The sequence below is a fragment of the Coloeus monedula genome (genome assembly GCF_965178545.1).
Source record: "Coloeus monedula genome assembly, chromosome: 12".
NCBI lineage: Eukaryota > Metazoa > Chordata > Aves > Passeriformes > Corvidae > Coloeus > Coloeus monedula.
The window spans coordinates 7,358,399-7,487,730 of NC_138792.1; the positions used below are offsets into that span (position 1 = coordinate 7,358,399).

General features: G+C 43.8%; 1 protein-coding gene across 2 annotated transcripts; it reads left to right on the plus strand.

Moving 5' to 3' along the window:
* The first annotated feature begins 37,257 nt into the window (after nt 1-37,257).
* On the plus strand, nt 37,258-119,134 carry MAMLD1 (mastermind like domain containing 1). Of its 2 annotated transcripts, none has more exons than XM_082289675.1 (5): nt 37,258-37,449; nt 84,980-86,689; nt 115,167-115,313; nt 116,599-116,680; nt 116,975-119,134. In XM_082289675.1, exons 1-5 carry the CDS (start codon nt 37,396-37,398, stop codon nt 117,988-117,990), a joined length of 3,009 nt encoding a protein of 1,002 aa, XP_082145801.1. In that variant the 5' UTR covers nt 37,258-37,395; the 3' UTR covers nt 117,991-119,134. The 2 variants fall into 2 exon arrangements, with proteins under 2 accessions (XP_082145801.1, XP_082145802.1); XM_082289676.1 differs by lacking the exon at nt 37,258-37,449 and adding an exon at nt 81,331-81,406.
* Nucleotides 119,135-129,332: the final 10,198 nt, after the last annotated feature.

Consider the following 129,332-nt stretch of genomic DNA (forward strand, 5'->3'; position numbering starts at 1 on the left):
GTTTAAAACTTAAAAATGTGAGCAAGAAAAGATAGGAAGAAACAGATAAATGGAACAAGCAGAAACAATAATATCCCTGAATAAATAGCTCCAAAGTCACCAGGTAAAATAGGCATAATGGTGGTGGGAGCTCCTGTGGCTATGGGCCATGGCAGAGATATCAGTGAACTTGTAGTGTGTTACTCATTTTGGTACTTCTGCAATAATAAATGCATAGAAACAACAAAAACATTCTAACAAATGTCACTATGGAGCTGGGAAATCAGTAGATTTCCCATGGAATTTCTTCTGAAAGGGAAACTTGAAACAACCCAGAGAACAGTAAATCCTAGTAAATGTTTATACACTAAACTTCACTCTGATGAGCAGCTCAGTCCCCCCTGCTACAGGGCCCTGGAGTAGAGCTGGCAATTAATCTCCAATTGCTTGGGTGGGAGCAGTTCACAGCTGAAGGGGCTCTGTGGATTATAAATCTGGCAAGCAAAATGGGAACTCGGAGAACTGGTAATGAGGGAAGTGCTAGTATAACTATAGTTAAAGCTATAATCACCAGAACTGCAGGGCAGATAGTAGACACCTATATGGCAATTTTCAATTCAATAACTAAAGTAGCAGAGTTGCCTAACAACACCACTGAGCTGCGATTACAACTGGCAGCATTATGTAACTGTGACAACCAGACGAAGTGGAAAAAAAAGAGAGAGAAATGCATATATATTTCCTTTCCTAGTTACTGAAGGAGTCTGGGGGATGGAGCCCCATATTTGAAAGCTGCAGAGAGAACATACTACAACCCATTTTGGATACTGTTCATCAATACCCTGGGGATCTACAGACACACACAAAGAAAAGGATTAGACAAAGGCAGGGGTTTTTTTCCTTACCATGAAAGTGGCACCAGAACCATATTTTTTCCACTCATTGAATAATGCAATCCAAGTATACTTAAAGAACCTGGAGGCATGGTTAGCCTCAGCTCTAGCCACCAGTATGGAATTTTGCACTGCAATGTTCACATGCTCAAATTTACCATAGCAACCTCCACATCACATTTAATACGCAGAGACATCCCTCCTCTTGCCTGTTTAAAGAGCCCTTGTTAAGTGGTTTTGCTGTATTTTAGATGCCAAGATGTCGGTAAGATTGATGGAAGGGTGCACAATCAAACTTGCAAGGAGAGCCTAGCATCTAGCTCATTATGTAAGAGAATTAGCAAGGCAGTTCTTTTGACATGACAGTCCATTATGGCGGCTGTCAATCATACCTTAACATATGCTTTTTTTGTCCTCTTTGGTGTTTTTTTTTTTAAAAAAAAAAGTTGTTCCATTCCTGTTCCTCAATAAGGCAGCATGTAGATGCTTTGTGTGCAGGCACAGTAGCTGTTGCAGATCTAGATGGGCAGTGCTTTCTCCACATAATTGCTGGGTAACATATAATTATGCACGCATGTGTAATCCTGACTCGTATGGCTCTTTGTCCCAATTATATGTGCACAGAGGCTTCAATATGCTATTGCTTCTCATCCACCTCATCCCTTTGGCCCTCTCATATGAGATAGTGGTGCTTAGGTATTTTGGTGCAGAAAGTCTAGGTCTGCTTCCTGAGGAAAATGCACCTAGAAGGGAAGTTATATTTATTCATTCCTCCTTCAGGGCAGGGAATAAAATTTTGCACTAAGAGTTGTCATAAAATGACATTGATACCATAATAATATGTACCACTTTTCATAGAAAGACTTCCATATAATGAACAGAGAGTAATGAGTTTAACCTGGAAGATGATTTAGTGTTACAATAGTTGGCAAGTGAAGAAATAGATGCACGGGGAATCTCAACTTTGACTGCAGTTCAATACCCTTCCTCAAGTCTTCTACAACTGAGCCATCGCCTATTAGAAAAGAACAGGGATGGAAAGGAAGCAACTGCTTAGAAAGGCTCTTTTCATCTCTGAAAGAACATCCAAGAAGGGGAGGGGGCACCAGAAGGACAGATTGCCTCTGAAAAATAAAGTTCATTTGTACAATCTCATCTTGACTGGTGTGCTCATTCGAGAGAGATGGTAACTGGCAGTAATGCATGCTAGGAACCCTGGGAAGGTAACACATAGCAAACAATAGTGCATTTGCAAACATAGAATATGTATTACAATAGAATTATCTTTTCATGATATTAAAAAAAAAGATCCTATATGTTAGAAGGCAGCTCTTGTAAGTTGTAGTTTTACCTGCTTTGATTAACACATGTATATCAAGCAGTACACTTGAGACTTGAAGAACACTACTGGTTTTGGCTCACTCATGAGAGGGAACAAAGAGGTAAGCTGGAAGAAGCTTCATTACTGCACATCCATCTTTCTGCTACTCGTTCTGTCTGTGTCTCTCTTTTCTAGCCCATGTAAAGTCCATGTTCTTGCCTTCTGGGGCAACACAAAGGTAACTGCTAACACAAAGGTGCATCAATGGAAAAGAGGTAGCACATCTGTCCTAGCAAAGATGAACTTCCAGAAGGAGGTTAGTTCACTGGGAAAAACAAGGTTAAACCCAGTAAAAACGCTTTATCTGGGTTGCAACTTTTATTGGGGTGAGTAGAAAAGTGGGATTGCATTTTAAGAGCCTAGTAGGGTATACAAGGGTTTGGGAAGGTTTCTTCCTGAAGTAAATGTTTTCAGAAAAGTCCTTTAAAATATTATCTGGTTTCCCTTCTCTTAGTTTACCTGGAAAGAAGCGGTGTGCTTTGTTTGTGCTGTTACCTGTAGTCCTAGGTAGGACTGGGGTATCCATATAAATGCAGATACATTACCCCCTCTGCCCCAACAATCATACGGATTAAGGCTTGTGTCCTGGGAATTGCTGACTGAGGCAAATACTCTTGCTCACATACACTGGCAATGATTTCAAGGGGGTCCTCCAGAGCCAGGGCTCAAGAGACCTCCCAGCACGACAGGTCTTGGACAACTTGTATTGTAAGCATGGGCCTTAGTCTTTCTGCACAAATGGATCAAGCATCATTGACTTCATTGGCACTGCTCAGATGTGCAGTGGAGTGCAGATGTTTGCTTCTGACCTTTTAACATTCTTTTCCATTAAAACTCAATAAATGATGCCCTGAAATACCAAACAGGATGCACATCATTCCAGCTGATTGCAGCTTAGGTGTTTTTCCTTTCTGTGCTAACATTTCGTAGTCCTTAATAACTGTTCTTTTGTTTTTTCCTTGAGGGAGAGAATATATGTACTTTTTTTTTTTTTTTTTTTTTTTTTTCACAACCTGTTAAACAACTTCAAGGATGCTTCGTTCTACTATTTCAGCCATTAGGTGACTCTTTCCTTGGTCCGGTCTGCAATGAAATCAATGGAAAGTGTTCTATTAAATTCATTTGGCTTCAGATCAGATGCTGCCATTGAAAACTCTAATATAGGCAGCCTGGTCTTTGTGATATCTACCATAATGGCACAGTGTGGTCCCAATCCTGCAGTCTGACTCTGGGAAAATCCCTATTGACTTCAATGAGAACTCTCCTAAACGAAAGATTTCACAATCAGGTAATGAGAAGCAATGAGCATACGCTGCCCTCTCTATTAGATCCTGTAGTCAGACTACTTCTGTTGGGCTTCTATAAAGTGATTTTCTCTGGCAATCTGTGTTTGCAGCAGCACCTGCTCTGTTAGTCTCTCAATTCTTCGCTTAACAAAACAGCTTGACTCTGCAGGTGAAAGATTCTGAAATGTTTTAATTAACTAGCTTGAGCACCATTTGATTTCTATCTCCCTAGATGTTTCAGAAATTCCAAACTGCTTGGTTTTGTGACTGCCATCAAACAAGATTTGAACATATGAAACAGGCTGCTGTAAGAGGAAAAGGTGCTGAGTTTATAATGTAAAGTTTATATCAGGCCACTGTAAACAGTGTGTGTACACAGCTTGTTATCACTGGGAGATTTGACTAGCAATGTTTCTCAGGCTGCAGGAATAGTTCTAGAAACTGTGGGCCAAATCTTATAGCTCTGATTTAGTCAAAACTTCTATTGATCTCAGATCTTTTGGGTTGAGGCTTATCTTGAGTTTTAGAGAATGAAATAAAAGATCAATGGGAAGAGAAAAAAAAAAAACCCACCTAGAGTTTTTTAAACTATTCATTTTTCAGGTTACACAGGAATATGCATTTTGGTGGGCTGGCATTGTACAGAAGCAACTGAAGCTTTCGGTCATACAATGAAATAATTACTGCAGTGTTCTGGCCATATTAGCACAGCTCAGTTCAGTAGGTCAGAGCTGTGCACCTACCACCTCTCAGAGAGGGATCAAGGGAAGGCAATAAAACACAGCGCCGGGAATCCTTCTGAGACATCCCACACCTCGGGCTCCCACACCCTGCCCCGGCTGCTCACAGCACAGAGCAGCTGGAGATAAGGGCTTGGTGTCTGCCTGCAATGAAATATGTTCTTCCTAAAGAGCTCAGAATGGACCTGTATTTAGCAGGGGCACAACCAAGCAGGAATAGCTATTACAGTTTATTTGCATGTATCAACCCGAGTTACTTGCTTACAGGATTTGATACCAGGCTTCTGAAAAAAATAGGAAAAGTAGGCATGTGAAAGGAGGGAAAGCTATCAGATATCTGTCGTGGCCAGTGGGAACTTTTTTTAGTCCTGCCAAAATGATGAAAATATACCTTCAGTAAAAAGATAAAAGCTAAAATTCTCCTGTAGCAACTTGCCTCCATGATCTGAAATATCACAAGGCTTATAAAGGGATGAAAGCTGAACAGCTTTACCAGTACAGCAGCAAAGCACAGTGTACATTTGTGGAATCCAGGATTTGAACGTGCTTTAGTCTATATGGAATGGGTTTAAAATGTTCTACACACAGTAAGAAACACCATTTACCAACAAATCTTTAATAATCAGTGGAGTGCTGCTGGGGGAAATTTTTTTTTAAGTCCAGGATTACCACACAGGTATCTTTGCAAAATTACACTTATTACTGTTCTGAAGTCAGAAACCTTAATCTGTAGGGTTTTTTCCTCCTCACATTAAGCTCAGTAGGCTAAATGAAGTGTTCTGTGCTGCACTGTGTCTTTTCATAGTTCCTGAACAGAAGCAAATTTAAATAGTTAAAATCCATTTACGGGTAATGTTCCTCACAAACACTGCACCACTGAGACTATTTGTCTTTCTGAACTTGTGCTAGTGCTCACTGCATTAGCAGTTTAATCAGATTTGTTAATGAATAATGTTTTGCTTGCAAAGTATATCTTACGTGCATTAAGCTCTTAATTGTGGAGTTGCCACAAGCCCTGGATGAAAGGCAGCACGCACTGAAGGAGTCGGGGACTCCAGATCCCAGCTGGGTTCCTGCTCCCGCTCGCTCCTCTGTGGAATTCCCACTGGCTGGGTAACAGACCCTGGTGAGCCCCTTCTGGCTTAGCTGAGCTCTCTGGGTGCTCTGAGCATTGTCCTGCTTCCCTCTAGTCCTTGGTGGGGCTCAGGCAGCAGGGACAGAAAAGATTATTTTTCTCATGTGAAGGGTTTTTGGTGATTTTGTTTGGTTGTCTGTGATTTCTTTTTTGGCAGCTTGAAACAGATGAGTGTATGGGATGTGGATTGCTGAAGATACTAATTTAACCCCGTAGAATATTTTCTATATTGGTGATTACTGATGTGGTTTCCCTACTGATGCCTTTGCTCTAGCCTTGGAGTTTTACTTTCACTCTTTGGTTTAGTATTTTAAGAAATTAACAAAAAAAATTGGAAGTTTGATGTAAGTCTTGGGCTTCTGTTTTAACCTTCTATTTCTTAATGCCTGGTCCTTATTTTCATCTTGAAGCTTCATTCATGTCTTTTTCTTGAGTGGATGTAATTTATTAGTAAAATACATTCAGTTGGGCATCACAATTCCACAAGCTGGGCAGTCTTTATTAAAGTACAAGCTAGCTTCTACATCCTGCCTAGTGATAAATCACAATATTGTGTATGAAACTTCTCATTTAATTGCAACGTAGAACAGTGGGGCAGAAGTAGGAAGTGAGGTTTTATTTCTCTTTGAAGTTAAACATTCCACTTCTCGTTTTCTTATCAAGTTTTCAGTTTCATATGCCTTTGAAATACAGCGATTATATAAAACACTGCTTTGAACTATGTCACAGAAAAGTGTGTGCCAAATTTTTTTAAGGCCTGGAAGTACATATAAACATAAGTTGTTTCACATAATATCTTGTTTTGTGGGTTTTTTTGGAATGCAAACTAGAATACTGAATCAGAGTTAGGCACTTGTTTAAGGACATGATGAAATCTAGAAATTATCAAGTAGGAAATCAGGTCCTGAATCCAGGTATTAGTGATCAATTCCCTCCTCAATTTGGCTGGCAAAACACTTTGCAATGTTTTTAACATATTCGTTTTCCTCCACAGCGATTTCATTTTTTTTTTCCAGGGAAGGCCAGTATGGTCTCAGGTTGGATTATCTCAAAGTGCCTTCCTTAAAGCATCTTTTTCAATACTGTGAGTTGTAACTTTTGTTGAGTCATTCTGAAATCTGTCCAGCTTCAAAGAAATGAGACAGACGTGCCTCACCAGGGTGGTTTTGTAGCTGTGTCTGCTCTGTGCCTTCACTGCTGGGCTGTGCCCACACAGGGCACAGCTGGGCTGAGCACAGGCAGCCTTGAGCTATCAAAAGCACCTGTGGCCAGTAAGCTGAGCTCGGTGTTCACTGTCCCTTACCTCAGCTGACACTTCAAGTGGATCAGAGGTGAAGCAGTCTGCATGACAGCCACTGCAGATCCCTGTTACCAGCACCTTTCCTCCTCAGCCCCATCCTTTGTTACCTCCCAGCCACTGAGCACTTTGTGGGAGGCAGCAGCTCATGGTCCTCGGCTCCCTGAATGTCATCAGAAACTGCCTACACACATCCTCCTCCAGCTGGCTCGGGAGGCGGCGGGCTCAGGTGAAAGGTGGTGCTGACAGCTGGGGCTGCTGGCAGTAGCACAAGGTACTTATTTAGACAGGCTCTGTATTAAATGTTCCCCTCTGCCTGCTTCGCTCACTTGTTCCTGCCCTTTCCCAGCTGATACTGGGAATTGCTCTGCTCCAGTGGTGCTAATTCAGGAATATAGTGCTGTCTTGCTAGCCTGGCTCTGGGAAAATCTCTCCTTGTTTGGTTTTTTTTTTCTCTTGGGAAAAAAAAAAAATTCTTCTGGGCTCTCCTGCTGTGGTTCCACAGATCTGGATTAGCTGGTGGCACAGCAGCGATGTGGCACCACAGTGGCACAGCTGCTTCCGAGGCGGGGGGGAGCTGGGAGCCCTCCTCCCAAGGAGCTCCGCCAGCAGTTACCGCGGCCGGCCGGGCGGGCCGGCCTGTGCCCGGGCAGAGGTGACGAGGGGCCGCGGGACACACGGCCTGTGCCCGGGCAGAGGCGGCGAGGGGCCGCGGGACACACGGCCTGTGCCCGGGCAGAGGTGACGAGGGGCCGCGGGACACACGGCCTGTGCCCGGGCAGAGGTGACGAGGGGCCGCGGGACACACGGCCTGTGCCCGGGCAGAGGCGGCGAGGGGCCGCGGAACACACGGCCTGTGCCCGGGCAGAGGTGACGAGGGGCCGCGGGACACACGGCCTGTGCCCGGGCAGAGGCGGCGAGGGGCCGCGGGACACACGGCCTGTGCCCGGGCAGAGGTGAAGCGCGGCCCCGCAAGGACCGCCCGGGGCTGATGCGCCAACAACGCGCGGGGAGCGGGGCCAAACACCGCGCACGTCACCGCTACCGACGGCTCTCCCGCCAGCCTCCAGTTCCTTCCTGGCTTTATTTATTCCTTGTGGTGAGCACCAGATGAATGCGCCGTTTTATCCCCAGCAGGACAGGGCACACCCAGGGAGGAGAAGCAGAAAGTTCATCGCGGCTCCAGCCAAGCTGGGAGTATCTGCGGGTCACTGTCAACAGGAGCGAGTGGGACGCATTTGGCTGGGGAAATATGACGAGTAAAAACTTCAGGAAGGAGGCAGAGCCAAACGTGTCAGCTCTATCCAAAGCAGAGCTAGGTAAACCTCCTGCCTATTGGGTTACACCAGCTGCTGCAGCCCCTCTTTCTTAGAGTAAAGGCACAAAGAATCCAGATTGTGACTGAAAACCTCGTCTTATATGTTTGCTGTTCTGGCACTGTATTTTGGCAGTAGAAGGATCGAAATTTTTGAAATTAGTGTGTATGTGATTCCTTTCCTTGCGTGTACTTCTGTGATGCTTATGTATGGGTGGCACACCCCAGCACATCCCACTGATTCTGAAGCTGATCCTTCTGCTTTGGGACTTCAGGTTTATCTGACTGCTCTTCCCAATCACTGTAAGGTTTTTATTTATCACCTAACACGATGTTAAATTCTTTTTCTCCCTTCCCAATACACCGTGTACTTCGGGGGCTGCTGACCACCCCATACCCCAAGCAGTGTCACCACTTGCCCTTCAGCTGATTCCCCTGCAGCCCCTGTGGCAGAGAAGAATATTTCAAAATGTTGCTAAGCTGACACCATTTTTCTGCACACTTTCTTCATAAATCCAGCAGACTTGAGGGAAGTAATTGCTCCATCTTTGGCTCAAGATAACTTCTGACACCATGTAATGTTTTATAAATACTTGAGAGGCAGGTTTTTCAGGAGAGAAGGCACACTACCTATTAAGTGCATGAGCAGTCAGCTGTGGCTGATTTTACTCTGGTGTTTGGAAACTTCTGAAGTTTTACGCCAGTAGAACCAGGATTTCACCTTTTTGGTAGACACAAGATGCTCTCAGTAGTTCTGTGTGATTATCAGCACAGTCACATCTACACCAAAATTATTATTTCATTTTTTAGTCGTGTTCCTGCTTGCAACTAGATACCTCACCCCTAATACTCTTTGGGTAGCTCTGATATCTTTTTATGTACAGTCCTATTTCCTTTCTGGACACAGCACTGAAATATGACCCAGTGCCAAGCTGCGGTGCCAAGGTATAAAGTGCATATGAAGAGCAGACTAGCTCATCAGCACAGCAACTGGTGCCATAGCTAGGGGTTTGTGTACGGGTTACATTTTTGTGTGAACTGAACTATGCTATAAACACGAGAGAAAAATCCCGAGTCAATGAGAATACTGTTACATAAATAAAGTCATATTTATTTCTTTGGCCTAAGAAAATGTTGTGACTAAAATATTGAGGGAGATCAAAGAGGCAAAGAAACACCCCCCTAAGTAACACAGTAATAAGTGGCGAGTCCAGCTTCCCTCTTATAAACTGGTCAAATGTGCCAGAGCAAGTTCTTAAGCCCTTCAGTGATCACAAGTGGAACAATGCTGCAGAGCACACAGGAGGGGAGGCTGTTCTTGGCTAGGTCCTGACTAACACTGACAAGTTAGCTAAGGGTGTAGCTGTGGCTGAACCACTGAGCAGCAGTGGGTTCAGTGAGTGGGGCTGTACTTTGTTTAAAAATGAAGCTTCCTCTCATTAAGAACACATGGAAATATCTGAGGAAAACCAATTTTTAGAACACTTTAGGAAATGGGCAAATTACGTCTGACAGAATAGTGATATGTAAAACAATGAATGTAAGACAAAAGGTGCATCAGGGAATTCTCAAGACATCTTTCATAGTAACAAAGCCAAAAGCCATGCAAGACATAGAAAGATAATTTTCTTTCAAGATACGGATTTTTTTTTTTCCTTTCTTTTCTGGCATGCTGTTCCTATTCAGAGGCCTGAGAGCTTCTCCATCTGCCTGCAATGCTGGGTCTTGCTTGCACAAGACATCACCAGTGAGTAAAGTTACTCAGACTTCATACTCACAAAGAAAGTATTGTTTTTCTGCCTGTGTGAGAAATAAAATATTGAGACCTTACTAGTATTCAAGAAAGGACAATTAAATGTTCAGAAACAGGTCATGAGCTTATCTACACTGATGTTAACTAGGATAAAAATCTTAAGAGATTTAAATGCTTATGATTCACAGCATATGTAAGTACTGACTGATGAGACTTAAGGAAATATTTCCCTCTGGGGCAGGCTTTTCCATAATCAACCATTACAGGCACAGTTCCTCTAGTCCGTGATACCAGACTACAGGGACAGCAGCTGTGACCCAGGATGGCAGCTCCCATCTTCCTGCAAGGTAATGGCTGTGGCTGACAATCTCTGTTCTCTTGGAGCCATGCCTACTGCAGATGTACAGCCCATTTGGGGGTTTCACCAAGGCTGTGGGGGGGGGTTCTACTTGTTTTTCATCATTTTAATCTCCTTCCCAGGTAACCGTGTTAAAAACACTTCCAAAATTGCTGTGAATTGATTGTTGATTGGATGTTACACCCAACTAGCCAGTGACTGGTCCAGCAAGGAGTGTTCTCATACAAGTGTGTTGCTATTGAAGACTGGGCTGTGGGCTATGCAGAGTGTAATTTCAAGACAAGATTACAGTTAGCCTGGGAAAAAAAATTAAAAAAAAATATATATAGGGAAATTACTTCATGCTCTACTTTGGCAGAGTCTTGATTCTGTAGTTACCACCTGCCTTACTTCAAGACCAGCAGAAACTGTGAGTAGGACTGGCAGGAAGACAGGTGTGACTTTGAACAAGTGTGGTCCTGTTAGATCAGCAGTGAAACCTGTTGGGTCCTGCCACCAAAGACAGAGGTCCTGTCAGGCTGCTGCTTCTATGCTGTGAAACTAATGTATGGATGTGTTTGTAGGAAAAGAGAGTGTCTGATTTGCACAAGTAGGGGATCAGCAGCTGGGGTGGGTGCCTGTGTCTTGCACATCTAAGGGGCAGCTTTATACACTGAGTGGAATGGCTCAACATCCACCACAGTGCTGTGATCTTTAACAAGTCTCCTGTACCATGAAGGCACTAAAAATTGAAATCAACTCCCTTTTCTGTTGACAGCTCTTTATGATCCTCTCACTGGAAATACTGAAGTCTGCAGTTAAAACGGAAATATGTTTAAGAAGTATACTTTTGTCTGTGTTTGCCTTGGCTAGAGGCTGAAGTGAGTACAGTGTGCAAGTGTGGTGCAATAAAAGAGGCTTCAAGAAAGAAAAGAGTATGAGATGTGTGTGTTATAGATGTAAATATCACTAGCAGAGCTGTGCTGCAGAATAAATTGAAAGGTTTATAATGGGTTTCTGTCAAGAGGTTGCATAATGGTTAGGAAGACGATACATGGTTCAAGTCTAGAAATGGCAGCAGATGGAAAAGTATTGATTTATATTAGTGACGGTAGAAAAATAAAGGAAATAATTGAGCTACAACAGCTAGTTTCATGCTAAAAGAACAGTGTTCACAATCCATTTGCTTGCTGCTACTAAGTGTCACAGTGACTCCAGGAGAGATGCCTGTATTTCAACCACTAACTAGCATGTTTGAGGACCAAAAAATTTAATAGCCATCAACATGAATTTAATGGCATTGTTATGTATTCAGCTAGAGCTACTGGAAGCAGGGTTTTGTCTTGATAGGAAACAAAAAAGTCTGTATTTGTACCAGATTCTATGCAAAAGGACAATTGTGCTCCGCACTAGAGAATGGGGAAGATGTCAAAGGTGCAACTATAGCCTCCTATATGCTGATCAATATATACTGACAGACCCTGGATGACTTAAAAAATGATCACGAGATCACTCCATTCTCCACTGCTAGAATGGAGTTTACATGAAATGCAAGATCACTGAAGCAAAGCATCCCAAATACCCCTTTGTTCCCAGTTAAAATCCCTAATGAGATTGGAAAGGCACAGAAATCACTTCCACTTGGCTTTATCCCTGTAGTGAGGGAGGGTTTTCTTCTGGTCACAGAAAGCAAAATCTGTTCCTTTGTGCCGCTTATACAGGATCAGGCATTCTAACTTGGGATTTGTAATTCACCTGTATGGGGGCTGCATGTAGACTCAATGGTTTAGGACAGTTCCCAGTGGGTCCAAGATCCCCGGGTGTGCAAATCAGTTCCCTGGTGCCCGGGCAGCCACGCTCCTTCCCGGGAAATCGGGAGGGATGGTGGTGGGTGGCTGGGTCTCCCTTGACAGGGGCTAGCAAGACAGCTGAGGTGGGAAACTGAAATGGGAATGTGCTCCTGTATCTTCCAGCTGAGCCTGAGCCTGTGGCATAAGCATGGGCAAACCTCTCTGCTGAAGAGCTGCATGCAAAGGAACTCCTGCTCTCTGTGCTCCCCTTCTCTCCCTTCATCTCTCACCTCTCTTCTGAGCAGAAGCACTGAGCTGAAGCAGGCCAAGTTCTAGCTGAGTCTCATCTCCCACAGAGTACTTGTGCTCCTCTTTCTTGGAGTTTCAGGAGTGGCAGAATTCCTGGATGTGGTTTCTCTTGTGAGTGTAGCTGCGTGGAGAGGTGTGCCTGAATGTAGGTCTTCATGTAACAGCCCTGGAACAATAAATGTTCTGTAAATTAGGATTAGGTCTTTAAATCTGAGCCAAAAAATTATACAGGGGTCAGCTAAGGCTGTGAACTGTTGTGCAAAACCCTGTATTTTCATCAGCCTCCTTTGCACATGTAACCCGTAAGGTACAGGCTCCTCCAGCTGGATTTGCACTGTGGTGAGGCAGCTTTCTGGCAGAGGTGGCCACAAGTCCACATTTTCAGAGCAAGGCCTTAAGGATCTTGCTCATATTCCTTTGGAAATGGAAGGACGAGGTGTGCCCAGTTCTGGGGTGCTGCTGACACCTCCTGCCATCTTTCACTGGTCCATCTGCCCCAGCAAGTAACAGTGCAAAGGAAGAAAGATGATTTCTGGAGGGACCTAGGCTTCTTCTTAAAGGACTACTAATATTGGCTGCTGCAGGAGCAGATGGGATTTGCAGGAACCCCAAGCTCCATCTGTTCACGATAGACATGATGAGCCCAAGATCCAGGGCACAGCTGAATGCAATGGCCAGCCCAGCATTGTCAGCTGGAGGTGAGGAACAAGTGGGTCAGTGCAGCAAGATTAGAAAACAAGCAGTAAAGGCTTCTTTCACTAGAAAATGGCAAAAAACTTTTCACCACTGTTGAAATATACCTGCAGTAGAACCGAAAGTCCAGCAAGGCCACCTCCTAAAAACGCCTGGCTGTCCTTTAAACAGCTTTATTTTCCCTTCCAAGCTGCCCATGGTTGTGGCTGCACTGAAGCAGCCAGAGCTGACTGCAGCGTGCAACCTTTTACTTAGTGGGTGGAGCTGGCACAGCAGCATTTGTAACCTCAGAAGCTTGAATAACCCAGTTTCTAAAATCATCGTACTCACCAGCCTATGCAAAGAACATATAATTAGAGCAGCCTTGACTATTTCTGTTGAAAATAGCTCTTGCAGCTTCTCGTTAGTTCTGATAGCAGGAATGTTGCTGCTTCTGCACTAATTGCTGTAACAATCTTCCGAGGGCTCAGTCCTGCAGTCAGTATGTACCATTCCTGCTGAGCATGCTGCTCTTAAAACTAAGGGACTGTCAGCCCTGGCAGAGCAGGGAGCAGTGCTGGCTGATGTTCTGCAAGTTTTTCTTGCATAAAAGACATTATTACTTGTTATTGATACAGTTCTTCGGTGTAATCTGCTCAGCTAAACTCCAGTGTAATCTGCTCAGCCTCCATCAGGCTCTCCACAGCTAACTTCTGTCAATGTCCATGAGCTCTGCTGTGAGTCTCAGGAACAGCCTCTTACTGCTGCAAAAAAATTATCCCCCTTAGGTAAATGGTGAGTTCATCTGAAACAGCATCCCTTTCTGATTAACTCATCACTTTATATGGGGAGAAGATGCTAAAGCTTCCTTAGCTGTCTGCTACCTGTGACATGTTTACCATTCTTCACAATGGGAAAGCTTACTCCTTGTTTTGGCTGTGATTCTCACTTACCAGCTGATATTTCCACATCTGCAGCACCAGGGCACAGTTTGCCTCTCCACAGCATAAACTCCTAGAACTGCTCACCTCAGATGAGGCCACATTTGAAGTGGACTTGTTTTGCCACCTATGGCAATCTCAAACTATAGCTGTGCATGCACAGAAGACCAAATCAACTCTGTGTCCTGGAATGCCTGGGATCATCAGAACTTTGCACCAAAAGGCAAAGCTTCCTTTTGAGAGCCTTGGCCAGTGTTGGTCAGGCTAAAGCATTAGCAGACCAGGATCTTGCCCATGTAACATAGGTTAGAGTGGTGCATTTGAAATACTTTAACACAAAGTCACTGTCTCTGGGGCATTTGCCTGATACGTTGCAATCATCTGGATATTTTAGCAGAGTTTCAATAGACTTGCGTCAAAATCATTTTACCATCATCTTGACATAGTAATGTAGTCTCCAGTGACTGCAGTGACATTATTTTGCCATCATCCTGATATCATCTATTACAGCATTGTGGTCCCCATGCTCTGGCATTGCTGAGCACTTTGCCTCATTATACTATTTTCATAAGCTTGCTCTGAAATTAGTGCAAAATAGCTCTGGTTTTCATAGCACGTTACATGCATGGGGGAGTTCCCTAAAATCAGAAAAGATATTTCAAGTATACTGATCTGCTATTTTAAGAACACTCCAGATTTTAAAAATTTTTCCTTTAAATGACCAAAATGTTTAATTCATACAAAACTGCCAGAAAAAATGTTCACTTAGGAGGTAAATGATGTTTTACTCAAAGTTTGGCAGGAGTACTGAAAATTGGTTCCAAATTATGCTTTGTTAAACTCTCCATCATTAAAAGCAACATAAACTTAATCTTTTTAGGGTGTACACTGGAGGAAACATTGCTTATTGCAGCCTGAAATAGCCTCACTTATTCTTATGTTTATGATCCAGTGACTCCTATGTTTGGGATCCAGCTTATTTTGAACAAGCTCAATCCTTTACTGTATCACTTTAAGTCTTGATCACAAACAAATCCCAAATATCTTCAGATGCACAGATAATTTCCGAAATTGAGAGTATTGCTGAATTGTCTTAGATAGAGAAAGGCTTATGTCTGGGCTTAGCCTGGCCACATTTAGCTAAAGCCATCTTAAACTTGGCCATTTTCTGAGCTTAAGACAAACAATTTCTCCGGTGGGATTGTTCATGTGAACATTAAGTACACACATAAGTATTTGGAGAATCCAAGAGTGCAAGAGACAAGATGTAAAGATTTTCACTGACTTTAGTGGCTTTCAAATGGCTTCAGTAGCTTTATACCAGGTCCTTAGAGAGCTTCTACTTATATTTGTAGAAACAGGAGGAAAATTTAAGCTTGGTGCATCAGTCAGTGCACAATGGTGATCCTCTTGCAATCCTCTAAGTACTGGAGTTTGAAACTTAAGTATGGAAAATGCTGTCTGTGGTGTTTCAGGTCTTAAGTGCCAGGAATGCTTTCAGCAGGGGGTACAGCACTGACATCACTGGAGACCCAGCTGACTCAGGACTTGGTGTTAAGAAGCAGATCATATTTTGCAAGCTTTTTGTAAACTGCTGTAGGGTCGCTGCTTCTTAACATCCTGCCTTGGTATTCTCATGTCTCTATTCCATGGGCATCTTTTTCACCTTTTTAGTTAATCACATTTTCTAAAGAGAACAGCAGTAAAAAATAGGTGCCCAGTGAAGGCATTAATCCTTTTTTTCATGCCCTCATAGGAGGCCACCAGATTATAAACAAAAAATTTTAAAAAATGAGTTTGATTATTTCTTAATTGGGAGAAAATAGCCGGGGTTTCTTTTTTTGCTATTGATGTTACCCTTTTCAAAAGTACACACGTTGCAGGAGTTTTAAAGTTTCAGCTTTAAAAGTATGTTGTCTCACATTCCAGTACTGATCCTTGCAGTATTGTCTCTTGGTTGGCTGCCCTTTCATTTCTCTTCAATTACAGCTCCCTCAAAAGCTGTATAGAAAAAGATGCAAAAGAATAACACAGGCCATTATTCTGGGCTTTCAGTGGTGATAGACTCCGCTATAGCAGACATTCAAATAATGACTGAACTATCACTCCCCTCAGAAGCTGTTCTAACAAAACACCACCAACAAAATTCATGGGGTTAGTTAAATTGTGACAAGTTATGGGATGATATGGAATCACTTTTTGTCCAAACCCAGAATTACCTCATGGTTCTGTTAGCTATATTAAATCTTCATTAGTCCAAAAACGAGACTGAAATCAGGCCATTCATACACTGACATCTGCTGAGCTTGCAGATGAATAAAACTTTGTGCTTCTTCCCTACATTCAGTGGGTTGGCAAACAAATAATTATTTTCTGTTTCTATTTTGTTCATACAAAGCCACCAAATCATGGTGCAAAAACATGCAATAGTAAATCTCCCATTGTCTCTATCTGGAGCCATGTCTGGGTACATCTATATGCAAGTTGTAAAGTCTGTCCTGAAAAAAGCTGCCTGGTAACCCTGTGAGTATGCCAGCAATCATAAATGTGGTCTGTTTTACAGGGCATGCTGGAAAACTACTTGTGCTAGGGAGAAAGTTCCTGATAGCAGCAGCCGCTGTCCCTGGGATGGGAAAGCAGGCACGTCCATTAGCCATTCCTTTGTCAGTAGGAGCAGCTTATCTTCATAATGCAGCCAGGGGAAGGCTGAATTACTATCAGGAAAACAGACAAGTAGCTACTACTATAAGCTGAGTGGGAGGAGAAACAGAATGGGGACCACATCGGTGGGACTCTGCTGAAGGAAGTGAGAGGGGAGTTAGATAAAATGAAAATAGGGTCAGTGTCAAAATGTTTAACTAAGAGGCAGCAGCAGTGGAGTGAGCAGGGACAGGAGATCACAGGAGATAAAGGGGTGGTGGGGAAAAGTAACAAAAGCAAAAAGCTCAAGGGTCGTCTTTGAATTCTCTGGGGTTTTTTTCCCAAGGAGAAACATTACTTCTGGAAAGAATCTCCACCTCCTTTACCCTGGTAGGTGGAGCAGGAGTGAAGTCTGAGGGGGTTTCATTGATCCTTAGCGAGGAGGGGGGAGACCCCGGGGAAAGGGACACTGCTGCCAAGAGGGAGGGAGGTGCTGTGTGAGGAGCACCTCTTCCATTTCAGTGTAGGCGAATAACAGTAAATGGTCACATCAGGGACAGGCAGGTGGAAAGCCCCTGCACCCCAAGAACAGGGAGGGAATGGCTTTTGTGAGCCCACGTGCTGAGACTGGTAGGATGAGATGTGTGAGGAAGAGCTCAATGTGAAGGAAAAAGGGCTTTTTCTCTGGGTGCCCACAGGCTAAAGCCCAGCAGAGAGTGTTTAGAATGCTTCTGCCAGGCTCTGCTTGCATCTTTCATTTTAAAACAATGAATATAGCTATTCCTAATTTATTGTAGGATGCTCAGAGCTGGCAGATCACCAGCGTTGTGTCTTCTCTCCTTGGATTAACCCAGTGTTCTCTGCTTTTCCGTGAGCTGCTGCCACCAGGGTTGTTGTTTTGAATTCTGCAGCACCAGCTCAGCCAATCAATCACCACAATCAGTGCTGGCATTGAGACACAAAATAACATGGAAAAAAAACCACTGTGTAACCCAGGGAAGGGCTGGGTGGCACTGTGAAATCAAGAGCAGACACATCCTGCCAGTGGCTACATCATCTCCTCATTCCCTGCTCTGTGTTCATGTGTGTGACTATGCACATGTGTTGTGGCTTTTCTCCTTCCTCCTACAGTTTGAGAAACTTGGCCCAATATGCCAGAAAAACCTACTGAAACAGCGAAATATTTAATGAATCCTCTTTATGCCTCAAATCCAGTCCAAGCTAAGGAGAATAGGGGAAGAAATTGTGATTAAATAATTAGTTTGATGTATTCTTAATACATGCTGTTAACAAGTGTTGTTAACTGAATGAAATGTGTTGTGTAACAGATCACACCTCCTTTTCAACTGACACCCTAAGATAGAGATCAGTGTTTGTACAGTAGGGGGAATGCAAGAATTCTTATACGCTTTGCCTTTTCAATCAGGAGACAAGCTCCCCCAATTTTATTATCATTTTAGTGATGTCATCTCATCACTGTGTAAGTTTAGATAAAGTAACTTCCTCATTTTCTGTGAGCTGTGACTTACAGCACTGTGGCTTCAGTGGGCAGAGATAGAATGACGTTTGTCTAGGACTACTGTGGGTGGTAGGAACATGAATATCTTTGTGACTGTGAGCTTAGTGATCGATATTCTAGTTACCATTTTAATGGAAACATTCAGCAACTGTGTCATTCAGAGCATTCTACACATGGCTGGGTCTGGGTTTAAACACATTTGTTGTAGGGATAAATTCTTGGCTAGTGGCCAGTGATCCAATGTCTTTTCTCTGCACGTGTGTTACCCACAGGTTGTTGTGCAGATGCTCCCGAGCAGGGCAGGAGGTGCAGTGGGTAGGACATGATCTGCTACACGAGACTATAGCTTGGGCTTCAGTGTTCTACTCTCTCTTTGTTTCCCCCTGAAATGAATTCTTAGCTAGAGCAGGGAGTGCAGGCTGTGTTTTTGCCCAGCAGTTCAGTTTTCTCTGGAAACGTGGAGCAGAACTGTGCATTGAGTAAAGCCCCTCTGTGTCCTTCAGCAGCAATTCCCGGCTGAGCGCTGCCGCAGGTGTGAACAGTGGATGGTAAAAACTTGGGCAGTTGTGTTTGCACCTTGGCAGGGGAAAGGCTGCCAGCTGAGCTCCTGGTTCAATAAAGTGCTGAAAAGTTCATCCAGGTACAGAGGTGCCTGTGGGAGGGATCACCTCTCTGCTGGAGCTGAGGCACCAGCTGACGCACCTGCTGAGCCGCTGACGCCGAGAGAGGGCCGGGGTTGCTGTGATGTGCCATTCCAGCATCCAGGCATGGCTGCCATATCCCTAGAGTGAATTATCCTTTCAAACTGGGGGAATAGAAGCCCTCAAAAAGGGAAGTGAGTTTTTAGAGGTTGTCTAAGTCTGCCACAACTTTAAAAGCATAATTTCTGATAATGTACATCTTGCATACTCTTGAAACCTTCCAAGGAGGGAGGCTCTGTGACCTCCCCAGGCAATCTTTTCCAGTGCTTAACTTGCCATATTATTACCAAGTGTTTCCTAATGTTTAACCTAAATTTCCTGTGCTCCTGTTTAACCCAATACTTCTTACCCTATCCACACCGGATAAAGAAGACTACTTACTCCTTTTTTTTTTAAGTGCACATGTATATTACACATGTAGTCCTCCTCAGCCTTTTCTGCAGACTATATGAGAGCCTTCCTTCCAGTTCTCCTTGTAGCTTGTGTTTGCTGGGCCTCTGCCTACTCTCAGTGCTCTCTGCTAGATCTTTTCTGTTGGTATCTTCTTTAAAGAGGAAAGGACTTGCCCCAGATTGCCTACCCTGCTCCAGCTGTGAAAAATCACATTGTATTGTAAGCAAACATCCTCAGAATGGCCTGATCACCGGTGCAGCCCTTCTCACTTTTACCATTTGCAGAAACTAAGTCATTCTGATCTAACACACAAGACTGGAGTAGAAGTATTTCACAGAAGCAAATCCAGGGCAGATGCCTACAGAAATGTATTTAACATACTTCCAGTTTGAGAGAGAATTTTGTAGGTGGAGGGAGACTGTATTTCTCCTAGCTCACTCATGACCATGAGGAGGCTGATCCTGGAAAGCTTTAATAAAGTTGAGATTTATCTGTTGCTTCTCCTCTATTCCCACTGAAGGAAATGAAATTGGTTTAACAAATCTATGTTTTTGTCAAAGCCGTGCTAGCTGTTACTCATCTCCTTGTTATTTCCTGAGTGGTTACAAATAATGTGATTGTTTCCGTATTTTTCCAAAAACTGACCTTCACCCACTGCTCTTTAATCCCCATTACAGTATTTTCTCTCCCTGTAAGGAAACACACTATCTGCTATTTTTCTGTCTTCTGGATTTTCACCCATATCCCCTAAGATCTCCAAGAAAACCACTCATGGCCCTGAGATTGCTTTGGGTAGTCCAGTAGGATACTTTAAGATGAATTGTATCTGACCCAACCAATTTGAAAGATCTGATTTATCTAACCACTATTTAATCTGTTCTTTCCCTGATTTCACTTGTGTTTCTAGATCTTTGTCACTATTGGTGTTTCCTGCCTAAGGTCATTTGACTTTTTTGGTAAAGATTGCAGAAAAAAAACCTTCAAGCACTCAGCCTCTTCAGCATCACCTGTCAATAACTTTCCCTGCCTTGTTCAATAGCAGGCCAACACATTTTCTTCATCTTCCTCTCCTTATGAAGTATGATTGCATCCTATTTTCTTGTTGTCCTTTCTGCACCAATGTGTTCTCACTTGACCTTCGTGATTTGGGCCCTACACCCTCTCTTTTCTTTCATCTTGGTCTTCAGTAATCTGACCTAGGTTCAGCTTTCTCTGCCCTTCTGGTGTTTGAGGTCAGAGTGGAGTCTATGATTTAGCTAAGATGGTTTCTTGCAACACTTCAAATGGTTTTGCTGCTTTGGGATAATTTGCACTCATGCTGTTAATAGAACTATTTTAAGGAACTATCAGCTACTCTCAGTGTATTCCCCATGAGATAATACTTAAAATTCTCAGATTTTATTTAATCTGCCTTTTCTCAAGTCTATTGCTTCTATTTGCTATTCATTTTCCCTTCCAGGAGCAGTGGATTTTCTCCTTCCATGATAACTGTCACCAAATTGCATTCTGTTTGCTTATTTTTTAAACCTGTTTCTCCTGACTCTTAAAATGAAGACTAAAGAGCATTCCCTTCAGTTGCTTCTCCAGCCTTGTCTCCTGCAGGACACTGGCAGCGTGGAGTTTGTCCTGTGGTCCCTGTGTCCCAGCAGGCATCTCCATCAGCCTCCTGCCATGTGCCTCCATCGTCTCCAAGCCCAGCGGCCTGGATGTGTGTATGATTTATCTTGTTGCCCTCCAAAAGAAGGAGCTCTGTCCATCTGTTCTTTGTGGCTTTACTCTGTACACCCCAACCCCCACATCGTGACAGCACCTGTGTTCACTCCCTCTGTTATTATTAGCTAGGGATTTTCAACTGGTTATCTCTTCCCGTGTTTTACACTGTGGGATGAATGTGTCTGTGGACAGCATTTTGTCCTTCTCCACTCCTTCTAGCTCCACTAGATATATTAATATTCTAGTCATGTGAATTATCCCAACAAGTTTCTTCTGCCAATTAATTCATAATTTTGAGCACGTATTAAAACTTCCAAGTCCTCCTGTTTATTCCATGTATTTCGTGCATAAGTTCTTGTGATTACTTTTTTGTGATTGCACCCAGCATCTATCAGGAATAACTCTGTGAAGTCAGCGGGTCGTATTTTGCTGTCATTTACATGAATGTCAATCCAAATTATTCTACTGATTGGCAAGAAGCTATTTCAGATTTACTTACGTGAGGGTAAAGGAAGAATTTGGCCCATTGAAATGAATTCTGTGTGAAATAGGTCTGGGCCAGGAGGATTAACATGTTTCTCTAATTGCTAGATGTGTTATATTGTATGTAATCAGTGTAGTGGCAATAAAATATAATTGCCACACCCAGACTATTTCATCACCAAGCTTTTTGGATCCTTTAATTGTCCTTCGCTTGTTACTGTGCTCACATTAATAAGGTGCAGAGTTTAACATAATTGAAAAAATGAATTAAAATAATTTTAAAAGAGAACTCTGAGATGTACATGCAAGCAGACTGTACCATGTACTCTGCGCTACAGCAAAGCAGCAGAATGAGGTAGAAAAAGTCAGCTTTTGAGGTTTTATTACTTTTTGCTTTGTGATGACTGGCTGCGAGCCCACACATTTCTTGAATACACAATAGGGAGTTGGGCAAGACTGCAGAAATAAATTTTATTAACACACAATCACTGCAGCACCAGACAGAATAATCTCCTTTAGTCTCCTCTAGCTGGCAGAGTCCTCTTTGTACCAGGTCAAGTCAATTAGCAGTATAATGTACGACAGGTTTTATTTAAAAAGGGTTTAATTAAAGTTTTGTTACAAAGCTCATACAAACTAACATTCTGTCTTTTAGGGATATGTATTATCGAGAAATTGATTTTAACTTAAACACTAATTTATAGACTGTCCACTTTAATAAGTATAATTCCTTGGAAGATATTAAGGTCCTCCTGCCCCAAATAAATTCAGGTCCTGATTCAGCAAAACATGTAATTACTAAGGACTTCAATGAAGCCACTCATGCACTAAAAGCTGAAGGTGTGCTCCAGCACTTTGCTGAATCGGGGCCTTACTGTATAACCCTGCCCTGATTACACACATGGGCCAATTCAGCCATGTCTTTGCTGAGGAAGATGCTTAAAACCATTTGTGATGTCTTTAAAATATCTCATACAGGCCAGTAAGGATGGGAGCATTTCCTTCCTCTAGATACAGATGGTTTTCACAAGTCCTGGCATCTTCTCAGTTCTTACATCTAAATACAATGATTTTTACCTGTGCCACCTATGAATATATTTTTCAAAAAGAGAAGATATTCACCCTACTAATTCTTCAGTTTTTTCTCTTCCCAAGAAAGCAAAAGCTGGTTCCCCAGAAGGTGCAGCTAAGTAGAGCTGCATTAACTTAAATGGAGCTGTGGTAGTTTATGCCAACTGAGGATGGTAGCCCAGAAGTTTAAGTAGATGTTCTTAATGAAGACCAGCAGTTACTCTGCTTATTGCTAACTAAAAACTTTCACCTGCTTGTAATCCCTGTAGAATGAAAATACCCCTAAAAGCTGAAGAATATCTCACATTTCAAGATAACTGATAGTTTATCATTGTATGTGACCTTTTTTTTTATTATACACAATCTATACAATTTAGAGTAACAAACAAGTGACTAGAAGGGATTTCTGTGTAGAAAAGATCTCAGGGGGTTTTTTGGCTCTCTCCTGGGCAGCGTGGTTAACTTAGACCAAAACCTCTGGATCATTAATTTTCCCAGTGACCAGGAGGCAGGTGAGCTGGGCTCTGTGGTCTGCCTTGGACACCCCAGAATGTGCTGGATGTTTACAGCATGTGCTGGAGCCAGGAATGCTGGACCCTGCTGGGGCAGCCCCAGTGGGGGGGTCAGACACTCCATGTGCTGGGAGCAGGCTTGGGCAGTCCCAGCAGCCCCTGTTTTGGCAGCACACAGCCTCGAATCCACAGCAATGGCCAGAGACACCAAGAAGCCTTAGAAGGCATCTGTCTTCTCTTCACAGCATATTTGGGAAAGTTGTGCCTTTCTGTTGTAATGTTTATTACCAAAGCAAAACCTCCTCGTTTTTTTTATTTTTACTTCTTAAATCTTTGAGACGCATGTAACAGTGGGCCAGAATTTGCTTTGATTAATCTCCAATCTGGTTCTACTGTGTTCTTCCCCATGGTGTAAATCTAGACTGCAGCTGGTGGGGGTTGTATGCTTAAAAAGAAGAAAGCCTCAGCACCACAACATGCAAAGTAGCAGGCTTGCATTGCCTACTTCAACGTCTGAATAGTCTGAAAACCAAAATATAATTCAAATACTACTTTTCCTGCCACCTTCTGCCTGAGCCCTCCAGAGCTGTGGCAGGGAAGGCAGGTGTGCATTTGAAATATGTGACAAGAGAATAAAACGGGGGGCAAGCGGAGGGAGAGAGAAAGAAGTGCATTCAGAAAACCTGTAGAAAAGAATAAAGAAAAACTTGAATAGAGCAATAAATTCTGTGGGACAAGTCCTACACTGACAGCTTCAGTGACATATCCCTTGATTTCAGGGAGGCTGCCAACACTGAGCAGCTCAGGAGATTTTGCTGTGATGGCCCTACTTGTTTGAGCAGAGCTGTTGGGTGGGGATGCCTGGCCCAAATATACATCACAGGCTGCCTGCTAGCTAGAAGAACAGGCTTGCTCATTTAAAATTGAATCAGGCTTCAAGCTTAAGTTTGCAACAGAGTAACATATGGAATGAAATAGTTTGCAAAGAAATCTTAAGCAATCTGATAAATTCTCAAACCAAACTCTTCAAGAGGTGTCCAGGATTAATGCCCAGTCATATTACAAGTTAAACATGCTGGTCAAAGCAAATTTTACAAAACCCAAAGAGCCCTAGCACACAGCAGGGTGTGGGGTTCCTCAGGAATAACCACCAGGCTCAGGTGTGCTGGGGGCACAGGGCTGGTGTTCCTCATGGAGGCTGCCAGGCTGAGGGACAACTGACCCCTGCAATTAAACAGAAGTATTTTCCATACTTGGGTTCCTTGTTGGCCAGTTAAGAGGTATGGGATATCTTTGCCATTTTACAAGTCTCTGTGTGACCACATTGTCCACAGAATATGGAGAGAGGAGTGGCTGGATGTTGCAAGGTGCTGTGCACCAGCCAGTGCAGGTAACTGCACTTCCCACTACAGCAACTTCTTAGGTCCCACAGTCTTCCAAAGGCATTTGCAGGTTTAAAGTGTGTTTTTAGAAGTGCAATTGAGTTTGGGGCCAAACTGATCAGCATTTTAAAGAGTTCCAGCCCAGAACTGTAAAGCAAAATAAACCCAGGCCTCCATGTGCCAAAGCCTAATGTGTTAGCCCACTCTTTCATCCACCCTTTCCTTCCCTCCCCTCCAGAAACAGTCTCACCCAATTTTACTGTACTGTAATGGAAAATAGGAACCAGAATGCACTGGGACCTCCTTTACCAAATTTTTTTAGAGTCCAAATAGGTCCTGTAGACCTCTCACCAAGTGATTTCAGTTCTCTCAGTCAAAAAAGCCACATGAGATAAAATACAAACAGCATTAATCCTAGAAGACAAAATACAGCAGAAGAAAGCGTTGCAATGAAAATTAAAATATCTGCAAACTAATTTAGCTAGAGTCCACCATCCTTTTAACATTTGGAGTGATCTTCCTCTGGAAAAAAATAAATTAAGGTCAACACACAAACTTCCTCTGCTTCCTGGAATTCTTACATATTTTCACTATGATAACATGATTTGTGTGTGTGTAAATGTGAGGGGAGAGGCGGCCCAGAGCTGGCGGAGAGCCCCCTCCCCCTCGGTCCTGGGAGAATGCCTGAAGCATGAGCTCAGCTGTTCGCTCCGCGCATGGTGTCATACACTTCCACAAGCAAATTCACAGTGACATTAAGAAAAGAAGATCTGGGGCCCTGGTCTCTAAAGTGTTCACAGTGTCCATGAGACAGCTCCTACATAAAGGGCTGTTTATTTGTTGAATTAGCAAATTGGTACCCGTGGAGGGGGTTGCAAATATCTGAGCAATCCTGGGGTTTTCTTTGGTACAGTCACAAAAGTGTGTTTTCTTCTATGTGAGTTTGTTCAGAAACTCGGGTCTTTGCATTTCTGCTTCCTCGCCCTCCTCCCTCATAAATAAATACCCTTTAAAAAAAGGTAGCTCACAATTAGCCATTAATTAAGTCCTTTACTGGTTTAAAATAAATAGTTGCTGAAAGCTTCAGATGAGGATCTCAGCACAAAGCACATCTGTACACCATGGTGTGCTTCTGAGAAACAGAATTTAAATGATTTGCATATGGCCACCTAAATATTTAATGGATTTGCAGTTTAGGAAAGCTGCTTTAGAACTATGCTGTGCAGCCTATCATCTCCTCTGGCTCTGCTGGCTATGTTGGGTCAAATGTGTTGTTATTTTTAGGGCCTGATCCTGGAATTTCAGAAGCTATTGGAGCCCTTGGCACCATTTTAAATGGGGGCTCCTCTCCAGCATTGTGTCTGCACACAGCTGAGCCTAGGACACGTTCAAGTTTCTAAAGCTGCTGGAGTGTTTGAGAATCTTTAAGCCAAAACCTAGCAGTGTTGTTCCCTTCACAAAGAAGTTTCACACTAGCATGGTATCAGTTCTCAAGCTGCCTTACAGCCCCTCTTTCTTCCTCTGCCCCATCCCCCCGCTGTGGCCCGCTATGTACACGCTCCCAAACCCAGCTAAGCATTTCACGAGTGTGCAGGGCTGAATGCACATTCACAGGAAACAAAACCGTGAGATACTTTCAAAAATGCAGACACACAACGCTTCTAGACAGCTACAGGCAGGTGCAGTGTTTATGCTCCAGCCGACTGTCCGGTGCTGCAGCGGGACAGAGGCATTCCGATGAGACTGCGCTCCAAGGCCACAGTAAAATATTAACTGAATGGAAAAGTTAAAGAAAAAGAAGTAGCTCTTCCCAGTGGAATTGTAGCATTCTCTCCTCGTCACATTCCTTTGAGCTCATTCATTCCTTTGGGCTCCAATAACAAATCAGCTCTTTGTATATGGTGAGACTTGTAATGGAGAAGAGAGAGAAATTCCCTCAGAAGCAGAATTCTGTCTTGCAGTTTTTGCAGGGATCACCGTGCTTCTCTGTCAGGCACAGAGAGACTTCTTCGCAATTCCACTTCCAAGCAGCCTCTCTGGCACAGACCTGGTCCCTGTGCTTTAGAGATCAAGTCTCCCATCACAAACATGCATCCAAATAGCCAGCATTTTTGGAGCAGTCATTCCAAGTACTTCATCAGGTAAACACTGGGGCTGAGGAGGCCAATAGCCCTGGGGATTCTTAATCTCATGCAGAGTCAGGTTTTACTGGCCAAATCCCAGTAATCCAAAATTCCTGTTGACCCCAATGGGAATTACAGGTGCTTGAAAACCTCAGATTTATGGATCGCTTCATTCATCATTCCACTGCAGCCTTGTCTGGACAGGAAGACAGTAACCTTTAAAGAGCAACACTTCACAACCATTAAGGAACTAATATTTTATGCATTTGTATCACGGTTGGCTCCAAAGCCAACCTTGGCAAGTGTCTGGAGGTTTCTCCTGAGAGTCATTTGGTGTGTTAATACTGCTGCTCTGTTTAAGGTGTTTAAGGGTTGTTTCTCTGATCCTTCTTCATTAAAGGTAATTGAATAGTTTAGAAGCCCGATCATTGTTTGGCTGAGTCTTCCAGTCAACAACCCATTGATTGAATAATCGCTCACAAGACACGGAGGCACAGAAAGATAAGTTTATCACAATTTTCTAGCACTCAGAACATCTTCAAAGTGCTTGACAGGCCACTAATTGCATTTTTATAAACAGCTGTGGATTCAAATCTTCCCAAAACGCAGAAAGATCCTGTTGCTCATGATTTCAATTTCCCTACAACTTCACTGGTGACTTCGGCAACAACATCCTCCACACAGTTTCCTTACTTGGGGAAAAAATTCCCTCCAGTTGCTTTGCTAGGAGGTTCTGTGCAACCCCAGGTGCCAGCCCCTTCCTGCAGGCTTCTGAGCAGCTCTGTGTTCCTTCTGTGCTAAGAGATTTCATTTCACCACCCCCAGCGAGACAGAGCCTACCTTCTGCCTGAGGCAGAGCTGCAGCTCAGCCGTGTCAATTATAAACGATGCCTCCCAAACGTGTATTCCTGGTTTCCAGAGTGACTCCGAAGTGCTACCACACCTATCTTTAGAGTGGCTAAAAGTTACCAAGAGGCAGTGTGGTTACAGGGAGTCACATACCGTGCTGATGAGCATAGCATGAATTGCTAACTAGACAGCCGGGAACACTTGGATTTTCCTCCTGGAATCCCTAACTGACAGAGGCAAATTTCTCTTTTTTTTTTTTTTTTTTTTTTTTTTTTTTTTTTTTTGTGGATGACTTACTATTTGGCTCTCCATGCTTTGCTGGGACATACTATGGTTTGCTTCCCTCCTAGGCCTTACACCCAAAGTTGCACTTGCCTCTTGCCTCACCTTTTCAGGCTGTTCTGTATCAGGTGAGCCCCAGCTGAGAAAACTGTTCTGAGCTCTATTCTGACTTCAGGACTGACTTCACTCCTGCTGTCTTGAAAACACTTTCCCATGGTCCCAGTGGAAACTGTGATACATGTTCATACCAGCATCTTTCAAAAACCTTCAAAATAATGTGAATTTTGAATGTGTGATCACTTTCATCTTGGACTGCTGACTCCCCAAAAGCCTCAGAATCCTTGCACCAGAAATTGTATCGAGATCTGTGGTTAAGTGTCTAGAGGGCAATGCAGCTGGAGCAGAGCAGAGCAGTATGGACTGCTGCATACAGGGGAAGGAGTACAAGAATTCAGCAGCAGGCTAAGGTTAGGGTCACCTGTGCTATAGATATTTCAAATCTATCCAATTAAACTGTTAATTTTGGTGGTTCTTTTTTCTAGTACAGTCAGAGCTGATTTTCCCTAATAATGGAAGAATGCCTCCATATTCAGAAGAGATTTCTAAGAACTTATTAAGGAATATTTGTTCAACTTAGAGAAGAATGAAGTCCTACATATATGTTAATACATCCCCACTAACACAGAATGGCTTTTTGTTGTTCTTCTCTGTCTGGAACGTGAACAATTTATAGTCTCCTGCTGCATCTAATTAGTGAATCTGACCCTTAAATTGAAGCAGTAGAGGTTTGTGATTCCTAAGTCCAAGATTTCCAGGCTCTATCATTGAAAAAGAGGCTTCGTGGAAGACTCAAGAGATGCAGTATGATGATATTTAAAAGCCAGTGAGATACAGCCAGAAAATAAAGGCATGCTCTGAAGCAGTTGCATGGCTGTCTTGGTTCACATTCACAACGCAGAGCGAAGGTAAACTGCTTTCAACATGGATATGTGGGAAGAACTTGGCCTTGTACAGCTCCCTCCTTGGTACTAGCCAAGATAAAAATACATCAGGATTACCAGCATCTAGGAAACTAGCATATGGTGCTACCACAGAATGTAATATGAATATACTTTAGAAAACCATTATTTTTCTCTTCTTGAGCAGTTTCTCATTAATATAGATGCCATTCATTCTCTGCCTGGATTTTTTCCGCATTTTTCCCATGAAAAGAGAGGATATGCTTGAATTAATTTAATTGCCAATGTTTTTTTTCAAATAGCTGTGGCAGAAATAACTTTTCCTAGCCAGGTTAAACAGCCCCTTCAGTGCAGCAGTTAATACTTATTGTTGCTGTCAGCCCCTCTGCATTGATTTGGGATCATACTGCTCTTAGTGCTGAAGCGGCTTGGGAAGTTGCAGTGCTTCCTTTTCTCTCTCCTTTCTTTTTCCTGCAAGAGCAAGATGATCTCACCATAATCTGGAAATAAGTTGTTTTCAAATACTTTAGGAAGAGCCAGAGTGATCAAAAGGAATTCAGGGGTTCACTTCCAAGCCAGTTGAAAATTGTTCCTGAATGAGGGGGCTCCTTCCTTCACGGTGTGGTGATCACTATGCTTCTGTGGGGCTGTTGAGTCTGTGTGAAATAGGCATCAGCCAAGCAACATCCCCCACGGCTGGGAGCTGCTTACCACCTTTTCCATCCTCCCATGGCAAAACCCAGCTTCCCTCAATGTAATGTGTAAAATGGAGGTGGTGCTACTCCAAGTAGCAGCGGGTACAGTTGGAAGGCAGAGCAGGAATCACCATCACCTCTCTAAGGGAAGTGCTTTCCCTGTCCCAGCTGCACCAGCCACAGCAGCAGGGAGGGAGCGAAGCTGATTCATGTCCCTCTCGCAGTCTTTACCTGCAAAGGTTACACTGGCTGGTCCTGTGAGGGCTGTGCCCTGTTCTGTTGTTCCCAAACTGAATCTATTCTGCACTGTGAGAAGAGAAAAGAAAATGCTATCCTATTGATTCTGTCATTTCTGCCACCACTGTCAGCTCTGGACATTCTGTATTTTTGTAAACATAGAACTCATTAGGGCATGCAACTGACTTGAGAAAAGTGATGGTAAAACAGGGAGGTTTCTGAACACTGAGATGAGTATGGACCAAATTCTGCATGCGGCAGAATTGTCAGTATCTTTCACCAAATTCCACAAATGCCTTTGTACCCTGTAGCACATCCTGGCAGCTCCAGCAGTAGGAGAGAGACCTGTCTCCACCCTGGAGTATTTCCCTTGGGAAAGGGAAGACAGCAGAGTGGATATCTGGGATTAGAGGTGTGAGCACAGCAGAAGAACCAAGAGAAAGTCTTAAGGAGTAGTAGGGCCAAATGAAAGAAACACTTTGCAGGAATGCATTGGGTGACCAGGAGCAGAAGGTGGGCAGGAGGACAGAGGGTCCTGGGAGGGGGACAGGCTGAGAGGACACAAGCTGGAACTCCCAAGGGCTCCCAGGGGTATTCTCCTTTCTGCTTTTTACAAGTGCTGGCAATTTGACTACCACTCCTGGCCCTAATGTACAAAGAGTAACCATACTCATCATCCTTTTGTACTTGCATGTGGTGTAACTGACTTGTAACTTTTATGTACCTAAAAGTAGTTAAGTTCAAGCTCTTTCTTGAGTTATATGAGAAGTTTGAGGCTACTGGTCTCTTGCTTTCCTTTGGGGAATAGGGAGGGTGGGGTAGTGCAATTTCTCAGGACCATGCCACCTTATTAATTTGAATAACAAAATGTGAAGTTCTGGATGGATGCCATAGTTTTGTTGATACTTTATTGGACATAGAAATGTATCTTAATGGCTTTTCTTCATTCCTGTACTGAAGGGAAGTAAAGCCTTATTTTTTGGCTCACGAAACCTGACACTAGTTGAGACACCACACATTTCTACAGAAGGCTGCAGCCTCTAGCAAACGGATGCATATTTATATGACAGGATATGCTCAGTAGCCCTGGGAAACCAGGAATTGAAATCAATAATTTCTGGTAAATCACAAACTGACATTGGCAGCATCCTAGTCTGGCTGAATATCTGTATCATCACAGACACTCTTCTTTAATAAACAGAACATACAATGTTTCATGCATTGGTTTTGCATTTTCTTGACAACTGCATAAAAGTATAATTTCTAAGCATGATGCAAGGGATCTCTGACAAAGGGAAGAGGGTAACATTTGTTTCTGTAAGCTCTATGGGTTTAAATCTCAGGGCCAATTCTGCCATCAGGTAGTTTATGAATATTCATGTAAATTGTTTTGAGTTGAAGAATATGTAACTTTGCCATGTATCTGGCATGGAAAGAATACTTTGACAGTCATGAAATAGAGAATGTTTTAAAAAATAGCTTTAGCAAAGAGAGGACAGCTTTAGAAACAAAAGGGAAAATTAAGGAAAAAAGGTGTGTTTCCAGAGGAAAGTAAAATTATGTGATCCTGTCTTAAAAACAGTGAATATAGAACCATTTTCTCATACTTAGATATTTAAAGCAATTTGGAATGTCTTGTATCAGGTATGGGTCAGATTCTGCCTTTCTCTTGACTTCTAGAGGAGCTGAGGCAAGTCTATATGTCCCTAATCATTGCAGTTGTGTATGAACTGTGTGATCCAGCAGTGAGAAACAGCAAGGCTTGAATTACTGCTAAGCCTTGTTTGCGTTATTACATCTTCTGAGTGGTGTCTTACTTGCAGTCAGGTACAGGAGTCAAATAAGTGTGTCCTGCTGCCTAGGCCTATTGTTAACCTGGAAGTTTGGCAAGTGATGCCTGTCACTGTTTGCTCCTGATTCAATACCCTTCCATGTGCTGGGAGCTGGTTTTGTGCCCATTTGGCTGCTGGAGCAGTTGATAAATGTGAGAATGCTTGGAGAGAAGGCATCTCCTGGGCAGCAACAGGAACTCGTTTAAACAACGCCTGGGTGTTTGCAGGTACCTCTCACTTCAGCAAATGACACCTTTTATTCTTAGATGTAACTGAGGCTGCAGGTGGAATGTGCAGCAGCCTCAGCCCTGCTATCCAACACACCTGCAGCCCAGCACAGGGTTTGTGCTCGCTGGGCAGAGCCAGCAGCAGCCGTGCCAGGAGCACACATCACAAGTCAAGAAGGAAGTTGTTTTATGCACGAGTCAGAATTGGAGAAATGTCATTAATTATCAAACATTTCAATGTACTGTTGCTGACAATAGAGCTATTCAATGTGATATTATGTTCACTTGTATCAGCTTCTGTGCTTTTAATGAAAAATCTTATTAGCTGCAAGATGGTCAGAATTGAAATGTCTGTAAGTCTTCTACAAAAACAGCTCATAGAATCACAGAATGGTTTGGGTCAGAAGGCACCTTTAAAGGTCATCTGGTCCAAACCCCCTGCACTGAGCAGGGACATCTTCAACTAGATCTGGTTGCTCAGAACCTTGTCCGACCTGACCTTGAAAGTTTCCAGATATAGGGCATCCACCAACCCTCTGAACAACCTGTCAGCATTTCACTACCCTGATCATCTGTGTGCTTCCCTCAGCACTTGGGTAATCCCTTCCATATATGAGAGACTCATACATAACTTACATTACATGTGCTTAGGTGGATCTCTGAGCTATGCAAATAATTGATTTCTAAGTAAAAAAATTATGTTCAAAAGACATCAATTTGAAACAATCATTTGGCCACTAAGCAGACATTAACAACTTGATTTTAACTGATACTTTAGTAGAAGACAGACACTTTATGCTATGTACCTTTCTAAAAATATGAAGAAGTTACTCATAGAGTTGTCATCTCTTAACTCCTAAGCAAAGAGATTAGACTGGTGTCTATTTTTCTTTCTATTTTAAAAGACAAAATCGTAATTCACTTTAATTTATATAATTTTCTAAAGTAGTACATGTACCCACTGAAATTTAGTATGGCCATCCATCCTTTGATGATTTTACCTGTACACTCTTTCATGGGAGCTCATATAAGTAATGACTTGTGGAAGTTGAAGGACTTGTGAAAAGTTGATCATACGTGTTCTTCTTTCATGTCCAGTGAAGACCATGCTGAAACCCTTTAGTTAACTGCATACAATCAAAAGCTTTTTTCTTGAAGCTTATTTTCCTAAAAGTAACATTTCTTAAAAAAAACCAGAATTGATACAGTAACCATTATACACATATACATATATTTTTCTATATGACTCATAGAATTATTCCGTGTAGTGAGCATTATTGAGTAAATTTAAATTGTTTACTGATGCAGTTTATCTGTTTTTAGGTATTTCCCGTATACTTCTAGTAGGAAAAAATAATGTATTGATAGGACTGAAAAGAGAGAAGCTGAAAGATGGTAGATTTAGATTAGATAATTAGGAAGAATTTCTTTACTGTGAGAATGTTGAGGCCCTGGCACAGGTTGCCCAGAGAAGCTGTAGATGCCCCACCCCTGGAAGGGTCCAAGGCCCAGTTGGACGGGGTCCTGAGCAACCTGGGCTGGTGGAAAGTGTCCCTCCTCATGGCAGGGGGTTGAAAGTAAATGGTCTTTAAGCTGCCTTCCAACCCAAACCATAGCATCAAAGAATGGTTTGATGCTATGAAAAAGGACATGCAATTAAACACATTCAGAAATGACCTGAGATGCTGTTTTACTCAACACGATGTTACTGAAGCTGATGGTATTATGGCTTTCAGAAATGAATTGAGAGTTTGCATGCATTAGTGATTTCATCCCCAGTATATTACAGTCCTATGGGGAAGTACACAAAGGACATGAGGCTTCCTGGTTCTGAGCATCAGCCAATTACAGATTGGCTTTGCTTAAAAAGAAACTTGCACCACTACCTGCAATTTGTCCTGCAATTGTTCAGTAAAAGTTTCTTTTCTATCTTCTGCAGCATCAGCTATTGCTTGTGGTCAGAGACAAGATACCAAATTAGCTGGATTGCTGATCTGATCTAGCATAAGAAATGCAGTACTGACTAGTCCAACCAACGGCTCATCTAGCCCAAACCATTGATTTCACCTGATTTCAGGTTGCAAATGTGCAAGTAGAAAGCATCACATGCTTGCCACCCATCTGGTTCTGAGGCACTGACAGATTTGTGAATCCTTCAGTGGATCTGTGGTGAATCCTTGTGCTGCTCAGTTGCTGCTTCCCTTCAGCGTACAAGACGTGCTGTGGGGCAGCCCTTGTTTGCTCGGACTCCCGTTCTGCTTTCTGATGCCAGGAACACCAAAGGCCAGCTGGAAGTCAGGCACAGTTCTCCTGGGAGAACAGAGTCCCAGCATCATGATTGCCTGGATGCTCAGTTTTAGCACGTTTAGTTCACACCAGCCTGGAAGATGCAAACCTTTTTTCTATCCCTTGGCCATCTTACATTGGCAGTGCCTGTTGCTGACACAACCCAGCAAGGCTGTGTCTGAGTGCGTGATCCTTTTGCTTGGTGAATGCAACTTTGGGCAGTTATTTAGCATATTGCAGCTTTCCAGCTAACTGTTCTCCTTAGGTGGAAAGATACTGCTTTCTTAAAACTGTGGAGTAAAGGAAAAACATTGGTCTTGTTTGGGATATTTTTGGTTTGTTATGTTTTTTGGGTTTTGTTTTGGTTCAAGGCACTCTTCTCATCCATTTTTTATTTTTCAGATAGTTATAATTTCTCAGCTCTCAGACTCTTGTCTAGTCTTGAATAAGACATCTCCATGTGGAAAGAAATGACGCAGTGTTACAACGGAACAAAGCAAACTATGTTTTCTGTGGATATTAAAGATGCTAAATGAAATGTGACAAACTACTGTAAAATTGATAAAGAATGTGATTAATCACAGCCAGTCAGGCCCAGATTTGATGCCCAGTATTGGGGAAAGCATTTGAGGTCCTAGGATATGTTTTGTCAAGCCTCATAGCCATAGCAGCCTGGATGCCATTAGAATCACATCTTTTCTGCAGAATCCTACAAGTCACTTTTTCAAAATAGAACAGAAGCACAGCAATAAGGTAGTCTGCAAATGCTATGGGTAAGCCTAATCTGGGAAGATGAAATACTGCCCTGAAGAAGCCAGTGAAAGTTTTGTTATTGATTCCAGAGCAGCCAGGGATTCCCCCAGGTCAGCTAGAGTAAATATGCCTAAAGAAAGGGCTCATAATTTAATCACCAAAGATCAAAATTGCAGCCCTGAAATCCCCTGCTTAGCCATTACCCATCGCTGAAAATTAGTGATCTCTGCAAGGGATTTGTTAAATGCTCACACTGCCTGAAATTAGGCTTCTGAGCACACCCAAAGCTGTCCTTGCCACTGTTGAGCATCCCAGCACATACCACACAGGCTGATCAGCCCAGTGCACCAGGTTTGGCAGCATGGAGACACTTGGCACTGAGCTGCTGGAGTGACATCCAGAGCCTGCATGGCTTAAGCCAGCAGGTTCAGAAAAGAAAATATTTCCACATTTCTGTAGTGGACTAACTGCTAAAAGTGTCTTGCTTTGATTTCCCTCTGAGAGCACCCCCCTCCCTACAGAAGAGAACACAAACCACTACCTGGCAGGCAGATCCCCTTGGCAACTAAAGGCAGCAGCATCATTCCTGCTGCAGAGCAGGCACAGACAGGACTCCTATTCACCCTACCCATGTCATCTTCCTTTTGGGGAAGGCCTTTGGTCTAGTTTTATAAAGTGAACAAAGCAAATGACAGTTCTTAGGAAGTATTGTCATCTGTCAGGAGCTTCAGATGTCCAGCAAGAGTCACAAATGACAAAACTTCTTGACAATAACTGGTGTACACTGAAGGTGCTGTATAGAAAAACTGACATGGACCCACTGTTCATCATCTGATTGTGGTGTTGTCAGTAGGTCCAGTTACAGTGTATGTGAATCCCTGTGTGCCCCACGTGTTCCACACATATGTATTTTTGTCCCAAATTCTCCAGGGAGAAAGATGGGAGCCCTTACGTACACATGTATCTTCAGGGGAGGGTTTCTGGCATTGCACGCTGGGCAGACAGTGGCACCTCCTTCCAGGTGGAGTTTAATTCAAGCATGATGAATGTGTATCTTCACTGAGCCTGCTCCTTTTAGGTGACTCCCGCTTAGCATGTTGGCTCTTTTAGATCCCATGCTGATGCCCTAATGCTGTGTTTGGGCCTCAGCACTTCAGGCAGGGTTGTAGACTTGGTCTGGGCAGCCCAGCAAACCCAAACATCAGATATTGATGCAACCCCCTTAGACACTGAAGCCTTTTGAGATCTGGCCCTCAGAGGCTGTAGAATTCAGGGTGTTTACACACACAAAAGCTTATTATTTTTGTGCTTCTTTATTTTCAGTTGACAAAACAGATCAAAGTAATTTTTAATATAGGAGGCAAAAGCACTAGAAAAGCAAACCAATAAGTTTCCAAACAATGCAAACTGAAATACCACAAACACTGCTCAGGAAAGCGGGCCCATTATTACAGCTCTCACGGGCAAGCCAGAGGCTTCAGCGAAGCTGAAAACCAATGTTTCTCTGTTGATTAACTGATATTGCCAATATTTATTAGCTCAGGGTACAAAGATTGGTTTGGAGGTCTATAAGTTTACTCCAAGTTGAAGGTGATTGCTCTCTGGAAGACTTCCAGGAAAGCAAGGCCAGATTCTGGCTCCACTTTTATGTATTTGGTTACAGTAAAGGGGTTGTATTCAAATAACTTTCTTCCTAATTTTACAGAACATAATTTACTAATACCACTGTTTCAGGAATGATTTTAAAAACTAGACATTTTCTTACAAATGCTACTAAGTCTTCCACACCTCATCCATTTAGTCAATGTACTGGGACAGGGTTTCTAGCACCTCCAATCTATCAGGACAGGAGTGACAATTGTAGTGATTTAGCAAGGTAATAAAATTAAATTATACCAGCAATTATTTGTGGACCCAGTGTGCTCTTGTAGCTGCCTGCAGCTTGCTCTTCCCAGTTCTTTCTGAACAGTCCAAGAGGAGGTCTGAATAGGTTCTCAGCTTTCAGCTGATGGTCTATCAAAATTAGTATTCAGGGGTTGCAGCTTGTAGCAAGCACATTTATAGTCATATGAGAAGTGCGTGGCTTTATGGGAGCTCTCTATTTGGAATTGTGTCTGTCTTCAAAAAGACATGTACATAGCACAAAAGATGAAAATGAAACAACTCTGCTGTTTCCTTCTTGCTAACCTGGGTTCACCTGTGTGAGATGAGTTTAACCCTTTTGTGTTAAGAGTGCTTAATATCATATGCCATAAAGGGACAGGAAACTACACTGTAAGAATAACTCAAACCTTTACACTTCATGCTTTGGGCTCTCTTTTCAGTGATTTGAGCACTTTGATTTGGAAGGAAAAATAAATCTATTAATTGCCAGTAGCTTTCTGACCTATCCAACTTTGTACTAAATGAACTTGAAGCTCTACAAGGAAGGTGCTGAACATTCTAAGCAGCTATTTGTGTGTTAAAATTTTGGCTGTAGGCTGGTTAATTTTCGCCTTCATGAACGGAGAAAAAAAAAATTAAATCCTTGGATCTGTGAGGTGTCCAGTTTCTGTAGAGAAGAAAGTGTTACTTCCCCTTTAAGCCTGGAGCCGTTCGTGTGTGTGAGTGTGCGGTCTGTGTGTGTGTGTGTGTGTGTGTGTGTCTCCTCCTCTTTGAGTGACACAGCACTTAGATATGCCTATCAGTAACTTAAACCCCACAAACTCCACCTTCTAAGTGAGGAAGCTGTGGGTTGATGGAAATGTAGTGAGCAGATCGAGACAGACAGTGAATCATTAGCAAACTGCAACGCCAGGATGAACTTGTCTGGAACCTAAAAGGAGAAAACAGGCTGCGAGTCCTCTGCGGCGCTGGGTTTGCTCAATACAGCCAAAGTGGATCTAAAAGCCGGTTGATCCCCAGTCCAAGATGCTGCTGGTTTCCCAGCGGGTAGAAGCACCACGGATGGAGCCACATATTCCAGTAAGTAGCATTTGAAATCGATATGGGCTGAGGAAGTAGGAGCTGGTTTAAAAGGACTTAAACACCCTCGGAACAGTTGCTCGCCGGGCTCGGCACGGTCGCAGCCAGGCTGGAAAGTTTGCAGGGGCGGTTCAAGAAAGTGCCCACCTTGGGCTCGTTCTGCCCGCGGGTCCCGTGTGCCGGGGCCGCCGGAGGGAAGGGGACAGAAACTTGAGGGGGGAATTTCGCCCTTCGTTATGGTCAGAGCTGAGGTCGGACCACGGAGAGGAGGGCAGGAGGGAGAGGGTCCGTGGGCTTTAAAATGGTGGTGAAGAAGGTGATTTGCGGTGCGGTGCGGTCCCGGGCACGGCGGCGGGGCAGCCAGTGCGCGGCAGCGGGGGACGCTCCGTGGGTTTCTGTGTCATTGCTCGGGTGGTGACGCGCTGGGCTGCGGGAAGAGGCGGTGGATGCTGCGGGAAGAGGCGGTGGATGCTGTCGGGGGCGAGCGGGAGCGGGGACCCACCGGTGCGCCCGGCGCCGCCAGCCCGCGGGCTCCCGTGTCAGTGCGGCCGGGCCGGCTCAGCCATCGTCCGGGGATTTCCAGCTAAACTTGGATCAGACAGGCAGGGGAGGATAAACCCGTCATCGCCCGGGGACTCCGCCGGGAGGGTGTCACGCGTGGAGGGGCTAGTGCTGGTCCCTCTAGTATCATTTTTTTAATAACTCCTGGTATTTGTGTTGGCAGCCGCGTGCCGGGTTATTTTGGGAGCCTGAAGCGCACGTTCGATAGGCAGGATTGTGAACAAAAGGCTCGGCCGAGCCCCGAAGGAGCCCTGGGTTATTCCTGACGGGAGCGTGGAGCGCGGCGCTGAGCCCCGAGCTGCGGGCGCGCGTGTGCGGGAACAGCCCCGAGTGCGGGCGCTGCTGCCGGCGCGGCGCCTTCGCCGCTCGCTGCCGGACCGTCCGTGTGTTCGGAACAGAACGCGTGAACAAAACGCATGCTGACTCACGCTTTAAACTGTTTTGGTTTCTTATGCTATGATTAAGATCGGGGTTCAGAGCAATGGCAGGGTAAACACGGCGCTTGCTGGCTCGGTCCCACGTCCCCCCCCCCAGGCAGGGGCTGCCCCTCTCCCCCGTCAATAGCCGGTCCCTCCTCCCGGTCCCTCCTCCGACGCCTCTCCTGGCCTGTTGCTCGGCCCGGAGGAGCGCCGGGGCCGGGGGCACCGCGGCTTTTGTTCATCTTTGGTTGGAGGGGGGTTGTCACCAGGGTGACTCGGAGGGATCCCGGGGAGAACGGCCGTTTCTGGGAAGAAAACGGGCTTTGATTCCTTTTCACACCGCCCCCCCCCCCCCCCCCCCCCCGGAACAATAAATTAAAAGGCCGCTTTTGTTTTCCACGGTGCTCCCGGCGGGGGGGCGGCGGAGCCCGGGGCCGGGGAGCGGGGCGGGAGGCGCCGCGGAGCCGCGGCCGGCGCGATCGGGCGGGCAGGTCCCCGGTGCGGTGTGCGGGGGACGCGCGGCCGCCTCTCCTCGTCCCGTCGGAAGCCGATAAACCCTGCGAGCACCGGCCGCTTGCAGGGAGCCTCCTGGAAGAGCCTTCCTCCTCCTCCTCCTCCTCCTCCTCCTCCTCGGACAGCGGGGGGCACCCCGCGGTCCCTCCCCCGCCCCGCCAGCGCGGAGATTAACTGCGTCTGGCCCCTTCCGCGGGCCGGGGGCGGAGGCGCCGGGCTCCCCCCCGCCGCCGTGCGGCCGCCCCGGCTGGGGCGGAGGGCGGGCTGTGGGAGAGCCGGGAGGGCGGAACGCTCCCCCGGTTATATAACGCGAGTCTTCCCCTACTTAGCCCCGTAATCCCCGGGTGATGCCTAATGCCGGTGCCCCGGGGGGCTGGGGGGCAGGGGGTGGTTGCTGCTCCCGGAGCTCCCCCTCTGGGCCGAGCTGATGGGGAAATAAAGCTGCTGATGTGCAAGATGGACCATATGGTGCCTCCGGGAGACAGGGAGCCGGAACGGCCTTGAACCTGCCGGTCCCGGCAGCAGGGTGCTGTTCCCCGCCCCGGGCTCCCCCCGGCGCACCGGCATCCCCGGGTCAGTGGGGCCCCGCCACCCCCACACCGGGCTGCCCGGGACGTGCCCCGTGTGTTCCCGGGGAGGAGCTGCGTGCCGGGGGAACGGCGGTGGCAAAGGCACTGGTAGTGCCCGGGGGGGAACCCTCCCCTCGGGGAGAGGGGGGAAGCCCCCGCGCAAGGGGGGCTCTTCCCTGCGGCCGCGCTCGCCGAGTGAAAGGCAGCGAGAGCAGTTTGAGTAAGTTACACGCGAGCACCTAAAAAAGCAGCGATCTAGTGCTGGCACTGCCCATTTTCAGTTCTCTCTCCCTACCATATGTTTAGAAGAGAGAAAAAAAATGCAGTTTGGGAAGGATGCTTTCAGCTGAAGGAGGAGGTGGGCTGGGGGACGAGGTACAAGGAAATTCCATGTTAGGAAAGCATTAGCAGGGGGTGACTTCTAATGTTTTCCTGCCACTGACGTTGACAGTGACACACATGTGTGGGTTGATATTGGAACGTCACAGAGTTTTTAAACTCAACCAGGAAATAGTCTGTTGCTCAGGGATAAAAAACCAAATAGTCTGTACTGTAAGCCAGGTAACATGCAGTTAACAGCCCTCGAGTGAGTGAAAAGCTGTTCAATGTTCACAATTGAGCAGCTCAAATTTAATTCAGCTTTTTATTCTCAGAGGTTCGGGGGTTTTTTTCTCTTTTTTTCACATGGTTTTTCAACTCTATTTTTAGTCCTTTTAAGTAATACTTCAAAATCAGAAAAACACATATTGACAGGGCTTTGCTTCTGGTCCCTTGTAACTAAGTATTTTGAACTGTAAAGTGTCTTGGATTTTTTTAAAGCTAAAGTAGTTGTTAGAGGGTTTGGAGAGGGATTAGTAATTAAAAGAGGCAGTTACATTTTTAAAAACTTCTTTTGTACGACTTCCTCTTAACACAGGCAGCAGTGTTTAATAAATACAATGGGTTTGGTTTTGGTTTTTTACTGACCCTGTTGTAAATGTTACAGTGTGGTAGCATTTGGAGATGTAAAATGGGATTAGGGAGCTATTGTGCTAGATGATTTCTGAACGTGCAGGAAGATTTACTGGAAGAGTTCATGATCCCAGGTGTCAGGCTGACACTCTTGCCCTGACTTAAGTGGTCACTAACCTGCCTGGGTGTGACTGTAGGACAAGAATTGACCTACGAATGGGCTTCATGAGAGAGACAAAAGTTAGGGAGGCAGAAAGAAGCACAAGGGCAAGAATAACAGTAAGTAAAATCCTTAAGTTGTCCTGTAGGTTAAGTACAGTGCAACTCACTGGTTCCCAGTCATTTAATCAATAAATGTTCTATGTCACTTGCTACTCTGATGAAAGTCGCCTTAAAATAACTTTTATGAGTACATAGCCATAGGAAAGTGAAGTAAATCTTGTAGAAGCTGTGACAAATAGGTTTATCCAAACTGGGGGATGGAGGTTGAGTTCCTGAAATAGGGAAAGGGGCAGAACCCCCAGGTTTTCATTGTTCCCTGATGCTGGCTGTGTCAGCGTTTTTCAGCATTTAGGCGAAGGTGACTATAAGTTACGATTCATTAGTAATTGGTATGATCTCCAAATAAAGATAGCTAAATCAGTTTAAATGGTGCTGGCACCTCTCCAAGGGGCCCTCTTTATATCTGACACATTTGCTGCAAACTTCTTTGAGGAACAATTAATATTGTACACTGCTGTATCATCCTCTGTGGGAAAAGCAGTGGTGTAACTCACTATGAACGCTTTCTACCTGATGTTCCAGTTTGACTTGCTATGTTTAAAAAAACAAAAGAAAACATTCTGAACTGAAGGAAACAGAAGACACGCCAAGCTTTGCGTTGAACTGTTTTATATCAATATTGATTTTTTAAGGGGGTTTGTGTTATAAAGAGGGAGCTTTTATCCCCCTGAGCTCTTTGGCAATTATCTTCCTGCCATAAATGTTGATACGCACATAATGGATGTAACTAAAAAATCTCCTTATCCCAGCAGAAAAGGCTGACTGTTTGTTGGAGCAGAGAGAATGCTGAGAGTGTGAATAGACAAACCCATATGTCGCTGGTGAGAGAGATAAATGATGGACGAACAGGAGTTGGTTACTATGGATCAGCACAATAAACCAATTCCCATCATACACCTCTCTTAATAATATACCAGTCTCAATGCCATTGACGGGTAACCTAGGTAGCACCAGTCAACTGTAAGTTTTTCAACTGTTCCTTTATACATCTCAAAGAGCAGTTGGGACATTTCTAATTTTTTCAGATGTTGAGTGCTAAAATTATGCGAACTTCTTTCCTTGCCAGTAATTTTGAAGGGGAACTTTAAAGCACGGCTGTAAAATGCCAAATGTGCACGATACCAGTGTGTGCTTGTACTAAGTTTTGTGTTATGCACCCGTAAAGGGGGTACCCTTGAAAGGGCAATCACTGAACAGATATGTGAAGAAACTGGTTGGGTGTTTAGTACTACCCTCATTAGGGTTGTTTCAGGATTGGACTGGCTTTTGAAAAATAGTGGAATATTGTTTTAAGTGAAAATAGAAATAGAATAATGCTGTTTAATTAAAAAAAACCAGCCCTGTAGAACAGGCAGTGATCAGTACCACAATTGTAACTTTCTGTAACCCATTTCAGGGCTGCCAGCAGCTGAAGAGAAACTTTGCAAACAGTCTGCACTTGTATCACGGTCTCCTTCCCTTGTTCTGTATTATTACTGCTAGTGCTTTGCACAAAAAAATTGAAGTCTTTGTCATTTAGAGACTTCACTTTATGTCCTTGTCTTCTGGTAGATATTTTCATTGCAGTTGCTATGGACTGGCCTGTTAGCCCTGTTCACAGTGAAAATATATTTCAGGGTGACAGCATAAGCAGGGCTTGTGGCTCTTAGGATGTGATTCCATGGTTTTAGAAGTCACCAGTTGCACTACCAGAGAGCAGTGCAGTCAGACAGGGATAACTTGCAAATGCAAATTAGTTTGAAGGAGTACTTATTTCTCTTGGGAGCCTTTCTCACTGTATTTTTAATTTTTTTAATAGAGGAAAAAGTATTACCAAGTCATTACTTTCTTTTAAGAAGAAAATACTTATTTTGTGCAACATTTACTCACCAAGTTGCAGTAGCTCTTTCAGAGCTGTTTGCCTTGGTGTGCACCCTGGGCGAACGGCAAGGTGTTTGTTGGGTTGGGTGGTAGGAGAGTACACCCAGCTTTCACCTTTCAGAGCCCAGCCTAGCAGTCCTTTTTCATTTTGCAGTGGATGAGGTTCAGATTTGATCCGAGAATTATGGGCTCAAGGATCAGGCCCTTGAGTACGGACAGGGGATTGTTGTGTACCCCCACCCTGCTCACTCTCACCTGATGGGGGAAGTGAAATGGACGCAAAGCAAGGCTCAGTGTATTGTCTCTGATGGATGAATTTTACCTGGCTCGTTGCTCCTGTGGAGAACCAGTTGTGCCCAAAGGGAAGAGCAGAGGAAAGAGCTGTGGGTTTCCTTCCTCCCCTCCCTACCTACTAGCCAGCTGGACTGGCTGGGGGACACATGCTGTGCCCAGGGAGTGTGTAGCTGGAGGCTGTATCCGTGGGGCCAGTGGAGAGCCAGTGGGGCCCAGGCGTGGGAGATGCAGCGGGATGCAGGATTTCATATGGGCCTTTACTCGGAGCGCTGCCTCATTGCTACAATGAGCCATTGATAAGCGCTGACCTGATTAAAGGGCTGCTGCTCACGGGAGGCTGGGGTGTGCCCCGGGCCTCTGGCAGGGGCTGCTGGGCTGCCCAGAAGTCCTCTTTGGGAATGGGTGACCAGGCTGAGGAGGGGGACACAAGAATTCACTGCGATGCCCTGTCCAGAGGAAGGTGTCATATTGTGACTTGTTGAGATCCATGCTGCTTTTCCCTGCAAGGAACTTGGCAGTTTTATTGATAAAGGAGTGTTACATAAGTACCCCATCAGGCATGTCCTAATTTGTTAATAATTGATGATCTGGGTAGTACAGAAATGCTGGTGGTGTTAATGCGCTCCCACATGGATCTGCAATCGCTGCAGGCCCCCTGCTTGACTTTTAATTTAATTGTAATAAAGGCATTTTGCTTTCTTTCCATTTGGTTTTGGTTTTGGTTTTTTTACTTACTGGGTGATCCCGCTGCAGGTGCTTGTCGTGCCTTCTCATTTGGTCAGGGACAGCTGGGTGCTCAGCCTGGTGCAGACAGGATCAAGGTTCCCTCTGCAGGGCCAGGTGTTACCAGTGGGAGTGTGTCACCCCACATCTGGCAATCTCTTGAGTGGCAGCAGCATTAGTCCAGGGACAAGCCTGTTCCTTGCGCCTTCCACCTTTGAAGGGGAGATATCAGTCTGGTGAGAATGGAGGCAGTGGCACCTCTGCAATTCCTGCACCAGGATTTGCCAGCGCAGGAGCCAGGATGCTTCTCGCACAGCATAGAACAGGTGCCCTTCAGTTACCCCCCTGTTGATAGCAGGCTGTGTTTGCATGGATTTAATACCGGGCTACTTCCATGTGCCACAGCTAGAGAGATTGGAAAAAACATTTACCTCTGCTGACAACACACAAAAGAAATACTTGCTGCATATCATCATCATGATCTGGCTGCCTCTTACTTCTTGCATGGTTTTTCTTTTCTGTGTAAGTTTCTTTTTCTCTAGAATTAAGTACCTCAAAATCCTGAGCAGGTTTGGGAGTTACACGTACCCCAGACCTACCTACTTATTGCTTTCAGAGTAACCCAGCACGTTTACTCTGTTGAGGGCAATGAAACCCATTACCTGCATTAAAATCTGAAGCAGCGAGGTAACTTTCTAGTTATGTTGTGAAATATAATGCCATTGTTCGCGTTTATTAACGTCTTGAGGTGGATTACACGGTGGTTAGAAGCCTGTTCTGCTGGGCAAAAGACTGTCTGTAATTTCAAGTGGTTGATCCTGATCAGGCAGTTTGAGCAGCTGCAGCAACAATCCCTTGGAGCTCTAAATCACATTTGTCACAAGATCTGCCTGGTAGTATTGGCTGCTCCAAGACTTACTCCGACTTCTCAGCATTCCATCCCTTTGGTTGGATCGCAGCGGTGAGGGACTTGCCAATCTTCCCTGTTCTTTGTGCCTAATTCTGAAAGACTGGCAAGCTTTATGCTCTGTTTTCTGAAGAGGGCCCAGCTTTCCTAAGCTGCCTGTCTGTCAGGGATTAATTTAACCTCTAATTACTACATTTTCTTCACAGTTTGCTGCACATGAGCGTGTTATAACAAAAGCACAAAGAAGTATGTCATTTTATTTAGCCACTACTCTGAAATTAATTTAGGGGGTACAGAGTCAGATCTGCCACACTTGGTGTTAAAATAATTGTGCTGGCATTAGAATTAAAGTACATAATCTTGTTGTTTCTAATGATACAACAGTACTAGTGTAAATAGTGTTGTTAACTCATTAGTTATAGCCACAATAATAGAACTGATATCTACTTACAGAGAAATACTCAAATAAGCATCACAGCAAAAGTTTCCCCCAAATAATTCATGGTTTCCTCAAAATAATGGCATGGTTTCTACTTGATTGCCATCTGACATTTTGGTTTAGGATTACATATCTAAGTGTAGTTTGTTGTTTTTTCTCAAAAGGTCTGCCAAATCGCAATAAACAAACATTTATGATGGCTTGGGCTTCTTCCAGCCTGGATAATGATTTTTGATTTTTGATTTTTTTTGTTTTTAACATGCGGCTTCATGGGAACAGTACAAAAGGCCGTACGTCCTCTTGTCCCTGCTCACAGTAACGTCAGCAGTGCCACAGTTCACGTTGAGAGCAGCCTCCTCTCTTGAAGGGAGTGAGTCCACTCCTGTTACGAAACATGGGATGACTTTCTTCTTTTCCAGTTCTGTGATATTTACAACAAAGGTGTCGGTTGTTCTTTTTCTTTTGGAAAGGTTAGGCTTGGGAAATGCAGCATATCTCCAGTTTAGGTAAATGTAGCTAAAATGTGGCTAAAAGTTGTTGTTGTTACATCAGAAGTGTGCAGTAGCTGTCTTGGCATCCTGTGCTGTGTTCATCCACTATGAGCCAGGCTTGTTAAAATGACTTTGAAAGTGTAATTTCTTATGTAAGGCTGGACCTGAAAAATCATTGGTTATGTACTGATAGTTTATTTCTAATGGAAACTGAAGACTGGTTGTATATTTTTGTGTCGTGCATTTGAGTTACAAAGCATGGGCTTAACTCAGTAATTCTGCTTCAGTAAAAACTGTAGGTGCATTTGATGGGAAACTTCCCCTAAAGATTCTCCAAGGTCAGGTAGGACACAGTTAAAGAGTCACATCTTGTATTTCCTTTCTCAAAAGGAGAATTAATGTGGCTTCGTTATCCAGGCTTGTGACAACAGTGACACAGGATTGCCAAAAAGACTAATGGGAGGAGAGTGATGATTGATTCTCTTTACAGTAGTAGATCAGATTATTTCTCTGAATTCTTTCTTCAGTTCTCTCAATTCCCAAACTGTAACCAGTTACTGTAATTATTTACTCTAATTACTTCCAATCTACAAGTAAATCGAACATAAATTAAGATCGACTGATGTGAGGGACGGGGTGGTTCAGTGAGCTGACAGGTTTGGAGACGCTCTCGCTGGTCAGAGTTCCACAGGAGGGTTTGATAGCTCTGTGGAGCAAGTGGGCTTTTTTGTGGATATGAGTTTTCATATAGCAAGCCAAGGCTGAGTAATGCTTATTCTAATTTCAAAGTTGTCAACATTTTTTTGCAAAGGGCCTGAATATCTGTATGTATCTATTGCTGGAGGCAATTTTCAGAGTAAATAGTTCCTAGGTTCTTGTTCATTGTAAAATGGGAATGATGGTGCTTTACCTTTACCTTCACACTAAGTATCCTTAACTAGTTAAATAGTTTATAAATCATCAGTACGTGTTACCAGCTGAGTTCTTTAGGGTCCTTTCAAATAGTTGGAAATTATATTCAAAATAAAGGCAGTTATATCCTACGGTAAGCCCCCCTCAGTGTAAACAACAGTTTTATTTCTTTGCTTTGGCTGTAATGCCAACTCAGGTGGATACTTTTATTTTTCCCTCCTATATGACATTATAGTATCTTTCTTTTTGCTGAAACTTCAGAATTTCATGTAAGGGTCTTATTTAAAGACAAAAATGGCATCTACCCTCAGGCATGTATTTTAATGCTTCATTCTCTGTCATGGGTCTTCATAGGTTTAAGTTTTCAGCAAAGGTAAGAAAGTCAATATTTTACAAAGACATTTCTAACAGTTCCACACACACCAGAAGCTTTCTCCCCATACATTAGTATGTAACCTTTAGTATGTAAACATTTGCATTAGTTTAAGAATAATTATGTATCACTTATTTCATGTGGTTATCAGGATGGATACTGAGTATAATTTCACTTTGCTTTGACTAGTTACTTAAAAACTTACTAGGATTTTCACAAGTCCAAGTTTATATAAGGAAATAGTTGCTGAATGTATCTGATACTTCAGTAACCCAGTAGGTCATGCTGGTGGTTGGGTACTTCAAAGGACTTCACTTTTTCTGTTACCTTAACTTACTTATTTTCTTAATCAATTGTGTTGATTTAAATAAAGTCACAGAGACTGAGAAAAACCCAAGTTTATACAATCTTCTAGTCAGAAAAACAGGCAAAAGGTTTTGATCTCTGACTGTCAAATGGTGACTCATTAAAAAGGAATTTTTGTTCCTCCCTTTTCAAAGGGTTACTCACTACCAAGCAGTAAATATCTAGTTTGATGCTACTGCATTGAAATGCCTGACATTGTTGGTGCATTAAGCCCAAACTCTGTAAGACTGTTTGTTCACAGGCTTCATGAATTTTTTTGTTTGTTTTTCTCTATTAAAGAAACCCATTGGGGGATTTTCTTCAAGCTTTACCCTGTCAGTTTGAGTACTGACTTTGTTTGGATTTTAATAACAGAGGACCCTGTCCATACTTTAAGCAGTGGGTCATTCAAATTATTTTTAAAAACACATGACCAAGCAAGCACTAATTTCTTTCTAATTTTGCATTGGGTAACATTAGACAAGGACATTGGAATTTGTCTAAATCAAAAAAATTATCTTTGTCCTCCACATCAAGGGTTGTGTGCTAAGCATGTTTTAATACTGCATTGCATAAAGCTGAAAATAAATTGTACAGAAGAGACACAGACAGAATCCAGCCCAAGGCATGCCCTTTTTCTCCATTTCCATATTAATCTTGGCTCTCTGAGCCATCTCTTTTGTCTTCCTGTTCTTACCTATTCTACACATTTGATGGAAGGGCACAAACGCATGTTTGAATCTTCCATCTCCTCTTCTTAGGTATGGATTAGTTGGTTTGAATTTAAATAGCATTGGAAAGGTGTTTTCTTGGTTGCAGCAACACTTGTGTTTGACTTGAAGCAGAGTGAGAGTGCATTTGGGCTTTTCAGTGCTTATGAGACGTGAATCTTGTTCCCTGATCCCAGGAGGTAGATCAAACTTAATTTCAAGTGAAAGTCCTGCATCTTCAAATAACTTCCCATGTCAGTTAAAGTTCAATATTCTTGAATTCCAGAGATGTAGATGAGTCAAATCTGAAGTTTAGGGCAAGTGTGAAGGATGTAAGAGAAAATGTAGATGTTTCTTCTGATGCTGCTCTCTCCTCCCCTTCAGGGCTCCAACAGTCTGTCAGCTGTAACGGAGTGATTTGATTACTTTGTAGTGTTAAGCTAAAAGAATAAATCTGAGAGCCTTGGGAATGGGGAGCCAATCCAACAATCAAAACCAACAAGTTAATAAACGTGAAGCATTTCTGCTCAGTGCTGCTGTAGGAATGCTACTTCCCGAAGTGCTTGGGGCAGCCATGGCGATGGCCCAGTCAATTAGTGTAAGTACAACCCCATACACACCACCACTGACTGCGTGCTGGGGGCTGAGCTCCCTGTTTTGGAGGATAAATGTGTGGTTTCTGCTGGTTATAAATTATGAAAATGCTGAATGTCTCAGGATGAACTGTTTATTGCTCACCCCCTCGCTTCCCATCCTCTCTGCATACCTAGAAGAAGCTTGACATAGGCAATCTGAATTGCCCTTTCTTTAAAATCATTTTGGCCTTACACATTGTCTACAAATTTCTATTTTCCCCTTGTCAGTTCTCCTCTCCCCCCCAGCCCACAACCTAGCCAGAAATAGAGCATTTCAGTGACTGTCCACAGAGGTGGTTTGAAATCCAAATGATACCCTCAGACTGGTTTCTGGTGCCAGGCTAGGTACAGTTCGGAGCCATTTGGAAGACAGTGTACATAGAAATACTGTGAGCTACAGCAACAGAATCAATTGTTGTGTAAGAAAACCCGTACTACTTGTCTGCATGGAACTGACTGTGGATGTGGGTACTTCTGCAGGTAAGACCTGGATTACTTACAAAGAGTCTTATGCCAGCCTGTAGCTTTAATTTTATCATATCTAAGAATGGCAGTAATGGCAAACTAGCCAGGAAATGACCAATTCTGGCTGCCCACAAGACCTCCCTGTGGAGCATCTACGTGTATGTTATTTCAGGGTATTCAGTGGCCAGCTAGTCCAACAAACATCCATTTGTTGGCATTCCTGCCTGGAACAGAAACAGGTACAGCCCTTTGTACAAAAATGGCAAAAAATGAGCCATTGAGTGCTTTGCCATCTGCTCCCCAAACCGTAGTAAAGCAAACTGTTAAACTTTGCATGGAGCTTAGGGCTTGATTAACTTAAATTACCATCCTGTGGTACATGTTTGCAATGCCGAGGGAATTAGGTGGCATGTATTTTCAAGAAATACATGTTCATTATTCAGAAGGGTTATGCAATAACATCTAGTGGTCATTTCCTTTTGGAGCATAGCTGTGTCGGTCATGTAGCTTGTTTGTTTGTGCATTCATTCTGCTGGATCCTGGGAGGAGACGGACCGGCACTGCCAGCACCAGCAGAGCTGCTCTGCAGCACCGGCTGGCCCGGCTGCGTGGGTGGTGCTGCTGCAGCCACACATGGAGAGCCAGAGACCTCGGGGTGTAGAGGTGAAGAGGTCCAAAGTACGAGGAGGCAATGGTAGGGGAGAGAGAGCCGGGATGGGCTGGGATGGGCTGGGACCAAAGGGAGGGCAAAGCTAAGGAGACAGGAGAGCTAAGGAAACTGGGCAGGTGTCTGGGAGATGATGGAGGCACAGCAGGTCCAGAACTGCCTCAGTAGGGCTGGAATCCCTCACGTGCCCAGCATCTCCTATGACTTCCATTCCAGCAGTAAGTGCTTCCTGTGTACAAACTTGTTCTGTGCTCCTTGGACACTGGCTTCCAGGCACTGTTTTTCTTCATTTCTGTTGTCTTTTTTAAGTTTGCAACCCTTGTTTTTCCCTTGTACTCTTCCTTTCATGCCTTTGTTGTGATTGCTCTGCTCCTGGATCTCACCCGGTGTCGCCTCTCCAGAGGCCGGCAGAGCTGTGGCAGGGAGCAAGCGCGGTGCCGGGGCTGCATACTCGCTGTGATCACAGGCATGGCTTGGTTGGGTCGGTTTTGTCAGAAGGATTTTTCTTTGGGTGAGTGTAGTGCTGAGGCAGCCCAGGTATCACCCAGCTGGCTGAAGCACGCAGTTGCTGTTCCCCGTGCAGCTGTGGGCTCTGCCCCTTGGATGTGAGCTGGTGCTACCACTGGGGCACGAGTCAAGGTATGACTGCCCCACTGTCCTTTTTCTGTGAATTCTGTGAATGTTCAGGCAGAAACAGTGAGGGCAGCTTTCACCTGGCCAGCCTGCAGCTCACTGCCGGCAGGACAGCAATGGCTGCATGAGCTGAGTTTGAGCTGCAGAAGTTGCTTAAGACATTAAGTAAGTAATCTGGCACCTGACCCAAATGGAACGGCAGAAGTGCCTGGAGCAGTGTTGCCAGCCTGCCCCAGGCCAGCTTTCCCTGGGCCAGCCTTCCCTGGGCCAGCCTTGTGGGCATGTCTGCATGAGACCAGAGCACCTTGCTGTGCACGGGAAGCTGGTTCAGAAGATCATCTGAGCTACTAATTAAACATCTTCCCAAATCTCCTTCAACAGCAATTTGGGATCTTAAGGTGGCCTTGGATTCTGTGAACCAAAGACGGTAATGTTCTCTTTTACAGCTGGTTCTGAAGCATTGTAGCTTCCCCGAAGTAAGGAGATGTAATTCAGTGTTTATAAAGGCAGACAGGAAAGTAAAAGACTCTTTGGTTCTCTCTGAGAGCTTTTTCAAATGTAGAAAGAATGAGTCACTCGACATTTCATTACTGAATAGGAGCTGATTTACAAGTGTGTATGCCCCGAGATGAATGTCGGTGGATGAACTCCAATAGTTTCCTCCATGACCATGCTGTAAATGGGCTTCAGCCAGTTTGATATAATTCATTCTGTGGCACTGCGCTGTCTTTTGAAATGGAACCATCATCCTTCTTATGATCTTCTGAATGCTAGGAGGCCGATTAACATGGGAATTCCTGATTAGCTTTAATTCAGCTCTACTACACCAAGAAAGCATAGTTCCTGAATTGCACAAAGAAAGCCTCTTCAAGCACGGATCCAAATCAGCATACTGAAGATCCTGTTGGTAGGTGTGGTGCCTATGATTAATATTTACTTGATGTCTTTCATCTTCCAAGTACTTTACAGAGAACAAGCATTTCATCTTTGCAAAAGATGTATGAGTTAGGTGAAATAAGTCTTACTCCCTCAGCTTTATTAATAAAGGCAGGGAAACGGAAGCAATGAGATTAAAGTAGTTTGGTCATGGTTACAAAGAAGGCCAGCACTGAAACTGTATAATTTCAGGCTTCTATTTCTGTGTCCAGACTAATGTCTTTTCTTGGTAAGAATAAGCAGCAGGACAAACTTTGGAGTAAGAACATCGTAAGAATTTAGTGAGGCATCACTTAGGCTGGTGCCCTGCCAGGCTGTTCTCCTCCCTTCCCCCTTCCAGAGGTATCCCCACAGATTGTGAGTTGAGTTGCAAAGCATCCATGGACCTTTCCTTAGGCTGATATAATGGTCCAGTTTAGTCATTGGTCTGGTTGGACCACTGGAGAAATAAGTGTGTTTTGAGATTTCTGGAACAAGAGTCTCTGCTGAAGTGAATATGATGAGATGCATATATGATTTTACTCAATTCAATTACTTACTGCATTAGAAAGTGCTTAAATTATATTGTTGAATTGTAAGCATGCAAGTGGTCTCATTAATATGGAAAAAATTATTTGTTTACCTTTGGTTTGGATAGGGCTGCTCATAGAGCTCTATTTAAGTACACACTGAAGTTTATTGCCAAATCAGTGTCCTGGTTTGCAGCAAAGGCCGTGTCACCCTGAACTGCAGACTGGCAGGGAACCTGTTGAGGGCCCAAAGATAGTTTTTGGTTTAAAGAGCTTCCTATCAAGATGAGTCAGTGGACAAAGCTTAACATCTGAGAAAGTTCTTGTCTGAGAAGGCATCTGGTGTTTTGAAAGAGAAGCCTCCTTTGTAGATGCATACGAGTTGTGTGCATCCTCAATCTGGTTGTGCAGCTGGCTGACTGTAATGGAAACCCTCACCTGGGAGGCTCCCCTGGGAGCCTCCCTCCTTCTGTGTGGGGAAAAGCAATTGCCTTTTAGTTCCTCCAATGCTACCTTAAAGAAGAAAGAGAAGATGCCCTTGCCTGAAACTGAAATCCATTCAGAGATGGTGGGTGTAGAAGCCACTTCATTTTGTTTAGATTTGACTGTAAATTGAGCCTCCTGTTTCACGTGGAATAACGATTTTAATGCTGCAGTGAGGAGTCACTAGGTGAAAGAAGCAAGGCAGGAGAGCAGAGCAGTGCAGCCCCACTCCCCTTGTAAGGCCATGGTTCAAAATGCTTAATTAGTTGTTTCAAACCGGTGGCTCTTCTCCTTTGAGGCAGAAATGATGTATCAGCAAAAGCTGACCAAATTGATGTAGCAAATCAATTCTATGGTAATCCGTTTATTTAAACTTTGGTACTTAAATTTATAAGCTCTTCTCAAGTGTGTCTGTGCTGCCGTTCATTAGCCCGTATTCTTTTATGCTCTTGCTCGGAGGTTTGTGCTGCAGATAGCAAAATGGCCAGGACATGCCACTCGAAACTGCCTCCAAATGTAATTCAAGCAGGTCTGCAATAATAGTGCTAAAAGAAGAGCTATTTAGCAGCATTATTAATGGGCAAAGAGTTCAGGCAGGATTATGAAAAAGTAAATTTTTATTAAGAGTGGAGGAGCTAGAAGAATGGACTGATTGCCCGGAGTCCTCTGGGCCCTCGAGCAATCAATTTCCCTTTCTAGTATTCAGTTACTTGCTAATTGTATTGATTTTTATCAAATATGTGTACAAATCAATTTTATATTCTAGTGCTATTAAAAGCTTCCTTCCTTCCTTGCAGGCAATGCTGCTCTGATCATTCTCATTGTCTTCCTTTATTTTAATGCTTTTATCCTAATGCATATTTTCGTTAGGACATGCATGTTTTTCTTCAGGACATTGAACTAGGTTGGGATTCTACCTCGATGCTCAGGGGTGGAGCAAATAGGCATCACTCAGTCCAGACCTCTGGGAAGTCAGTGGAACTGTCTGCTTAAGGAAAAATTGCAGGAAAGGGATGTGTGGTGTCATAAAATGGGTGGGTGCAAGTGACCACACAGTGTGACCCCCTGAAGAACAGGAAACACAGCTGCTGCAGGATGGGGATTGTGCTGCATAAAGGTTGTAATGAGAAACAAAGAAGGGGATAAATGCTGAGCATGATGCACTCCTACTGAGTAAAGGGGAAAATGAAGTCAGGGTGAGAAAAATGAAACTCCTGTTTCAGTGGGATGACCCGCATTGCTGCTGCAAACCAAGTAACTTAGGCACTTCAAGAAAAGTGGATGCTGGAGACATCTCTGAGCAGAGTGAATGTATTGAGCTCTGAACAAAATAAAACAACATTCTCTGTTTGTGTTTGTTTATGCCCATGGCGATTCAAATTGTTCCTGTCGAAGGTACCTATTTTCTGAGACAGCATATGCTTGTGCTCTCCTTTTAATGTGAGCCACACAGTTTGGGTTTGGGGAGAATATCTCTGGCTGTGTGTGAGCCTGAGAAATGGACTCTCATAATTTAAATGTTTGGTGTATGTACAGCACTGCCAGAGGTGGTGGGGAGACTTTGAATTCTTAACGGTGTGAGCAGTAGTCACAAGAACAAGGGGAGTTAGGGCTCTGCTTTTCCACTTGCCTCTGACTTAATATTAAAACTGCAGAGTTTATGGTGGTGTGTTTTCTGCTCTTATGCCCAGGTGCTTAAATGAAATGCTTTTATACTTTTCCTCAGGAAGGAAGAGTTGCATTAGCAAGTATTTGGGTATATACACATATATGGTAAAAATACACCTTACATTAAATCATCTAATACAGTGGTACCCAGAGCATTTTATATTTGACGTGGATCACTTTGGTCTTTTTGATTATGTTCTCCTCCCTGGCTCTGCTGATGTTTCTTCATCGCACAGCAAACCCATCTGGGAGAACCAGCAGAAGCCACAGCTCTCTCAGCCTCTCGTTCCTGCCAGTCGCTGCTCCCAAGGGCAGAGGTGCTGTGGGGTATGGGAAGACAGACCCAAGCCCTCCCGCCTCATCCAATGGCACAAAAAGACCTGGGTGCTGGTTCCCCAGGAGCCCCCAGACAACAGCTCAGTGGGGAGCAGGTATCCTTTGTGCCCCCTCACAGGGTTTTGCTGCACTCCCCAGCTGCCACAGTGGCTTTTCTTGCTACGTTGGGGTGCTTGGTATTTTCAGATCCAGTGTAGGCGCTGCCACCACCATCATCAGTATAATGTTTTAGAAGCTGGTTAGGAGAAACCAGTCTTCTTGTCCTTTGATCTCTGTGCACAGTGAGCTCCCTCCTTGCATTCCCAGCTCGAGTGGGGGGCAGATCCTGCGTGCAGGGACAGCCACCTGCCCCAGGAGCTGGCAGCTCCGTGCCCTGGTGGGCTCCGTGGGAGCAGAGCCGCTGTGGTTCCGCTGGCTCGGCACCGCTTGGCCGGCCGGGAGCACGTTTTTGTCATTAGGTGCATACAGCACCTCTTGTACGAGAAATCACAGCCTGGATAAGCCGTGTGAGGGGTCATTATAACACAGAGAAGATAAATGTACCGGTTCTGCTGGAGGCTGTCCTCGGGCTGTTTGTTATGTGTCTCTAACACTGTCACTACATCACACACTTCCTCGATCTCGGTATTACCCTACAAGCCTGTCTAATGGGATCCTCTGTTGCTGATTCCAGCTTACCCTGACCTACTTCTTTCTTGTGTCCCAGCAAGCTGTCAGGAGCTATCAGAGCACTGGGAGCTGAAATAAACACTCACTGAGGGGAAAAGCAAGGCTGTCTCTAGTGAATTTAATTAGCTTTGTTTAACTGGCTTGTTTGCTTTGTAAATCACATCATTTTTAGTCAAATTTAAGGGATAAAAAAATCTGTAATTAAAATCAAATGATGCATGACCTTATTAAAAGTCAAGGGTTTTAGAAGTTCTGTACAAAAAGTCATTTAGTTTGTAACACATTTGCAGCACTCTGAATATTTTAGGGAAAAGAAGGATGAAACTGAGATTCTTTTTGGTTTTGGGATCTTTCTTCAGAAGGAGATTGGGGCTTTTTGAATCACTATCTTTACCTTTTCCTGAATATGGGTTTAAAAAAAAAAAATTCTTTGGTCTTTTTGTCAGCATTGCAAGCTTGCTGCATAAAATTTTAGAATCCAAATAAAGATTCTTACTGTTCCTTTCTTCTCTATGGCCTAAGCATCGGTATACTATGCATAGTTTGAATCCTTGCTGTTGTGTGAGGCCATGGTTTAAATCTTGGCTTCCTTTTGCACGTCTGTTACATTTTTGAGTGTTGGAACAAAAGTCATTGTAATTTTGACTCTGCCAGACAAATGAAGCACTGACTCGGCAAGTCATCACTGGGTTGAATTTGAAAGTGCTTAGAGTGTTTTTATCAGACAATACATTTTGTCTTTCAGGTGCTTTACTGTATTTCAGTGTGGCACATATTTCTTCTAACAATTGATGTTCTTGCTCTTGTCAGTGTAGGGTCTAATCCTCTTGCTGTTGAAAATGATAAAAGCCCTATGAATTCCTAATATGTCTTATCAAAATCTGGCTAAAATATAAAATGTCTGACCCCAACTTCTGATTCTTCTTCAGCAGAAATATGTTTCTGCCTTGCACCAAGAGTGCATATTGATAGAGCCTCCTGAGCACATGGTTTATAGAGATACCCCCATCCTTGTGCTGAGCTGCAGCATGAACAGAAAAGGATTAAAGGACCACTGAGAAATAAATGGGTATGGATGAACTTGCAGTGTGCAAAATGGTAAAATATGGGATAAAACTACTATCGGAGAGTATGAGAGGAATTAAAAATCTGTTTCACAAAGGTGCAGAACTTCTTCCAGTCTTTTGAAGAGGATGTAAGATTAGCTAACCTGTAGTACTGCACTGAGAATTACTTGTGGAAATTATTTCATTGAGGAATATAATGAGCAGCCTGATCACTCAATGACTTCTGAGTAACTCACTAGCTTAAGGATCACTGCGAGGTTTCAGGGAAGGAAAAGAGAAATGTTCTTTTCTCAGTGGGAGTTTTGGAGGCCCCTTGGCCCCACTGGAACATGTGGTGCTGGAAGGTCTCTGCTGTGCCAGGAGTGGAAGTTGTGTGGAAGTCTTACAAAAAGATACACAGAGGGAGACTTCAGTGGTTTGACAAAATTGAATTGAAACAAGAATAGCCAGGTGAGGGGGATAACCAAGCACCAAGTGGTTGAAGTCAAGTGACCAAGTGTGTGGTCTTTCAGCAGTAGGGAATGAGGCAAGGAAAGCTGAGACATCCCAGTTCAATTTCAGTATCTTCAATGACTCTACTGAACAGAGAGCAGAAAATTTGAGGTATTATAACTTCAGAAACTTTGCTTGCATTCTGTGGCTTTACTGGATCCTGTATATATCCCTTGTGGATTGAGGTCTTAAGTATTTTTGGCATCTGTAGCTGAGCTGTGTAGAGTGGGAGGAATACAAGTACAGCTCCTGGGTCATTGCTCCAGAGAAAGTGGGTGAGGTGCATGTTGTGGAGCTTTTAACATAGGCATGGCAGCAGACATGTTTTATAATCTGATCCAGTGGGAATAGCAAGAAAAAACTTATAGTCTTGATACCCTATCGAGAGGTGAGTGGTGGAGCAGGGAGGTACAAGGATGCTAAAGCTAAATGCTCATTTGGACCCATTTGCTGCTGAGTGCTGCTCACTGCAGCTGAGAGCCGGGTGTGAGGACAAGGAGACCTCGGCACTGTGGGAAAGTGGGAATTTAGTGTGTTTAGCAACAAACATGTGATTAATAGCTGTGTGCCTATCATCTCTGCGATAGCACCGTCGTCCCTCCATTCATCTCCACGGCTGCAGGGGGAGGGGAGCAGGAGAGGGACTCCGTGCTCAGGGTGGGGGGATTGTGAGCTCTTGGTGGAAATCAGCAGCTGAGAAAGGGACCTGTCCCGGCACCTCCCTCTGCGCTTAGAAAAGTGCCCGGTGTGTTCTGGGCACCACTGTAATCTGAATAGTAGACATTTCATTCCAAGCTCCTCGTATTCAGCTGTGGTTCTGTTCAATGATGCTTTGCTTAGAGGACACAGAAAGGGACAAATGTTCATAAGACTTGAGTCGTTTAACTTAAATCAACCTCCTCCTACCCACTATTGACAGATCAAGAGAACCAATGAGGCATGTTTAATTACACATGCACCCAGTTTACAATTAGTCTGCAGACTGATTTCCAACCCCCTCCTGACACCACAAGGAAAGGTTTGGTCCTAAAAGAGGTTTTACTGGATGTAAGAGGAGCAGGGCTGCAGTGGGTTTTTTTCCTTTTTAAATCTAAGTGGAATATCTTCTAGGTCAAATGATTTAATCTGATGCTCTAATGTGACATGGTTTAGCAATCCTTCTGCTTGTAATAAGTGACAAAAGTACAGCTTCTTGCTTGATAAATGGGTTAACAGTATTCACAAGGCAGGTAATAGAAATCCATATTAATAGGTGGAAATTGGCTCTTGATGCCAGGCAGGAGAGTCTAATGAAAGTATTATTGTTTTAGCTTCCAGCTCCTTTGGAAGCTGACAGCTAAATGCCTGTATTACGTTCTTATTACCTATTTATCACACCATATAGCTGAGTGGATATTTATTAAGTTACATTCATGTTTAATGCCTGTTTGTATACTTTTCACTCATAGTGTTCTCAAAGGAAATTCTCTGGAAGTGTTTCAGAAATGCACAACTATTTTCCCATTCTCTTTTTGTAAAGTAAACCCATTGTTGCCAACTGTCAATATACAATTGGCTTGGAAATTAAATTGTTTCCTGCTAAGCTGTAAGAACTAGCTAAACCTGCTCTATTAAATTTAGGAAATAATTATTTAAAAATCTGAAAAACACACGGTATTCTTGGGTAGTGTTGATTCTATTCTAGTCTTTGAAAATACCCAAGATCCCAAGAGTTGGGCTTACCTAGTTTCAGCTTTAATTTAGCATTAAATTGCTTCATCAGGGATTTTATATATGACCTTCTGTATGTTTGTGATTCTTTTGAGAATATTTAAAATAGTACTGAATACCATCAAAGATAAGAAATTAGAAGCCTGTTTATTAATATACCTACTTATCGTGCTTCTCCAATTTTACATCCTTATTTTCTTCTTAGGCAGCACTTTCAATTCATTCCACCTAGATTAAAATTAAAAAAAAAAAATAAAAGGAAGAAAACTAAAAGAACAAAAAACTAAAGCAAAAAACTCAGCACAGCTCAGGTGTTCCCACATAGCTTTGACCTGGAGAGTGCTGGGATCTCAAGGGCTTTCTGTACGTCCGGAGAGGTAAAAAAAAGGAAGGTGGGCTTGCATTTTCTTCCACCATATTATTTCCAGTTCATCCTCTTGTCAGAGCACTGTGACTGTGCAGCACTGTGGGGTGATGCCGTCACAGTGAATCAGGTGAGGACCAGGGCTGACAGCCAAGGGCTCCTGGTTTTCTGTGTACCTTGTCCAGTAGAGTCACACCATTTCCTTCCTGACCCAGCATCCTGCACTCACAAACCACTCAAGAGAGATACCCAGCTGGAAATCTGTGCCAGTTTATTTAAGCAATCCCAAACAGGAGGTTTGACTCCCACTCTTACACTGAGAAATAGCTGTAATGTGTAGAAGTTTGAAGAGTGTATTCTTTCCCTTCACCAAGTTATTTGCAGATGCCCCAGAAATACCTGGGGCTTGGTGCAGGCAGCTCCTGTGCTTGCACAGAGCCTCAGCAGCTCTCACAGGCACCCTGGCCAGGCATGAAACAGCCCAGGTGAAATGCAGGGGCTCCTACCCATGAAATCCTGCTGGGGGATCAGGCTGTAAGATCTGGACTTAGATATTACAAGAAGGCCAAGGGGTTTGGGGTTTTTTTTATTTAAAGGCTTTGGTAGCTCTTGTCTGCTTGAAGTTTAATTTCAGTGGAATATTGTATTGATCCATCAAGGTAATCTGTTAAATACTTCCATTTGAACCACTCTCGCTTGTTTATATTAAGGATAAATAAATAACCCAGAGCTGCTGTGCACATTGCAGCTCTCTGCAGTGCAGGCAATAATGCAAACACTCACTTCTGCAATGAGCAGGCTAATCACTTTATCACTTTTATGAAAATTTTGCTGCCACTGCCTTTTAAGGACCTAATCTTTGTCATTAGTGGGTTGTAACAATGCCCAGTGACCATATTTTCAAGTTAGAGAGACTGAAAAAAAATCTATGTAAAAGAATACCATGTTATGCTTCCCTTAGTACTGATTTACATTATTAATGTAAGAGAACAATTAAAAAACCAGTTGCAATCATGCCACCAATATTTTTTTTTAATGGTGGGGAGAGAAACTATAAATCAGTCTCCTGGAGTATGTTGAGTATACAAGCAAGTAGCAGTTCAAGCAAATTTTAGCAGGTTTATTGGGTTTTGAAACTTTAGGCATCTTGGATCAGCAAATATTAATGTTTTAAGAGCCATTGCAAACTCTTCCTTAGATTTTGTATCTATAAAAATATATATAGACTAAGAAGTTTATATAGATGAGTGTATGTATATGTAGAGATGTAGAGAAACTCCGTCTCTGTTAAGCATTTTAGTTGTCATGGGAAAAAGCTCTTCAAACTGTTATTCTTTCCGTTTTAATGATCTTAAGACCTTTTTCAGTACTTGCAGCTCTGCTTTACCTTTGTGTTCACTCAATTTGATAAAGACTCTATAGGCTAATTAGTTTCATTTCTGCTTATGGCTGATCTCTGATAGTTTTCATTCTTTTGGCTTCTCAGATCTCGATCAGTGCTCTGGTGTGTTTGCTGTGAGCACTGCAGGGAATGATTGTTCTCTCTTCTGTACCCCAGTAAAACATATTGCAGCATTTGACTGGTTCCCCATTTTGAAACACCTTTAAAATATAGCTCTGTTTGAGTCAGGATTTCATAAATCATATTGATAGAAAAGTTGTCTTCGATCCTTTTTCATGTAATGTGACAGTACAACAGAATTTATAGCACTGAACTCATCTGAGAGACACCCACAGTAACACTAGCATTTTCTGACCTGCCTTAATTTCTCTTCTTATTCCAGGCATCTGTAACGGACTGTGTTAATTTTTTTGTTTAATGATGTTCTTTAAGGTGAAACTTTGCCAATTGGTGTTTGGGCAAGTCTTTAATAAGTTTTTTATTATTATTATTTGTTATCTTTTGAACATATTTGAGTTATTTTGAGTTTGGATTCTGTCCTTGGAAGTCAAGACAAAATGCTTAGCATGAGGCAGAGATCATGGAGATCCTACAGTAACATGAAAGCAGCTTGTGGCACTGCAAACAACAGCAAAACCACTTACAGGTTTAATATGTTTGGATAGGAAATGCCCAAGAAAATGTATTTCTGAGCCCCGTGTTGTTTGTTAAGTCACACTGACGCACAGCCGAGGGCCTGAGGAAAAGTTCAGGAATGGCAGAGAGCAAGGGAGGAACTTGTCGGTGGAGCATTTCTGTGGAGATAGTTTGTGGGCTGTTTATTGATTGCTCAGGTCATTGGTGAAAGGTCAACAGCTCTGCTGTGTCGGCAGATAAAGACAGAGGAATGGCATGTTGAGGTCACATTGGAAAGGAATTCAGTCACGCTAAAGAAAGAACATTTTAAACCTTTATTTACTCAAAAAGGGTTGTGAGGTATTGAGCTTGCACATTTATGACCCTTCAGAGTAAGATTAAGAAACCTCATTCTCAGCTTTCCCTGGGAGTTTTCCCCTTCGCTTTGCAATCTGCTTTTAGAGTTGAACCATTTTTAGCTCATTGCTTAATTCCTTGCTCCTGGTTTTGTGTCTTGCAAAGATTAGAAGTATATTTCCTTGTGCAAAGAAACACTGGTAATTTTTTCTGAACACCCAAATTTTGAAGCAATTATGCCTTATGGTTAATTTAATTTTTTCCCCTCTTCTTTCCTCAAAGTGCCTGTGTTTATTTCTATTGTGTTTTGCTTTTACCCTATATGAAGGTAACTAATGCATGTCAGGGCTGAGATTTAACACATCTGAAAGGTGAACTGTTCAGGACAGGATTTAAATCAGGAGGACTCGGGTCTTGTCTGAACAAGGTAGTGACTGCTCATCAGCTCACATGTGCTGGGATTTAGGCAAGCAGGGTGAAAACAATCCTTTTCATTTTATTTACCTCCATTAGGAGCCAATTTAAATGAAAGCTAATAGGCCATTATTGCACTTCAGAAAAAGGGTTCTTATACAAACTGCTTAAGTTCATGGTTTTAACTAATCCGGTGCAGATTTGTTTTGCAGTAAGCTGTAAGTAGATGGGGAGCTGTTTTCCAGATTTGGGGACCAAAACACCTGTCAATAAGCATGATATTCTCTCTAATGCAAAGTCCTGGCCCAGATCTTCCCTGTCACCAAATTCCCCTTAATCCCTGGAAGTGGTACAGGGAAGTACAGCAGACACAAAGTGGGTGGCAAAGAGCATGTCTGTTTCTTTAGTCAGGCTGACACAAAGGCAATAAGTGATTAAGATTTGCCCGTATAGATGATGTGAGAAAAGGTTTGTATGTTGGAAACTGGGTTGCTGTAACTGATGATTTTAATATTGTCACTTAGTCCAGGCTTCTAAACTCCAAAATTACATTTTTAAAAAAAATCCCTGTCTCTTTCTGCCGTGACTCAAAGCTCCTGAGTTTATTATCAGGGTAGATTTTTTAATACTTTAGTATTAAAACTAATAAATCCTGCCTTTTAGATCTTCCAGGACTGCTCAGGTAGTTTGCTTCCCCCCTGCCAACCTTGATGCAAAGCACCATGTGAACGTAAACACTTCTTTCGATGAGGGCACTCAGAACTGCTCAGGGGAAGATGCTGAGGAGCACAACCAAGCACTGGGCCTGTCCCAGCCTCCTTGTGCACCCTCTGCATCATCACTGCTAACCAGGGCTTCTCCTGCTCAGCTTTATAGGTTGATATGTTCAGTGCAGCCATTTCTGTACCTCACAAAGAACACAGTAAAAAATAAACATCTCACCTGTGTTTTGCAATTGCCTCGTCTGCTGTTCCCAGCAGCTCAGATGTGGGTGGAAGGTGGCTGTGATCCTCCAAACTCTGCCCGTGGAGTAGGGGCCACCACCTGATGTGCCCTGCTCTGGTACTGTCCTAAGAGGACAGAGCAATGGAGAAGCTGCTTCCAGCTGTTGGTGTAAAACAGCTGCAGTGGGGGCTGCATTTTGGGTGAAATTTTGATAAAATGTAGAAGAAAGCTTTTCAGAGGCTAAGCCAAATGTGATGCCAAGCAGAGGATTTTTAGCCTAATTGATGTGTGGCAATACTACAATTCGTCATAGGTTTTCTGAATACTAAAGAAGAGTTATGTTAGATCAATAATGACTGTAATAAAAAAACCCAACAAAATAAAAATGAATAAACTGAATTTTAATTTAATTTATTAAGAAAAAAAGGAGTCTCAAAGATTAAATGAATACACTGCTACTTGCCTGTAGTTGCTGAATCACATCCTGCTCCATCCAGAAGTAACTACATGTTGGCATCTAAATTGCTGTTGAGTCACCTCTGCAATATGAACTGGTGATTTACATTCATATACCAGAAGTGTCTCTGTTTAATAGAAAAAAAAAAAAAAACACCAAAAAAAACACAACCCTACACAGCAACAACAACAACAACAAAAAAACCCCACCAAACTGATTTTTGCAAGGGAATGTCCCAGAGGAAAAATCTCTGGATGGGGTTAATATCTCTATTGACAACAGGGGGAAAAACCTTGCGAGGAACATGCCCCATGCAGCTGCTGGGAGAAGGTGCAGAGGTGCAAATACCGAGCTGCAGTGTTGGCCAGGAACACATCCAGGAGGCTGCTGCCGGAGGTGCAGGAGCTACAGCTCCCTCCTTTTTCTAAATGCGTGGTCCCAAAACCTGAAGCAGAGCCTGGGCAGCAGACTCCTACAACTACTGGCAGAGCAACGTGCCAGCACTGTGCCCAGAACACCGTGACCGTGTTTTCTGTGTGTGTGCCCTCCCCTCGCAGAGAATCAGCCCTTTGTCTGAACAACTCCTTTCTCCTTTTCTTTTCTTTCTGAAGTTTTCAGTTGGCGACTGGGAAGCGGGGAGGGGGAAGGGTGGGGGGGGGCAGCCTGCAAAGATGAAGCAGCTCATGAAAAGAAAGCTGCTGAATAGGCAGATTGTTTTATCTGGATGGGTTTTGTGTTCCTGACTCTGTGTTGCAAGGGAAGGTACAGTACAAACAGTGTTCTGGCTCACATGCTCCTGCTCCAGCCAGGAGATCGCTCTTTCTCCTGCTGCTGCTGCTGCTCAAAAGCCCTGAGCATGTGTTATCTTTTTTCCCCTCCCCTTGAAGATATCTGTTCGCTGCTGATGGCATTTCTGTTTAGCAAGGGCCGTGTTTACACTGTAAGAAATGTGAACATGTCCCAAGGATTCTGCAGCTTTGTGCGCCCCCGCAAAGTGGTATTTCCTATGGCCGCTGACTCCAAAAGGGTCCTGTGTTCCCAGCCTCGTTTGCTTAACAGTCTGGAAGGAAACCTGGAAAGCTGAGGATAAAACATCTAGGCGAGCTTTAGGAGGAAATGTGGAAGCCCAGGCTTGGAGTGGGGATCCCAAATTACCCTGCATTGGCTGAATCTTCTCCTGCTTCTCTCTTCTTCCATCAGAAAAACTTTAGGAACAGCTGAAGCTCTGGTCAGCTGGTGGTTGCTTTGGTTGTCCATGTAATCCCAGGCTCCAACATGAGATGTGTTGATAGTCTTTGAAATGGAGAGGCAATGGCCTCCGTTTTATTAAAGGTCATCAGGCATCTGGTACAAGCTGAAGGGATTTTGTGCAGGCAAAAGAGCAAAAAGGGTGTATAAATTTTTAAAGGAAGAAGAGGAAAAAAAATGACAGTAAATTTAGTGCTTCAGGTTCAACATGGCAGGGAGGGACAGGAGGTGGGATGTGTGTGTCCAGGCAAAATAATCCTGATTAAATAAATCCTGTTGATTCAGGGCCCTTGAAAAGAGAATTCCTCATCTGATGCAACTGGTTTGTTTTTTTCACATCCTGAACTGTGTCAGTGAGACACTGAAACCTTCATGGGGTGGGGGGGGTGGGGGGGGGGGGAAGGAATGGGGCTTCTGGCCTCTTCTGTGCTGAAATTGTAATTTAATAATAAGGGGGTTTTAGGTCTGCTAGAAGTTTTCTGGTGTTTCATCTGAGAATAAAGTGCTAATGCATCCCCCTGCTGAAAGGTAGGAAGCCAGTGAGCAAGACTCTCCTCAAACACAATGGCTCTATCTTGCTCTGTTATGCCACAAAGGAGTGGCTTGCTTAATCTCCGAAATTAATAGAGCAGAGAGGAAACGGCTCTTAAAGAGATGTGTGTCTGCTTCCTTCCTGTGCGGAGCGCGGGGAGCCCGGGGCACCGAGGCAATGTCATTTCACATAACTAGAGGGCTCTTCTTATAAAGGACAATTACAGTAAGTGTAGCGAGGCTGGAATTTTTGACTTTTCAGGGTTTTTTTTCCCTGCTAGGGTGGCGGGGATTTTTGTTTAAAACCTGGTATTTTATTTTGGTGGAAGATGATGCTGTGAGAGTTTGCTTTCTCAAGAGATTGATTTTTTGGGGGGAGGGGGGAGGGTGTCTGCCTCTTGTTTAGTGACATCAGAGAAACCAGCCTGCTGCTCCATTCCCTGCCACGCTTAGTACAACAGTCTAAATGTGTTTTGAGCTCTTGTCCTAGGAGAATGTCAGTTCAACCAGAATTAACGGAGTGTATTCTAGTAGAACAGCTCCTTTTTCACACTGTGTTGGCCCTTTATAGCAGTGTGTTACTCTTGGTGTGAAGCCAAATTGACTGATAAGCAATGCACTAGATTTTCCTGCACATGGTCAAAGCTGTTTGCATCTATACAAACATTTTTAGCTTTAGGAAAAAGGTTTAGTGCTCACAAAACTGAACCCCACCTAGCTACTGTCACTTCAGAGGGAGGGAGAGAGAAAAATTGGCTTTCCAAGAAGCCTTCAGGATTTTTTAATTGCTTCAGGGAGAAAGATGGGGAGACCAGGAGGAGATGCCATGGGGACCAGGGCTCCTGGGTACTGTGCTGCCTCCAGCCCATTTGATTTGAGAACAGGGGATGCTGCTCAGCATGTTTCAGGAACTGATTTTAGTTGGGCAGATGAAGCTTTGCTCTGCTTTCATTCCTTAACTTTTTTAATAATTTATGTGTGATGCTACACAGTAGAAATATACCTCCAACTCTGCACTCGAAACCACTGTCTAGAGCAGCATAACATAATCCAGCCATGTTGTATATCTTGTGCATTTATTGAAAAGAAAGGGTGTGTGGATTGTGTGGGGTTTTGAGTCACAATCAAGGGGAATCGAATAAAATGACTATCTATAAACTGCAAGACAGTTTGTTCCCTCCTAGCAACATGATGTATTTTACATATGAACAATAGTAGGTTGCTTTGCAGAAAATGTGTTTTTGATATTAAGATTATCAGTGCTGCCACCCCTCGTCCCTCATTTATTATTGGACTCACCCCAGCAAAACTGCCAAGTTCTTAGTGCTTTTTCAGCTTTCATTCAGCCGCATGATTTGTAATGACTGTGGTGAGCTGGGGAAAGGAGGAAGTTTAAATTTGGGCAGTTGTGCATCTATCCACAGCTAACGAGGCATCTAATTTCTCTGCAAATACAACACAGCTTTACCACAGCCCTGGCTGTATGTTCAAGTACTTTGTAGTATTTTTCAGTATTTTTCTGCACCTTTGCCATTGTCTGTGTGTTTTAAGCTCCATCTATTTTGGATTTTATGTATCTGAAAGATTAGATAGAGAACTGGTTTGTATCAGTGCTGCTCACCAGTGGTGTGGGAGGCTCAGCAACCTTGGGCTGCCTTGACCCCACATTGCCCACGGCTACTCTAACCAGGTACTGGAAAGGGCCAATATTCAGTGAGGATTGTATTGCTGCAGTGTCCTTTTCCTTTTGATGCCTTTTCAGGAGCACTGAGTAGCTACATCCATCTGTCCCAACCATCACTTTAATGCCCTGCACAAAATCCCTCTTCCAAGCATGGCTAAATCTCAGCTTCAGAGTCCCTGCAGGCTCCTGGGGGCAGGGACCAGCTTTTCTCCTGGTTTCAGACAGGTACCCAGCCCCAGCCATTGTGACCTTGTCTGTCTTGCAAGGAATTATTGTGCTCCACGCAATACTGCCTGAGAACAGGCGGCAGCACAGCACAAGGTGGGATGGCTACAGTTTAAAATAGAAGATGGCATAATGAAGTTCTTAGGCTAAATGCCAGTGTAAAATTAGCATTTAACCTCCCCCTTAGAATTTGCCTGTTAATTAGGTATCACTCTCTATATTGGCATCATTTTTAGAAGTTGTTACAGCAATATTAACATGACTGAAATGCATTGCATGAAAATATATTATGCATCAAAGTTTTCTCCTGGTGGGGGCTTAGATCATCCAGCCCAGCTGGGAATGGTATTATTTTACTTGTTCTATTATAGACATCTAGACACATACACAGCCCTCAGACTTAAAGGAATGCGTCTGCAAGGTAAAATAATAAGCGTATACCAGACAGTCCACAGGATTAGAAGGCTATTTAAATGAGAAGAAAAAGTGGGGGGCAGAGATGAGAAGGGAAGGAATTCTATGCCTTGTAACAATTCCCTATTTCACCTTCCAGCTAGGACTTCTCAGACTGGATCAGGGCACTGAACTTCTTCTTCTGAACATATCAACCTATAAAGCCAGGTGTTAGCATCCCAGAGCAGATTGGATAGAGGATTTCTATTACATCCTTTCTTTGGACTTTATTGTTTTAATAAATCTTAATGCAGTGCCTTTCATGCATTTTGATATCAAGTTTCACCAACTTGCAAAAAGTTTCACTTCTGTCTGTTTCCCCAAAATAGATGTACAGTTGTGGCACTGAACTGTTGTTGTTTGGCTTCCCTCTGCTCCAGGAGCTTTCTGAAATCCTGGAGAAGTCTGGGGTCCACCGTGTGCAGGGCTGCCTGTTCTTGCAATGCCTCCCATTCCCATGTAGTCATTGTCTTTCTTTGGAGGACCCCCATGATGCGGGGTCCCATCCAACTGGCCTATGATAGCTCTGCCCATTCATTTTCCCCAGCTCTGTTTCTTTTCTCCCTCCTAACCGGCACAGAGCTAGAGGGATGCAGGCTCTGGGGTCCTGTGCCATGCACCACAGGAGTACCAGAAGGCAGGCAATTTGCATTTTAATAACTCCCTCATTATGTATTTGTCTGGTCCTGTCAATATTTTGCATTTTTTACATTTTGCTGACTGCAGACATTGTGGGCTATCAAGTCGATAATTAGATTGCCTTATTTTAAACACCTCGGTTATAAATCAGAGCAGCCCAATTCTGTAGCCCGGTGCTGTGTCTGGAGAGCAGCTGGCCTATATGTGAAAGGCAAAAGATTTGAGGAGAGCATTGCACACAGATTTGCTGTTGTTAGGAATGCCTTTGGGAACATACCTGAAAGGGGGGGGGGGGGGGGGGAGGTGGTAATCCTTTTTCAGAAACAAAAATTACAGAAATTAAATCTTTGTCACAGGCCATAGCATCACCTTGCCTGTCAAGTGAGTGTGGTTCTTCCCACACCAAGTAGAAGTGTTGTAAACCTCACCTTCATTTATTCCACCTGCCTAATGAGGTGGGGTGTTTTGTTTCACCTAAAGCCTGAGCTAATGGCAGAAGCATTAAATGCAAATTGCACCTTGAGGACCCCCCTTGAATCACACAGCACAGCTTGTACTGCCATTGATGTTGGGTTTATCTCAATTGTTGTCTAAGGCTTTGGAATTATAAATATTTGTGTTCAGCATGTGCTTTCTCTTCCGTGTAGTGCAGTTATTTGTATTGCATGTGGGGTTTGAAAGAAGTCAAATATGGAGAGTGCAGAAACAATAAAATCTCTATGCACGTCTAGATGCACAGGTATGTGGAAAGTGAGGGTAAGTGCTGGTGGTGTTGTAAAAGATGTGGAGATCAAAAAGATCAAAAGAGCAAACTGTGAGTGGATACACAGAGAAATGCCCACTGAAATCAGCAGCAAAGTTTCCAGTTATTTCACCAGCTCAGGTCCAGGTATAAAACTGAATACAGATTGTTCTCAGTATAGAATATCCTCAAGACAGATTTCAGAGAGGAAAAGCCCAAGTTCTGCTTTTATTTTTAAAACTATTACTGATGAGCACTGAGATACCCAAACAGAAATGTGTTTGATGCATGGGGCAGTAGAGAGCCTGGACCCAATGAGATCTGCAGTTGGCACTGGAATGTGGCAAAATGGGTGCTGGGAGGACATCTGCACAAAAGAACCCCCAGGAACAGGTGAGCACAGACAAGGGCAAGGTTTACTTCTTTAAATTTGCATCAGGAACCAAGGGAAAGCTGTGTGCAGATGCATTGGAGAGGGAGGCAAACCACTATTAGAAGCTGCATTATTTCACTTACTGTAAATAGCTTTTTGTTCAGCATGGAAAGACAGCAGCTCTTCCTGGGGTTGTTTGCTGTTTTTGCGTGACTGCTTGATGGTTCAGCTTGTTAATGGACCAGGTTTCTATTAAAAGTGTTTAGTTGCTTGACAGCTGTGTGCTTCAGAAGCCAGGAGCTTACTATGTGCTGGTGAAGGCTGCCACTGTTTTCTTATATGGAGATATGCATGTTTTTAAGGAGTAATAGAAATTCCTCCTGTTTCTTGGATTGCCGTTAGAGCTAGACACAAATCATTAGAAAATAGTGGAAATGAACTTGAGGTTAATTCTCCTTCCTTCCCATTCAATCAGTGAGCTTCTGCACATTATAGGGGAAAAAAAAGTTTAGCCTCTTTCAGAAAACCCAAAACTAATGTGGCTCAGTGAAAGATCCAGACCATGGCAATGTGAGAGCTGTCTAGGAATCCCATAACAGCTCCATTTTGGCATAATGAAATGGGCAGTCCTGAAGAGCCCGTGGTTTTCAGAGTTGTTGTGCAAAGGGCTGCCCAAGGTGGTCTCCTGTCCTGGCCTCATCCCAAGAGGCACCCCAGCACCCTGAGCCCTGGGAGTGGGGGCACTTAGTGACGAGCAGAATCTCATCTTGCACAACTGCTTGGTGAGCAAACCTGGTGACACAGCTTCTGGCCAGCTCACCGTTCTTCCCAGGAATCCCATTTTTTTGGCAGAGTTGAGGAGTGGGGCCTTGGATTTGCTGTGGGCCCATCTGGCGAGCTCCTTCCCTGCAGTGCAGTTCCATGTCCCACACTAGAAATGCTGTATTGTAAATGAGCAAAGTTTGTTTTCAGGGAGTTGCTCATATTGACACTTCTGACTTACTGTCTGTCTTGTTACAGAGCAGATTTGTCTCACAGAAACCAGGAAACGCCGTGTAAGGGAACACACAGGGCGCAGCTGGAGCAGAAACTTCCGTAAATCAACAGTCTGCCCCAATGCCACCCCATTTCTCCTGTGTTATTTTTGGTGTCTTGTGGTGTACTAAGAAAAAGTATTTCAAATTCAAGAACAAGGAGGTTTTTTTGTTTGTTTTTTTTTTTAATTGGGGGGCTGATAAATTATGGTGCATTTTTCCTTTAAAGATACACTTGACATTTATCTGTCCCTGTTCGTATAGAATGAATGGGGAAACAAAAGAGGGAAATTGTATTTCAACTTGAGGTGCTCAAGAGGAAAAGAGAGGTAGTTTTATTATGGAAAGACATGCTGTATCTGATTACAATTCCTTATTCTTTAGGCTGTCATTTACACCTGGATAAAGTAAATATAAAATGCTGCCAGGTTAGAGCAGTGCTATTATACACCCATTGTCCAAATGATTGTGCAAAGAAACAAGGTGAAGGACTAATTCTGTGTTGGTTTTCTGATTAGATTTTTTAATTAAATCAAAGTGAAGATGACTGTAAAAGGGAGAAACATAACAGCTGAAACCTCCTAACAAATGTGTTTAATCATAGTACACCTTTTTTGTGCATCAGGACCTCTCACGTCTGTACAGAGCCCAAATAATATCAGTTCTTTAACAGTTTTTACCCCAGTATCAGAAGGAGTAAAAAAAAGGTTGAGTTTTTTTAATTTTTGTTGATCTTACCAAATTCATACAGTTAAAAATCCACAGTATGTTTCAGATTCAAGTACAAATAGGTATAAAACAGGGTCTCAGCCTTTTTCATTTAAAAAAATGAATGTGTTTGGCAATGTGTTTGGCTTTCTATTTGTTTTTGGCTCTAGATCTGACTCAAATGTTTGTGTAAGAAAAGCTGCACTAAAAAGTGCAAGGTCAGGTCTTGGTATGCTACTCAAACATGTCATGGAGGGAAGGGGAAGAATTGCTGCCATACGTAAGGTTGGTGTTTCCTGCCCATTTCCTACATCATGTCTGGTAAATCTAGTGACTGAAGCACAGGAAACCAGGTACAATTTCTCTGCAGTCTCTGCAAGCAAGTTCAATAGGAAGTAAGTTAGTTTTGAAGAACTGAAGCTCTCTTCCTCCAGAGCAGCCACAGGGGTGGGATGAAGTGCGCAGGGCTGGGAATGTGCCCTGGTGAGGAACCAGTGGTGCTGCTGGGCACGAGGAGGCACACTGCTGAAAATTTGCTTCAGAAGAGAAGTAGGCCCACTTACAGGAACTTGGGAATGGGAGGCTGGTGAAATGCATATTGATGGTCATGATGCATGCAGGAAATGCTGTTACAGTCCTGGCAGAGCTTTGAATAGGTACGGATGGAGATGAGGGGTTGCAGCTGTGGTAAGCACTTGGAAGTACTCAAGTTAGTCCTTTTGAAGAAGTTTCACTTCCTTCTACAGAGCAGTACCTGACGGCCTCTGTGCCAATGTGAAATAAAATGGTTACCCTCAGCCACTTTGTAGAGGCTCACCTCTTCAATCTCCATTGTGTTTGTAGTCAGCCAGTGCTTCTCAGCTGGAGTTCAGCTACTTCCACCTGAGGGGCTGTCATTTCTTATAGAGGACAGTCATTTTACCGTGCCTAAGATGTCTTCAGGGGGGCTTTCTCTCGGTACAATTCCACTTGAGATTGCTGAGACTGCCTGGGCACAGCACATGCAATGTCCTGCTGAGATCCCAGCATGGCCCAGCGAGGTGGGTTGCATTGACACAGTGCCCACCCATGCTAATTAGTCCCAGAGCTAGCTCAGTGAGGCCTTGGCTTTGGGATCTCTGAGCCCCAGGGAAGGAATATGGTCCGAAGTGATGAAGTGATCTCAAGCAGAGATCACTTAATTTGTTGAAATTAAGTGAACCTCCCCTCTCTGGGCTAGGGTTAAACTGGTGCCCCTTCTATTCCTTGAATGCCCTGAAACTTGTAGGTGGACACAACATGGTGCTTAGTGACAGATGAGAACACTTCCAGGAAATCCAAACCTATGTTCCCAGTTTGCAAGGTCCTTGCAGCTCCCCAGGAATACTCCATAGTGCCATCCGGACATGACAGTTGTTTCCTGATGGTTGCAGCAGTTATATCCTCACTAACCCATGTAACGGTAGCTGAAAGAGGAAGTTCCTCCCATTATTTCAGAAAAAAATGAAGAGCTACCTGCCCTCCAGCTGTGTGCTTTAGGAGAATTCATAGTTGCTCCTTCAGGTTTGCAAGGTTTGGTGTGAATGGTTGTGTGTGCTGGCCTGGGCAGCAGCTCTCCGTTTGCTGCCATCCGGCCAAGCCAGCTCCTCTCCTCGAAGTGGACAGGGCATCCCTGCTCCTGTGTCTGCTGGTGGCTCAAGCCCTTTTTGGAGGAAAGGCAGAATTGTCAATAAGTCACAGGATTCAGTGGCAGCTGTGATAAATTTATGTAGAAAAAGAGTTTTGTCTTCACTTTCGGACACTGGGAGAAGAGCGTGTTCTCAAGCTTGAAAATCTTTAGGGGAAGTAGTGTAATTCTTGTGGGTAAACTGAAATGTCATAGCTAAAAAGCAGCAACAGGTTTTTTCATCCTAAACTAGGTACACACAGTTTAAGTGTTCTGACCTTTCAAGAATGTGTTTGTCCAACTCCAGACATCATGTCTGTATTAGAAAATAGGAGGGTAATTAAGTGTTTATGTTCAAAAGCATACAGTGAATTTTCCTATAATATCACTGTTTCTTAGCAAAGGCCAAATCTTGCAACCCGCATTTCTCAGTTAAGGAGCCCTTACTAGGATAAGAAGTATAACCCAGGATGTCAGCCTTGCTCTATTGGTGGAGGGAAAGCTTCTACTCATTTGAAAATGTAAGTCCTTTAAGAAGGGGCTCAAAAAAAAAAATTGAAGTACCTGCAGGGTTTTTTGGTTTTCTCCTTAACCTGATGCTCATGTTGGGTAATTTGAACACTTCAGACCAAAAACTGTTATACTCTGAATTGAACTTGTGCTATGCTTAAAAAGAAAGTATAACTCTGACCAGAACAACAAAAAAAAGCATATTGTAGACATGGTGTATTGCAGCCATAGCGCACGGTACACGTTGCTGCCTGGCCACTGCCTCCTGTGCATTTCAGCCTTGCTCTGGTGCTGCTGCAGAGCCAAGGAACAGCCTTCTACCCTGGTACTGTTTCCTCAGTTCTCACCTCCCAGACATACAGCTATGCCTGTGGTAGGGTAGAGGAAGTGAATGAACACAGTTTGTTTGGAATGTCCATTATAATTTAAAGAGTTCTAATAAGAGAGTGTTTGATGGAATGTAGTATTGGGAGAGAAAATAAGTGAAATGAGGAAATGAGGAGCCCATTTGTGAAGCACTCACAAGGTCTAGGGTTTTCTAAGGGTTTTCAGGTTATCTTGTCCCCTTGAAATTAAATTGCAGCCAAGTGTCTAGGCTCATCTGCAAGGCTTAGCTAAGACACTTAATGAAAAAATAGTTCCTTTACATAACTCCCTTCCTTTCGCCATTAACAGGATATATGGAATTTCATCAGTACTTCCTCTGTAAATCAAGATATTGGAGGCTATTGTCTCCATGTGCAGCTCCAGCTCAGTGTGCAAAGCATTTCATATTAGAACCTTCAAAGGTCAATCATCTGATTAATACTCCCATTCCCCTGATGAGTCTTTTCTCTCTTTGTGGTAACCCTGTAGTTTTGAAATGCCTTATGCAGATGACTCTAAAAGCATTTCCTATGCACTCAGACTTGACCCAGCTGCTGCAGCTGCATGTTGGTGCTGCACCCATTGCAAAAGTTCCTATAGGGAATGGAGGAGGGAGCTCCAACCATCCAGGAGGCTTCTGTGAGATAGTCCCACTACAGCCAGCAGGAAGTTTCAAGCTCTTTTTCCACCACTGCAGTACATCTCCCTAGAGTTTTACAAGGAGACCAGGACCACGTAAAGTACTCCCAAGTGGAGCAGCATGCTTCATCCTGTGTATTCCAAACTACCTCCTCTGTTATGACAGATAACTGCAGTCTGGCTACAAAGTCTGTATCAGGGATTGGTAACCCTCCAGGATGGAACTTGGCACTCAAGAGCTAACACATGTTTTTGTTACATGAGCATGAGTCTAATAAAATGGCTCACTGGTTTAATATGCCCCTTTGTAAAAACAAGGCACAGTTGGATTTAGAAATTGTGATGATTTGGCAAGTTCAATTATTAACTTCTCTTGCAGGGTTAAGCTTTGACCAGAAATTTGCCGTGAAGCCATGGGCACATCCTGCTAGGAAACAGCATGCAGAAATCCTTCGCTGTCCTACTTGATTTATCTGCACAGTGCAAACTCAGAGTGTAGAGCTGTATTTTCCCCCGAGGAAGTCACAGCAAGCTCCATCACCACTCCAGAGTAGAATGTGCTGGGGTTTTATTGGTTTTGTGCTTGAAAGTAGTTCTGCTCTGCTCAAGACAATGTATCTTAGGAAACTTTAGCAGGTCCTGAACTGATCTGTTTTATACTCCGCTTTCACCATGTTTTGGGAGAAAAGTTGGAATGTGGTGAAGAGCCTTAGCTATGTGAGCTATGCAGTGTCCTGTGGGATTGTTTGTGAACACAGCAGCTAAAGATAGAAGTGCACCACAGAGATGCTAAAAATACTGTCCAACTCTACGGTGGTTGTTTAGCATTTGGAGAGCTATAGTTGGCCTTACCCAGACAAAGGGAAGATGCAGTTTTGCAATTTGAATATGCAAATGAAATCCTGATCTTGCAAATGTGCAATCATATGCTCAAATCTAAAAAGACCACTTGTATTCCTGAAGTTAAGCATTGGCACGATTAAGAGTTTAATCAGTCAAATACAGTGTCATCAGAAGTTGGTGTGATTGCATGGCAATGCAGAGACTTTGCTTCAAAAAAGAGCCAAAAAAAATCATGTTGTGCGATTGAGATCAGATCTTTACATTCCACATGTTGATACTTGGAATTGTGTTGTCTTATAAATCATCTCTTATTAATGCAGTAGGTTGCAAACAGTTTCTTCTTTCCATTTATATGCATGATTTAGTAAACAGTATTTTAATATCAGTGGGAACACATGCTATGCTTCATGGCTTTCAACCGTGTGACCTTTCAAGGCAGAACAAAAGCTTAGAAATTAGAGTTTACATAAAACTGAGAAGTGTAGAAAGCTTAAAAGGCTGTGTAATTCACTTCTGCAGCAAGAACACCATCTTCTCTAACATTGTTTGCATAAGACAGCATTTATGCTGTCAATTTGCAGTGATGAATGTGTGATTAACATTGCTTCTAGGACAGAGGGGAACTGGTATCTCTAGCAAGTTGAGAGTTGCTTTGGTTAAAACCCAAGTAACTTGGGCATTGCATATTCTGGTGGAGAGAATTTCTCAAACTCCTGTGTATTTTTAATCCACTCCTTTAGTTACAAATAATGAAGGAACAAAGAGTGAAATGTCATCCCTGATGAAGTCAACGTCCCAAAATATTTATAGATTCATAGAACCATTTAGGTCGAAAAAGACCTCAGATCATCGAGTCCAACTGATGATTTATTTCATTAAAGCCAAAATTTCAGCAGCTTTATACAGAATGAGGGCTTCAGGGCTGGAATCTCTGGTTTGGGGTTTATAGTACCACTGACATGCAGAATCCCTTTAAAGGTCTCTGGGTAAGTTTGAGAGCCATGTTCAAAGAGCAGGTATTACAGGAGCAAGAGCTGTATGCTGAGCTGGTCATCTCCCTGCTGCAGGAGGACAGGTGTGTACAAACAGCATTTTTCCAGTGAATTGTGTTCATATTCCAGCTGATGCACTCTGAGAATAGCAGAGGTGCTGGGTTGGTAAAGATGAAAGTGGTGGGATAACATGAAGTAGTCAGGAACAAATTAAATATTCATTCCTCTGCCTTACAAAAGATTTCTGCTTCTGACTGTTATACAGACTTCTCTCTACACCTACTTTCTGTGAAACACACTAGATTGATTATCTTTTTTCTCTAAGTGAGGCTTGGTTTTTTTGGATCTGTATTAATCAATATCCTGTTTATTGTTTCATTTTCTGAAGGACAGAGAACATCAAAGGAGCAGGAAAGGAGCCGTTCAGGACGTTTCTTTCCTTTCCCACTTGTTCCATCCTTTTTAAGAGTTGTGCTCCAGTTTCTCATACCACTTAGGAGAAACCTCAAACTGATCTTTTAAGTGTTTCATGCCCCCCAAGCCTAGAGGAGAGCTCTGGATGCAGTAATAGATCGCTTTCCAGTGCAGACAGTCAGCAGAAGGGCACTGGGCTGGCAGACCTAAGGGTGCTGATGTCAGAGTTCGGGGCAGCCACACACAGGAGGCTGGAGCTGTTATTCTTTGGAGGAGTAAGTGTAAGTACTTCAGCTGTTGGAACAAAAATGCCCTTTTTTTCAGACTGAAATTCCATTGTTTCTTACTGTTCTGTGAATTTGAAAGATTTTTGTCCCTAGGTTTGACCTAATTGGAGGCTTTGCCTCAGGCTATTAATTCCCCAAGCACACCTTTTGACAGAACAGCACCTGTAGTTTGGTAAAACCACAGGACTAAGGGTTCTGAGATATTAAAAATATAATACAATATGTAGCAGAAAAGAAATGTCAGACTGGGTTTTATCTGGTTATCTAGTAAATGGTAAACCTACCTCATAATTTAGGAACACGTACATCCTGTTTCTTCTACTTATGGTCATTGCATAACTGTGCCACTGTTAAAGGCTGAAAAAGAAGAGAGAAAAGTATCTTACGAATCCTGGGAGACCCAAGTAGCAGAAACATCACTTTTTGCTCAGTGGAGAGGATCTGCAATTCTCTAGCCTAGATATTGCTGTGAGAAATTAATGTAGTCTACAAAATTACTGCAAAGTGTTCCATAGGACTTTGAAATTAATGGACTATAAAAAAAGATATAAAACAATACTGCTGGTATTAAAACTGAGGTAAGATGAGGTAATACTGATGGAAAGGCATTGAGTCTAAGATTGATCTTGATTTACAGCCAGATATGAAAAAAATGCTCTTGTGCTACAGCTTAAAACCAAGAGGCAAAGAACTTGTTCTGTCTTCAGCTGTCTAGTTAATAACACTTGTCATTAAATGGAACGTGGAAGTTACAGCCAAACAATATGCGTGACGTGATTGCTGTAAGTCTTCAGATGACTAATTACAAGGCATCTGTACAGAGATCTCCTGCTAGCAGCACAACACAGGAGCAGGCAGTAGTCCTGTTCTTCCAGATCCATTTGTCAATGGCATTTTTTCTCCTGGAAAAATTTCCATTTTAACAGTGCCATTAATACGGAAAGCAGATGAATTGCTAAGGAAAGACAAGATGGGAAGGCTCTGAACATTTGTTTTGATAGGGCAGATCTCTGTTGGTGCCTACCAAATGAGTCTGGTAATGCTGCCTGACCTGAAAAGTATCAAAGCTGCTGATTTTTTTTCTTCTTTCATTTTTTTATAGTGAATGCTATGCGGCCTCTTGCATGCAGCTTGCTTATGTAGGATGGCAAAATAGGTATATTCTTGGCTATGTCTTTTTTCTCCTTGGAACTCATCCTACATTGTCGCTGTTGTCCGCAGGGACAGCAAGAAAAATGACACAGAAGTCCAAGTCCAGGATAAATGGGATTATTTAATTAATTACAGACTTATTTGTTCGCAAGAGTGGTATAACATTATTGGGTGCTTGACCATACACCTCCCAGAGTGATTGGCTGAATGCTACGACACCCATTTCAAAATATTTTCTTCATTGTGGAAAACAAGGCTGTGCATAACAAGTTTGCACCTGGGAGATAAAGTCTTGGTTTACAAAACCCTCTACACTGTTTCCAGCTAGCTTGCATGAGAAAGGAGACTTTCACAAGCGGTTGTAAAAAATATGAAAATTTCTCTGCCAGCTTTTTTAGCATCTACACTACATTGATACCTTTATTCAGGCATTAGTGATTTTGCACAAGGGTAATTAGAAAAATCTTGTTCACAAACTTGCTGCTCTGTAGGCTGGAAGTTGTTCCATTTGAAAGCAGGATATAGATCACACATATTTCTATCATTCTATCATTGCATTCACACAAATCGGTGGATGGGAAAATCATATTTGTAGTATTTTCTTCCCTTTAACTTTTTGTTAAAATTTAGAAAAAAAGAAAGCTAGTACCTTAGGCTCATGGTAGTCCAGGTTGAATTTCCTGTTAGTTTCTGTGGCTTACTGTAAGATCACATTATTCTGGTTTTGTCTAGTCATGATGTTTGATGTTTGGGATTTTTGTGCTTACAAGCTAAAGGGCGCAGTTCTGTGTTTGCAGCCAGGATTGCTTCCCTTGCCGCATGGGGACTTTAGGGAGAAGGCCGTGCAAAAGTGCCAGGTCTGCAGTCACCTTTCAGAAGTTCACACATATTCAAGTCAAACAAGAGACCTGTTGTACTGCAGCAGTGTCAGAGGGAACAGGGATTGATCACAGCTCTGGAGCCACCGTGCAAGGAAGCCAAACCTCCTGTTGTGGTTTCTGGCGATGCACACTCAGGGGATGTGTGGGCACAGCTCCTGGGTCCTGCAGCTTTGCACTCACAACAGGAGTGTGAAACTTATTAAGGGAAAGCACACACCTTGTGCTCTTCTTTCTCTTTTAACACAGCTTGAGGTCCCTGACTTACAGAGGGGATAACTGGGGAAGATCTCGATGAGTGGTGACAATAATGGGGCAAAGTCAACTGGTACTTGTGTACTGATGGGAGATCAAACTCCAAATGTAGCAGCAGTGTTTAGGAGGTGATTTACATGTGCACACCTAAGTAGCAACTTCCAGTACCTGTTGTTACTATATTTGTTTAAGGCAGATTTCATATTTCCACTGTAAATCATGAAGTGGGAGAAGCTGTAGTGTCAGGTAAAAACAATCCACGAAGTGCATACGAGCTAGCTAATAACCAGTGTTCTTTCGTGGTTAAAGTGACTGCTTACATCCCCAGTTCCTGTTCCTACATCCTCCCTTCCAGTTGCCTATTTCTATGAGCATGATGAATAAAAGGAAATCCACCCTGTGAATTTTCCCTATTCATAATCCTTTCTCTACCACCACACCTCATTAGAAATGGATCTGCCACCTTTGCAGCCTACAAGTACCCAACATACCCCAAAGTGGACTTTACTCTGGTACTCCTTACCTGAAGAATTGGGGAATTGCAATTTTTAAGCACACTGGTGCATGCCTCTGGTACCATGGAACTGTATTGTGATCTCTTTCCTGACACTGTAAAATGACAACTTAATGTCCATCCATGCTCAAAATGCTTGAAATCAGAAGGGTCAAGCAGCCTAAAGTAGTAGGAAGAATGTGATTTTAGCTTACATTTAATCTTAGTGTGGAGAAAGTGAATGGTAGTTTTAATTGCTTAAGCCTCCTTGAGTTCTCCTTGTAGCCTGAGATAAGACTTTGATGACATGTAATTTATGTTTCTCATAGTCAGGTACTGCTTTGGCTGCCTACTGGTCAGCAGGAGGCATTTTTTCTTGGATTCAGGGATATAATGTGAGTGTCTGTAACCAAACTGCAGCCAGCATGCACAAACAGAAACCTACAGATGTGCTAAATGCACTTACTGCAGTGCCAGGTCCCGCTGTAGTGGAGTGGGATTGTTGCCCAGGAGCATTTGGGGTTTGCTATTCATGTGCAAGCCAGCCTACTACCCAACACAGAGGGTCTGCAAGTAACTGCTGCCATTTAAAAGCTAATATTGTGTATCAGACTCACTTTCCAGCCTTTAAACGCACAGGCACATTCTCACTTACTTTTCACAAACTGTCCTTAAATATTAGCAGGACACTAAAATCTCCTTAGAGTGTGGATAAGTGAGCAATAGAGAGCACAAAACTTTCCAAACTGTGAATTTAAGGCACAGGAGAAAAAAATTATGACGTTTTCTTGTTTTATATGGAAAATTGCCAGTTCCATTTTCTCATTGCATGACTGTTTTTGTCAGAACAGATAGAAACATTTTGGGCTGATGTGCAGATAGGTCTCGCTGAAGCTTGTTGAAGCCACAGAGGCTGAAGTCTTGATCGCTGAATGCTGCAAACAGTTTGCCTCTGGCAAATACATACTTCCAGTTTTGGCAGTGTCTAGTGTTTGAAAGAGACAAAGAGTGATAGATTCTCTGGTCAGTTCAGTTGAGCAAACCTTACACTCAGGTTTTATACTTTGCAGAGGGAACAGTTTGCAATATGCCTTGAGAAAATACTGGGGGAAAAAAATACTTCTGCTTATCTCAGGCTTCTGCCTTGCTCAGTCCTTCCATCAAAAATTAAACGTGCTCTATCTGTCAAAATAATTCAGATATGCCAGATCTTAGCAGGCTGTTAGTGACCTGGATTCCCCAGGTGCCTTGCTCTGAAAGGCTTTGTGCAAAGCTGCCACCACATTAGCAAATCCCAGGATCTGTAGTGAGACTGATGTTTTCCCCCCCTGCCCCATCTCCTTTTACAATACTTTCTTTTCCTCTATCAAACAAACAGAAAAGTCAACACCTGGGATTTCCCAAGAATTACAAAGATCTTGAGACTCCTAGTGAAAGAAGGTTATCTGACTCCCATTCTGGATATCCCAGTTATGGATGCATAAACTTCAATTTATTAAAGCAGGAGAGTCTCCGGCTGTGCTGCTGGACACAGGGGCAGCTGCTGAGGGAGGATGTTCATGGCAGTGTCCCACTGGCCTCAGTGCTCACTTGAAGAGGCTGTGTAGGTGTGGGAATCACTGCTGTAGGTCGAATCTGTCCGTGGCAGTGAGTGGAATGGGATGGTGCAGATCAATAATCAGCACCCTGTGGCTGTCGTAAATCAAGGCTTGACTCACTAACAGGCTGCAGGCACAGGAAGAGGCACTGAAATACCTTGCCTAAAGTTTTTCCTCCCTCATTTCTGCAGTATGTTAGCCTGAATAGGAATCTCTGGTTAGAGGTGGCTTGTTTCTGGTGGAGGGGTCATTGCGAGGCTGGAGAAACAAGGCTTTTGCAATTGTTCCTTCCCAGGTTCCCACTTGCAGGTAAAGGAAGGCACAAGTTCCAGGGGGAGAATTAACAGGGGCTGGCAGGAGGGCCATGGGGCAGCCTGGCTCATGGGGAGAGCTGGAGTGGCAGCTGAGGACAGCTGATGTGTTACAAGAGAAGAAAGGCTGAGCGCTGGCAAAGCAGGGAGCCAGTCCAGAGGTGCCCATGTGTGGCTGGTTATTAAAATCCAATGGAACCATCACAGGATGTATTTATTAACAATTTGATCACTCTGATTCAGTTTTTGCGACTTCCTGCCTTCCTTTCTCCCTTCATTGAGTAATAGTAAGTTCCTGAAGGCCAGCACCACCTCCTAAGTTTGGAAGGTGCCTGATGCCCAAGGTCACCCTCACGGCAGCCCCAGCGAGCCTAGCTCGAGGAGGGCACAGCCAAGGACTGCCTTCTTCTGCCGAGGCTGCCTTCCCTCCTTGCACAAGAGAAGTCTGTGGAGCACTCTGCCCACATGGAGGGAATCCGTTTGGTGCAGGGAGGGAGCGTGTGACAAATTAGCTGTTTGTAACCACAGCTGTGCAGCTTCCGTGGACAGAGCAGCATAAACAGTTATTATTTATTCTGCTTGTGCTGCCATGTCGAGCCAGCAGCGCTGCTCCTGCGTGACTCAGGTCTTTCCCAGAAAGACAGACAGCCTGCTGGTTTGGAGAGGACAGTAGTGCTGGGATCATTGCTGAAAGCAAACCTGAGATAATGGAGAACTCAGAATCGGATATTCCCTGAATCGGAGAGCCTGCCTTTGTTTCCCAGGTATTCCCAAACAGAAGTTAGCCTGTGCATGCCAGTGCATTTTAATGCATTTTGACAAGGTCGCAAGAGCCCCTTTGTTGCTTGCCTGCTTCGTCCTTGCTTGGACATCGGAATGAAGCTTTCCCATACTGAGCCATAGGCAGCCTCCAGCCATCTTAGGAGTGTGTGTGTGTGTGTGTGTGTGATGCATTTCCAAAATATTTCCATTCACTTCTCAGGTATTCAGTTTGAAACTGAGCTGCCCAATATACTAATCAGCAGGGAAAGAGGAAGAATATACTTTGGTGTTCTTCTCTTTTCTCTTGAATTTGTCAAATTGTGTAAATGAAGAAGAGGAGAAAGAGCTGGAATAAATCTGGTCCTTCCTGGGGATTGTGGAACCAGATTAAGGAAGTGGACAATAAAAATAGTTTTGGTGAGGAAGAGTCTAGAAAAGGATAGATAGGCTTCAAAGAGATAGTCTTGAACGTCTGAGAGTACCAGATGAATGTTCTGCAACAAAGAGCTTCTTGAATTAGTGAGGTCAGGAGCTCCTGGTCCTAAAAGTTGTAGTGCTTTGGTGATAGCTCTCCTGCCACCACTGTGGTTGGCATGTCTGAGCCAGGCAGGGACCCAGTAATATGAAACTGTGTTACTGTCCCCTGCAGTGGTCAGGGCTGCCACAGCAGCACGTGCATGGAGAGCAGTCACTGGGAGCTGGGGAGGAAACTGCTGGCTCCTCACAGCCAGCACCAGCCCAGAGCATGCTGTGTGGGAGTCACAGCCACTGAGGTGTCAGTGGGGAACACTGAAAACAACCTCCCAGCCAGCCCAGCCAGAGCAAGGAGGGATTTCTGTTTATAATGGAAACTTCATACTTAAGTGCCTGGTGACTATAGTCTATTTTTTACATTGGTGCTGTGCTTGAAGCAGAAGGATGATGGCACCCAAGTGCCCCTTTTAACCAAAATTATTCTATGATTTGTTTAGTTGCTTTAAGGAGAGTGTCTTTCTCTCTCAAGTTTGGGGCTGTAGTCAAATCTATCTTAAGCAAAAGCAATGCTACTAAATCCTGTGGAGTTATACCTGCCTGCACTGGGAGAAATTGGTCTTCTGGATTTTATGGTTCTTGTGCAAATACTCACCTGGGAAACAGGAATCTTGCTTTTCAAGAGAACATGACACCCAGCTAATTTCACTGCCTCTCATACAGCCAATCTTCTTGGGAGGGCTAAGCAACAGCATCCTATTTAAAAGTCCTGTCCCAGTTTTGGAATACCCATGCCATCGGAAAGCTATGTCCTTATTTTATCTGTTTATATCTAGTAACAGTCTAGGAGAAATGAAGTTTTGTTTTCCCATCACATTTATTCCCCAGTGCAACAGTTAAAAAACTATTTTTCAGAGTGTTCAGAAAGCCCACATTTTTCCCCAGTAACTCAGAGCATAGGAATGTCCTATGGCAAAGGAAGAGCTGGCAAGGACATGCATGCCAGCATGTCAGCTGGCCAAGGGTGGGAGATCCCCTGCCACTTCCTGCCTGAAGGTTCCCAGGGTGCAACTTGGGAGCACACTGTGTTTGTTTTGGATGGGTGAAGCCCCTGTAAATATTCTCTATACATGGCTGAGATTTAAATATATGTAGTTATGCCCTACCAACATGTTTCAGCCTACGCAGGGCAACATCTGTTGAAACATGCAACTCTGGCTTAGTTTTAGCAGAGAAAATGAAGAAAAACAATTTCATCCGTCATTAGACTAACACTTGGGAGAAGATTTCGGCCTGCTTCCATTTCCTAAAGCGAAGCAATTTTGGCCTCATCAGCAAATGTCTGATGGTGCAGCAGTGTCTGGTTGTGACTCTGGGACAGTCTCTCTCAGAGCAGCAATGCCAGCCCAGCATGGACACTACTGCCCAAAGAGGCTCTCAGGTAACCAGGCAAAGTGCACTGGAAGCAGCTCTCCTCGGTTCTCCCCACCCATGGTTTTGAGCACAGCCCATGTTAAGGCAGTGTGACATTGTCCCTCTGCCCACCGATTTAGAAATAAGTGATGAGAGGGCACTGGTGTGAGACCAGCTGAGTGAGCCACCAGGCAGCCCTGCCATGTTCCCAGGTCAGAGCCATACATGTTTGTGGGCAATTGCCTGAAGGTAGGCTGAATTTAGGGGTGGACCTCAGCTGTTTGCACGGTGACCTTCATGTGCACAGTGCAGAAGGAGCCACACATGGTGTGCCCACCCTGTGCCCTGCAGCCTCCATGCACCCTGTGGTGACAGTCCTGTGACACTGTCATCTGAGAGCACTGAATGCTGCAGTTGTGCAGTGACTGAGGCATAACTGTGCTGTGTTTAAAAATTAGTGTAAAATTTAGAAGTTGGTCATATGCAGCATAGCCCTAGAGTGGATCTGGTTATGCTGGGGTTGGCAGGAGGAATTTTCTGGTGATATGAGCTTTTATTAGATGGGATTTTTTTTATAGCACTAGATGACAGGAAGCACTTGGAATTGTAGCCCAGAGCTGGGAGAGGTTTTACTGTGAGCTGCTTTAGAAGAACCAGTGTTCTCTCATTTTCCCATTGCTGATCAGATAGTTTGCTAAATATATATATATATACAAGGTCATAATGCTTATTTCTCTTAACTTGAAGCAGCAATGTTAATATCTGATTAATCCTGTGACATACAGGTCATGCTTGTTAAAACTGAAAGCCACAGATGATTTTATGTGGAAGAGATTGCCATATGCTGAAATAGTATGAGAAGCATTGTTTTCAGTTTCACTTTCTTTATATATAGAGGGCAGGTTTCTTTTCCCTAAGATTTGTGAATTTACAACTCCATCATTTCTTGTAGATGAAGATATTTATATAATTGTATTTTGAAAACATACTCATTTTTATGAATGAGTGGCAATCCTTCAAAAGAACAAAGCCCACAATGCCTTAGACTTAGAAGAATAAACAAAAATTAAGAAGTTTAGCTGTTACTTACTCTTTCTGGAATTTAAAACATCTGTGATTAGGAAGTTTGAAAGTCTGTTTAGATAGATAGCTAAGAATTTGTTTTGTTTTGCTTTGTTTAGAAAGTATGCTAGTTATTTCAGATGTTCGGCCTATAAAGAATGTAAAACAATTTAATTGTCTCAGGTCTGAATTTAATCCGAGTCACTGGCAGAAGGTCACTAAATTCAGTCCAGGGTTTCATTCAGATTTGCCATTTAGACCTAAAAAATGTTACCATAAAAATGTTGGCATGTTTGTTATGCAGGGAGTATAATGTCTTAATTGAAATGCAACCAGAAACTATTTTAAAAACTTCTATTACAGTTCACATGACAGACAGTATTTTGTAGCTTTAACATCTGTTTTAAAGCCAACACATGAGATTTAGCCTTTGTGTGACTATAACTCTTTTGATTTCAGTGAAGTTGCACACATTTAAATCCTGATTGAATTTGTCTCACATGATTGGGTTTTTAATTGTATGATTTAATTTTCTTTATCTCCAACCCAGTGTTGTAGTGTGGAGCTTCAGCGCATGTCAGAATATGGTCAATAATGGATCCTTTCTTCTTCCTTTTCTATTTTCACAGTTACAGGGATCCATTAAAAGAAAACTGGAAGATGATAGCTCTCCTGCCTCCAGTGGCGTGCCTGATGTCATTTTCCCAAATGACAGTAAAAGACTTTGTCTTGACGATGTAAACCTTGCCATGGGCCAAGGTGCCAATCCCAGTGTGGCGTGTCCAGAAATGCAAAGTTCCCCGTTCTCCACCGGTCACAGCACTTCTTCCCTGGGAGTCACGGGACACCCAGTGCTCCTTGAAAACAATCACATGAATGGTGGTGGCATTGGCTCCCCTTTCTCAGTGCCACCCAACACAGAAATAAACCAGAAGGGGTCAATAGGAGGGCAAGCCAACAACATTGTCCACTATGATGAGAAAGGAAACAGCTTACAGTCTGTGGACCAAGAGCTGCAAGATCTATTGGAAGAGCTCACCAAAATGCCTGATCCTTCTCCCAATGACCTGGATCTGGAGAAGATTTTGTGCAGCAAGGCTGAAGATCCACTTGGTCTGAGTCATTCCCAACCAAACATAAGTACCACTCCAAAGTCCTCCCCACAGACTTCCCACTTGGAGAACCATGTTGCTAACAAAGATTTTTCTCCAGGCTGCAATCCAGCCAGCGGAGGATCCCCTCAGATGAGACCATCATCTGCTGGAGCTAACTTCCAGGTTCCTCCCTCAAACAAACCTGCTGCATCACCCATCTCTACAGCAGCTCAGAGCAAGAACCAGCCACCACCGATGCTCCCAGTACCCCTGCCCAACATGCCTGGCTCCAACTGGCACGCTCAGCAGCTAAAGCAGCTGGCAGCCAGCAAGCAAGTGTCTGGTACCAAGCAACAAGTACAGGCTCCCAGCTGGCCAACTATGTCGCCTCCTGGTCTCTCTCCACCTTACAGGGCAGGATCATCCCCACACCATCAACCTTTCAGTCCTCAAAATGTTATGGTATCTGGCATGCCTGCTAATAATTTACCAGGAAACAACATTCAGAGTCCTCAAAACACTCTGCTTTCAAGCATGACTTCCAGCAGCACCCCATCCAATGGCCCCTCTCCCCCTTATGGCTCTGAGAAGCTCTCTAGTCCAGCTCTGAGCCAGCAGCCCTTCAGCCCGCAGAACTCCATGCTGCCCGCTCTGACAGCAGCCAGCTTGCCAGCCAACAGCATTAAAAGCCCACAGAACAACTTGGTTGCCAGCATGGCCTCCACAAATACTGGACCTTCTCCACCGTACAGGCCAGAAAAGCTGTCAAGCCCCGCTCTGCATCAGCAGCCCTTCAGTCCTCAAGGTACATTAATCTCTAACATCACTCCCACCAGCAACCCCACAAGTATGCAGAACTCGCTTTTTAAATCAATGACTACAAACCAGACCAAAAATATGAACATAATTATGCAACAGCCGTCCAGTAGCTTACAGCCAGGTCTGGTGAATGAGAGCCCTGTTAGCCAAGACCAGTTTTCTTTCAATAACACCAAACCACTGTCTCACTTTGCCTCAGAGTCAGCTACTCAAAAGATGTCCCCTCTGACAGCAGGACAAGGACAGCAGTCCCTCATTCACTATCTCCAGCAGCAGCAGCAGCAGCAGCAGCAGTCTCCAGCCACGCAGCAGTCCCAGCAGACCAACAACAGCCAGTTTCTCCAGCAGCAGTTCCGACAGCTGATGCAGCCACATCGGATGCAGAGACAGATGCAGGCTGCCACACTGCCAGCTCAAAGCAGACAGGTGAGAACCTCTCTTCTATCTTACACGGATTATGTGAAAATACTGAGTCATTTATTTTCTTATTTTTGCTTTTCCATTTGTGTTTCAAATGCGATGTCACTAAATTTATGAGGTGTGCACAGTGCATACATGGACAAGGCAATAACAACCTCTGGTGTTATCAGAGTAACTTTATTTATGTCGTCAACTAAAAATGTACCATAATTCCACCATGCAGTGCCTGTTTTAGCCTGGTGAAGAACTTTGTGCTATTTTAAAATAATTTTTTTTGCATGTATAGGTGATAGTCTTTTTTAGCTTATATTATAAGCTCCAGAGATACTCTCGTTGCATGTTTCATGTCATCCTTTCAGAAGGAATATCTTCTTTTTATCTTAATGCCCTTCAACAAATTCATGTCTGTGTTATGCTTCTAAGGCTAGAAAAGATCAGGTGGGGTGAGAAGTGAAGTTAAAATGTGTCCTTCATGGACAGCAGGTCAAACAGTACAGCTTCTGAATAGCAAAGAGGCAGACTTGAAATACCTGTTACTAGCATTCGCCAGAAGCCATTCCCTGCTTTGGATGAGGGCCATTCCCCACCCATGGTGATCTTCGATACCAATCGAGCTGGTAAATGCAAAAATGCAGCTGGCAAAAGTGAGGCACAGCCCTGGTTTCTGTCCAGAGACCTTCTCCCTGAGACTCAGTGAGAGGTGTGAATCTCCTACTACCCCAGCTCAGAGAGATGTACTGTGAACAGAGTCCTTGGAGCAGGGAAGGACTCGGGGACTGGGTCTGAGAGCAGCCTGACTCTGAGCAATAAACATCTGTCTTTTTGTTCGGCAGAATAGTTGGAAACACTGAATCTCACCACCAAACCAAGGGCTTTGTTAGGCTGAACCAGCGCTTTGTAAGCAGACTCCTCCAAGCTGCTTAGCTGTGCACACAGTCACTCCATCAGCAACTTGGGAAGGACTGAGAGAGACACTTCTCTCCCAGCAAAGCAGAGACTGATTTCTAAAATTCTACTGGGATCTGCTTGAGAGCTGAGGTGTGGAGTGCACTCCAGGGCCAGATCTTCTTTGCTCTTCTTCCTTACAAAGGGACTGGTTCTTAAGGAGGGGGATTTCATCAATCTTGGTGTAACGCTGGTGTAACAAATATCATAATGTCCTATGATAGCAATGAGAAACAGGGGATAGTTACCAAATATCAGCTTCTGAGTGGTACCTCAGTGAGGTGCATTGCCACTGTGCCACTTTAGGATCAACTGGCTCTTTTCCAAGTTGTGCACACTCCATTCTCCCTTGCTCCATGCAGCAGCTCAAAACAGGCTGCAGGGAAGGACTGGTGACTCGCTGAATTTGCTTACACAAGTGTAGAACAGGTAACAGTGGGGCACATCTAGTGGTCTTTAAAGGGTTACCAGTGCAAGGCCCCTTATTCAACAAAGACCTAGAGCAGTTTGTTGCTTCAAGCACGTGAGAACCCTGCTTGTGTTCGGTGGGACCCAGACTGAACACAGAGTAGAGAGTCTTGCTGGCTTGGGATCCAGGCCTGTGGAGAGACACACAGTTGAAAGGAAGCAAAGTGCAGCAGCTCCACGAATTACTGCCCACCAGATGTTTTACTCTGGAGGCAGGTGTGGGTGAAGAATACATTCATGGTGTTTTCCTGCCTCTTGGATGAGGACTAAAAAGTTGTTAACAGCAGTGACATGATCACGTTTGATCATATGTCCATAACCTTTTTTGGCTTCACCATTGAATCTATGAAGTTGGAACGTCCTTGTTGGATTCCTGAGGTTTCCTATGCCCCAGTTTTCCCTGCTCTGCATTTTTGTCTTATACCTCTGAGCGCCTTGCATCACTGATTAGCCACAAAAAAAAAACCAAAACCCTCCTGAAGTGAGTCTGTCTAATTGGCTGAAATATTCCTTCTTCAAGCAACTTTCCTGGTGCTCTGCCTGTGCTGCATTTTCAGCTGATTCTCACTGTCAGAGAGAGAGTTATTATAATCTTGCTGCTATCAGTAAAGATCAAGGACAGTTAAGACAATGATTACAGGTGATGAGCATTTAACATTTTCAGACTAGTTAGGTAAGCTTAGGGTGCCTCCCTCATTTTACAGGGAAGACTTATTACAATAATTACACACCAAATGACAGTGCTTCAGTTTTACAGTCTGTTGAGCTGCTGAAGAAAGATGGTGGATGTTCAGGATTGGAGCATTTTGTAAAGTTTTGGTAACTTTACTGCAAATCTCATAGAAGAAAATGGATCCTGAGTGCTGAATTAAAAGATTACGTGGGAAATTTATTCTATGTAGGAATCCTTGAGTCTGAGATACTTACTACATTTCTTGGAATCTAGCATGGAGATCTGTTATTGTCTGCAATAGATTTCTTATTTACATTGAGAGATTGATACTGAATTTTGGAGCCCACCTGCTCCATACCAATTTTACTCCATTAAAGTGAAGTAGCCCCAGTGACTGTGGTTTTGATTTCCAGCAGTGTATCCAGAGCTGAATTTGAGCTTTGCAAAATTTCAGTGCCAATTCTCTCCTGAGGCAGGTGATGAATAGGACTTTTCAAACACAGAGCAGCTGTTTCATTAAAAGGCACAATGTTAAAGATTCAGAAGACGGGAGAAAACCTCTGCATCTCAAAAATAGTAAACTTCTGGTGGAAAATTGCCCTTTTTTTAGCCTCATTCACAGAAATTTGTTCAGAGAAAAATTACAGCATTCCCTGAAATGTTGTTTAGTGCTTAAAAGTCATCCCCTTACTTAGTGTGTGTGTTTGCAAAATGTGACTAAAATTTATAAAAAGAAGGCATAGTACTCTCTTCTTTGGAGCAAGAGGTGCAGCTTTGTACAGAAGAAGAATGTGGATGGTGGCCAGTTGGAGGGAGAACAATAAACCATGAAATTTGATCCTTGTAGCAGGCACAGCAACATGGGGAAGAGAGCAGCAGCCACAGACCCAGAGTGAGCATTTTGCTGTTGTTTTAATGTGTATTAAAGCAAACACTCTGCATTCCAAAAGCGGGGTTACTGCTGGTGCCTCACAGCTCTACCATTTTTGTAGTTAGTGATGTATCTTTTAATTGTAATCAGTCTGCATCCCAGATCCTGTCTTGCCTGGACAACTGCTGAATCTGATAGGGGCTAATCTCCCCCCATCTGAAGCACTATGTCTTTATTGTTGAGCATTGATGGGTATTGATTGAGGCGCTGACAGTTTGCATTGTGTGATAGTGCAAAGCCTGGTGGGGCTAACGCTGCTCTCTGGCTACGGGCAGGATTTGGTTTTATTCCTGTGGGGCTGATGCCTGTGAGTGAAATTATACTCAAAGGTCTGGACTCGTAAATCCCCAATATAAAGATGGTGGTAAATGCCAGAGTCAAAGATAGTCTCCAGAACTATCACACACTGTTTTCAGGGGTAAAGCTTCACCACTTGACTCTACTGGCTGTTTCTGGGCACATGAAAAGCTGCATTTGCCCAGGCAGGTTGAATAGTTGGGCATCTCCCTGATTTTCATGTCTAAATAGAGTTTGTACTTGCAGATTTCCTATTCTGGAATGTCAGATACACTGGGCCAAATTCTGCCTTCAGCAATGCTGATAATACAACACCCCACTTCCAAAAGAGCTCTTCTGTCAGTCCCTGAAGTGTAAGAACAGAGGCCTTTGTGCAGGGGAAGGAGGGATCCCCTCCTCCCTGAAGGTGGGAAAACCAGCCAGTGATATTCACAGTTTAAGTCAGGCTGAACTACAATAAACCCTTTGGGTGGCTGTTCCTTTTCCAAGCCCAAGATGATCTGAGTTAAAAACCTGGGAGTCTCGGGGAGGAGGGCAGCATTTCCCACTGACTGCTCTGTGCCTGAAACGCTGAGAACCAACACCCAGCTGAAAAGGTTGTTTTGTCGGGGGGATGGAGGTGATAAACAGCCATTGTTTGGGTGGGACACGCTGTGTCTCTGAGCTCCACTTGCACCCTAGGAACCAAATGTGCTATTCTTAGAGCTCTGCATTCCTGCTGACATCTAGAGAGTTGTACACTGGATTGTCAGTGAAGGGTATATTTGTTTCATCTCCATTGCCAAAAATACTGATAGAGAAAAAATTACAAGAGAAGAGAGAGAGAAAACTAATATTATTTGCAGTAAAAGTGGCTGTATTTTTACTACATATGGACTGCATATGAGATGGTGAAGGGCATGCTGAAGACCAAAATACCCTTTGAAAAGCAAAGTATTTCTTTAACTGTGGTAAAAGCAGCAATACATTATCTGAGTTGGAAGAATAAACTGTAGGTTGCAGAGAAACACCAAAACTTCTGAGCTAGATTAAATATACTTTTTTTAAAAAAGTTTAAAAACCTTCTTTCAGAGCATGTTTTCTAAATATAGAAACAAAACTGAAGAAGAAATGCTCTGTTATAAAGAGCAAACTGACCCAGAGGTTAGATGTCAAAGGTTAAATAACTATAATGGAATACAAAATACAGCTTTTATTAATATAAACAGAAATGGTAATACCATGGACTGATTTCTGGGTGCCATCTATTATGAGAAGTTATTTCTGCCTGTGAAAAGTCAGTGCACTGTGATTGTTAGGTGATACTGTTCTGACTCAGCAGCACTTTAAAAGCTCTGATGCAGGTTTATGAAGAGTTTGGAAAAGCAGAGAACACAGCCTGCATCATCTGAGTACATACAGTCCTCCTGCAAGTACAGGGGAAAATCATGTTTTATTTGGGATTTCTGAGATGTCACAAGGCATCTTCCTAATACATAAAACAATTAGAGTATCATGCATTATTAATGAAACCAAAAGTACTGGCCAGATTTCATCTGCCGTTTCAATCCCCTACCCTTTTTCTTCAGGTGTCAAACTTATTTTTAAAGCCACTTCGAAAGAAGTTCTGCTGGTATCTCTCCTCTCCTCTCCTCTCCTCTCCTCTCCTCTCCTCTCCTCTCCTCTCCTCTCCTCTCCTCTCCTCTCCTCTCCTCTCCTCTCCTCTCCTCTCCTCTCCTCTCCTCTCCTCTCCTCTCCTCTCCTCTCCTCTCCTCTCCTCTCCTCTCCTCTCCTCTCCTCTCCTCTCTTTCCCTTTTCTTTTTTCTTGGGAACCAAATTTTTTAAATACTTTTTTTTTTTTATTTTACTAATGCTGTGGAGGAGAAAACCAGATTTGATTTCAAAGGGCAGTGGTAGCACAATACCAAAGCAAAGCCTTTGAGGGATGGAGAGCTTTTGAAGGCAAAGCAACAAGCCCTTCAGCTAATTAAGTGCCTTTGAATAGGGGAATAAAGGAAGCTGGTGATGAATCTGGATTACAGAGAGCAGTAAGGCTGAGCCTGGAGTTTGACCTCTCCACAGATGTAAAAACATCTTCTTGAATGGTCATTTCTGAATTTATATTTATCTGTGCATTTGCAAGTGAGTTGATATTTTTTTCAAACTTGGAGATTCTCTGTTCTCTTCTCAAGAGAGCCTGAGAGGAGCTTGACTGAAGCTATCAACTATCATCTTCTCCCTTTCCTCCCCTGTGAATAAATAATGTCAGAAAAGTTTTGGAAAGCAAGAAGTAAACTTGTGGAATGAAATGGGGTGTTTGGCCTCAACATGTCAACAGTAATACAGCATTTTCAGAAGAGCAGTAATCAAGATTAAAAAACCTTAATTCACATCTGATCTTCTGAGCCCATTGCTCTTTTGCAGTTTCTTTAAATCACATGTGTTGTCTTCTTGTGTTACATTTCAGGTATTTCAAAGCATTCCCCTGTTGTAGTGGAGTCCTTGTAGCCATGTCTTAACCTTCCCACTTCTCTGGCTTGCACAGTTAAGATGTTTATAGGCACTGATGTTTCCAACAGCTCTGCCTAATGCACTCATAATTCCTTCCAGTTTAGCTCTCTGTTGTGCTGAAAGCACTCTTGGACACCACACAGCACATCATTAGGGGAAGCAATCTGCAGAGGAGAAGCTTGTAAATAGACCAAATCCTTCTAAACACCATGTGGGGAGCATCCTCCCCCACTCTCACCATCACCCACCTTTTGGATCTGAAATTAATGTGGACACTGCACGAAAACTGCAGCACTTTCCTCGATCCAGACGGGTCTTTCCCTTGGTTATGACCTGTTTAATAAAATGGAAGATGTTCTGCCAGCAATTGAGCATTTAGGACACAGACAACTCTATGGGAATCTCACACTGGACAAATTAAAATCCAATTGGAAAGAAAAAAGAGGCTCAGGAGGTACTGTAAACACCAGTGATGGGTGCTGGAGGCGTTCAGGGAAGTCTTTCTCTTCTTTATGTGCAGGACGATGAAGCAATGCATGCGGGGCTGAGGGAGGGCTGTCCAGGGCTTTGGTGGAGAAAGAGGAAGTAGTGCTCATGTGCTGTGAACATGTAGAAGGAAATGTGACTTACCCCAGAGAAATTTAGGGCAAGGTGCTGCATTTCAGCCTGACAGGCTGCTTGCAATGTTTCAAGACAGGGGCTGTGTGTCAGGGCTGTGTCCCTGCTCAGTCCAGGCACAGCCGCAGAGCTGTGGGTGGGCGGAGGGGGGAGAGCCATGGCACGGAGATTCGGTGTGACCTCTGAAAACCCCTTGCTTTTGTGGTTTTCAGCTCTAAGCAACAGACAATTGCTTCCTTCTGCTCTGTAGTACAGGGAGGGAGACAGCCTCATCTCCCAAAGGTGTAAGGAAAATGGTACTATCGTGCTGAAAAATGTCTGATTCACCAGTTGTAACCAAACCCCTCTGACCCTCCCAGCCCAGGTGGGCAGTTCCTCTCAGGTTTTCCAGGCAGCTTGGTAGCAGTTCACAAGTGTTCTGGGCTAACCATTGGCTGAATCAGGCCCCAACTGCAGATTTTCTTGCCTTTATTTTTTCCCCCACATAACCCATTTTGCTTTATTATCACAGATCAGAAAAGCAAAAAATCCATATGCAAAAATCTTTAATTAAAAGCAGTTGAGGAAAAGGTTATGAACATACGTATTTTCCTAACTGTGCCCTTAGATACAATGAAGTTTTAAACATCCTGGGAATCTAGGGAAGGACTTGACAACCTTCTCACTGGCTTCAGGATGAATGCCGTAACTTCCTTCTGTGTATCATTCTTAAAAATAACAATTTGTAGAGTGGTTAGTGATGGGTAAGGTACATCCTCACTTACAAGGCAGCACCCATAATTCTTACATTGCAAAGGTGTGTCCATGGCCCAGCGTGCTGAGGAATGACTACAAGGAAATGATCGTGTTGTACACCCAACTCATTTCAATTGTGCTGTAAATCCCCATCCATATCAGGATATCTTAATTCAATTTTTCCCACCTTTTTGGAAGGTAGGGTTGTACATTGTTTGTATTTTCTATCTCCTTCTTGGTAAATGACAGTTTGGGGAGCTTGCGTTGAACTAAAAGCAGCCTGGCTTTTGGAAAATGTGCTCACTTCCCTACAACCATGTCCTCCTCACTACCTAAAATTTGATGCCTAAATTAATAAATAATTTGAATACTTTCCACAGTGATACTGTTAGAGCATGGCATCTACCCTTGATTTTTGGGGTGCTTTCTACCTCATATTGTCGTGCCATAGTCTAGAATTGTATCAGTACTTCACAAGGCAAAAATATGTCCAGGACCAAAGTCCAATTTAACAAACAGAATAAAGGCAAACAAGTGAGTAGGAGAGTCCCTGGGATGCTGTTAATGCCGTGCCTGGCTCCGGCCGGCGCTCCGGCAGGGCGGGGTGACGGGAGCAGCCCCTTCGCCTTCCTGCTCTGCTCCTCCGCCGTTCCTGCCCGGCTGCAGCGAGCGCTGCACACCAGCTCAAAGTACAAACATGTTTTGTTTCAGATGCAATATCTAGAAATAACTTTCCTGGTAAAATGAACTCAAGTCTCCCCCCCCCTTTTTTTTTTTTTTCCTTTGGGCATTTTGGAGAAATTTCAGTGTGTGGGTGGGGGAAAACAAAGCCGTGGCTGTAAACAGGAACTGATATTGTCTGTGGGACTGAATGGGGAGAGAAACTGAACTGGCCTCGGTGATTCTGTCATACATCTGTGAGTCTGGAAACACTGGGATGATTCACAGTTTGCTGATTAATACAGGAGCAAGCAAAATGGTGTGAATTAACGGCCATTACAGAGCTGCACTGGATGGCAAATATCCCCCCAGAACAAATGATGTTTCATGAAGATTGCTTAGAGGAAGAGGTAATGGGTCTTAAATACAAATTAGAAGCAGTCCCAATCAAAGCTGTTAACATTAAGGTTTGAAAGCCAAACACTATTATGGGCTGTTTTCAAAAACTGGACATTTAGGAAGCCTATCAGTCTGCCCTGTTGGCTGTGTAGTATTTCTGTCTCAAGCACTTTGGATATTTCAAGCAGCCAGCACTAATAATTGATAGAAATCCACAACCAGGAATGCAGCAGCTCTTCTTAGGGCTTTGAAGGCTAATCACTCTATTACATGTTTTAAAGTTAAATTTTTTATAGCTCATATAAAGGCAAATATCATTATCGGTACATAATTCTGGAAAGCACTACCATTAACAAGAAGTAATCCTGTATTACAATTTAACCCTTTGCATATAGGAACGTTAAAGGAAGAAGGTAGTAAATGCCTCACTTCAATATAAATAATATTCTCTGTACAACCAGCAAAATGATTTAACATTTGTCATTGAAGTAATGAAAATGCAATTCCTTGGATCAGTGTCAGGCAGATGCAGATGTGAATGCAGGTTATGGACAAGCTGTGCTGAGCTATTTTTCCCCATTACAGAATTGATGAGAGACCCGCAAGGAGGGTAAGCCCTTTAATGTAGCCAAAATAGTGTGATATCCTGGCCTAAGATGTTACATTAACAGCTTGATCTTGTAAAGATTCAAACACACACGCCTAAATTTACGCAGTGGGAGGTCATTCCAGGACGACTGCAGGATTATTTCTGAGAGCAGAGTGAATCATGTATGTATTTAGGCTTTGTATGCTCAAGAAAGACCAAAGGTGGAGCAGAAGGATGCAGCAAGGGGCCCAGCAGTCACTGGCAATGGTATATTAGTGCTGCAGCAAAAAAAAGAGAGGGAGTTGGAAGCTTTGATGCACTTGTTCCTGCCTCAGCTCAAGTTTACATTTGAATTATTTTTGGCTTTTCTGGTGATTTTGTTGTTGTTGTTGTTACTGGGGTTTTTTCCCTCTAGGGGTTAGTACCAGCATTTCACAAACTTGCCAAACTTGGAATAAATTCATGTTTTAATCAGTCCAGGGGTTATTTGAAGTCCTCTTGTGTTTGATTTTTAAAGTCATCGATTGCAGAAGGAAAATTTGCCCCTTGTAGGAAGAAAAGCTGCCCCATCCTCTCAGGCACAGCAATAAAAAAAGCATATGGGGAAAAAAAATCTTAACAAAACACTTTTCCCCTCTCCTTTGTGATTAGCAGTCTGCTAATGTTAATGTGTTTCTTCCATTTCCAGCAAGATGAGGACATAGTACCCTGGAATATCAGTAGTATGTATCCCTGTCATAAACAAATCAATTTCTCTTAGTGCTTAAATACTCAGGGCTTTTGAAAGCTTCTCTTTGCATAATAAATATGTTTAATATTTCCTTTACTCTCTGTCATTATTAAGAATAAACAGTTACTGCTCTGGGTTGAAGGGTAGTTTACAGGGCACTCATACTCGGGCAGTCTGTTTTCTCTCCCCGTTGTTTCGAAGGCTGTGTTTAAGCAATGAATGAACAATCTATGAGCATCATTTTTTTGTTTCGTACAACCCCCTTTTTCTCCTCCTTTCCAGCTCAGTCAGCACGCTTTCTGCAGTGGCATTTTACTTTTCTACATGGAACTGTGTTTAGCAGCATAGCTGCATGATGAGGATGAGGTACTTTTTTCTCCTTTGCCTCCTCTCCCAAGAGATGCCCTGTGACTTCCTCTATTAGTCCATTAATCGCCGTAGCTCAAAATTCAGTCTGATCAAAGGAGCAGAACGAGGTTGAAAAGTGCAGATTCTAGCAATTGACTTGACTGTTTAGATTCCCTGCTGAGCTCATTTAGAGCTGGAATTAAGCTATTCCTGCTGTATTTTTCGTCCTTGGCTCGGCACTAGCGCAGTGCTCAGGGCTGCACCGCGGAGTGCCGAAGGCAGAGCGGCCACTGACTCCCCCAGCCCGGACCCAGCCCTGCCAGAGCAGCCTCCATGCCCTGGGCCAGCACAACGCCGAGTAATCTTGGCTTGGTTTGATAAGAAGGTCGGTGCTTAGATTGCTTTAGTTACTTGACTACAGAAGAAGTGGAGAACCAGTTCACTGAAGGAGTAAATCTTGATGATTCTGTTTTTAGTTTAAGCATCAAGTTTCCATCTCTTGCAGACCTTTACTAAGGTTGGGGTGCATGCTATGAGTGGGAAAGCAAGAATTAAAACAAAATGTAAATGGGAAATTTGTAAACAACATGAAGTTTCTTGTAAAAGATTTCTTTATGCTGTAATGACTCACTTCAGGAGTATACTTGGTGTTAATGGCTATTTATACATGCAGTTAGAAACTGGTGCTGTTTTCTCTCATTAGTAGTCTTGTTTTTCTTGTTTGCTTAAGGCAAAAATGCAGACTGCCCATACCTGTGGTGTTTGCTGCAGATTAACATCTGCTTTTGCAATTCTTACACATCTCAAATTCCTGTTGATGTAACTGGGAGTACAAGCTCTCCAGGAATAGTGTCGGACTCCTGATGTCATTATTTGTGATTCTACAGTTCCCCAAAGTGTGCTAATATCTCTCAAATAGAGGTAGAGTCATTTGACATGTAAGTTCTTATCTCATTAAAGTGAATTATTGTTACTGAAATGTGAATGGCATTCTATTATTAGAGAATATTATGTATATAATGGTTTAAGAATGCTTAAGGTCAGGAAGAACAGAGAAATGCTGATAACATCACCACAGACTGTGTGATGGTCCTGAAATGTGAGTAGATCTTTAACTGAAAAAGGTTTTGCTAGACCTATCAGTGTTTTCCCATAGTTTAGGACTTGGACTAAAATCCCTAACATTTATTTATGTTGCATTTTACTTTTTTTTTAAGGAAATTAAAAATTACTACTAATAAGAACTTTCTCCTAAGAAAAAATTTGGGCATTGAGGGGGGATATGGACAAATCTATTTTGTGCCCAGTCTACAGTCTGAGCTTTTTCCTACATAGGTGGCATATATCTATATGTCTATAAATTTTATTTTTAAAAAGAACTGTGGCCTTCATGAGGGACCTTATGTGGAATAATGTTAGTAAGGAACTCCTGTCTTTGATGCGTTGCTCCATTCTAGATTCACACAATATATAAAGTTACTGTGCTTTAGTTTATGGAGAGCTAAATAATAATCTTTTATAAAGCATTTATCAGAATGGTGAGCTAAAATCTTGCTTTCTTTATGACTTCTTATTTTTTCTACTTATGATAACAGTATTGAGGCATTTCATAAGATCAAATGCTGTCTAGCTGCATTTAAAATACACATTTTGCATATTTCTGTCTTGATTAAGCCAGGGGGAAGGTATGTACCTGCTGCCTAGATTACTGTCAAACGTAACTGAAAGTAGAGTTGAATTGTACTCTGTTCTCCTAACAGAGCCTATTTGCTCCTCTGACTGGGTACTAAAAGGCTTTTATTGCCCTGCTTCACTAACATTTTCCAAATAAAACATTTTTTGCCAGTTTCTGAAGAAATAGCAGAACAAGTACCACCTTAGACAGGCTGGAAGGAGTTCTGTGCCGTGGATTATAAACCGAAACAGTTGGCCAGAATAAGGAATTAAAGTAATCCCTGATATTAGGAACATGAAAATGAGATGACCTTCTGTACATGTGAGTTTCTAACCCAGCTGCAGCCCAGGCTCCCCTCTATCACTGTTTCTCCACACCTTTACTGGGCAGAAAACAAAAGCCCAGCCGTTCAGCTGGGAAACTGGAACACATGCTTGCAAATATTACAGACTTTTTAGGCATTGTATTTTTAACAGTAGTTCGTGATCGGAATGACAGGAAGGAAATGAGCAGAAAACATCCTATTCTATCTCTATATAAAATCTTGCTTGTGAAAGATACAGTTACCACAGTAATGATGGGACGCTAATTGATTCATTGTGCTGGGAGACAAGTGCTGAGCCGGGGAGCCAGCGGGGTCATTTTCTTGCTCCAGCTCCACTTTGGTTGTTTGCTGAGGAAGGGCAGGAGAGGGTTATAAAGCTGCTGCCACTACATTCAGTGCATGTTTTTCTCAGAAAAGAAGAGACACCGCCAGCCAAGATCTCTTTCCTTTGGAAATTGTGGCTGGGAAGGGCCCCTTGGCTCGTCAGACAAAGTGGGCAGTCAGACAGCCCCTTTCCTGAATCCCAGGCAGGCACCAGACGGCTGAAGGAAGAGAGGCACCAGGCTGAATTAGATTGCCTCCTGCTTTGGACAGTACGGCAGGGAGGCAGGCTTAATTGCTTTGCAGCTGTTCATTTTTTCCCCTTCTCCCTCCCCTGCCTCCTCTCCCTCCTCCCAGCTGACTCCGGAGGCAGCCTCTGCTCCAGCCCCTGGAAACCTCCCCAACTTGAGGGCAGAGTATCAGAGGTTTGTGGACTCTTTTTTATCAGCCTTGATACTCTTTCCTCAAGCCCAGCAGCAAATGGGAACAGAAAGGAAACAATTAAGGAAAAAATTGGTGTAACCTGGTGGTTTGTTTTTTTCCTGGGTTACTTGGTGGTTTCTGAAAGCTTCTGGGACAGGGCACAGGGCAGCACCAGGCAGGTGGCTCGGGTGGCATCGTATCAGGAGAGGCAGCAGAGTGTCATCCTGGCATCCTATCTGAGCAGACAAACTGGGAGAGCCTTTGAATGAGCCCCCTGTGATGTGGCACTCCCTGCAGCAGGATTTACAAGACGTTTGGGGTTTGCTCTCCCAAAGCTGCTGCTCCATTCACAGAGCTCTCCCAGCCTCCTGCCAGGCAGTGTGACTGTCAGCTGGGGCTGGTTTGGTGATGGTAAAAGAGCCTCAACACTGAAATGGTCTTGCCATGACTATTCAAGGCAAAGCTCTTTTGAACCTTGGAGAACTCAGAGAGTTCTCCAGCCCTCAAAAACTGCTCAGGCCAGACTTGCAGATTTGCATGTATCTCATAATCCCAAACTGTCTGAACCTCATGTTTGTTCAGGAAACAAAGTTTGTTTCCTTAATTGCTCTCGCTCCCGGATTTAAAAATTTAAAAGGTGTTTCCGTGCTGGAGCGATGAGGCTGTGGGCAGCACTGTGCTCACCTGCTCTGCAGGGACAGGCTCTGCTCACCTGCTACTCAGCCAGCCTTCCCAGCTCTGTTCACCTCCAGTAGCAATGTCGAGCTAACCCAATTTTGCAGCTGGTATTGAGTGCCACAGGCAAGCTTTGAAGATGTCTCTTTAATTCCTGAACTTGTAGAATTTTGTGTATATTTTCCCTCCAGTTCTACTGACTCACGCCATCCTGGGGGGTGGAGGCAGTGAGAGAACAGGAAGACTGTAACCCAGGCCTAATTTACTCGTCTGGTAAAGCCAGTTGTCAGTGAGCCATTCACCTCTCTGTCCACAAAGGTAGTACCTCCTGTGGGTCTGTTTGGCCTCCCAGGTATAAATATGGCATCAGCAGTACTTGACTGTGCTAGGCCAATGCACCTCCTGTGCTGGGATGCCCTGTCTGGGTGACAGCATTCCAATGGGAAATGCTGCTGAGCCCACAGCCCAGTGCAGGGCACACAGCTCTGCATTGTTGGGGGCACAGGCCGTTGTGGCAGACTAATCTCTTTATTCTGGACCTGTTTGCTGCTTATTTTTTATGATAGCCTTAATAGCCTAAACCAGAATTTGAGGTGGGCACCAGTGCAGGGTTTTGGCACATTTCTTTTAAGGCACAGAACTGTAATGGGGATCCTTGCTAGGGCCACTGGGAAGACTGAGGGTGTCGTTTCTGGAAAGGGAGTGTAGCTGTGAGATGCCTCGGTGCTCAGAGAGATTTGTGTCTGTAAGAAATGGATTTAGCAATAAGTTACAGTAGCATGGCAGTGACTTTTTTTTTTCCTAATCTGTTCAACATGCAGCTACGATTGCTCTGCCAGTTAGATTTGAATTGAAACCGGCTCCACAAGGTACAAAGGCTCTCGAGCCTCATTGCTGAGGCCGGAAATCCATTGTGGCTCCTGATTAGTGCTGGTGAAATCGGAAACCTTTCTTGGGGCAGATAATGATCTCGCAAATTAAAATATAACCTGTTAATCCTGAATTTTAACAGGATGGTTATGCAACTCCAGGCCAAATCCAGGATGTGTCTTCTCTGTGCACCCCTTGGTCAGAAAGGCTTTGCTGATAGGGAAGGATGGGTTTGCACCCCTGCAGTACCCTCTTTGCAGAGCTCCCCTGCTTTATGCCAGGCCTGTGGCCAGAGGCAGCAGAGGGGTGATGGGGGTGAGACTGAGTAAAGAAATTGGGGTTCACATGTTGGGACCACCCCTCTGAACCTCTTGGCTGAAGTACCTTAAGATTGGGCCTCCATTTAGTGTTCCTCCCCATGACAGTCACCATGGCTAAAGGACAGGTGGTCTGGCTGGGGCTATCCAAGCTTTTGCAGTCCCATAATAATCCCTTTAATTATGGGTAACAAAAGGCTCTGTTTTTTCCCTATGTTAATAACAAGTTCCAGGATATAAATAACTGCAATTAAAACAAAATACCTAACGATTTACCATTTGACACCTATGCAGTCTGCTGGAGCCTTGGCTGTGCAAGGAATTTTTTCTCCTGCCCTGAATGTTTTATAATTGTTCTACAAAGAGCACATGGATGCTCCAGTCATTAAGAAATGCCAACCAAGGTACATTGTGGCACAGGGGAGCAGAGAACAAATAGCTAGGGCTGTGCTGCAGCCGGAGGGAGCGCTCCTTTCGGACCCGCAGCCCTGGTTTGTTTGACTAGTTCTGTATATTGACCTTTGCTTTTTAAGAAAAACACAAACAATCAGGATTGCTTTCTTACAGGACCCATTAACTCTTTCAGAGGCTTCCTGGGGCCTCTTGATGAGAGCTGCACACGTGTGGCCATGTACTGCAGCCTGGAACACCCTCTGCTGTTCTGCTTTCGTTGGGTGTTTGCAGACAGAAGCTGCATGGCTCCTGCTTTGTGCCTTTGGAAGAGGCAGTCTGTATGTAAAAATACATGGAAATAGGCCTAGTCACGTTTGCCAAGGAGATAGGGGCCATGGGGAGAGGGAAATTCACCTCTGCTTTCTGTGGGGAGGCATGGAGTCCCGAGTGTCATTTCCGAGACTGCCTGTGATGTGTTTGATGTGGAGCCTTGCGAACAGAGTTGCTTAAACATACAAGTGTGCCTAAAAATATAAAAATAAAAGCAGTGCTATTTTAAGACTCAAGAATCAGGGATTATAAATAGCCCGACTGGTGTGTTACTCCTGGCTGGGTGTGTCAGTCCTTAAACATCAGCACAACTGTCGCTTCCCTTTGAAGCAGCTTGTCGCTAATGACTGCAGCTGCGGAGCTTCCTCTGCATTCCCGTGTTCTCCCGATAAGCACAGGGCACTGATAAGGTGCTCTCCAGGCTGAGTCCATCACACCAGCCCTCCAGTGGCAGCTTGGGCCTTCGAGCACACACCAGTGGGAGGTGGGCGCAGGCTGGCAGGGAGCTGCAGAGCTGGGATTCAGTGGAGGGAGGCAGCGCTGGTCAGGTACAGCAGGGCTGGTTCTGTTGAGAACAAGCTGTGGAGCTGGGGCTGCTGAACCCCAGAAAAAAAGGCAAGATAGTTGTGAGGTTAAGCGCTGGTTTGGGCCTTGTGAGCTGTGGCTTTAGCGCTCTCCGTTGTCAGTCTTCCTTGTGACTGGTTGGGATACATCTCTCTGTTCCCATCATTTAGACTTCTCCTGTGGCCAGTGGAGGAAAAGATGTTTAAAGAGTAATTTCAGCTCACCATAATGTACACCTCCAAGATGCGGTGGATGGGCTGCAGAGAGGGAAGCCTGGAAAACACACCGAGGCTTGGCCCTTTTCTGCTGGAGGTGCCTTTATTCCCAGTCTGTGGAGGCAACAGCAGCTGTGGTGATCCAATATATAAAAGTAAATTAAGTTGAAAGTCACACAGGTATCTTAAATAGCTGACTTTTGACTTTCTGACTTTCAAAACTCGTTTTCATTTCTATCTGTTTTTCTGGCATGGTGGCTGGAAAGAAGCACCTTTGATGGTGTGTTCCACTGCCTCCACACTGCGGGTGAGAGGTGGGGGGACAGGCTCTTCCTTGGAGGCTGTTTCCAAGAGGAATTCTGGCCGACTCCTGCACCAAGTAATGATGTGTTTATTTGCAATATATGGAGCCAGGAGCCGTCTCTGGGTGATAGGGATCTGGAGACTAGTAAACAAAAAAAAGGCAAGGTTGGAACTCAAACTGTAAGAAGAGTTGTTTGGGTCTAAAGAAAACAACTATAAACCAGATAATGATGGTGTTCAAAAAGGTCTGGAGTGGTGTACGTCAGGACAAGGTGCAAATGTATCTGCCAAGCCCCTGCACTGGTAGGATGCTAAAATCTGGGTTATTCTCACAGGGAGCTCTGAGCAGCCTGTACCCAGAAGGTGAAGGAAAGGGAGTGTGTTGGCCATGTCTTCTTTTCATAACAAATAGAAATGGGTCAGGAATCTCTCCTAGTGTAGCTGAGTCTTCCCCAGACAAGGGGAGCTTATTTCATGGTCTCGCACTGGAGGAAGGTTTGCAAATAGGCATCAGTAAAAGAAGTAAAATACCCTGATGTCTGAAGGTTTCCAAGAGTTCATGCTGAATTCTTACTCTGTAGCCTGCTTGTAAAACATATGCCTGTGTCCTGACAGGATGATCTGCTAGCACAGACACCAGGTTATTGGTGATAGAGAAGATGATTTCCATCAAAAAATTAACAGGAACAACAGCAGTGACAAATAAACATCTTACAGGTTCAAACCTGATAAGCTGACAGCTCCATTTCCAAAGCTGGATGTCTTCAACTAACCACCTAGAAACAGTATTTTGGCAATCTGCTGACCTGCCTTCACCACACTGGTGACAATCAGGGAGCTTCTGGGGGGCCTGAACATAGATCTGCAAAGTTACGGTTAAGTGCCAGGCCAAAGATTAAAGCCTTTTTCTGAAAGTGAAGTTGTTTGTTCAGTCTGAGAGCAGAGACTTCTCCCATGGCTCTCTGTGGTCAGAGCTGCTCCTGGAGGGCAGTGGAAGGACTGATTTAACGCTCCATGTCTCCTTGCTTTTATGCTGATCTCTAAATCATGCCTGTGTTTGGTGGCAGCTTAGCAGTGAGTGCAGCACGGAGCCTGAGACCCCTGGGGTGCTGCAAGCACCCAGATCTCCTCTGCCCTGGCCTGGGGGGTGTTTGCAGCAGTGTTCTGTGGGTCTGGGAGGATGCACAGCACACACAGACACAGACACACGCACAGACAGACACACATATGCACACACATACAAACACACACACATCGTTATGGTATGAAGAAGCTCAGCTTGCTTTTTGTTCCCTCTCCCCACTCCCCCCCTTCTTCTTTTCTATAATCATTGCAAAACAGGAACAAATGAGTGTGTCACTTTAAACCATGAAACCACTTAGTCCATAAAGACAGATTTGGCGTCTTTGTGCTGGCAGTGACAGGCCAGCGTCACTCCATAGTGATCCCACTGTTCTCCTCGGCCCCGCACCCCACCACCCTTCCCACCCCCTCCGAGATTTGCTCCGTGTTTGCCTGCCTCTGTTTTTGTGGTTGGTAACCAGCAGAAGAATGGAATGGATTTAATGATTTGTTGGCTGCGGTGCTGGCATGATTAAGTCAATAAAGCTGCAAGCTGAAAACAGTGTAGTTACAGTATATGACTTTAACCTTGTTAATGCATGTTTACGTCCTCCTGCCCAATGTATAGCTGTATATTGCATAAAGAAGATCTGACCAATCTTTAACCCATTAAATAATTCATAAAGTGAGAGCAGACATCAGCTACTTGTGGAGTGGATCAGTAACCATGGGGTCAGCAATAACTTTGGCTTCCTGGACCATATCCAGCATGTTTAAACTCTGGTGATGTCACCAGGCAAGCTTCTAACCTTAATCATTTGGATGGGAACAAAGGGAAGTTAACTGTTGACATGCGGTGTCTCCGCAGAAGAAACACTTGCGAGTGCTCTGCACCATCTCTGCCTCGCAGGGAGCGTGGTCGAGCTCCAGCCTGTGAGCCTCTTTTGTAGACTTCCCTCTTTCCTTACAGCAAAAGTGTGGCTGGCCAAATGTTCAAAGGCACGTGTTTCCTAGACTCCTATTATCTTAAGTGACAGATACACCAAAATCCCACAGAATTTCAGGGAAATGCTGGCTGACATGAGAAGATGGTATTTGGAGGCACTTGGAAGGTTTTCTCATCACGGATAAATTTTGAATAAAAAACATCTGCCATATAAATGATGGAGAAGGACATATAATGGGGATGGAACAGGGTGAAGACAGGGGTGTGGGAGAGGATGTGGAGTGAAACTGGACCATTCTCCCTGCAGTAAAAGTTGTCACAATAAAATATCAAGCAGGACTTGCAGGAAGATCTTAAGATTTTCACACATAACTACCGCAGCCAGTCTCTTCTTTTTGTAAAGACAAAACATAGGGCTGACTTGTCCCAGCACCCAGCCCACTTCACACAGCTCCCAGCTGGGCACTGAGGGATTCTCCAGGTGCTGCGATGTCCATAGCTGTTGCAAGCAGCGTTTTTTGCAGACTTGATGGTCAAGTCACGGGATCATGGGGCATGTGGCTGGGACATGCTGCGCTCCACTGGGCTGTGCAGCCAGGTTAGAGGCCCTGGGGGACCATTACAACTCTGTGTAGTTTAGTGTTGTTCTGAGATGCAACCAGCTGTGGCCAGACCTGGAGGAGACATGCAGAGAGGAGAACATGACAATGACTTGTATGTGGAGTGAAACAGAAGTCCTTCCACCTCTCACTGGTGAGCAGCAAGGAAAGCAGCTCTGCCAGGTCTGTGGGGTCATGACCCCATGGGAGAGGCACGTTTCAGATATGTAAATCCCCCACATTGCCTCATGAAATTTCCCTCATTCCCCTTTTCTGGAGGGAACTTTAATTCCTTTTGGAGGCAAACAGACACAGGGAGCAATGAAGTTTCTTGCCCATAGTCACATGAAGAATCTCTGTATGACAGAACTGGAAACTGGACCTGGTCATGTGAGCCCAAGTCCATAGGAATGGCTTTGTCCTCTGACTCAGTAACGAAACAAGCTCACTGTTCAAGATCATCTTCTTTAGAGGCTTGGGAGTCCACCTGTCATGATCCCAGCTTCCACGTCTCCTTCTGACAAATTGCATGCTCACAGTCTCATGAGCTCACCCTCCGCGGTGTGTCCAAAGGGACACTTGCTTGTGTGGCTGAACTCCTCAGAGTCCTGAATGCACAGCACAGACCAGGGGTGTTTGCAAACAGACCTCCAGCATGGGCATGTCTTCGTGACTAGGACTGCTGAGACACCCAGGTGAAAGCTCTCACATTATTTGTGAGGCAGATGGCTGTGTACTGCAGAGCGTATCTCGGAATCCACCACATCCGCTCAGTAATGAATTTTCCAGGTGCCAAAAGATAGGCACCTTGTGTTGGAGATTAGAGCCAGGACCCTCAGTCTGCTGTTGCCAGCATCTGGAGGCAGAGATGGGGGGTGAGACTGACCCCCAGAGCTAATGCTGATTATTCTCAGTCACTCAGTTATTCACTGTTTCTTTTTGGTGGTTCTTTTGAAGATTCTCAGTTTAATTTACCCTGCCTTTTTTGTTCTTTTGTTTTGGTTTTGTTTGTTTTCTTGGTTTGGTTTTTGCTGTAATCCAGAACAGCAGTCTCTGCTTCAGAGAAGATGCTCCAGAATTTATGGCAAGTCATAGCTGATCTGAGTAGAAATTCCATGTTCCGTTTTCTTTGTTTTTAGATTGGAACATTGTGTGATGTGCCTGAAAATCTTTCTTTGCCAGTCTGTTGGTTTCGATGAATGAACCCACATACACCTAGTGATGTTTTATTATCACTCAACCACCATAGGGTATTGTAGCAGCTGGTAATTTTTGTGCATTAACTGCATTTTTTTTTCTGCTTGATAGAAAACAGAGTTGCTCCAAGCATGTGCTAATGCTGAATGGGGGGATCCCAACTTCTGACCCATAGCTAATATCCTGCAAGTCACATGAAGCTACCGGGGATTCTTGAGCTGGAGTTCGAAATGCCTGTGTTATCAGCAAATAAACACCATTAATTGCTTCTAATATGACATGCAGTAGTTAAATGACAAGATCCTTATTAATATGTGTGTATATTAGCCTTTTCAGTGTGTATGAGGGGGAGTACAAAGTGGTAAAATTATTTAAAATTAGTAGGGAGTATTTACAGGAAGGCATAAAGAACTGTCAGTTGAGGAAAGCAGCATTTTATGTTCTTGTCCCGGATGACCTTGCTCCAAGGACAAACCAGAGCTTGATGAAATGAAGCTGCAGATGGCTAGTCTCAACTCTGTAATAATGAAATGACACAAGAAAAAAATGAGACATCTACAGTTTGTAAATACAATCTGAATGGAAGGGGAGAAAAGGGATTTTTTAAGGGGAGATTGAGTTGACTTGGTTACAACAGTTCAGCTTCGGGTGTTTTAATAATAATTTCCATTTAAAAACATAATGGAATTGCTCCTTGTTCCCCATACTCAAGGTCACCTTAATACATTCTTCTTTTTTAACATGTCAATATCTCGGTTTTAAAAATTTGTTCATGAGGACTACCTAGTCACAGCCTTCTTTGTATCCATTATTTTAGCATATTATTGATCACTCCACGTTGTTTTGTAAGTCATGGTGGTGATTTTTGACACCTGATTGGGCAGAAAAAACCCTTTTTAGGTGTTGGACTAGTTTAATCTGTTAGGAAAGAGTAAGGTTGTGAGAAGTTTAATACTGAAAAAGTGATGTGATACTTTGTGCCAGAGCATGCTTTGTGCACTTACATGAGAAATCAGGAGTAAATATGTTGGGTTTTCCATGTGGGGAGGCTTTCATGCAAAGGGCTCTCAGAAGCTGTTAGGCAGCGAGCTACTATTGGAAGCGAACAAGACTTGGGCATCTGCCTCTGAGAATTGATCCTTTGCGTGAAAAGGAAAAAGAAATTAATGGAAACGTTAACGTAGAGAAAGCAGGGGATTTTCAAAATCTCAGCGATCCAGACCACCTCACTGGAGTTCAGAGAGCTTTTCAGAAATGGGCAGGTAGAGAACTGATTTATCCCATTAGCTTGAGATTTTCTGACTTTCACTTTGTTATTGTGAAATCTTCACTATTTCTTTTATCAGATCTCTTCTGCTCTCCCTAGTACATAAATTCACCAGCCGGTCATTGCATTTCCCTGTAGCAGCTTCTGCTGGGTGTTGAGCTAACTTGACTCCTTTGGAATCTCATCGACACCTCTGAGAGCATGAATTGACATAACACAAGGGGTGCTTGAGTCAAGCCACTTTATAGATACGAGATGTTGTAGTTTGTCATCACAGCTAGCACAACCTTGTAGAGACAGGCAGAAGGACTACCAGCCAAAACTTGGTGAGAGAAATACAGTTTTAGATTACCTCATTCAATTTATGGCAAGCTGCCCTCCATGGGAACAAGAGCATGGTGTCAAGGGTTGGAGAATCACGGCAGCTGTACAACCCAAATATAAATACTTTGTTCTGTGCAGAGAATTCAATTTTGGATCCTGACCATATGTTATACAGAGAGGTACAAAACACCCATCCCTGCATCTTCGGGTGTATACACAGAAAAACAGTAACAGACACAGTTTCTGTTAAAGAATGGTGGGGAAGGATGAGTCTGACCCCAGAGTGCTGCTCTCAGATGGAAGAAAAGTATGTGAACACTGCAGGCACCTAGGTGCCACTGCCATCAGGGGCCTGCCAGAGACTCCGTGGGTCTCCAGTCTTCCAGGAAAGTTTGCCATGCATTCAGGATGCTGGATCAAAGCTGTTCACCAGACTACCTTTACCATGGCCTGGGAGTTCATCTGGGCCAAAGGATCTGTTTTCAAGGGAGCTGCTCTTGCTGGAATCTTGATCACACCTCTTTACAAGCAGGGAGATTGTGTCTGTCTGTTACACACCAACTCTTCCATTCCTCAAGCTGTTGGCTGCTCCCAAAGCTGTTTCCCATGTTCCTTGTAACTACATTGGTGCTGCTAACAGCATCACAGCTTGATTTCCACATGCCTGCTAAAGGACGCATTTTCGTCTAAGAGAAAAATCACTATTGCAATAATTCACTCTGGATTTTCTGTCTTTCTGTTGCTCTGGTTGCTGTTGCTCTTTAACAAAATGTTTTGATGGATGAAACCAGTTCTGAAAATATTGGTAGAGTCTTTGCACAAAAGCTTTATTTAATTAGATTAAATTTTTTTTAAGAGGGGAAGTGGAGTCAGTTTCCATTGTACTAGAATTGTGGGTGCATATTAAAAGCATTTTGGATACTTTGATGGGATTTTATTTTGTTTTGAACAGCGTGAAGTGTAAGAACAGCTATAGGGAAATGAGTGTTTCATCTGCTTTGCTTGAAGGCAGGAAGAAGATCCTGATACAATTGCTAGCCAGGTGTGGTGATCTTGTTGCTGCTCCTATCAAGGAAGGAGGACTACCTTTCAAGGAAACTGTACATGCTCATGCTGTATTAAAAGAAAGAAAAACTTGAAAGGATTTTTTTTTAACAAAACCATATACCCACGGATCACTTACAGTCTTCAAACAAAGCCTTTTCCTGACTGACAGCCCCCAAGATAAGCTTAGAAACTTGAGTCTGGCAGTATTTCACATGCTTGTGTATCAAGTAAACGGGTGAAAGATGGGTAAAAAAAACCCAGATCCACTGAACTGCACAGTTTGTTTTATCAATGTTCATACATTGTGCTAAAGCAAACACGCAAACAAACAGAAAGCTTTGGAGCATTTCTGAAATGAAAGGCTGTTTTATCTTGAGGAACATCACTGAATTGTGAGCAGAATAGGGGAGGGAAAAAAGGCAGAAGACTTCCAAAGAGCAGATGGGGAGTTTTGTCAAAGGCAAGAAGCAGAGGCAAAAAGCACAGGTAACCCCTGACTTCTGTGTGAAGCAAATGACAGTGGCATCTCACAGACATCACACTCTTGAGTGGGCTGGCACAATCCTTCTGACAACCCTGACCCTGGATTTTGTTTGCTTTATTTGTTTGCATTGGTCACCATCTTCGTATCTAAGACCACTCACAGCTGTGGAGGCCATGAGCCTTCTTTGTAAAGGTGGCATTAAGGTTTCCTGTGGGGATGCACAAAATCACTACACACCAGGAGTCTGTGTGTGGCTTCTCTGTAATTCTAAATCATGAAACTCTTCAAACCATGAAGTTGGGTGAGGCAGCTTTAATGCTATTGGTGTTTTAATTGCTTAGTGTGTAGTATTTTAGTGTGGTTGTGCCCAGAAGTCTCAGTCCTGGGCTTCAGAGCTAAGTGCTGCCCAAGCTTGGAGTCCCCACCAAGGAGATGCAGCACAGCTCCTGGATGGGAGAGGATGCATCAGGAGGCAGGAAAACACAGGGGCATTAGTTTGAAACTAGTATTTGCATTTTCTCATCAGAGTACAGAGCTCCCTGTATGTAAAAGATGCTCTTAAAATACAGAATAAAACTTGGTTTGTGAAACTTCACCCCACCCCTGGGGAATAGCTGTCCCTGCCATGAGCATGGATCACCCACGAGTCCCCAGTGCAGGAGCTGGGGCCTTGGAGCAGGTCAGGAGTGGCTCTTCTCAAGTCCTGTAGTTTTCTGGTTGTTTCTTGTGTTTCTTATTTACTATGTGATATCATGGTAAATACTTCCAACTAAGTTACCTTTGGTTGCCAAAAAAACCCCAAACCTGATGGAAAAAGCAGTTTGTCCCACTCTCAGAGCAAACATCCACCCTGGGTGCCCCATTTCCTTTGGCCTTCTGTTTTTATGCTGCAGCTCATCTCAACAGCCTTTCTGGTTTAAGCTCTGAAATCACTGGATTCAGCTGGATGCCCCATTGGAAGTGGAGGGAATATTTCTCAAATCAGCAGCATCCTTTGAAATTGAATAAACTTTTAAAATTCAGGTACTAGAAGTATTTTTAATTAGCCACTTTTCTGTTCCTCCACTACTGTTAATGCTTTTGGTTAGGAAGTGCAGCTCTTCCCCGACTCTGTAAATATCTGCTGAAATTTGCAGTGCTGCCTGCCTCTCTCTCAGTAACCTTGCTGTGACCTGGTTATCTGTTCAAACCACAAAGAATTCCGTCTCTAATTAGTCCATCTGTTAACTATTGAAATTCATGACTTAGTTTTATTGTCTGAGCCTTTAACATAATGCTGAATGGTCTCACCTGGCAGCTTATTTCTTATAAAGCAAATGTGCCTTTTTGAGAGCCATTTTGGTGCAGATAACTGTCTTTTCAGCATTGGACAAATGAGTCTGTCTAGCAGCCTGCAGTCCCCTTCCTGCCCTCACTGAAATAAATTGTACATCTCCAATAGCTCTGGGCTTAAGTCAATACAATTTAACATGTACAATTTCTTTGTTATATTCTTTGGAGTTACACTGTAAAAACAGATGGGAAGGTTTAATAATGATAAATGAGTTTAGTGTTTTCACGTAGTCCTAAAAAACAATGAATGCTCTTTATTAAAGATTAGAGGCTTTTTTACATACTTGCCAAAGAGTGATTACAGCTCTGGTTCAGATCCTCAGAAAGTCTTGCTTTTAAATTCTTTTTGGACTGTTTGTTAATGAGGATTCAGAGGAATTAGGGGCCATAAGTTTCCTCATTCTTGCTTAAGTGAAGCCACAAAGTGATTACTGGATATATAACTAAGTACTGAGAACTGAAGTTTATCAGCCATGTTCACAAAGAACAATTTGTCTCCACGCTTATTTGCTGCAGTGCATCTTATATGTAGTCAGACGATGGGTCTTGAGCTCATCAGTGGATTTTTGGAAGGATGTGGATTCATAAATGTACATGGTAGGACTCACTGGGACTATTTGCACGCTTTCCATTAAACAGTTGCCTGGATGGTTGTTGGACCAGACCTACACTCGCTGCAGCTGGGTGCAGTGACCTGTGGATTTGCCCATCATGCACCAGTCAGCAGCTGTGGGGCACTGGTTTCACTGGGCTGTGCAATGGCCTTTACAGCTGCAGTCAGTGGCTGAACAGTGACACAAGCACTACACATCCCTGCAAGCCTGGAGCCTGATTCTTTTCTCCCTGCTCTCGAAACTAGTGCATGAGATACTAAGTCAGAATGGTGTAGTTATCCCCAAGGCCTTTCTGAGAAGAAATTGCCCCACTGGGAAGCCCAGGAGCTCTGGACCTGCTGCATGACACTTTGCCTGGCAACAGGCACACATGTTCTCAAACACACTCTTCAGTTCCAGGTTGTGTGGTGTGCCATTTAGTTAGGGATTCTGCCCATTTTAATATGAGTTTGGGGAGGGGAAAATGGAAAAAAACCCTGATACCTACATGCAAGTGCCTTTTTTTTTTTTTTTTTTAAGTCAAAGAGTCAGACCCTCCCATAGCCCTTGCACCCTCCAGTGTAACTGTGCAGCTCAGCCACATGGCCCCTTGGGTGGGAACACCCGCTTCCAACATTTCCAGCTTTGGCATCAGAATCCTCCTCTCTTTGCTGTCCTCCTGGATTTATAATTTATAAATCCAAACTACTAAGGTTATGGCTGCTTTGGCTTGGTTTTACTAGGGGAAGGAAAGTGATTTTTCTTGGGAAGTGATGAAAAGGAAAAATGTTTAAAGTTCATTAACCTTTGGTACAGATTGCAGTGTCCTTTAGACTACACCAGAGCTATTCTTAGTCATGACGTGCAAGTGGTTATTTTTTATTGTACAGGAATACAGTAGTTCCCACTAGTGGTGAAAAGAGAGAACTTTTTCCTTTCCTTTCTGTTTTTCTTTTTGTCTTAACCTAAATGTGAACTTGTAGAAGTCAGGATTTCAAATTCACTCCTTGGCTTCTCATCTATGCTATTTTGTCCTAATTTCCCCAAAAGCAAACTGCATATCTCTAGATTGTTTCTTTACTGGCTAATTAAGTGTTATACAACTTTGCTCTGAAAAACTCAGCAACCCATTCTGTGTATTTGCAAATGAACTTTGCTGATTGTCATTATTGCTATAGGGTGCCTGCAGAAAATCCCATATAATTAAGCATTTGTACCGCCACAGCACAAGAGCCGCAATTAGTAATGTGATTTACACTTCTTTACCATTAATAATATGGAAAAATCAACATTATTTTCTTGATGATGTTTAGGAGGAATTAGAATGAGGTGGACATGATTAGGAAAAGAGACTTTAATGTTATGACTTGTTAATGCAATAGCCCAGAGCAAGACATCAGAATGATTGTCCTTGCACTAAACTCCTTTGCTTCAGTAAGCACAGACCCTCTGCACGCCACAAGACAAGTTTGGAGGAAATTGGATAGATGGCAGGGATTTTGGTGGTATGAACATTTCAGCGTCTTTCATGTGCAGAGTACACAAACTGAATCTCTCCACTTTCAAATATTCCCCCAGAGGCAATCTGCATTATTCAAAGCTTAACTGTGGCTGCAGAATCCTGTCTGACATGAAAGCAGAGTGCCAGCTTTACATGAACTTTCATATTTACATCTGTAGTAAATCATATTTACTTTTTCCTCCCCTCCTCTTTTTCTGTGGGAGAGAGGAAGTAAAATGGGTAGGAGGGAGTGGGGAGGAGGAGAGATGTCCAGCAGAATTGTAAGCAAAGCACCAGTAATAAAATCTAGTCTTATGAGACTGCCCATGAATAGGAATGATAATGAGAGCAGTGATGAGCTGCAGGTTTGTGTCTTTTAGTAAATTATCTAGCAGGCATTTACATTTCATCAATTGTGCTTTTGCATAATAGACCAAAGTGCTACAACAAAAGGAGGCACCATTAAAATGAGTAATTTCAGTGACCTTCTTGGTAATCCCTCTTAGAAAGAATGTCTTGGAAGGAGTTGGGTGATTCCTCATGGTGAAGCCTCTGTGGAAAGGTGCCCCAGGCTTGAGGAGCTTTCCTGGTGACAAATGCCTTCCAAGGCTTTCTTCTGGCCACTCTGAAACATGGCTCGTATCCTGTTTTCTCCATCTGAGCATGCTTCTAATTGTCAGATGTCAAAAGGCAACAACCATTTTCTGCTTGCTTATCTCCTGATAACATTGATTCTCAAACAAAGGATGTGGGCTTCCATTCTGAAAACAAAGGAAGCATGGCCCAGCTAAGGATGCTGGATATAATATACATACTTCTCCCTGCCAATAATAACAAAACATCATAAATAATGTAGAAGCTGGATGTGAAAATGGAGGATGGGGAATACGCTGGTGCTGCTGTTCCTGGGTACAGCAGTCACAGGATCTTGTCTTCAGCGAGGCCTTGACTTCTTCCCTCATTTTTCTCTTGTATTTCCCTGAATACCTGCCAGCTCCTAAGATGTTTAGAATTCAGTATTTTTAAAATTCTTTTTCCATTTTGGGTTGTGTCTTCACTGTGCTCTGGTGAATTATATTTTTCTCTCCTCTCCACCATACTCTTTCTTTGGAGGCAAGACCTCAGCTGTCAAAGTCAATTTGGATCTTTCACTGAGGACTTAGAGCAAGGCTGGTTTGTGCCAGGCAGGAGCAGGTCCCACTGCACTTATTACTGATTTGTGCCGAGGCATGACCTGGCCCTACATTTTTGCATGTTCTTCTCTCCTTTTACAATGACCTCTTCTTGTTCATCCAATCATGAAACCCACAAGAACCACTCCAATCGCAGGCCCACATCTTCCTTATCTCTCTGGGTCCCTGGTCTGATGGCACCTTTTCCACTCTTCTGCCTTTAGTTTGCTCTTTTCCTGTAGGTTTTTCCTTTACATTCACATGCCAAATCCTACCCTGATGCAACTTTCCTTCTGTCCTTCAGTGTAACAGTTGGAGAAGTTGTGAGAAATGTGATGCTTTACTCACATCCCTTCTGCCAGCCAGGCAGCCCTGTGACTGCAGCAGTGGTAGTGAATTGGTCCCTGTGGCCTTTGGCTACTCACGAGGAATTTTGGATTAACTTTTTGCTTCTCTCACTTCTTCTTGTGCTGATCCTTAGAAATCAGAGCAGTCCCCCGCCTCTCACTGTCCTCACTGTAACACACAGGGCTGTGTGAGTCCATGAGGTGTTTTGGCCTTGGGACAGCTGAAGACCGAAGAGAGGGCATCAGCAGAGAGGATAAGGGCTTCTGTTGCTACCTCCCTGATGAGATTAATTTTATTTTTTTCATCTTTCTTGGCAGGATCAAAATCCTGGAATTGTTGCCAGACTTCAGGAGCCGGGCTCCATCCCAAGCGGCGGCTCTGTGCCGGCACCAGCCACGGTCAACGGGTACACGATGAGGAACCATTTACTGAAGCAGCAGATAATGAAACGGCAGCTGATGCAGGTACGATGCCGAATGCCTCTGTGGGTTGCTGTGCTGTCCACCTCACTGGGAAGGACAGGACTAACTGGAATGAGGAAATCATCAGTCAGCAAACACTAAGGAGTGACCCTGGAATTGCTGGGCTGAGTCACACTAAGGCTGTGATGAGTCTAGGATGAGGCCAAGAGAGGCCAAGGCCAAGTGCTGCTCTGCCAGAGTTGAGTGCACGTTTGCCCCCTCATATGCAAGGGAAGGATTTGGTCACCTCCATATCCCTGATGTCATTTTGGTCAGCCACAGAGGTGGGAGGGAAGATGCAGAGAAGGGAGCCTTGGAAAGTGAGTCAGCCCCAGAGAGATGTTCTTCATGCTTGCCTTTCTCTCTGGATCCCTGGGGATTTAGCAGAGCAGATGTTAGACTCCAGTTTGTCCAGGACTTGACTGGTCTCTCTAGCAACAGAAGCCCCTGTAGGAGGTTTGTTAGGCTGTGTGAGGAAGCTGGGGTGGGGAAATCCCACTGATTAATTGGGTAAGGCAGCTCTGACCATATGTCTCTGACTTTCTGAATGTGCTGCTGGATTTGGGTCAAGGAGGCTCATTTCTGTGGATGGGAAATCAGATGAGAAGTAGCTCAGTGAAACCCTCAATGAAGTCCTGTGCTGCCCCTTGATCAAACTTTTACAAACCCAACTCTGCTTCCCTGCCATCATTTGGCTTCAGCTTTTTCTGGGATACTCTAGCACAGGGGGAGCCATCCCTCCACTACCCCCAGAGGGCTCCCCAGGTCATAGCTGCTGCCCACAGCAGGGATCTGAGTGCAGTGGTGGGTTCTGGGGCTAAATGGGGGGAGACTCAAATCAGGTCACCTGGAGTAGCCTGGCAATGCCTTGCTCAGGGAGTACCTGCTGTGGATCCCTGGCTCCCTGTGTTCTGGTTAAAAGTGGCAACCAGCACACAACGGGGTGGTGCACATGGGCAGAGCCTCCAACTGCAGCACACTTCACTCAGAAGCTGGTGAACACAGGAGTCTCCATGTTTGTCCAGCTTCCTTTTGGCTGCCTGCACAGCATCTGCTGAAGGTTGCACTTCCCAGTGCTGGGCTGGCATCAGGACACGTTTGCAAGAAGGGGAATGTGAACAATTAAGATTCAGTCTGAAATGAACTGTCTGGGCTGAGTCTCATCAGAGGAGGGGGGTAGAGGGTGTATGGGAGAGGTTGTTAATGATAGTGGCTACACTTCAAGTGTCTGCTGCTCTTTTGCTTGTCAAGAGACTGCAACTTGACTATTACTCCCCTTGTTTTCCAGGAAAAGCAGAGACAAAACATGCTGGGAGTAACATCTGAACAGAGGAGCTTGTTTGCAGCTCAGCAGATAAACCAGTTTCAAGGTAAGGAAGGAAATGCCATGCCACAAAAATCCTTGAGGTGCCAGGGCCTGGTGTCTGGTTAAATAGAGACATTTAATGATTCTCTGCCCTCAGTTAAAAGCATTTAGCATTTTATCACATATCGTGAGATTCCCCTGTTCTCTTTTCCCTGGCTCCAGTATAACTCTGTTACAAAGAACACCAAGGAGAAGGCCCCTTGACATGAAATAAAGACAGAGCAGCAGTTTCTAAAGGCTCTGCCATGTTTCCAGACTGAATCTGTGCTCACCAGCTAATGCATCTCTTTGTCCACAGCCGTGCAGCAGCCCATTCCTGCTGACTGTAACCAGGTGATCCCAGCTCCTCCGCCCAACCACCGCATGCTGCCGTCAAACCCAGCCATGCTCCAGAGCACCTTGGGCTCTGGCATGGCCCCAGCCACCGCCAGCCAGAGCAGTGGGACGATGGTGATGATTCCACACAACCCTGGCAAGCAGCAGGGGATTTTTCCACCTAATTCTGACTTTAACATCCCGCTGCGGCCAAGCCAGAACTCACTGGGCATGAACTCGGGATGCCAAACTGTTCACAGCCACTCCACTGTGAGGCCGGGAATGCCGATGGGAGGCTTCAGCTCTGGCTCCTTAGCAAATCACTCTGCAACACAGCAACACTTGAGGCAGCCGAGCATGCCAAGAATCCCCAATGTCTACCCCAACTCATCTGCCCAGATGTGGACGCCGACTACTGTGCCAAGAATGCCAAATCAAAGCCAAATGGATACCAGCATGCAGCAGTTTTCCGGGAGCACGGTGTTCTCCAAGCAGAGTGTGAGGCCGAGCACACCGGGTCAGGCGTTCTCGCAGCAGGCTGTGGTGCCACCGAATCAGATCGCTCCCGGCGTCCAGGTCAGGCAGATGCAGAAACTGAGCATGGGACAGTCTGGCCAGGGCTTGAGCTCAATGAGTAATCAGAACTTGAGACACAATTTAACCAGGGCACCGTTGCCAGCTATGAATGTTATGAAATCGGTGCCCCAAGGAGTGTCCAGTTTTAACCACCTCAATCCTGCCCCGGGCCTCGGCCCGCCAAGCTACCCTTCCACTGGCCAGCCCGACGCCTTCAGCAGGATGAGCGCCGCTGCCGAGCTGCCCCAGTATGACTTTGTGTCCCAGCACAGCAATTCCATCATGCCTGCCAACTGCAGCGACACTGACTTCCTTGACTCCCTCATGAAGAACAGCAGCAGCAACGACGAAGAGTGGTTGAACAATCTGACAATGATAGATGACATTTTGGGACAGCACGCTCAAAGCTCTGGACACGTTTAGCTCAGAGAGAAGCAGCCTCATTGTAAATAACACACGTATGGCTTTGAACAGAACAGACAACCCGTGAAAGCCGCTGCCTCGTTTAATACAGAGGGAATAGACTCAGCCAATTCTTTGCCTGCATCAAAGTTTCATATTGGCAGTTTTTCAGATGACTGTATATATTTGAATATTTTGTAAATTATGTTTTCCTAAACCTTAAATGTAGAAGTATTTATACTTCTTTGCTGGACTCTTTGTAAATAAATCTATAGCATAACTTTTGGTTTTATTATAGGGATTTCATTATACCTTGTTATAAATATGCAAATAATATTGTTAGTTTCAGTAATACTGTGTATTACAGCATAAAATACTTATGTTTTTGACATAACTTAACACATGATCTAGGGGTGTCATTGCGACCAGACTAAGCAGAAATCAAACGTGGCATCTGTTCTCCCATATCAAGAGGAAAGATTGAAAGTTGCATTAAAAAAAAAAAAAACAAAATCCCTAAGAGGAGCTGCTGATTCCCTTGTCGCTCAGTCTTGCAGACCAAACGTGGTATGTAGGTCCCATCCAGGCCCCCAGTGCATTCAGGGATCTGCTTGCAGAGATCCATTTGCCAGATCCCAGGCGTGTTCTCAGCTTGATACACTCCAGGAGGTCGCTGTGACACTGACAAGGCGCCGGCGCTGTCCTGCAGGGAGTGTGTGCTCGTGACCTTCCAGCTGCTGACGGGTGTGTGCCTGGGGGTCGCAGGCTCAGCATGGCATGGCATGGCCCATGGTGGCCACACTGGACAGAAGGTGCTGGGCAGGCACTGCCCAGCTCCACCCACTGAACCCTTCAGCAAAAAGGTAGCTCTGGTTTGTGCACCTCTGCCATGTATATTTGTAGTGTACAGGTGATTTGTTCCTGGTTTTAAGGCTTTTCATAATTTCTGTTTTAATGTAAGACTTTTTTCAGGGGAAAAGTCTATAAACATTAATAGTTAATTTTTGATGTTTTTCTGTCAGCTACTATTGTCCTCTGTATATTTAAGAGTCTGTTTATAAAAGATTCACTGTACTGTAAACTTCTTAAAATGTTCATACTTTGTGTAATCATATTTTAATAGTCACGTCATACTTCGCAATACATTTGTAATATAACGTCAGCTTCAAGCACAGAATGTTTTTTCTTCATACCATAATAAACTGCCAGGGGAAAATTGCATATCTTTATGTGCTCATTTTTCAGCTACAGTGTTTCATACCTGCAGATATTTGAATTAATTTGATTTGTCCAGGATGCTACAACGTCAATCTAATAACATGTACAAATGCATGTGTGTTGTTGGTAGAAGCAGAGGGCTGAACAGAGGGTTTAAGCAGGCTTTAATTTTATTTTAAGGTGGGATTGCTGAGGCCCTCTGTCCTTTTCGAGTGTAATTATAGGTGAATGTGAAATTAATCTCTGTAGGGCTTTTTTTTACAAAGCACCATGTTTCTTTAAGTGACAGTTCTTGTGTGTAAATGCCAAGCGTGAGGCAGTGAGGAGGGGACCTTGCTCATTCTGCGACGCCTGCAAGGGCAGTGGTGGGTACAGAATGTCACTCCTTCAACACAGAAATTGTCTTATGGGAGAGCTGGTGCCTGTCCTGGGGGAGGCCAGGCTGAGAGGAGGGGTAGGAAAGAACAGGAAAATTTTAGCAATGTTAAATAAATGCACAAATAGAATCTGGAGCTAAAATTGCCTCCATTTAACCGAGCCAGACACCGCCCCAGCTTCCTGGTGAAGATGTGTTATTGTTGCCCTTTGTCCCAGGCACACTGTGGGCACCGAGAGCCTGAGGAAATCTCCTGGGGGATTCCTTGCTGGAGGAAGGGGTTTGGCGAGGATGTTCCTGTCCTGGAGCGGGTCCTTCTAGGAGCCTGTTCTCCAGAGCCAAACGGCAGAAAACAGCTCCTAAAGTCAAAAGTGAGAGGGGACAGTCAGTGTTTAAAGCAGCCAGGCACATGCTCTGCTGCTGGTGCACAGGTGGGCAGGAGACCTCCCCAGGTACAACCACCCCAGGCTTGTCAGAGATCCTTGTGGCTTCCTGATGGCAAAGGCAGATCCTCACAGAGCCAGGCATTTTGAGGGGAATGATCCCTAACCAGCTTCATCTTGAGTTTGATGTGTACTTGTAAAAAAACAGGGTGAGGAAGAAAGAAGCCAGTTTTTCCAGCAAAGGAAACCAAACAATTGCCCAAAACATGCTGTAGAACTCAGCAAGTGTCTGAGCAAGGCAGAAATGCCAACTGGCCTCCAGACAGCAGAGAGGGGGAGAAATGCCCACGAGTGTGTCTGTGGTGAAGACAAAGGTGAGTTTGTTTGGCTGTGAAAACTGGCACCATTTCAGCAGCTTTTCTGTCATGAGCCGTGTCCTGCCTGGGCACAGGGAGCTTCAGGGAGTGGCAGGTCTGACACAGGTCTGGGATCCAGAGGCCCTTGAGCCCCCCAGGCTGGCAGCACAGCAGCCACTGATGGCAGAGAAGGCTACTGCCTGCACGCTCCTCTTTGGGATATTAATAAAAATAGCAAAAATGTCCTCTTCTCATTCTTCATTTTGCTTGTGTCAATACACACTTCATCTTTTCAATTCTGCATGATTTGGGTAACACACACTGTGGGAAGGGTGTCTTCAAAAGCCAACTGTTTCCAACAGAATTTTTGGAAGACAGTTTATCTTGTACCTCTGTTATGTACGCACTTTTTCTCAGTCTGTTTTTTTTTGTCTAGCTTTTGAGCTGGTAGAGATTTTCACCCCTCCATATCCCATTTCTCATGCCTCAAGAGGGATTGATGATCATTCCTTGCCACAGAGGTGTTGTGAGGAGTCAGGACTATATCAAGCTTAGAAGAACTGGACTAAGTATAATTATTATTGTCTTGCTGGTTGTATTTGTAACTACTGATTAGTAAACAAGTCTTTTGGGGAGTTGGTACATAACCACAATGACCAATGCCCTGCTTGGGTTGCAGCCCAAGTGCAAGGCTGCATCTCCCTGGGTCTGCCAGCAGCTTGGGCTGGAGCACAGGCACAGGGAAGTGCAGGGCAAAGGCATGATGACCATGGGGGGTCATTCCAGCAGCTGGAGTACCAGCACTGCAGTCCTGGTTGGTGTCAGGCTGTAACAGTTAATAATGACATTTAATTGTCCGATTTTTCTGAAAAAAACTACCTTTGTCTGTACTTTGCCTTCCCTTTTCTTCTCTCTGTTTAAAGTGTGAAAATGCTCACAGTGTCATCCTGCCTTCGCTCTCATGGTTTGTCATTAAGGTGAATAGTTATAGCTAGTGAGGGCTACTGAGCTGTAGGACTAAACGTATCTACATGCATCTCCTGCTCTGTTTATTGGACCAGCAGATCACCCCACAAGATGTACATGGACTTACACCATGAGCCAAATTCTGCCACCATGCAGTGTAAACACACAACAGACCTCCTGAAGGCAGTGGTATAGCATGGAATTTATACAAACATAAATAAGAGCAGCACGTGGTGCTCCAGCAGTGCAAACTGAATTTGGATTTCTAAAATAGTCACAAGGAACGAAGTGTCTGACAGCACTTGCTGTTGAAAGCAATCATTTATTTTCCATACAAGTTACGTCACCAGACTGCCCTCATAATTATGGCCATGAAAAAACAGAGGCAAGGCAGTAAGCTTTTCCTCTTGGGTTCTAAAATAACATCAAATGCCTATAAAGGCCAGAATTTCCAAAGACCTGAGCTCACTGAAAAGTTAGTAGAATAGGTAAGCCAGCCTTATTATGGAAAAATTATCTTTGTGGATTGTATTAATCTAAAGGAGCCCATTTATAATAAAGGAAAACCAGAAAAACACACTCACTCCTATCAGACAGTGTGCAAGGAGCGCCTAGGAATAGATATCATGGGAGCCTGCATCAGACAATTTCCCCAGGAAGCATAGCCCTGACTTATGCAGAACCTGAGCCCTGCTGCTCAGTGGCTCTCCAGGATTGATTACATGTCTGTCTTAAGAAGCTTTCAACAAAGGAAACTGCACTGATGTTGAAGTGTAAGGTCAAGCTCTCCTCTTGTGTAGGATGTTGTAAATCAGGAGCTATTCCACTGCCTGCCACAGGGTAACCCCTGATTTACACCTCTCTGGGAGGAGAGCAAGCACCTGGCAAGAAGCTGGTACTTGTCTCATGGTCCTGCCTGGATGTCCCTGCATGGTGGGAGAGGCGCCACAGATGTGCAGGGTGGCCCCAGGGGAGGACTCGCTCCGCGCTGGTACTGCAGGGCAGCAAGGACATGGGGAGGCAGGAGGGCGAGCAGCTCTGCCTCTCTCCTGCTGCCGTCTGCACTGACAGGCAGGTGGCACACACTCCTGGTGGGGACACTTGGCCCTGGCACATCTGCCCAGACAGTTATTCAGGCTGAGCTCAGATTTTGGTGCTTAACTCCAAATTAATGCCTGTTTCCTTCTATTCTCTGCTATATACATATATATATATAGCGAATTTAAAAAAATAATAATAAAAGAGTCTGGAAAAGAGTGAGGTGTTTTAAATACCACAAAGAGTCTCTCCTGGGCAAGCTAAAACAGAGGTAATGGTCAGCAGCTGCAGGAGTTACTGAGAACTTAAGACTCTGGCTGGTCAAGAGGCCTCCTGTGTACAACCCTGCATGAAACCAGGGACAGGCGCCTTATTAAAGCAGTCGGGCTGAAACCACTGGAGCTGTAGTTAATCACAGCCACGGTTGCTCCCTCCCCACTCATTCAATGGCTTTGTAGCACTGCACGAATACAGAACAAATACACTGTTTTATACACGTCTTGATCCCTTTCCCGTTGCATGGCAGATCTGGGGCTTGGCTTTCATCCTTTCTCTGCCTGAGGCGGAGCCTGGCAAGGGCTTGTGCTGTGTTGGGCTCTGTGTGTTGGTCTTGGGCTGAGTGTTGGTGTTGTGCTGTGTGTGATGGTCCTGGGCTGTGTGTTGGTGCTGGGCTGTGTGTTGGTGTTGTGCTGTGTGTTGGTGCTGAGCTGTGTGTGCTGGCAGTGGGCTGGTGTTGGTGCTGGGCTGTGTGTTGAGCTGTGTGTGATGCTGTTGGGCTCTGTGTGTTGAGCTGTGTGTCACAATGTGCTGTGTGTGTTGGTGGTGGGGCTGAGTGTCGGGCTGTGTGTGATGGTGCTGGGGCTGGTGTTGGGCTGTGTGTGATGGTGCTGGGCTCTGTGTGTTGGTCCTGGGCTGTGTGTGCTGGTGCTGAGCTGAGTGTTGGGCTGTGTGTGCTGGTGCTGAGCTGAGTGTTGGGCTGTGTGTGTTGGTGCTGGGCTGCATGTTGGTGCAGGGCTGTGTGCCCCTGTGTAGTGAAGTGCTCATGACTGTGCACGTGGTGTGGCCATGGAGCCTGATTTCTTCGCTTTTTGGAGCTAAGGTTGGATTTTTGTTCATTTTCCCAGGGTTGGCATGACAGTGGTCTGGGTTGCATCATGGCTCCATGCCGATTAAAACAACCCACAGTTACAGCAGTGATTTGTCCCCAATGCCCAAAGGGCCCTTTGCTGCCTGGCTGAACCCTGCTGCCAGTCTCAACTGTGTCAAAGCCAAAAACCACTGAGAAGCTCCTGAGGTTTGTGCATCACACTGTTTTTGTCCTTATCAAGGTTTTTGATGCTGCAATTTAATGTCTTTAAACAACTTGGCTGGAGAAGAAAAAAGAAATGTCATTTTAAGCTTAAAGTTGGATTTGTATTAAAAAAGGACATTTTAATTGTTCTGATGTTGCCTTAATCCCTTTTCAAGGAGTGAAAAGACATGTGTGGTGACCCTGCTGGGTTCCCTGTCCTGGAGTTGTGCTGTATTTGATGGATGACTGGGACAGACAAGACCTGGGGCAGTGGCAGGGGTGGTGAGACTGGCCTATTTTCACTCGATGAGGGGAAACCAGCCCAAAGCTATAAAGTTGTGAAATCTCTTTTTTGTTTTGCTAATATAAAGCTGTGCTTGACTCTGTCCAGCTGCAGAAACATGCTTTGTTTCAAGTTTACAGACTGCTCCTTGTCAACCCTGCTGGCTTTGTATGGCAGCCAGGAAAACAGAATTACCTGGCAGCCCCTTGTTCCTTTCCTCTTCTCAGCCCATAAATTACTATTCTCTCTCACCTATTAGCTGGCTGCACTATTTGCCTAAGTGGTTCCCATTAACCCCCTGTTTGAGCCTTACAATCCTTAATAAATATATATGTTTTCCTGTGCTCTTTCAGGATAGTTGATGATGTCCATTAGCAGTGGGGGACCATGAGGCACAAAAGGCTCAGGACTCGAATCCCAAAGATATTTAGGTGCCTAATGAGGCAGGCAGACACCAGTAGGATTTTTCAAGTGTAGTTAAGCCACGTCTGGGCAGTGGGTTGTGTATTACCAGCAGTAGCTGTGCAGATCTGGGAGGATAAGCTGGTTGTTTCTGTACGACTTGTTGTGGCCAAAAAGGGACTGTGAGTCAGGACCTTTGGTGTCTTAATTTTCCAACCTTAAGAGCCAGTTGGCTCATTCGGGCAGGGATAGCATGCAGCCCGGCAGGTAGGCAGTGGAGGATGAGCCACCGATTCCACCTCTCCTCTGTGCAAGTTCTTTGCTTCATTCAATACCTTGTTCCCACCTCTGGGATGTGGCACACCTGGCCTTGCCATAGAGCTTGGGGTCACACAGAAAACGTGAGCAGGTTACTCTTCTTGGCCAATATTCCTACCAACAATATCTTCAAAAGTGCCACCTGTGCATCTTGAAGAGCAGGTGGAGTCCTAGTCCTGCTTCAAACCTCCAGTTATTTACTCGGCTAAGATTTTTGGCCTGTGACCTGTGGTACACTATTAATATTAATGCAGCAAGTACCCAGACAGATAGCAGGGGAAAGAAGACCTGTGGAGAGACAGCAGCAGAAAGGGAGAAATTTGAGTTTTGATCCACCTACAGAGGAAGCAGGAGGTTGCTGTTCGCAGTGGGAAGGATATGAAACTGCTTCACCATTCTACCCCCTGCTTCATCTTGCAGACCTGTCCATGACCAGCTGGTTTAGAAACTCAAACCTGACACCTCTTGAGCTTCTAATGGATGGTTAATGTACCCAAGATGTAGTGAGACACTGTCTGCAACCGTGCTTGTCCTGGCATGAAATCAGGCAGAGAGACTCTTTTCATCTTCTTGCACCTTGAGGTCTGATCCCAGAATAATGTTTCCATTTTAATTGTCTGTCAGTTGGTAATTTTATTCCTGTTGTCAGCATCCATAATAAGCATGAGAAGTTTTGCCTCTGGCTGTAGCAGTATTTATAGGTGTAGTACCTCTTGTCCACATCCTCAAATCATCCTCAAACTTAAACTCTGAGCTAGAGAGCAAATATATTCTTTGTGTATTTTATGCAGTGCCCAAACAATGAGGCCCTGGTCTCTAGATGCTACCATAATACTACTAATAAATAATAGCTCAACACTGAGATTAACACTGCCACACAGAGACCTTCTGATTTGGTACATTAACTTTTTATTCTTTTCATGCTGTGAATGTAAGCTGTAGCTGGAGATAAAAAGTGCTGCAAAGATTACTGTAAGTACTCTGATCTTCTGAACCCTGAATGAGGGTCGCTGTTGTATAATAAATTGCATTAAAATATAAATGAAAAGAAATCATGTACAATTTTTCCAGCAAGAATTATTCACAAGAAGCCTCATGGAAGAAATGACTGCATTAGCTCCAATAAAAGCCATTATTTCTTTCAGGTGGCTGCTTGAATCTTTGCTAATTGTCTGAAGAACCTATATCAGCACCTGATGTGATATTCAGGGCTGCTGAGACCCCACTTTGTCTCAGTGATTTTGCAGAGCTGAGAGAGGGTTTGTTTCCCTCATTAGAGCAACTAAAGCCATTCTGCTTCATAATAAAATTATTTTCTCCTATTCACCAGAGTGTAAAGATCTGCCAGGCCAGATGATCCACAGCAGTATGGCTCTTTCAGTTCCACAGGAATGATCCTTGGTCCCATAGGACTTAAGAGAAAGATCCTCATTGATTGCTGCAGTGGAGGTTCCTGCTAACACCATGAGTGTCAGTTGGTTTTAATCCTGGCCACAAATGGCAATTTTCTCTAACAATGGGAAAAAAAACTGCATTTGTAACCCAGTTTCTCTTCTTCCCACCATGACATATTTAGGCAAACTGACTATGGTGGTGTGTTTTCTTTTTTATTATAAAGATTAACACCTCAGAATAACAAGATTAGATCATTTTTTCCCTACAAAATGGTTAAGGGAAATTTGAATTAAACCAGAATCAATAAAGCATGAACTTTGGCGAACACAAAGCTCCTCTCAGTTCCTTGAGCTGTGCATGGGCAGCCTCTGCTGACAGAGGCTTGACTCCAACAAGAAGGTCATCACTAACACCTGATAGTGCAGAATTTCTTCCAAATTATTGGATCAACTGGCCTTTAGAGAAACAGAAATCAGTAAAGCTCTGGTGAGCAGTGGTGCTTGGAACAGCTTGCCAGCTCATTGCTTGCCGATTGTGCACAAGCAGTCACTGCTGTTGACAGTATGACAGCAATACTAACATGGAAATCAAGCAAAAATATGTTCTGATCTAAACAAATGCACTATTCTAAAGAGGAAAGGCTTTCAAAATGCTGATCTTTCTGCAGGATCTCTAGCTGGTCCTGTGACCTCGAGACTCTTTGCCATTCAGCAACTGCAGTCTGCTGTCTGGAGCTTGTCCAAATTTTGAAGCTACCTCTCCTTTGTTGTGGGATGACAACTGAGAGGGGCTGTGCTGTGTTTTCAAAATTCGCAGTTATTCCACTGTGAGTAGGAAATGCTGGCTTCCTGTCCTGCCCTATCAACTGCTGTGACTCTTGAACTATGGAACAAAGAGTATTTCTGAATGGAGCATGTATTAACTCTGCTGTGACAGCCTGTCTCTGCTGCGCTCATTCGCATACTTAAAATGATGCTTAAAATAATTCTTACATGCTGAATTGTGATTCAGGCACTGCTGTAGTTAAAGCTCCACATGTGTGGACCTTGACCGAAGAAGCAGGGTGTTTTGGGAGTCCACCTTGCACAGTTTTCTTTTTGCTGGTAAAACTGTTTGACGCCAAGATGCTTTTGCCTTTACAAGGTATTTTAACTTTAACCACTTCACTCCTGCAGTCTCAGCTGCCTGAGTTGTGCCACTGGAGTTCTTCCAGGATTTATATGAAACCTCAGCCCTTCACAGAACTTCAAAGCACAGAGCAAAAGCAAAGCACTTAACAGGTATTAGTCTAAAGGGTCCTTCTCTTTTACAAGCTATATTTATGCATTTAACAGATAATTTTCTATTGCAGTTTGCAATAGGAAGTGTACTGGAAGCTTATGCTTTTGTGTGCTATTTACTTTAAGAGGATTTTCTTCTATTTCTCCTAATTTGTGGCATTGTTCTACTAAAATTAATTCCACTAACAGTTCGGGTAATTCAGTGGATATTACTAATTTCCATTTGTTTGGTTCTTCTAATCCAAATACTCCAGTTCTCTTAAAACCTTTATGTTCTATGCAAATTAAGTATGATACACATGAGAATGAGTTTGCCTTTCTGTGAAATGCAGCTATTTCTCAAATAAAACATACTAACTGCTTCTAATATTTGCACAGAGAAGATAAGGGGTTTTTTTTACCTACCTAAATATAGAATCAGCAAATACCTGATACTAATTTTCTCTGTCTTTGAAGACAAGGAATCAGTATGTGTTTAGTGGTGACAGCAGATGTGTGTATTTATGTACATACACATATACAGGTATATATATGTATGCATCAGTTGCCAAGTGCCAGGTTTTGGTGACAGCAGTGCTGTGTATGCAAACCCAGGTATCCGAAAGGGAGCTATCATCTGCCTGAAATCACAATAATAAGTATTCAGTCAGTGTTTCTGAAAATGCTTCCCAAAATACAATTGCTATTTCCAGCCCTTGGGAGTCGCAGGATCCAGAAATACAAGAAGCCTCTTATATAACTCACCTTATTGCTATTGTGAGCCAAGCAGCAAGGGGCAGATTTTGGTTTTGGGTGCTATACGTGTTTTATTTGGTGACATGTTACTTGATAAAGAAACGATTAGGCTAATTGAGGGAAAAGCTAGACAGAAATAGGTTAAAGAGGTCTTAAAGTACAGCTTAAAAGAATTAAATCTAGCGGTCTTTATTTAGCAGAGACAAAAATAAACATCAGGTTAGCAAACAAAGGACAATGACAGGAAACAAAGGGTGTAAGTGGCACTGTGCTAGAAAAACAAAAGAATCACTGATATACCATATCTTTTCTAATATCTAACTCATAAAGGGAAAATAAATGTACATATGTAAACATACAGACATACCTGTGGATTTTGATGTTTAACACTGCATTGTCCTTTCCATTTTATCTGTCACAATAGCAACTGAAAACAGGAAGAGAAAATTATTGTGTGGCAAATGGGCATAAATCATCTTTAACTTGACCTATGAGCTCGATTTAAAGATGCAGATTCCCCACCTCCACTTATTTTTTTCTCCAGAATAGTAGGAAAACAAGTTAATATTATTATCAGGTGTTGCTATGATCCCAAATTGCACTTTGATATCATCAATCTCATAATACCTTCATTCCCCCCGGCATCTCAGTTCACATATGTATTTATTATTTGTATTACCATAGTGCAGCAAAACCCTGGTGTGTAATCAGGGTCAACAATTGTATACTTTACAAAGTATGAAATGAGAGAACTGAGGAATATGGGCAGGACAGGCAGCATAAAGACCGGTGACCGTCTATTGTAGACATTACAGGAAGGAAAAGTTTTAAAGAGAGGTTTCAAGGAAAACTACCAGTAACTTTTGGGCTGTTTATAGGATCCTTGGAAATAAAAGGCAGCCAAAAGAATGCACAAAAGAACCTGTTTAAACGTATTACAAGTGGACTGTGAAAACTGGCACTGTGAGCTGACTGGAGCTGCAGTTAAATGTCAGCAGGGAATGGAAATGGCAAGTACACACGCTGCCAAGGCCTTCCAAAGTAAAGACAGGTAGGTAAGGATCCACATGATAGAGCAGGTTGAGCCAGCACACGGATGAAAAGAGTGGAATCACACAGTGAGAATGGCAGACTAAGAAAAATGGCCACTGTAGCAGTGTTCTCAATAAGTATGAGTAAGACAAGGTTATATTTTTCAAGGCCAAGAGAGAGGATGTTGCAGTAATTGAGATTTGAGAAGATGGGAGTTTTAGCTATATGGACAGATTTAGACATAGTCTGACCATAAAGGGCTAGGGAAAGGTCTGAGTCAAAGATGATTA

Bases quoted from the DNA above. Each gene is read 5' to 3' on its own strand.
- MAMLD1 (XM_082289675.1), top strand. From the start codon at position 37,396: ATGCTGCTGGTTTCCCAGCGGGTAGAAGCACCACGGATGGAGCCACAT. The intron at 115,314-116,598 runs GTACGATGCCGA...CTTGTTTTCCAG, and splicing joins TGAAACGGCAGCTGATGCAG to GAAAAGCAGAGACAAAACAT. The intron at 116,681-116,974 runs GTAAGGAAGGAA...CTTTGTCCACAG, and splicing joins GCAGATAAACCAGTTTCAAG to CCGTGCAGCAGCCCATTCCT.